The sequence below is a fragment of the Aquarana catesbeiana genome, linkage group LG01 (genome assembly GCF_042186555.1).
Source record: "Aquarana catesbeiana isolate 2022-GZ linkage group LG01, ASM4218655v1, whole genome shotgun sequence".
Classification (NCBI taxonomy): domain Eukaryota; kingdom Metazoa; phylum Chordata; class Amphibia; order Anura; family Ranidae; genus Aquarana; species Aquarana catesbeiana.
The window spans coordinates 106,672,713-106,816,891 of NC_133324.1; the positions used below are offsets into that span (position 1 = coordinate 106,672,713).

The window sequence follows — 144,179 nt, forward strand, 5'->3', positions numbered from 1 at the left end:
CTGTTATGAATGAATTTCATTCATAACAGCTGTGATTCCTGTATAGTACTGCTGTGGTTTGCCCACAGCTAGCACATGGTACCTGGGCTAAGCACATCACCCTGTACTATGTGAATATCTGTAGCCAATCCCAACATGTCAACAATAGAGTAGGGTAGTTCAAATGATTGCTGTCACAGTGATAATCACTGTAGCAGCAACCACAGTGTAAAAAATAAAAACAACCCTGATCATCCCCCAGAGTGGTACAGTGTCACCGAAAAAAAAAAAAGTTTAACCACTTCAGCCCCGGAAGGATTTACCCCCTTCCTGACCAGAGCACTTTTTACAATTTGGCACTGCGTTGCTTTAACTGCTAATTGCGCGGTCATGCAATACTGTACCCAAACGAAATTTACGTCCTTTTCTTCCCACAAATAGAGCTTTCTTTTGATGGTATTGATCACCTCTGCCGTTTTTATTTTTTGCGCTATAAACGCAAAAAGACAGAAAATTTTGAAAAAATGTTATTTTCTACTTTTTGTTATAAAAAAATTCCAATAAACTCAATTTTAGTCATACATTTAGGCCAAAATGTATTCGGCCACATGTCTTTGGTAAAAAAAAATGTCAATAAGCGTATATTTATTGGTTTGCGCGAAAGTTATAGCGTCTACAAACTAGGGTACATTTTCTGGAATTTACACAGCCTTTAATTTATGACTGCCTATGTCATTCCTTGAGGTGCTAAAATGGCAGGGCAGTACAAAACCTCCCCAAATGACCCCATTTTGGAAAGTAGACACCCCAAGCTATTTGCTGAGAGGCATGTTGAGTCCATTGAATATTAATTTTTTTTGTCCCAAGTGATTGAATAATGACAAAAAAAAAAATTTACAAAAAGTTGTCACTAAATGATATATTGCTCACACAGGCCATGGGGCATATGTGGAATTGCACCCCAAAATACATTTAGCTGCTTCTCCTGAGTATGGAGATACCACATGTGTGGGTTTTATTGGGAGCCTAGCCGCGTACAGGGCCCCGAAAACCAAGCACCGCCTTCAGAATTCCTAAAGGCGTAAATTTTTGATTTCACTCCTCATTACCTATCACAGTTTTGAAGGCCATAAAATGCCAAGGTGGCACAAACCCTCCCAAATGACCCCATTTTGGAAAGTAGACACCCCAAGCTATTTGCTGAAAGGCATGTTGAGTCCATGGAATATTTTATATTTTGACAAAAGTTGCGGGAAAATTACAAACTTTTTATTTTTTATTTTTTTTGCACAAAGTTGTCACTAAATGATATATTTCTCAAACATGCCATGGGCATATGTGGAATTACACCCCAAAATACATTCTTCTGCTTCTCCTGAGTACGGGGATACCACATGTGTGGGACTTTTTGGGAGCCTAGCCGCGTACGGGGCCCGAAACCAAGAACCACCTTCAGGATTCCTAAGGGCGTAAATTTTTGATTTCACTCCTCACTACCTTTCACAGTTTTGAAGGCCATAAAATGCCAAGATGGCACAAAACCCCCCCAAATGACCCCATTTTGGAAAGTAGACACCCCAAGCTATTTGCTGAGAGGCATGTTGAGTCCATGAAATATTTTATATTTTGACAAAAGTTGCGGGAAAATTACAAACTTTTTTTTTTTGCACAAAGTTGTCACTAAATGATATATTGCTCAAACATGCCATGGGCATATATGGAATTACACCCCAAAATACATTCTGCTGCTTCTCCTGAGTACGGGGATACCACATGTGTGGGACTTTTTGGGAGCCTAGCCGCGTACGGGGCCCCGAAACCAAGCACCGCCTTCAGGATTTCTAAGGGCGTAAATTTTTGATTTCACTCCTCACTACCTATCACAGTTTAGAAGGCCATAAAATGCCAAGATGGCACGAACCCCCCCCAAATGACCCGATTTTGGAAAGTAGACAACCCAAGCTATTTGCTGAGAGGCATGTTGAGTCCATGGAATATTTTATATTTTGACAAAAGTTGCGGGAAAATTACAAACTTTTTTTTTGCACATAGTTGTCACAAAATGATATATTGCTCACACAGGCCATGGGCATATGTGGAATTGCACCCCAAAATACATTCTGCTGATTCTCCTGAGTACGGGGATACCACATGTGTGGGACTTTTTGGGAGCCTAGCCGCGTACGGGCGGCCATAAAATGCCCAGATGGCACAAACCCCCTTCAAATGACCCAATTTTGGCAAGTAGACACCCCAAGCTATTTGCTGAGAGGCATGTTGAGTCCATGGAATATTTTATATTTTGACACAAGTTGCGGGAAAGTGACAATTGTTTTTTTTTTTTTTCACAAAGTTGACACTAAATGATATATTGCTACACCCCAAAATACATTCTGCTGCTTCTCCTGAGTACGGGGATACTCTCCCCAAATGACCCCATTTTGGAACGTAGACACCCCAAGCTATTTGCTGAGAGGCATGGTGAGTATTTTGCAGCTCTCATTTGTTTTTGAAAATGAAGAAAGACAAGAAAAATGTATTTTTTTTTCTTTTTTCAATTTTCAAAACTTTGTGACAAAAAGTGAGGTCTGCAAAATACTCACTATACCTTACAGCAAATAGCTTGGGGTGTCTACTTTGCAAAATAGGGTCATTTGGGGGGGTTATGCCATCTGGGCATTCCATGGCCTCCGAAACTGTGATAGGCAGTGAAGAGTGAAATCAAAAATGTACGCCCTTAGAAACCCTGAAGGTGGTGCTTGGTTTTCGGGGTCCCGTGCGCAGCTAGTCTCCCAAAAAAGTCTCACACATGTGGTATCCCCGTTCTCAGGAGAAGCAACAGAATGTATTTTGGGGGTGTAATTTCACATATTCCCATGGCATGTTTGAGCAATATATCATTTAGTGACAACTTTATGCAAAAAAAAAAAAAAGTGTCTTTTTCCCGCAACTTGTGTCACAATATAAAATATTCCATGGACTCGACATGCCTCTCAGCAAATAGCTTGGGGTGTCTACTTTCCAAAATGGGGTCATTTGGGGGGGTTTTGAACTGTCCTGGCATTTTATGCACAACATTTAGAAGCTTATGTCACACATCACCCACTCTTCTAACCACTTGAAGACAAAGCCCTTTCTGACACTTTTTGTTTACATGAAAAAAATATTTTTTTTTGCAAGAAAATTACTTTGAACCCCCAAACATTATATATTTTTTTAAAGCAAATGCCCTACAGATTAAAATGGTGGGTGTTTCATTTTTTTTTTCACACAGTATTTGCGCAGCGATTTTTCAAACGCATTTTTTGGGGAAAAAACACACTTTTTAAAATTTTAATGCACTAAAACACACTATATTGCCCAAATGTTTGATGAAATAAAAAAGATGATCTTAGGCCAAGTACATGGATACCAAACATGACATGCTTTAAAATTGCGCACAAACGTGCAGTGGCGACAAACTAAATACATTTTTAAAAGCCTTTAAAAGCCTTTACAGGTTACCACTTTAGATTTACAGAGGAGGTCTACTTCTAAAATTACTGCCCTCGACCTGACCTTCGCGGTGATACCTTACATGCATGGTGCAATTGCTGTTTATATTTGACGCCAGACCGACGCTTGCGTTCGCCTTTGCGCGAGAGCAGGGGGGGACAGGGGTGCTTTTTTTTTTTTCTTCTTTATTACTTTTTTGCTTTTTTATCTTATTTTTAAACTGTTCCTTTCATTTTTTTTTTTTAATAATCTTTATTGTTATCTCAGGGAATGTAAATATCCCCTATGATAGCAATAGGTAGTGACAGGTACTCTTTTTTGAAAAAATTGGGGTCTATTAGACCCTAGATCTCTCCTCTTCCCTCAAAGCATCTGACCACACCAAGATCGGTGTGATAAAATGCTTTCCCAATTTCCCAATGGCGCTTATTACATCCGGCAAAATCTAAGTCATGAAATGCTCGTAGCTTCCGGTTTCTTAGGCCATAGAGATGTTTGGAGCCATTCTGGTCTCTGATCAGCTCTATGGTCAGCTGGCTGAATCACCGGCTGCATTCTCAGGTTCCCTGTTGGGACAGAAGAGGCAGAGAAAAACATGGAAGACGGTGGGGGCATTCCCTCCCACTGCTTGTAAAAGCAGTCTACAGGCTAATTAGCTGCTAGGATTGCTTCTACATGAAAGCCGACCGCTGGCTGAAAAGAATGATACCTGCAGGCATCATTCTGGTATAACCACTCAAAATCCAGCAACATACTAGTACGTTGCTGATCCTTGTTGGGCATATATTGTAAACTTTTTTTTCATGCAGCCTGTGGGCTGAACAAAAAAAAGAGATTGATCGGTGGGTATGCCCACCATTAGAATACCTCCCTTCATCCACCCACTTCTAATGATGGGCATACATGCATCGTATATATATGCCGAAGCATGGGGGCATCCTCCCGCAAAAGTTAGGAGCAAATCGCTCCTCCGCCCTCTGCTGCCCCCATGCTTCAGCATATATGCTGAAGTATGTAACTGTGGTGGTGAAATCACCTCCGACAGTGCTGGAGTCACGGCTTTATGTATCGTGGGAGCAAACGATGTTGCTGTCAAGATAAATAAATCCGCGCTGCAACTGAATGGCGTACCTGCTAAGCAAATGATGGTTAACAATAAAACAAAGTAACATTACAGTATAACAGTAAGACTTACCATACCTGCAAAGCAAATACAAAAAAAACATATTAAAATATAAAACATTTAACGCAACCTGTGCCTAAAATATATACATGCCAAAGCATGAGGGCATCCTCCCGCAAAAGGTATGAGCAAAACGCTCCTCCACCCACTGCTGCCCCCACACTTCGGCATATATGCTGAAGTATGTAACTGTGGTGGTAAAATCACCTCCGACAGCGCTGGAGTCACGGCTTTATGTATCGTGGGAGCAAACGCTGTTGCTGTCAAGATAAATAAATCTGCGCTGCAACTGAATGGCGTACCTGCTAAGCAAATGATGGTTAACAATAAAACAAAGTAACATTACAGTATAACAGTAAGACTTACCATACCTGCAAAGCAAATACAAAAAAAAACATAGTAAAAAATAAAACATTTAACGCAACCTGTGCCTAAAATATATATATGCCGAAGCATGGGGGCATCCTCCCGCAAAAGGTAGGAACAAATCGCTCCTCCACCCACTGCTGCCCCCACACTTCGGCATATATGCTGAAGTATGTAACTGTGGTGGTGAAATCACTTCTGACAGCGCTGGAGTCACGGCTTTATGTATCGTGGGAGCAAACGCTGTTAACAACAAAACACAGTAAACAGTAAAGTATAAAAAACTGCATATCTGAAAAGCAAACATGGTAAAACATAATAACAATAAAACATTGCAGAATAGAATACAGTAAAAAAGAGCAGAACAATAGAGAGAGAATAGAGAGAGAGAGAACAATAAAATGACAACTATTTTTGTTTTTTTTATTTTATATTTTTTTTTGTGCTTTTATTTTTTTTAACTTTTTTTTTTTTTTTTTTACAATTTTTTTTTGTAACTATACCTTTTGTAACTGGTACCAGGTTCGGGTCTCTCAAAATGCGATGGCATCTTGGGAGACCCTATGTTAGTGTGCCTAATCTGTGCAGTGCTGTAATACTCAATTAGTGAATGGTAGCGTTAAAAACATTCACCAATGCAAAGACCAGGATTGTCAGGACAGGAGGGACAATAATACCGGGTGTCATGCCTATATCCGAGCTTGCTGCAGACACGACATCTTCTTTGGGGGGCTCGTTGGGTACGGGTACTCGAGAGGACATACGTAAAATGCCTGTCGTGCAGCCGGCTTACTGCATTTGGTTGGGGAAGGCAATCTCTTCCTGGAATTTAAAGAAGGATCCAGTCCGTCCTGAAGCCCTGTATAGCACATGAGCGTTCAGCAAAGCCAATTGAAATAAATAAACAGACACTCTTTTGTACCAGCATCTGGCCTTACGGGCAACTAGGTACGGCGCCAACAACTGGTCATTGAGATCCACCCCTCCCATATTTTAGTTATATTCGTGGACACAGAGTGGTTTCTCCACAACACCAGTCACCGTAGTAATTTGGACCGTCGTGTCTGCATGAAGGAAGGTAAGAACGAAAACATTCTTATTATCCCTCCACTTCATAGCGAGCAAGTTATTACACTGCCAGCTGGCTCTCTCCCCCAGCCTAAGACGGGAATCTACAAGCCGCTGGGGAAAGCCCCGGCGATTAGATCACACGGTGCCACATGCTCCAATTTGATGATCAAACAGGTGACTAAAAAGTGGCACACTTGTGTAATAATTGTCCACGTACAAGTGGTACCCCTTTCCGAATAAGGGTGACACCAAGTCCCACACTATCTTGCCAGCGCTTTCTATGTAGTCAGGGCAGTTTGTCGGCTCTACGTGACTATCTTTGCCCTCGTAAACCATAAATCTACATGTATAGCCTGTGGCCCTGTCACAGAGCTTATACATCTTGACCCCGTATCTGGCACGCTTGCTGGGAAGGTACTGTTTGAATGACAAGCGGCCAGAAAATTTAATCAGGGACTCATCAATGCAGACAACTTGATGGGGAGTAAACAAGTCTGCAAAACATTGGTTGAAGTGGTTTACGAGGGGCCGAATTTTGTAGAGCCGATCATATTGAGGGTCTCCACGAGGACGACAGAGTTCATTGTTGTTGAAGTGCATGAACCGCAAAATCTGCTCGTATTGTGCCCTGGCCATGGAGGCAGAGAACACAGGCATATGGTAAACTGGGTCAGTGGACCAATATGACCGCAACTCACTCTTTTTATTTATGCCCATGTTGAGGGAAAGGCCCAGAAATATCTTAACCACTTGAGCCCCGGACCATTATGCTGCCTAAGGACCAGAGGTCTTTTTCCAATTTGGCACTGTGTCGCTTTAACTGCTAATTGCGCGGTCATGCAATGCTGTACCCAAACGAAATTTGCGTCCTTTTCTTCCCACAAATAGAGCTTTCTTTTGATGGTATTTGATCACCTCTGCAGTTTTTATTTTTGCGCTATAAATGGAAAAAGACCAAAAATTTTGAAAAAAAATGATATTTTCTACTTTTTGTTATAAAAAAAATCCAATAAACTAAATTTTAGTCATACATTTAGGCCAAAATGTATTCGGCCACATGTCTTTGGTAAAAAAAAATGTCAATAAACTTATATTTATTGGTTTGCGCAAAAGTTATAGCGTCTACAAACTAGGGTACATTTTCTGTAATTTACACAGCTTTTAGTTTATGACTGCCTATGTCATTTCTTGAGGTGCTAAAATGGCAGGGCAGTACAAAACCCCCCCAAATGACCCCATTTTGGAAAGTAGACACCCCAAGGAAATTGCTGAGAGGCATGTTGAACCCATTGAATATTTATTTTTTTTTGTCCCAAGTGATTGAATAATGACAAAAAAAAAAAAAATATTTACAAAAAGTTGTCACTAAATGATATATTGCTCACACAGGCCATGGGCCTATGTGGAATTGCACCCCAAAATACATTCAGCTGCTTCTCCTGAGTATGGGGATACCACATGTGTGGGACTTTTTGGGAGCCTAGCCGCATACGGGGCCCCGAAAACCAAGCACCGCCTTCAGGATTTCTAAGGGTGTAAATTTTTGATTTCACTCTTCACTGCCTATCACAGTTTCGGAGGCCATGGAATGCCCAGGTGGCACAACCCCCCCCCCCCCAAATGACCCCATTTTGGAAAGTAGACACCCCAAGCTATTTGCTGAGAGGCATATTGAGTCCATGGAATATTTTATATTTTGACACAAGTTGCGGGAAAGTGACACTTTTTTTTTTTTTGCACAAAGTTGTCACTAAATGATATATTGCTCACACAGGCCATGGGCATATGTGGAATTGCACCCCAAAATACATTTAGCTGCTTCTCCTGAGTATGGGGATACCACATGTGTAGGACTTTTTGGGAGCCTAGCCGCGTACGGGGCCCCGAAATCCAATCACCGCCTTTAGGATTTCTAAGGGTAAAAAATGTTTGATTTCACTCTTCACTGCCTATCACAGTTTCGGAGGCCATGGAATGCCCAGGTGGCACAAAACCCCCCCAAATAACCCCATTTTGGAAAGTAGACACCCCAAGCTATTTGCTGAGAGGCATGGTGAGTATTTTGCAGCTCTCATTTGTTTTTGAAAATGAAGAAAGACAAGAAAAAACATTTTTTTTTTTTCTTTTTTCAATTTTCAAAACTTTGTGACAAAAAGTGAGGTCTGCAAAATACTCACTATACCTCTCAGCAAATAGCTTTGGGTGTCTACTTTCCAAAATGGGGTCATTTGGGGGGGTTTGTGCCACCTGGGCTTTCCATGGCCTCCGAAACTGTGATAGGCAGTGAAGAGTGAAATCAAAAATTCACGCCCTTAGAAAGCCTGAAGGCGGTGCTTGGTTTTCGGGGTCCCGTACGCGGCTAGGCTCCCAAAAAAGTCTCACACATGTGGTATCCCCATACTCAGGAGAAGCAGCAGAATGTATTTTGGGGTGTAATTTCACATATTCCCATGGCATGTTTGAGCAATATATCATTTAGTGACAACTTTGTGCAAAAAAAAAAAAAAAAAAATTTGTCTCTTTCCCGCAACTTGTGTCGCAATATAAAATATTCCATGGACTCGACATGCCTCTCAGCAAATAGTTTTGGGTGTCTACTTTCCAAAATGGGGTCATTTGGGGGGGTTTTGTGCCACCTGGGCTTTCCATGGCCTCCGAAACTGTGATAGGCAGTGAAGAGTGAAATCAAAAATTCACGCCCTTAGAAAGCCTGAAGGCGGTGCTTGGTTTTCGGGGTCCCGTACGCGGTTAGGCTCCCAAAAAAGTCTCACACATGTGGTATCCCTGTACTCAGGAGAAGCAGCAGAATGTATTTTGGGGTGTAATTTCACATATTCCCATGGCATGTTTGAGCAATATATCATTTAATGACAACTTTGTGCAAAAAAAAAAAAAAAAAATTTGTCTCTTTCCCGCAACTTGTGTCGCAATATAAAATATTCCATGGACTCGACATGCCTCTCAGCAAATAGCTTTGGGTGTCTACTTTCCAAAATGGGGTCATTTGGGGGGGTTTTGTGCCACCTGGGCTTTCCATGGCCTCCGAAACTGTAATAGGCAGTGAAGAGTGAAATCAAAAATTCACGCCCTTAGAAAGCCTGAAGGCGGTGCTTGGTTTTCGGGGTCCCGTACGCGGCTAGACTCCCAAAAAAGTCTCACACAGGTGGTATCCCCCTACTCAGGAGAAGCAGCAGAATGTATTTTGGGGTGTAATTTCACATATTCCCATGGCATGTTTGAGCAATATATCATTTAATGACAACTTTGTGCAAAACAAAAAAAAAAAAAAAATTTGTCTCTTTCCCGCAACTTGTGTCGCAATATAAAATATTCCATGGACTCGACATGCCTCTCAGCAAATAGCTTGGGGTGTCTACTTTCCAAAATGGGGTCATTTGGGGGGGTTTTGAACTGTCCTGGCATTTTATGCACAACATTTAGAAGCTTATGTCACACATCACTCACTCTTCTAACCACTTGAAGACAAAGCCCTTTCTGACACTTATTGTTTACATGAAAAAGTTATTTTTTTTTGCAAAAAAATTACTTTGAACCCCCAAACATTATATATTTTTTTAAAGCAAATGCCCTACAGATTAAAATGGTGGGTGTTTAATTTTTTTTTTTCACACAGTATTTGCGCAGCGATTTTTCAAACGCGTTTTTTGGGGAAAAAACACAATTTTTAAAATTTTAATGCACTAAAACACACTATATTGCCCAAATGTTTGATGAAATAAAAAAGATGATCTTAGGTCGAGTACATGGATACCAAACATGACATGCTTTAAAATTGCGCACAAACGTGCAGTGGCAACAAAATAAATACATTTTTAAAAGCCTTTAAAAGCCTTTACAGGTTACCACTTTAGATTTACAGAGGAGGTCTACTGCAAAAATTACTGCCCTCGATCTGACCTTCGCGGTGATACCTCACATGCATGGTGCAATTGCTGTTTACGTTTGACGACAGACCGCTGCTTGCGTTCGCCTTAGCGCGAGAGCAGGGGGCGACAGGGGTGCTTTTTTTTTTTTTTTTTTTTTCTTTATTATTTTTTTGCTTTTTTATCTTATTTTTAAACTGTTCCTTTCATTTTTTTTTTTTAATCATTTTTTTGTTATCTCGGGGAATGTAAATATCCCCTATGATAGCAATAGGTAGTGACAGGTACTCTTTTTTGAAAAAATTGGGGTCTATTAGACCCTAGATCTCTCCTCTGCCCTCAAAGCATCTGACGACACCAAGATCGGTGTGATAAAATGCTTCCCCAATTTCCCAATGGCGCTATTTACATCCGGCGAAATCTAAGTCATAAAATGCTCGTAGCTTCCGGTTTCTTAGGCCATAGAGATGTTTGGAGCCACTCTGGTCTCTGATCAGCTATATGGTCAGCTGGCTGAATCACCGGCTGCATTCTCAGGTTCCCTGTTGAGACAGGAGAGCCAGAGAAAAACACGGAAGACGGTGGGGGGGGGGCATTCCCTCCCACGGCTTGTAAAAGCAGTCTAGAGGCTAATTAGCTGCTAGGATTGCTTTTACATGAAAGCCGACTGCTGGCTAAAAAGAATGATACCAAGATGATACCTAAACCTGCAGGCATCATTCTGGTATAACCACTCAAAGTCGTGAATGGCGTACCTGAAGACAAAAAAATGGTTAACAATAAAGCACAGTAAACGGTAAAGTATAAAAAATTGCATATCTGAAAAGCAAACATGATAAAACATAATAACAATAAAACATTGCAGAATAGAATACAGCAAAAAAGAGCAGAACAATAGAGAGAATAGAGAGAGAGAGAACACTTTTTTTGTAACTAACTTTTATAACGGTAACTGGTTCCAGGTTCGGGTCTCTCAAAATGCGATGGCATCTTGGGAGACCCTGTGAAAGTGTGCCTAGTCTGTGCAATGCTGTACCCTACGCTAATACTCAACTAGTGAATGGTAGCGTTCAAAACATTCACCAATGCAAAGACCAGGATTGTCAGGACAGGAGGGAAAATAATAGCGGGTGTCACGCCTATATCCGCACTTGCTGCAGACACAACATCTTTTTTGGGGGGGTTGGTTGGGTAGGGGTACTCGGGAGGACATAAAGAAAATGCCTCTCATGCAGCCGACTGCATTTGGTTGGGGATGTGAATGGGGGAAGTACGGGCGCTGCAGAAGCGGTGGGTTCCCAATTAGGATTGGCGAATGCAGCAGGAAGGGCATTATGGGCACGACGGGCCTGTGTTTGTCTTCTTGGTGGCAGCGGGACACTACTTGTGCTTGCCACCTCACCAGCTTGAACTGCACTTATGGGACTCGCCACGTCACCAAGTGTTACTGCAGTGCTGGTTTGACTACGACCGGGGTGTACTAGGCCGCTGGCGCTTGCCAGTTCAATAAAAAGCTACCAAAAAAACTGTTAGCGATTGCAAGGATCAGGCCTGACTCTGCGAACGCTGCAGTTATGCGTTTAGTGTTTTGTAAGTGACAGTGATCGATCGATACTGCACTTGGGTGGGCTGGGCCGGGCCAGGCGGAGGGGCAAAACGCAGGTGCTAGCAGGTATCTGGGCTGATCCCGCTAACACTGCGTTTTTGGGAACCCTAAACTGCTGGGGATGCCAGTATAGATCTGATCGGATTAGATATTGATCCGTTCAGATACTATACCACTAAGGGAGGTGTATGCTGCGTGCGTGGGTGTTAGCGGTACTGGCGCTAATCTGATGCTGCCTGGGGCGACGCATATCAACACCGGGCGATCAGGGGGCTAAACCTTTATTCGGTAATAAACGGCAGGTGCCCTGACACTATAAAAAATAAACGAACTAACCAGCGTCAACTGTAACACTTATACGGTGATCAGTGGTGAAAGGGTTAACTAGGGGGCAATCAAGGGGTTAAAACATTTATTCGGTAGTATATGGGGGTCCTGTCACTATAAAACACTGACGGCGAACCTAAATATTTACGTCCCTAACTAGCGTCACCAGCGACACTAATACAGCGATCAGAAAAATGATCGCTTAGCGACACTGGTGACGGGGGGTGATCAAGGGGTTAAAACTTTATTGGGGGGTGTTAGGGGGGTACCCTAGACCTAAAGGGGGCAACAGTAACTGTCCTAACACTGTAACTGTCACAAACTGACACCAATACAGTAATCAGAAAAAAAAAAAAAAACCTGCTTGGTGTCAGTTTGTGACAGGGGGGGGGGTGATTGGGGGGTGATCGGGGGGGCGATCGGGGGGGGGGGATCGGGGTGTTTTGTGTGCCTGGCATGTTCTACTGTGTGTGTAGTGTGTTTTCACTCACAGTGATGTCTTCTCTCGGCGCTGGAACGGAAACTACCGAGCCGAGGAGAGATGACATAATTTCCTTTGCTGCTGTTTAGCATACAGCAGCAAAGGAAAGTTTCCATTGGCCGGCGGCGATCGCGAGGGGGGGGCCACAAACGGATGGCCTCCCCCTCACCTCCGATCGCCAGGGAACAAAAGACGACCGCCTCGGGCACCGGGGGGGGTCCAATCGGACCCCCCACCCGCGGAAGGCAAATCACGTACATGTACGTGATTTTGCCTGTCTGTGCCACCTTGCCGACGTACATCGGCGTGAGGCGGTCGTCAAATGGTTAAATTCGGAAACCGTAATTGGTTTCCAGTCTCTGGCAAGGGAGGACTAGGGATTAGCGGCGATGTGTTGACCAGCGTACAAATTGCTTTGGTCCACAATAGATCTATAGAGATCTTCGGTGAAAAACAGCAAATAAAAATCCAATGACGTAAAATCAACTGTTTCCACCTGAATGCCGGGTTGGCCAGTAAATGGGGGAAGTACAGGTGCTGCAGAAGTGGTGGGTTCCCAATTCGGATTGGCGAATGCAGCAGGAAGGGCACTATGGGCACGACGGGCCTGTGTTCGTCTTCTTGGTGGCAGCGGGACACTACTTGTGCTTGCTACCCCGCCAGCTTGAATTGCACTTATGGGACTCGCCACGTCACCAAGTGTTACTGCAGTGCTGGATGTACGACCAGGGTGTACTAGGCCGCTGGTGCTTGCCAGTTCACCAGAAGGAATAGCGGCACTAGTACTTCTCTGCTACATATGAGGGACCTGTGGTTCTTGCACATCGAGGACAGAAGAAGAAGTTCGGGGTCTGGTACGCCTGACCTTGGCAGGAACCACAACTCCGTCGTCAGAGCTATCTGTCATGGAGCCGCTGCTGTCTACAGGATCGTATTCTGAGCTTGAATCTGACAGATGAGTAACTTCCTCTTCACTATCTGTCATGCTCAGAAACGTGTAGGCCTCTTCACTAGTGTACCTTCGATTTGCCATTTTGGGCTCTAAATTTAGGGGTACACTAGTGAGACTCACAGGTAAAAAAGCTCCTGACTGTTAGCGACTGTATCAAAACGCTACCAAAAAAACTGTTAGCGATCGCAGAGATCAGGCCTGACTCTGTGAACGCTGCAGTTATGTGTGCTTAGTGTTTTGTAAGTGACAGTGATCGATCGATTCTGCACTTGGGTGGGCTGGGCTGGGCCGAGGGGCAAAACGCAGGTGCTAGCAGGTATCTGTGTTGATCCCGCTAACACTGCGTTTTTGGGAACCCTAAACTGCTGGGGACGCTAGTATAGATCTGATCAGATCAGATATTGATCTGTTCAGATACTATACCACTATACTGCGTGCGTGGGTGTTAGCGGTACTGGCGCTAATCTGACGCTGCCTGGGGAGACGCAGACCTTATCTGACCCTAAAACCTAACTTATATTACCGCCGGGCGATCAGGGGGTTAAACCTTTATAAGGTAATAAACGGCGGGTGCCCTGAAACTATAAAAAATAAACTAACTAACCAGCGTCACCCGTAACAGTTATATGGTGATCGCTGGTGAAAGGGTTAACTATGGGGCAATCAGGGGGTTAAAACCTTTATTAGGTAGTATATGGGGGTCCCTGTTGCTATAAAACACTGACGGCGAACCTATATACTTACCTCCCTAACTAGCATCACCTGTGTCACTAATACAGCGATCAGAAAAACGATCGCTTAGTGACACTGGTGACGGGGGGGTGATCAAGGGGTTAACCTTTATTAGGGGGGGTTAGGGGGGGTTAGGGGGGTATCCTAGACCTAAAGGTGGCTAACCCTTACTGCCCTACCACTTATAACTGTCACAAACTGACACCAATGCAAAAAAAAAAAAAAACTGCTATTGGTGTCACTGTGACAGGGGGTACAGGGGGGTGATCGGGGGGTGATGGGGGGTGAAAAGTGTGCCTGGTGTGTTCTACTGTTAGTGTAGTGTTTGGTGCACTTACTTGGATGTCTTCTCTCCTCGGCGCCGGAACGAAAAGACCGGCTCGAGGAGAGATGACATCACTTCCTCTGCCGCTGTTTACATTACAGCAGCAGAGGAAGCATTCCATTGGCCGGGAGCGATCGCGAGGGGGTGGCCACGAATGGATGGCCTCCCCCTCACCTCCGATCGCCGGGGGAGAAATACCGACCGCCTCGGGCACCGGGGGGGTCCGACCGGACCCCCAGCCCGCGGGAGGCAAGTAACGTACCTGTACGTTACTTTGCCTGCCCGTGCCATTCTGTATATCGTCGTGAGGCGGTCGGCAACTGGTTAAACAAAGTAATTTTTCTTTCTACATACTCTCACCAGTCAGTATCCCTGATCACTGCCACACCAGTAATATGATGAGGTTATACTGCATGACAGTATGAAAAAACAAAATGTGAACAAAAATAACTTTACTTAATTTCTTAATTTTCCAAAAAATGTAACAAAAAATCACAAAGTTAAAAAACATATAATGCCTCTTACTAAGTACCCCAGACTGTCTACCTTATAACCTTGCAGTATTTTAGTAGCAGTTTTTAGTGAATTTAACATTTTTTTGGAAAACGCTGTGTGGTATCTTACTACATACTCAGATGTGGTAAGATACTGATTTGTGAATGGAGCCCAATGTGTTAAAAATCTCAGGTTTGAACCCAGCCTTACTGTTACAGGTTACAGGCCCCTTATGTGACCAGCTCCCTGTACAAGAAAATCTGGGAGTTAAGGTGGACCCCTTCAAGCTACTTCACCACTTGTTTCTGAAGAAACAGGATTTCCATTTTTTACATTTGAAACTCCCTTAAATAATAACGAAAGAGGCAGGAGTTTACTTTAGGTGACTAAGCGCCCATGTACACAAGAGATCCGCGTTATAAGAGCGTTATAATCGCTATAAAATGTAAACACTGGTGTGTATTGTGTAAGAGCAGTGTGATGCATTGTTGGAATGCATTGCACTATTTACTTTTTTTTTTGCTTTATTGAAATGTCACAAAATGAACTGTGAACTGAAACAATAGTACATAGGGCAAAATGCCTTGTCCATACATTCAGACTGCAATGATCAACGCAGGCCAATATACATGGTGTAAATGGGCCTTAATATCTAGCTAAACAATCTACAGTTAATAAATGTGTTTATTTGCAAAATCAGATGGGAATTTGCAGTTTTGCCTAAAATATCTTATCTGATCTGTGGGGACCTAAATTGCCACCCACTTTGCAGTAAAGCTTAACACTTCTGCCTTCCTCAGTAAGGCTTACTGTGAAATAACCATTACAATGAAACCTTTCCTGTCTCTGCAACTATCAGCAATAATGATAATTCTTCTTCTTGATGGACGTAAGTATATTGTCTACATTTATTGTTAAAATATTCTTCTGCTAATGAATAATAAAGGTTAGAGTAGAATTCCACCTTTAGAAAAAAAGTAATAAATGCACCCATTTTTGCAAAAAGTAAGTGTGCATTTTTTTTTTTTTTGGCCTGCAGAGCATTGCACTCCAATCAGTGGGTGCAATGCTCTGACTCCTTCAAACTATTTCTCCAGCCACGGGTCCATACCAAGATACAGGACTTCAGCTACAGAGCTGGCGAGAGTATCAATTCAATAGACTACAATTGAGGTGACATCACCACACCTCTGTCTCTCTTTCCCCCTCATTTGTCCCTCATTTTGAATTGATCTATATAGATGTATATAAAATTCACCTTTTATCTATCAATAAGTGTTTTCCAATGCTAAACCTTTCATCCAATTTCTAAATTGCTGCATTTGTAAATTTTAAAAGCCAATATAAAGGAATAGTGGTTGTAAAAAAAAAACCCTTGTGGATTTAATTAACCTTTTTTTTGGTTAATTCTCCATTAAGGGGGTGTGGCAGGGGGCATTTCCTATGCCTACATACGTTTGTTAGTAGGTGTCCCTCATTCCCATCTCAAAATGTTGGGAGGTATGGTACATGACCGTGATGTAAAATGTTCTCTGTGCATGAAATTGATGACAGCTGTGCTCCAGTGCTTGTATGCAAAATATAGCAGCTTACCAACAGCACAAAACAGCAGAGCCTGCATTAGCGTTGCCAACCTACCAGATTGAAATTTACTGACACGACACAAACATTTTTACTGGCACCGCCTAGTTTTATTGGCTTTTCCAAAAATTTTAAGTGAAAATTTCAGTATTTAGGCTACAAACAAGTACGGTATGCAATTAGCGATGTGATTTAAGGTTGATATTAAGGCAAAAAACATATTTCTTATTTTATTTTCGATATAGTAAGACCCCTTTCACATTGAGATGTTTTTCAGGTGCTAAAGGGCTAAAAATAGTGCCTGTAATGCACCTGAAAAACACCTCCCCTGCAGCCCCAGTGTGAGAGCCCGAGTGCTTTCACACTGGAGAGGTGCATTTGCAGGGCGTTAGAAAAAGTCCTGCAAGCAGCATCTTTCAGGTGGTGTGGGAGTGCTGTATACACCATTCCTCCACCGCCCCGGTCCATTGAAATGAATGGGCACTGCTGCTGAAGCGCCTGCAAGGCGTTTCGGCAGCGGCACTTTACTGGCACATTTAACCCTTACTTTGGCCGCTAGCGGGGGTTAAAAGCGCCCCGCTAGCAGCTGAAAAGTGCTGCTAAAATGACAGTAAAGCATCGCTAAAGCTAGCGGTGCTTTACCACTAATGCAACCCACTGGCAGTGTGAAAGGGCTCTAAGTAAGTAGCTACAGGACAGGACAGATGATGATGTCATCTCACCGACACGACACGTCCCCTCCAGTCACAGTGACAGTCTCTCACCACGCCAGTCCAAACAGCACTCATAAATGAAAATGAGGAAAAAGATATCAGCCTATACAGGCCTGAATGGAGCATACACTGGAATAATACATGTATGACACTTTAATAAATATGTAACTTTTATATCATTTCAGTGTATGCTCCTTTCTGGCCTGTACAGACCCATATCTTTTTTCCTTTTTTTAATTTATGTATACATTTATGCATGATGGCCTATGAGCGTCACAACATTTGTTAAATCCAAACAGCACTGACAGTCCTGTTTCTGGCTTGCCTTGCTCCCATCCTGCAGACCCGCACATGAGGCTCCGGCTGCTCCACTCCCTTGCACCATGACATCATACGTCACACTCAGGCACCGCCTCCGCCAGGTCCACCCCCCCCCACTGGCACCACCCCAACACTCTGTAGCAGCCACACGGATGGTCTCAGCTGGCTCCGGATGTGCAGTTCCAAGCCAAGCATCACAGCCATATTTTTTACTGGCAAACTTTTCCTGTCTCTGGCATTTACTGGCAGGAGAAATGTGCCTGTTTTTTACTGGCTGCCTGTAAAAATACTGACAGTTGGCAACACTGGCATATATGCATGAGAAACTCTTCCAGCCGGGTTAAAACGCAACTATCTCCACTTGGATCACCAACATGAAACTCAATCCCTCCTCACATTCCAGGGTAGCCAGTTAAAACATAAAACAGGAGAGCTCCATAGTGTAGTAAAGTCCTATATAAAAATAGATGTACTTACATAGACACAATCACCCATAGCAGTAAGATCACAGATGAGAACCCCACCACAAAATCAAACAGCCGAAGAATGCAGTGACGTCACACGATCGCCTCTGCCCAATGCATTTCCCCCAGTAGGGCATATTCAGGGATAGAGACTGATCCCAAGACGTTAAGTTACAATGTAAATAGCCAAGCTAAGGACAGAGCAAACCGCTGCTGACCAATCCACATTAAAAATAGCACTGGGTACAAAATCATGCCCAAAAATAGCACAAAGAATGCACTAAGGATTGATCTCTAGTAAAAATATACAAGAAAAATAAAAAAAGACAGAAAGCGTATAAAAGGTAATAGGTGCCATCTAGTGGTAAAAAAAAGCAGCCATTTACTCCACTCATACCCTTATTACACATATCAGTTATTTAAAAACAAACATTTACAACATAAAACTGACAAGCAGCTATAATAACCTAACTACTGTTAATATAACAGTTGATGTCCCATTCTATATTTAAACCTGAGGGAGCAAAGGATTTTAAATCAAATATCCAGCAAGTTTCATGTCTGGATATCTGCCTGCAAAGGTTGCTACCTCGCCAGTGCTGGGAATAGTTTTCAATACCTATCAATTTTAATAATGAGGGTCCCTATTATGGCAATTACAGAAATGTTTAGAGAGACCCTTTAAGCCATTCTTGATATTATTTAGGTGTTCCCCCATCCTAACGTTAAGTGCCCATGTAGTGCGTCCTACATACTGTAAGTAGCATGGACATTCCAAGAGGTGAATGACTCCTTTGGTGGAAGAAGTAATGAATCCCTGTATATTGTATTCCTTTAAGATGACCATTTTACACTTCCTACATACATTGCCTCTCCTGCAAGGGAAACATCCTTTAAGATTCCCAAACATCTCCAAACTGGGAAGTTCTCTACCAAATTGGGAACAACAGTGTACCCTAAATGGAACTGACTCCATTGGGGGGAAGATGACGTGAGACGTCGGACGGGAAGGGAGGAGCGGGAGGTGTGTCATCCTGCAGGCGCTCTGGCGGGCTCCCTCATTATCCCACAGAGAAGGACAAGCAGACGGGGCTGACCGGAGGATATGGGAGAGTCATCTCGCCGTGACAACCGCGCGGCTGTTAGTGAAATAGGAGCCTGAGGATCCCAGGGCTGCGCACTGTGAGCGGAGGGGAACAGACGCGGTGACGGTCTCGGACACCCGCCCGGAGCTCCCGCTTCCCTACACTCTCCCCCGCACCGAGCGCTGGCAGCATGAGAGTCAGGACGTGATCTGGATGCTGCAGCGAGAGGCATAAGCTGAGAGGCATAGAGCCCTGACACAACATGTAAACCTGATACCTGACCCCATCTGCAGAAAGCACGAAGAAGAAGACAGAGGTTCAAGGGGTGGCGGTAAGAGATACACTAAGACCTACAGCTTAAAAGGTAAGAGTGTATTAAAAACACCCCAGGAAAAGCAAGTCTGTGAACTGTGAAGTGAGAAATCCTGCAGAGCTGCCGGTATATGGTAACATCAGTCGTCTATGCAAAACTGGTGAGACGGTGGAGGATTGGTGTAGCTCCTGGCCTTCCACTGTGTATTTTTCATTCATTTCATTTCATTTTCATTCCACGCAACTCTATCAAAATTAAGGTCAACGCTGGTATTAACTTTCTAGACTGTGATATCTGCACCCCACACGGGAGGGAAGGCTGGGGAATAGTTAAAAATACCAGTACAATCCTTATGTGCGCGCGCCTACATTTTTTTTTTTTTAGCTTAGGGGTACACTTGAATACAGGGGAAGTATGACTTGTCGACCTCCATGTATGGGGTAACCAGAGGTGGGCAGACTCCCAGTAAAATTCAGAGTAACGCACGACAGAGGCCTTGGACGTGCTTGTATACCTGAAAGTTGATAGGGGGGATAGCCTCTAGATGCCGCGAGGCCGAGAGGTTGGACATCACACATCTAGTTAATTTACAGCATCGTATCTTCTCACCATATCATCCATTTGCTAACTTCACATTTAAAGCATTGGATAGCAAGCACAGGACCTTTTCTTTTTCTTGATAGTGCTGGATACACTGATTAAAATCCAATTGGACAGGGGTAGCAGGAAGATAGTATGAGCCGGAACGCATCTAAAACCGGGAAAGGGGGACCACCGAAAACCCCAAAAGATAATCTTTCAGGGAGCGTGGCTGGGGGCTCAATAAAGCAATACTTGGCTAAAGGGGGGAGCCCTGGGAGTGTCCATCAAGAGACCCAAAAATCAAATATGGCAGACAAAAAGAAGAAGGGATCAAATGCGAGGGAAGACCAGACCCCTGACCATTCAAGGGAGGATTTATTAGCCGACAACACAATGGAAGTATCTAGGATAGACGAACACAGACAGGACTCACACCTACCCTCGAAAAATGAACTGGCAGACATGTTTAAAGCACTGGAGACCTCAATTAAAGCTGAGATCAGTATGTTGAGGTTAGATCTAGGTAACCTCCTGACCAGAGTGGAAGGGGCCGAGAACAAGTTAGATAAACAAGAGCGGGAGATCTCTGAATTAAAAGAACATCTTAAAACATCCCAACAAAATCAGATAAAAACATGCTACAGGATGGAAGATCAAGAAAATAGAGATCGTAGACAAAATTTGAGACTTCGAGGGGTCACAGAAAAAAGGGGGGAGGATCTGAGGAGGACTGTGGCGACTATCTTCAGCCCACTTCTAGAGCTGGAAGGAGAAGACTTTCCAAAAATTGAGCGGGTGCACAGGGTGGGTAGGCTAGATACCAGACAGGCAGAAAGAAGCCGTGATATTATCGTGAGGTTTAGATTTTATGAAGACAAGGAAAATATATGGGTTAAATTGAAGGGGCATACCCCACTGCAGTACGAAGAAGCAAGGATCCAAGTTTTTGCGGATCTGGCCAAAGGCACATTGGTGAGAAGGCGACATCTGAAACCCCTATTGGAACAAATGACAAATCAAAATATAAAATACACATGGGGTTTTCCAGCCTGCCTGGTAGGCAGTAAAGATGGGAGATCTGCAAGATTAAGATTCCCGAGTGAATTAGAGGAGTTCTGTGAGAAATTGGGCATGCAGTTGCCCCTGATGCTGGACTGGTCTATAGAACGTTGGATAGAAATGAGTGTGGGCTAGGGGAGAGGTTTGGCGGAGGTGGGGGGGGGCTGAGGGGGGGGAACGGGGGGAGGAGGCGGGTTAGGACCAAAAATTAAGTTCATAACATCAGAGAGGAAGACCCGTCAGGAGAAGCCTAGCGTACCCGGTCACTAAGGCAGCATCGACCGGAGGGAAGACACACCTAGAGCTCCACCTTTAGAGAAGGAGACCAATGGTGGGACACAATGTAGGTGACCCTCACTGGTCTAAGGGTCCTGAGGGGACCAATAGGGGGGAGGGTGGGAGAGAGGGGGGTGGTGGGGGGAGGGGAAGGGTGGTGGGAGGGGGAGTAGGGGAAAGGGGTCCCATCCAACCTCAACATTAAGAAAGAGGGAAACTCTCCAAGGTCTAAGGTAAAGGGAGAATTTAGGAGAATGGAAAAAGGGCTATGGTCAATAAAATGTACAACATATAACGTCAAAGGCTTAAACACCCCCAAGAAAAGATTGGACATCTTCAATGAGTTAAAATTATTGGGGCCAGACGTGGTGTTCCTGCAAGAGACACATATCTCACTCCAATCGAGACTTAGACTGTTTTCAAACTAATACCTGGTCTGGTACCAAGGAGATACTATTTCTAATAGGGCACGGGGAGTAGCTATTGGCTTTGCAAAGAAAACAAGGTTTGTGCTGGAGGAAAGATTAGTGGACCCAGAAGGTAGATACCTGTGCCCCAGAGGTAGGCTAAATGAAGCGGAATATACATTAGTTAATATTTATGCCCCAAACAAGAATCCAACGAAATACCTGGCAAATATTTTGGGGAAAATAATGGAGTTCATGAGAGGGCATCTGATATTAATGGGGGATCTCAATTTCTGTCTCAACCCAGATTTAGACAGTACGGTCCGAACACAGGGGAGGAACTGTGTTCACTTGAAAGAGTTAAAGCAAAAACTCTCCACCTACCAATTGGTGGATATATGGAGAGTTCAACATCCAACCAAAAGAGACTATACGTTTTTTTCCCCTGTGCACGGGTCATGCTCCCGGATTGATTGGGGATTAGTCGAGCATCGGGCGATTGACAAGGTAGTAGAGTCCAAGATTGGAAACATAACCTACTCAGACCACGCACCTATGACCATTGAAATGACAACAGGCAGAGGTCGGGCCGATATGGGGCAGTGGAGGCTAAATGAGGAGTTGATAAGGGAAGAGGAGGGGGTCAATAGAATCAGAAAGGAATTAGAGAACTATTTCGAGGTAAACGACACAGGGGAGGTTTCAGGAGCTACACTGTGGGAGGCTCATAAAGCCTACATTAGAGGGGTCTTGATTGAAATGGGGGCGAGGAAGAAAAAGATAGACGGCCAAAATCCAAAAATTAATGGCTGACCTCGCGGGGTTAGAACAAAAACACAAAAAACAAACGTGCCAGCTACCCCAAGAGATACACCAGCAGATGGTTATTAAAAGATCTGAGCTGAAAACTGCAATGGAGCAGGAGTCTAGAATTACATTTATAAGATAGCCTGGGAGAGATATAGATGGGGTAATAAACCCAGCAAACAGTTAGCAAAAATGGTACAAAAGAAGAAAGTTAGGAACTTCATAGAAAAAATCCAGACTAAAGAGGGCCGTATGGAGTATTCAACTAGGAATGTGGCGGAGATCGTTAAGAACTACTATAAGGACCTATACTCAGTCCCCAAACAAGACACCTCTTTAAAAAATAGGAGATTGAGATATAACAACTATTTAAAAAAGGCAGCGCTTCCCAAGATTTCGGAGGAAGGTAGAGAACTATTGGAAAGACCAATCTCAGAAGAAGAAATCAGGAAAGCTTTAGCAGGAATGGCACCTGGGAAAAGCCCCGGCCCGGATGGCCTAACAATACTTTATTACAAAACATTCAAAGAAACACTAGTACCTAGGCTATGTCGTTACATGAACGGTCTGGGTGACAGCTTTGAGATGAGCAGGGAGGCACTAAAAGCATCCATTACAATCATATTGAAAGAAGGTAAAGAGAAAACACTATGCTCAAGCTATCGCCCAATCTCTCTGCTGAATAACGACACAAAACTATATGCAAAAGTGTTGGCAGAAAGATTAAAGGAATTTATGAACTCGCTAGTCAACCCAGACCAAGTAGGGTTTGTCCCTAATAGGGAGGGGAGGGACAATGGGGTGAGGACTCTTCTTTTATTGGGAAAAATGAAGGAGAGTGGGCCCCCAGGACTACTTCTGTCAATTGACGCCGAAAAGGCTTTTGACAGAGTAGACTGGGGGTTCATGATTCAGACCTTGGAGACTATGGGACTGGGACCTAAAATTATCCGGAGGATTAAAACTCTATACCATCATCCAACTGCTGTAGTAAAAATCAATGGGTTAATATCTCAACCATTCGAGATGGAAAACGGTACGAGACAGGGGTGCCCCCTGTCCCCGTTGCTTTTCGTCTTAGCTATGGAACCCCTTTTGGCAACAATACGAAGAGACCCCGACATTAGAGGTGTTAAGGTAGGAGAGGAGGAACACAAAGTCACAGCATTTGCGGACGACGTGTTGTTTTATGTAACGGACCCGGTCTCCACTATGCAAAACCTTGTAAATGTAGTGAGGAAATATGGAGAGGTATCTAACTTCCAAATAAATATGAATAAATCAGAAATATTAAATATAAATGTAAGCAAGACAGAGGAAGCGACCTTGAAAAAAGAATTTAGTTTTAAATGGACCAAGGAACTAAAGTATCTGGGTATCAAACTAACTAACTCAATCAAAAAGATGTTTACTATTAACTATATGCCTTTACTTGACTCCGTCAGACTAGACTGTAAGAGATTCTCCGGTAAGGCCCTGTCATGGATAGGACCTATAAACGTCATTAAAATGGTCTTATTACCCAAAATTATGTACTACTTCCAGATGTTACCAGTGCCACTCCCCCAGTACTACTTGAGGAAGTTAAGAAAAATAATTACGACCTTTATCTGGGAAAACAAAAGACCCAGTGTCTCCTTCCAGACATTGAAACAGAGGAAAATAGATGGTGGCCTGGCAGTGCCCGATGTGCAGATTTATTATAAAGCCGTAGTATTATCAAGGGTGGTAGAATGGGCGAGGAAGGAAAAGATAAAAAAATGGGTGAAAATAGAGGAAAATATGAGTAAAGCAAAATTAGGCACTATTATCTGGAATCCCCCACACTTTAGATTATTAGATAACAGTACGCATATAATAACACGAAATGTCCTTAAAATATGGGATGGGGTATATAAGAAAGTTAATGGGAATTACAATTCACCGTTGATTACACTAATAGATAACAATTTTTTCACACCAGGAATGGAGAATATAAGAGGAAAAGAAGCACTTTGGGGGAAAACACAATTAAGAGAAATTATGAAAGAAGGTAAAATTATACCACTTAAACAACTTACATACGGAAGGGAATCACGGGGATTAGAGAGATGGCAATATCTCAAATTAAGTCACTTTGTTAATATGCTACCACACCCGATCAGGTCGGGGGATCAATTGACAGACTTTAAAAGGTTGTGTGATAAGGAAGTCCCAAGAAATATAATCTCTCAAATATACAAAATTTTGATGACCTCAGAAAAATTGGAGATACCGCCATTTATGGCTAAATGGGAAAGAGATTTAGGCACTAAGAAGGATATAGTCACAATTAAAAGAATCTTGAAAATGATCACCAATTCAGTAATAGATACCCGAACGGTAGAAATGAATTATAAATGCATTAGTAGAAGCTACCTTACCCCAGAGATAACTAGTAAATATCAGAAAGGGTCAGCCAATTGTTGGAGAGGCTGCCAAGAAGTAGGCACAATGGGACATCTGTGGTGGGGTTGCCCCAAAATTAAAAACTTCTGGAGAAAAATACTAGTTCTAATTAAGAAGATCACGGAAATAGAGGTAGTAGAAGACCCTTGGGAGATCCTGTTCCATGGGGGGGCAGGAGACTTAAAAAACTATAAGCAGTCACTGGTACCGCAGCTTTTGAATTCTGCAAAAAGAACGATACCGAGGAGAGCTATGGGAGTTGTTTGACGCTGTAGAGGAGACTTGTAATATGGAGACTCTGGGGAGCATGCTGGAGGAAATAGGAAGCGTGAACATGGGCAGGTGGGACCGCTGGAAAAAATTCAAAAAAACATGGAGCTATGCCAAAGAATTTAAAGCCTTAGACTAAAGGAGGAGAGCAGAAGAAGAATAGACCTTGGAGAGGAGGGATCGGGAGGACCTGGGGAGGGGGAGGGGGAGGGAGGGGATGGGGAGGGTGGAAATAGAAGTAAAAGGAAATGGGAGTAAAATTTAGAAACAGGGGTGTGATTAAGTATATTAGTGGGCGTGATACGAAATAGCACTTTTATACTATGTTTATACTATTCTTTTTTCTTTTTTTGATATAGCAAAAGGCCATGATGATGAGACACTGGTGGGTCTTTTAAACGAAAATGAACTGTAAAGTTGATTTAAGTCCCCAGTGTACCCTAAAGTGCGTGCTTTTTATAAAATCTCTTGAGGTTTATCTGGAAGATGTGGGCCTAATATTCGCTCATTCTTATGTATACACCAATGCTTTTGCAAGGCCCTACTGACCCATCTGTGCTGAGTAGAAAAGGTGGTTAAAAATGCGCATTCAAAAACATTGGTGGTTTGCAAAGTCTTATTCTTAGGCACCAATAATGTGCCCCGTTCCATATTGGACACCCTCTGGATTTCACAATCCATTTGTTCCTGATAACCTTATTGGAGAAACCTGTTTTTCAAAATTACAGCCTGAGTTTCATATATATATATATATATTCATATATCGCTGATATGAGTGCAATTATGCCTAATTCTTTTAAACTACCCCCCAGGAATGGCTTTCAGCCAAGATGGATGGTGGCAAACCATTCTGGTCAGTGACCTTAAAAAAGGTCTTGGTATAAAGCCTTTTAGGCTCCCTAAAAATCACTAGTTCTAAAAATGTAACCACTTTACCAATACCAATACTGGGCACTTTCATCCCCTTCCTGCCCAGGGCAATTTTCAGCTTTCAGTGCTGTCGCATTTTGAGTGACAATTGAGCGGTCATGCTAAACTGTACCCAAATTCAGTTTTATAATTTTCTTCCCAAAACTAGAGTTTTCTTCTGGTTGTATTTAATCACCGCTGGGTTTTTTATTTTTTGCTAAAAAAACACTAAGATCAAAATTTTTGAAAAAAAAAAAGTTTTTTTTTAGTTTCTGTTATGAAATGTTGTAAATAAGTAATTTTTCTCCTTCACTGATGTGCGCTGATGAGGTGGCACTGATAGGGTGGCACTGATGAGGAGGCACTAATATGCAGCACTGATGGGCACTAATAGGTGGTACTGATGGGCACTGATAGGTGTCACTGATGCGCACTGATAGGCGGCAATTATGGGCAATGATAGGTGGCACAGATGGCCAGCACTGATGCGCACTGATTGGTATCACTGATGTGCACAGATTGGCCTCACTGATGGGCATAGAGTGGTGTCACTGATGGGCACAGAGTGGCATCACTGATGGGCACTGTTGGAGCTGCATTGTAATTAGGGCACTGATGATCAGTGCCCTGATTACCTATACACATCTCCTCTGTGAGGAGATGCCGCTGATCGGCTCTCCTCTCCTCACACTCTGTCAGTGTAAGGCGAGGAGGGCTGACAAAAAGCATCTTCTTGTTTACATTTGATCAGCTGTGATTGGACACAGCCGATCACATGGGTAAGAAGCCGCGGCCATGGCTCTTTGCGAAGATCGGGGTCGCACCAAGGCAGGGCGTCCTTATATGACATCGTCCCAAAACACGAGCCGCCCCGCTCTGCCATCAATTGCCTATACGGTGGGCAGGAGGCCGTTGATAGAAGTTTGGTTCCACTCACAGTCATATACTGATTTTCATTTCTGAAGATCTGCACAGTGGTCTGGATTCCTCTTTTGCACAATTACCCTAGACTTGATCGTCCCACTGCATCACTTTCCCTATGGCATATCTCTGCTGCCATGTCTTTCAGTTCCAGTGCAAATTGCAGAATGGATAAGCAAGGTATTGAAATTATGCGCTGGAAGCTTCTTGTTTGAAGCAATAGCTTTGCTTTTATGGAGAATATCAGAACATGCCTTTACATCATGAGAAACAGGAAGAGAAAAAACAACAAATGAGTACACAGAACAGAGGAAAGATAATACTTCCTCTTATTGCATTACAATAGATTTTCCATCCACATAACACTATAATGCCGCTTACACACAATCGCACATTCTGACAACAAAATCCATGTTTTTTTTCCTTTGGATGTTGGCTCAAACTTGTCTTGCATACACAAGGTCACACAAATCTTGTCGGAAATTTCGATCGTCAAGAACGTGGTCACGTACAACACGTACGACGAGCCGAGAAAAATGAAGTTCAATAGCCATTGCGGCTCTTCTGCTTGATTTCGAGCATGCGTGGAATTTTGTGCATCAGAATTGTGTACACACGATCGGAATTTCCGACAACGGATTTTGTTGTCGTAAAATTTGAGATCCAGATCTCAAATTTTGTTTGTCGGAAATTCCGACGAAAAATGTCCAATGGAGCCTACACACGGTCGGAATTTCTGACAACAAGCTCACATCAAACATTTCCCGTCGGAAAATCCGACCGTGTGTACGCGGCATAACACTGCAGTGCCACCTGCTGGATAGATAGCTATAATGCATCTATATAGTTCACAGTACACGGTACATTACATGCTGTTGCTTTTTCCAGCATTAACCCACTCTCTATTTTCCGCCAATGAAGTGGGCCCTAAGGTCCCCTAATGTAGTCTCTCGGTTTTTCACTGCTTCTAAGAGGTTAACTATCTTGTCAAAGGAATCCTGGTTTTCTGCTGGGAGCAGCAGGATTAACCTCCTTGCTTCCCCCCACTAAGGCATGGCTAGTTCTGCCTGCAGAGTGGACAGAATCCCATATGAGCAGATCAGGCCCTGCAATCTCTTAAACTAATAAGAATTAAAAAAAAAAACCCCGTCGAATCCATACCACTAATCAATCAATTAATGAGCAATGGCTGATTTGTCTTAAAGACGGGATACCTCCTATGTACCAATGATTGAACAATTCTAAAAGATTGAGAACACAGAAATGTCCCCAGAACTGTAAAAATTTGGAGGGTCAACCACAGTCTATTGCACAAAATGTTAGACTTTATTGATGAAAAAATGTTAAAAAGATACATCAGAGGCGGCACAATTGGGTGCCCGACCACCGATGTAGTACGCTCTTACAGTATCAGACAACAATTAATACACTGAAACGCACAAAGACATAAAATCTTAAAAACCACTAAACTCAAAAATTCTCCCCATTAGCTCCACTATCCACTCCAGATTCCCCCTCATGAGAAAAGGGGAGTGCTGATGAACCCTCCATGTAGCAAAAAGATTTTACAGGTGTCTCAATGCTGTCCAGTGGTGAAATCTGGCAAGTGTTTTATTACTGAACATGTCATGTATAGTCATCAATTCCCATTGGTTGAGGGCCAACCACTGATATCTACAGCAAGAGTCCTGGTAATAATGTTCCACTGCTTGCCTTAATAAACTTAAATCATAGGATTCATAAAGAAACAGTTCTGTAATAAAACCTTATAATGATGGTTATGCTTGCACTTACAGCTGTAAGGAATTACCACTTTGCACTGTTGACTGACTGCATAGTTTGGTGAAGGGTAGGTCTTGTATAGGTACGTGATTACAATTACTTCTTTTTCACTGACACCCCAAGCCAGGTTCAATATTCAGAGATGTGAGTTACAGGTGAATCACCTACAGTGTGACTAAGTAATGTATGGAAAGAAGTCTCTTCATTAGCTCATACCATTCCTCCGCACCATTCAGTTCATTGATGTGACAGGTGGGGTGTAGCAGCTGAGACTACTTAATTAGGCACAGAGTGATGTTAAGTCTAGTCCTTATGATATGCTATAATTATGAAACAGTACGGAGAGTTCACCTTACATAGGTGTTTACCTCTCCTGGGTTGTTTGTAGCTTATGACAGCAATTTCCACAGGAGTCTCTATAAAGTTGCTCTGCGCGATTTCACTTTCACAACTGTAGATGAATCATTTCCTTATAAACAGGATTCTTGTTTTCCTCACATCCATATATGAAGAAGAGTCTAAACTGTTTAGTTATAAAGAAGTGAGCTGTAATAGGCAATGCATTTGTCGGGAACCGTTCTCAGTAGTGATCCAATTAATTGAGGCAAACTATGGAAGCTGAGTGTCATCATGTCCCATGATGGAAAGCCCCAGGAGTCGCCTCGTGGGTAAGTGAGAGGGACTGGAAGGGAGAGCAGGGGTGAGCCGGCGTAAGCCGCGTAGACGCTTGCGTTTCGTGCACCTCATCTGGACGCCCAACAGAGGTTGCTGTAGACTATTTGTAGGGGCTTGTGCCCAATCAAAGCTCACCTTTGTTGTTAATACTTTATACTGCCATCTTGTGGTAAATTGAATGTGTTACAGATCCAAATATTGAACTACCCAGACAGACAAAGCCTTCCCATGAGGGAAAGCATGGATACAGTATTTATCAATTAAAACTAACTTCAATTTAAACTTCAATTTGAATCAAATCACAGCTATTTAACCCTGGATAGTTAAAGGAAGGAAAATGATAGGGGAATTAGAGAGGCAAAAAGAAATTTGCCAAAATATCGAGCAGCAGAAAGGTAAGTATTGCACCTTACCCAAATCTTAGGGTTCAAGGAAAATCTTCAGGCTCAGTTCGTTATTAAGGCCAGCTGGCTGGAGCATGTTGAGCCTGAATATCCAGAATTTTTCCTTGCGGAGGAGTATCGTATCAAAGTCCCCTCTACGGTCACTAAGTTTAAGAGAGTAAAATCCTTCGACTTTTAGCCCTTGAGCATTTCCCTTGTGGTATTCTGCAAAGTGATTAGCTTTTGGGGTATCTTCGTTGAATTTAATACTTTTCAAGTGCTCATTAAATCTTACACGTAGCTGGCGTTTGGTTTTACCTATGTATAATTTCCTGCACTGGCATTCCAGAATGTATAGGACCCTAGTTGTGGCACAGTTAATAAACGAATTGATTTTATATTCACGTACGCCTCCAGAATCTCTGAATGTTTGCGAACAATCTACATGTTTACCATTTACCATTACCAAGGCAATTCCTATTTTAGGGTCTTTGGTATAATGACTGGACAAGTGTATCTCTTAAATTTTTAGCTAGTCTGGCTACCATGGAGGGCCTATCCCCAACAACCTTCCTTAGGTGTTCTGACTGAGTCAAAATATGCCAATGGCTAAGGAGTATAGAATTCACTTGGTGCCAATGGGTACCATAGGGGGTTATAAACCTCACCAGTGAATCTTTCTGGGGTTGATTTTTAGCTATTTTAGGTTGCAGAAGTTCCTTTCTTGATCGTTGACTTACAATTTTTTTAGCTTTTCTAAGTGTACGGTGAGAGTATCCCCTCTCCCTAAACCTTTTATAGAGTTCCAAAGACTCATGTCTGTAATCTTCTTCAGTGGAACAGTTCCTTAGAATTCTAAGGAACTGTCCCACTGGGATTCCCTTTATTAGGTAGTGGGGATGATGGCTATCTGCTCGTAGCAGCGTATTGGCTGCTGTGTCCTTCCTAAAGGTTTTGGTTATGAGTTGGCCATCTAGGAGCCTAATGGAGAGATCCAAGAACAAAATCTCATGTGGATCAGCCACAAAAGTTTAGCGTATATTACGTGTATTTATTGCTAGCTCCTCCATAAATTCTGTCAATTCCTCTCTAGAGCCTGCCCAGACCATCAGTACATCGTCAATGTACCTTAGCCAGGACCTAGCATGGCCAAGGTACATCGACGAGGCATAGACACCTTCCTCCTCCCACCAGCCCAGATGGAGACATTTGATGTTGACCTCTTATCAAAAAAGGAAATGGAATATTTGTCTGTGAATGATTACAATTTTCCAACATTATACATAATCCCCAAAATTCATACAAATAGGGACAATCCTCCGGGAAGGCCAATTGTATCCACGATCGAGGGACCACTTGAGAGATTGGGGAAGTATATTGATTCCCTGATTAAAGATCTGGTTAGATCCTTGCCTTCTTATGTGCATGACACAGGTGACGTGTTAAATAAAATTGCGGACTTGACCTTTCCGGAGGACTCCCTCTTGGTAGGGATAGACGTGGAGACACTCTCCACGTCTATCCCCCATGAATGGGGGATCGCTGTGGATTAAAACTTTCTTGAGCAGCAATTTCCAGAAATGGAGACACAAAATGAGTTCATAATTGAGCTCTTGGAGATTGAGTTCAAGAACTTCTTTAAATTCTCAGGAACAAATTATCAACAACTTCAAGGCACCTCGATGGGGGCACTGTGGGCCCCCGCCTATGCCTGTCTCCATCTGGGCTGGTGGGAGGAGGAGGTTGTCTATGCCTCGTCGATGTACCTTGGCCATGCTAGGTCCTGGCTAAGGTACATCGACGATGTACTGATGGTCTGCGCAGGCTCTAGAAAGGAATTGACAGAATTTATGGAGGAGCTAGCAATAAATACACGTAATATACGCTTAACTTTTGTGGCTGATCCACATGTGGTTTCGTTCTTGGATCTCTCCATTAGGCTCCTAGATAACCAAAACCTTTAGGAAGGACACAGCAGCCAATACGCTGCTACAAGCAGATAGCCATCATCCCTTCTCCCTAATAAAGGGAATCCCAGTGGGACAGTTCCTTAGAATTCGGAGGTTCGGAGGTTCCACTGAAGAAGATTACAGACGTGAGTCTTTGGAACTCATAAAAGGTTTAGGGAGAGGGGATACTCTCACCGTACACTTAGAAAAGCTAAAAAAATTACAAGTCAACGATCAAGAAAGGAACTTCTGCAACCTAAAATAGCTAAAAATCAACCCCAGAAAGATTCACTGGTGAGGTTTATAACCCCCTATGGTACCCATTGGCACCAAGTGAATTCTGTACTCCTTAGCCATTGGCATATTTTGACTCGGTCAGAACACCTAAGGCATATTGTTGGGGATAGGCCCTCCATGGTAGCCAGACGAGCTAAAAATGTAAGAGATACACTTGTCCAGTCAGAATACCAAAGACCCCAAAATAGGAATTGGCTTACTGAAATGCCAAGAATCCACAGGATGTTCCCATGTGGCCACTGTGGCACCTGTAAACATGTAGGTCGTTCACAAACATTCAGAGATTCTGGAGGCGTACGTGAATATAAAATCAATTTGTTTATTAACTGTGCCACAACTAGGGTCCTGTACATTCTGGAATGCCCGTGCAGGAAATTATACGTAGGTAAAACCAAACGCCAGCTACGTATAAGATTTAATGAGCACTTGAAAAGTATTAAATTCAACGAAGATACCCCGATAGCTAATCACTTTGCAGAATACCACAAGGGAAATGCTCAAGGGCTAAAAGTCGAAGGATTTTACTCTCTTAAACTTAGTGACCGCAGAGGGGACTTTGATACGATACTCCTCCGCAAGGAAAAATTCTGGATATTCAGGCTCAACACACTCCAGCCGACTGGCTTGAATAACGAACTGAGCCTGAAGATTTTCCTTGAACCCTAAGATTTGGGTAAGGTGCAATACTTACCTTTCTGCTGCTCGATATTTTGGCCATATTGCTTCTTTTTGCCTCTCTAATTCCCCTATGAATTTCCTTCCTTTAACTATTCAGGGTTAAATAGCTTTGATTTGATTTATTTGCAGACCAATGGTAACATTGGTAAAAAAAAAAAAAAATATATATATATATATATATATATATATATATATATATATATATATATCTTGCTAAGCTTCTCCAGAGACATTTGGTACACTCAAACGATTCCACGAATGATCAGCTCTATATATCTGATAATATTTAAGTCAAGGTACAAAGTGGTGACAATGGATCTCTAATTGAAGTTAGTTTTAATTGAAAAATACTGTATCCATGCTTTCTCTCACGGGAAGGCTTTGTCTGTCTGGCTAGTTCAGTATTTGGATCTGTAACACATTCAATTTACCACAAGATGGCAGTATAAAGTATTAACAACAAAGGTGAGCTTTGATTGGGCACAAGCCCCTACAAATAGTCTACAGCAACCTCTGGTGGGCGTCCAGATGAAGTGCAGATGAGCTGCACGAAACGCAAGCATCGACGCATTGACGCCGGCTCACCCCTACTCTCCTTTCCAGTCCCTCTCACTTACCCACGAGGCAACTCCTGGGGCTTTCCATCATGGGACATGATGACACTCAGCTTCATAGTTTGCCTCAATGAATTGGATCACTACTGAGAACGGTTTCCCGACAAATGCATTGCCTATTACAGCTCACTTCTTTATAACTAAACAGTTAAGGCTCTTCGTCATATATGGATGTGAGGAAAACAAGAATGCAGTTTATAAGGAAATGATTCATCTACAGTTGTGAAAGTGAAATCGCGCAGAGCAACTTTATAAAGACTCCTGTGGAAATCGCTGTCATAAACTACAAACAACCCAGGAGAGGAAAGCACCTATGTAAGGTGAACTCTCCGTACTGTTTCATAATTATAGCGATATCATAAGGACTAAACTTAACATCAATCTGTGCCTAATTAAGGAGTCTCAGCTGCTACACCCCGCCTGTCACATTAATTAACTGAATGGTACTGTTTATAATCTACTTCAGGCAGGCAGTTGATTCAGTTAGCTGGAGTGTAGTTTGCATATATATACATCCCGGCTTTGTATATACTGTATATATACACACACACACTGTATCCAGCTTAGCTAGATCTCACTGCAGACCGTTCCTGCTGTACTGTTTCTAATCTACTTCAGGCAGGCAGTTGATTTAGTTAGCTGCAGTGTATTTAGTATATATATATATATATATATATATATACATACACACACACATCCCAGCTTTGTTTTATTATTTATATATATATATATATATATATATATATATATATATATATATATATATGTATATATATATACTAAATACACTGCAGCCAACTAAATCAACAGCTAGACTATTTACAATTAGTGTAGTGCATCCTCCTCACAGTGTTCAGTTAAAGCGACAAGTTAGTAACCTCTGCACAGTGTTCAGCTAAAACTACAAGTTAGTGTAGTGCACAGTGTTCAGCTAAAGCTACAAGTTAGGGTAGTGCGTCCTCCTCACAGTGTTCAGCTAAAGCTACAAGTTAGTTTAGTGTGACCTCTGCACAGTGTTCAGCTAAAGCTACAAGTTAGGGTAGTGCGTCCTCCTCACAGTGTTCAGCTAAAACTACAAGTTATTGTAGTGCGACCTCTGCACAGTGTTCAGCTAAAGCTACAAGTTAGTGTAGTGCATCCTCCTCACAGTGTTCAGCTAAAACTACAAGTTAGTGTAGTGAGACCTCTGCACAATGTTCAGCTAAAACTACAAGTTAGTGTAGTGCGTCCTCCTCACAGTGTTCAGCTAAAACTACAAGGTAGTGTAGTGCGATCTCTGCACAGTGTTAAGCTAAAGCTACAAGTTAGTGTGGTGCGTCCCCCTCACAGTGTTCAGCTAAAAATACAAGTTAGTTTAGTGTGACCTCTGCACAGTGTTCAGCTAAAGCTACAAGTTAGGGTAGTGCGTCCTCCTCACAGTGTTCAGCTAAAGCTACAAGTTGGTGTAGTGTGTCCTCCTCACAGTATTCAGCGAAAACTACAAGTTAGTGTAGTGCGACCTCTGCACAGTGTTCAGCTAAAGCTACAAGTTAGTGTAGTGCGTCCTCTGAACAGTGTTCAGCTAAACCTACAAGTTATTTTTTTGCGAGCTCTGCACAGTGTTCAGCTAAAGCTACCTGTAGAAGGTCGGTGGTGTTTTCCTGATCCTATCACTACCGCAGGCAGCTAAATAAGCTACAAGTTAGTTTTTGGCGAGCTCTGCACAGTGTTCACCTAAAGCTACCTGTAGAAGGTTGGTGGTGTTTTCCTGATCCTATCACTACCGCAGGCAACTAAATAAGCTACAAGTTAGTTTTTTGCGAGCTCTGCACAGTGTTCAGCTAAAGCTACCTGTAGAAGGTTGGTGGTGTTTTCCTGATCCTATCACTACTGCAGGCAGCTAAATAAGCTATAAGTTATTTTTTGGTGAGCTCTGCACAGTGTTCACCTAAAGCTACCTGTAGAAGGTTGGTGGTGTTTTCCTGATCCTATTACTACCGCAGGCAGCTAAATAAGCTACAAGTTGGTGTAGTGCAAGCTCTGCACAGTGTTCAGCTAAAGCTACCTGTAGAAGGTTGGTGGTGTTTTCCTGATCCTATCACTACCGCAGGCAGCTAAATAAGCTACAAGTTAGTTTTTGGCGAGCTCTGCACAGTGTTCACCTAAAGCTACCTGTAGAAGGTTGGTGGTGTTTTCCTGATCCTATCACTACCGCAGACAACTAAATAAGCTACAAGTTAGTTTTTTGCGAGCTCTGCACAGTGTTCAGCTAAAGCTACCTGTAGAAGGTTGGTGGTGTTCTCATACTACAGGCAGGCAGTTGGGTTTGCTAGCTGCAGTATCAGTACATATATATATATATCCCAGCTTAGTGCAGCTACAGGCCATTAGTATGTCTGGAAGGCCAACAAGGAGAGGCAGACAGTCACAAGCCAATAGAAGAGAGCAAGCAGGCTCTGTGTCTAGAGGCAACAGTGCTGCATCAGCTCATCAGCACGTGGCCGTGGGACACTCTTGGCCTTTTTTTTGGCAGCTGGCTGCGTTGAGCTGCAACATGCGGAAGACTTGGTCGAGTGGATGACCAAGCCGTCTTCAGCCTCTCTCACCCATGCTCAGGGTACTTTGTCTGGAAAAGCAGCGGCCTCTTCCCTCGGCTCAATGTCATCAGTGACTCCTTCCCTAGCCCCACCATGTCCTCCTGAGGAGTCCCTCGAACTGTTTGACCACAGTGTTGGGTACATGCTCCAGGAGGATGCCCAGCGTTTGGAAGGCTCTGATGATGATACTGAGCTAGATGAAGGCAGTAACGTGAGCACGGACAGAGGGGGTGCCCAAGAAGGACAGCAATCTGGCAGTCATGCTCCCCCTGCTGCAGCATACTGCCAGGTTTGCTCCAGTGATGAGGAGGGAGGGATGATGAGGTCACTGACTCAACGTGGGTGCCTGATAGGAGAGAGGAGGCGGCACATCACCAACAAGGCAGGATGCCCTCCAGGGGCCAGCCTAAGGGCAGCACACTGACTGCATCACACCCCAAGGCTCCGCATGTGCAGGGAGCTGCAGTCTCTGTGCATTATTCAAAAAGTTCTTTGGTGTGGGCCTTTTTTGAGATGAGTGCATCAGATCGCACCGATGCTATTTGCAACATATGTCTCAAGCGTATCTCGCGTGGCCAAAATATCTCCTGCTTGGGCACCACATGCTTGATCAGACATATGTTGACCTGCCATGCAGTTCGTTGGCAAGCGTATCTAAAAGACCCACACCAAAGAACAAAGAGGACCTCTCCTTGCTCCTCATCAACTGAGATCTCCAACCCCACTATACCTTCAGTCCTCTCTGAGACCTGCACTGAGAGGAATAAAGGTGTAGAATTAGGTGTGTCACAGCCAAGTACTTGTGGGCAATCTGCTTTCGGTGCACCAACGTCAGATTGTACCAGGCAAATTTCCCTGCCCCAGCTGCTGCACCGCCGAAAGAAGTTCGCTCCCAGCCATCCACATGCCCAGCGGTTCAATGCTAGCTTGGCAAAATTGCTAGCACTTCAACTGCTGCCTTTTCAGTTGATAGACTCTGCCCCCTTCCGTGAGTTTGTGGAATGTGCGGTTCCTCAGTGGCAGGTACCCAAACACCACTTTTTCTCACGGAAGGCGATTCCGGCTCTCTACCGGCATGTGGAAGGCAATGTCCATGCCTCGCTGGACAGGGCGGTCAGTGGCAGGGGCGTAACTAGCAATCACAGGGCCCCATAGCAAAATGTTGTATGGGGCCCCCCCCACAAAAAAAACTATGCCATTGAACAACAGATTACCACACCCATGTGGCACAGTACCCAGGCAACAGCTTATATTAATTTTGAACAACAAAGTATGCAGTATACTGTATGCAGTAGAGCTGGGCGATTTAAAAAAAAAAAAAAATCTGCGATTTTTTTTTTTTGGATGGACACCGCGCCAGTCCTGAGGAGCGGCGGGTAGGAGTTTTTAGGCAAGGCCATGGCTTCGGCCTAGTCCGCAGCGTCCGGCCTCATGAACTAAGCCGAAGCTGCGGCCTCGCCTAGAAACTCCTGCCCGCAGCTCCTCAGGACCAGCGCGGTGTCAGCGCCAGTCCTGGTGAAAAAAAAAAACGAAAAAATCGATTTGCTGAAAATTTGAATCGATTTGACCTCTCAACTCGATTCAAATAGATTTTTTTCCCCAGCCCTAGTATGCAGCCCCTGAAAGACACACATGCATACCCCCATCAGTACAGACACCCCCTACCTCAGTGCAGACCCCCCAGCAGTACAGACACCCCTCAGTACAGACACTCCTGTTAGTACAGACACCCCCTCTAGTGCAGACCCCCCAGCATTACACCCCCCCTCAGTGCAGGCCCCAGCCCCCCAGCAATACAGACATCCCCCCAGTGCAGACCACCCCCCTCAGTACATACCACCCCCCTCAGTACAGACCCCCCCAGCATTACAGACCCCCCCAGCAATGCAGACGCCCCTCAGTGCAGACCCCCCTCAGTAGTACAGACCCCTCCAGCAGTGCAGACACCCCCCTTAGTACAGACCTCACTCAGTGCAGACCCCCTATCAGTACAGACACCCCCCAGTACAGACCCCCCTTAGTACAGACACCCCCCTAGTGCAGACCCCCAGCATTACAGACCCCCCCTCAGTGCAGACCCCCCATAAGTACAGACACCCCCCCAGCATTACAGACCCCCCTCAGTACAGACACCCCCCACCTCAGTGCAGACACCCCCCACCTCAGTGCAGACCCCCCAGCAGTACAGACACCCCCCAACTCAGTGCAGACCCCCCCAGCAGTACAGACACCCATCTCAGTGCAGACACCCCCCACCTCAGTGCAGACACCCCCCCAGTACAGACACCCCCCCTCAGTGCAGGACCCCCCCAGCTGTACAGACACCCCCCCCAGTGCAGGACCCCCACTAGTGCAGACCACCCCCCTCAGTACAGACACCCCCCCAGCATTGCAGACACCCCCCTAAGTGCAGGAAACTCACTAGTGCAGACCACCCCCCTCAGTACAGACACGCCCCCAGCATTGCAGACACCCCCTCAGTGCATGACCCCCCCTAGTGCAGACCACCCCCCTGAGTACAGACACCCCCCCAGCATTGCAGACACCCCCTCAGTGCAGGACCCCCCAGCAGTACAGACGCGCCCCCCCTTACATACCTCAGAACAGCGCTGACAGTATTCAGATACACAGCGGTGTGTGTCCCTCGAGGCTCGAGCGCAGGCTCCTCCTCTTCTGTGGATGTAAACAGAGAGGAGGTGGAGGCGACTTCGGTCCGCGCCCCTCTGGTGGGTGTCACCCGGTGCGGCCCGCACCCACCTAGCAACGGCACTCATCGGGCCCCAACTTGGCTGCGGGCCCCATAGCGGCCGCATGTGTCGCTATGGCGGTAGTTCCACCACTGGTCAGCGGTAAGGTGCATATTACCGCTGACTCATGGTCCAGCAGGCATGGACAGGGATGTTACCTAAGTTTCACCGTGCATTGGGTGACTCTGCTGGCAGCTGGGAAGGCTGCAGGACAAGGTGCAGTAGTGTTGGAGGTTGTTCCGCCACCACGCCTCCAAAATGCCACTACTAATGATTGTGACACACCTCTCTCCTCCACCCCCTCCTCTTCTTCTTCCTCCATGGCCTCTTCCTGTGCTTTGTCCTCGGAACCAGCGGTGCTCCGTAAGTGTTCAAGGGGCTACGCATGTACGCAGGCCAAAAGATGTCATGCGGTGCTTGAGCTGGTGTGATTGTGGGACAGGAGCCACACTGGGGCAGAGGTTCTGTCAGCTCTGCAGGGGCAGGTTCAGAGGTGGTTGATGCCATGCCAACTTAAGGCAGGAATGGTGGTTTGCGACAATGGCACCAACCTCCTCTCTGCCCTCCGACAGGGACAAATAACCCATGTGCCCTGTTTGGCTCACATCCTTAACTTGGTGGTGCATCGGTTCTTGGGCAGGTACCCGGCTTACAGGATGTCCTGAGGCAGGCCAGGAAAGTCTGTGTGCATTTCCGCCGGTCATATAATGCCAGTGCTCAGCTGGTGGACCTCCAAAAGGAGTTTAACCTGCCCAAGAACTGCCTAATCTGTGACATGCCCACCAGGTGGAACTCAACGTTGGCCATGCTGCAGCGGCTGCACATGCAGCAGAGGGCCATTAATGAGTACCTGTGCAACTATGGCACCAGGACAGGGTCAGGGGAGCTTGTTTTTTTCCCCACACCAGTGGACCATGATCAGGGATGCATGCACTGTCCTGTCACCATTTGAGGAGGCCACGAGGATGGTGAGCAGTGACAGTGCATGCATCAGTGACACTGTCCCCCTTGTCCACCTGTTGGAGCACACGCTGCGTGGAATAATAGACAGGGCACTTGAGGCAGAACAGAGGCAGGAAGAGGAGGACTTCCTTAGCTCTCAAGGCCCCCTTTATCCAGACAGTGTTCCTGCGTGCCCGCTGATCACACAGGAAGAGGAGGAGGAGGAGGAGGAGGATTGTGTCAGTATGGAGGTGGAGCCTGGCACTCAGCATCAGCAGCAGTCTTTAAGGGATCAGTCCCAAGAAATGCATGGACTTGTACGTGACTGGGAGGAGGTGGCTGCAGGCCATGGTGTCCTTGGTGACCCAGAGGACTCCGGGCTGAATGCTCAGCAAACCTACGCTGCATGGCCTCCCTGATCCTGCAAATCCTGTGTAAGGATCCTTGTATTCGTGGTATCAAGGAGAAGGACCAATACTGGCTGGCAACCCTCCTTGATCCACGTTCCAAGGTAAGGTTGCGGAACTTATCTTGCCATCGCAGAGGGAGCAGAGGATGTAACATCTTCGGGAGGCCTTGCAGAAAGGTCTGTGCAACGCGTTCCTAGAGACTGGGAGGTTACAAACTCCTGTTTCTGGACAACATGTTGCTGAGGCTTCGGTCAGTCAAAGAAGGAGCGGTGGAGAAGGTGGCCGTCTGACCAATGCGTTCAGACAATTTTTTAGTCCGCAGTCCCAAGGTATGATCGGTTCCAGCAACCATCGCCAGCGTCTGTTTTACATGGTGCAGGAATACCTAGGGGCAAAATATGGCTTGGACATCTTTCCCACTGAAAAACCTCTGGGTTACTGGGTCATTGGATCACTGGCCAGAGCTTGCACAGTATGCAATTGAGCTACTGGCCTGTCCTGCATCCAGTGGTCTTTTGGAACGCACATTCAGTGCTGCTGGAGGCTTTGTAACCGATCACAGGGTGCATCTGTCCACCGACTCGGTCGATCGACTGACCTTCATAAAAATGAATCAGTCTTGGATCACCACCAGCTACCAAGCACCTGATGCTGATGTAACTGAATAATTTTTTTTGAAATCTCAGATCCCTTCAAAGACTGCCTATGCTGATGCTGAGTGACTATCCTGAGTAATTATCCTCTTCCTCCTCAATGATCACGCTCAAAGCTTGTAAGAACATTTTGGGTTCTTCGCGCCGTCACCAGTGCCCAAGGCCCAATTTTTCAGCCCCTGCTTAACAGGGGCGTGTAATTACAATTTTTGATGCAATACTTTGCAGCAGGGCTCCTTCCTGCGTTCCTACTAGAGTATCTGTGAGGGGTTGCAGTGTTGTGGCACCAGCACCAGTGCCTAAGGCCCAATTTTTCAGCCCCTGTTCAACAGGGGCATGTAATTACAATTCTTGATCTAATATTTCACAGCAAGGCCCGTTTCTGTGTCCACCAAGAGCGAGTGAGGACTTACAGTGTTGTGGCACCAGCACCCCCACCACCAAAGGCCCAATTTTTCAGCCCCTGTTCAACAGGGGCATGTAATTACAATTCTTGATCTAATATTTCACAGCAGGGCCCGTTTCTGCGCCCACCAAGAGCGAGTGAGGACTTACAGTGTTGTGGCACCAGCACCACCACCACCACCAAAGGCCCAATTTTTCTGCCCCTGTTCAACAGGGGCATGTAATTACAATTCTTGATCTAATATTTCTTTTTTTTTTTTTAAACAAGAAGCTTTTATTAATGTTTGAAAATAACATTGGTACAATCATATTAACATTTGTACATAACTTTCATATAACAGTGAATAGTTGACTTCAATAACAGAGTTTTTACTGGTAAGGCCACCAAGGTGGTTTCGTATCCTACCTATTGATCTAATATTTCACAGCAGGGCCCTGTGAGGGCTTACAGTGTTGTGGCCACAACAACACCTAAGGCCCAAATTTCTGCTGAGTATATAGGGCAGGCCCCTACTTTCAAACATCCAACTTACAAACGACTCCTACTTGCAAACGGAAGGAGACAACAGGAAGTGAGATGAAATCTACCCCTAGGAAGGGAAATTCTCTCACTTTTGATTTCGAACGTTCGAGTCCCATAGACGTCAATGGGGTTCTAACGTTCGTGCAAATTTTCGGTCCGTTCGCAGGTTCTGGTGCGAACCGAACCGGGGGGTGTTCGACTCATCCCTAATACTGATTGGACTTAATTAGGAAAGCCACACACCTGTCTATATAAGACCTTACAGCTCACAGTGCATGTCAGAGCAAATGAGAGTCATGAAGTCAAAGGAACTGCCTGAAGAGCTCAGAGACAGAATTGTGGCAAGGCACAGATCTGGCCAAGGTTACAAAAAAATTTCTGCTGCACTTAAGGTTCCTAAGAGCACAGTGGCCTCCATAATCCTTAAATGGAAGACTTTTGGGATGACCAGAGCTGACCGTCCGGCCAAACTGAGCTATCAGGGGAGAAGAGCCTTGGTGAGAGAGTTAAAGAAGAACCAAAAGATCACTGTGGCTGAGCTCCAGAGATGCAGTCGGGAGATGGGAGAAAATTGTAGAAAGTCAACCATCACTGCAGCCCTCCACCAGTCGAGGCTTCATGGCAGAGTGGCCCGACGGAAGCCTCTCCTCAGTGCAAGACACATGAAAGCCTGCATGGAGTTTGCTAAAAAACACCCGAAGGACTTCAAGATGGTGAGAAATAAGATTCTGTGGTCTGATGAGACCAAGATAGAACTTTTTGGCCTTAATTCTATGCGGTATGTGTGGAGAAAACCAGGCACTGCTTATCACCTGTCCAATACAGTCCCAACAGTGAAGCATGGTTGTCAGAGGAGTTCTCCGAATAGATTGGCTATTGCGCGCTCCAGTGTGCGCCGGCGTGCGCCCGTTCGCGCTGCTGTGCGGGTCTGTGCGGGTGCGCGCATGGCGATTGGCGCTAGCTGCCCTATTTAGTCTGCTGGAATCTTCTGCTCGGTGCTGTACGATCTGCAGCTCCCAGTTCCTGACTTCCTGTTTCCTGTTTGCCTGTTTGATTGCCTAAGTGACCCCGGCCTGCCTTTGGACTCCTCTTGTTATCTGCCTGCTACTGACCATGGCTTTCCTTGACTATGACTCTGCCTATTCCTTTGTACCACGCTGCCCGCCTGCTGCCAACCCTGCCTGTGACCCAGACTTTGAGCCTGCCTTCTCCTCTGTACCTCGCTGACCTTTTGTTGCCAACTCTGCCTGTGACCGGACCTGCCCACTTTGCTCCTGCTCTGCACCAGCTGCATAGACCCTTACTTTCTAGGACTTCCAGACCATACACATCAGAATCCTGGGTCTTACCTTCGCAAGTCACTTGCCAGGCTCTCTTACCACTCTGTGCTCGTGTGCCTTCTGTTTACACTACCAGGGTCCCGAACCAGATACGTACGGGAGGCCTCCCCTGCTATACCGGGTTCGTCAGTCAGGTACGTGTAAGTCTGACAGTATCGGACAGCCATGTCCGAGCCTTAGCAGGGATCCTCTCCCATGGAGGAGCTATGCAGACAGCTGGCAGGTCTCACTCAAGCTGTAAAGAGCCTTCAGGAAGGCTACACTAGGCTGGAAGAAAGAGTCCAGGTGCTCTCCTCACCTGCTAGCCCTCTAGCTGCTTCTGCTACCGGACTCTCATCTCCTCCCTCCGTGGTCATGCTTCCTCCTGAGCCAAGGGTTCCTACACACGACAGATTTTCCGGTGATTGTAGCAAGTATCAATCCTTCCGCAATGCCTGCGAATTATACTTTGCTCTGTTACCACGAACCTTCTCCTTGGAAGCAATGAAGGTGAGCTTTGTAATCTCTCTCCTATCCGGCGAACCACAGACCTGGGCCCACCGTCTCCTGGAACAGAAATCAGCATCTCTAGACAACCTGGATGCATTCTTTGCTACCATGTCCCAATTGTATGAGAACCCCCAGTTGAAAGCCATCGCTGAGTCCGCTTTGCATGCTCTACAACAAGGGCGTAGACCCGCGGAAGATTACGTCCTGGAATTCAGGCGTTGGAGCTCAGACACGGATTGGAATGACGCGGCCCTGCGTTACCAATTTCACATGGGTCTTTCCGATCCACTTAAGGATGAATTGGCGCAGGTTGGAGTACCACAAACGTTGGAGGACCTTATCAACCTGTCCGTTCAGATAGACCGGTGCCTCAGAGCGCCGCTCCGAAAGAACCACCAGTCAGTTCCGTCCTACCTGGGTCCCCCCAAAGGTCCCTTGTGCCACCAGCTCTGTCGGCCCAAGCCCTCGTGTACCGTCTACTTCGGTCCTTGATGCCCCTGAGCCAATGCAGCTTGGCCTTCTCCGACCATCCCTCACGTCTGAAGAGCGACAGCGTCGACGGGTCAACAACCTATGCATGTAGTGCGGAGAGTCAGGTCACTATGTGAGATCTTGCCCTAACAAGACATGTAAGTCTTGTTCAGCCTTTATTAAATGTGCTCCTGTCATGCGTAATCCTGCTAATCATTTTGCTCTCCCCATTGTTCTACAGCTTCCAGGACAGGATCTTACAGTCTCGGTCATAATTGACTCCGGAGCTTGTAGCTGTTTTATAGACCTAACCTTTGCCGCTAACCACCGCATTCCTCTCTAAGCAAAATCACAGGGACTTGCGGTCCATCTCGCTGATGGTTCCACTCTCAGCTCTGGTCCCATCACCCAGGAGACTATTCCTCTGTTGGCCATCATGGGTACTCACCATTGAGAACTCCTTCGTTTTGATGCGATTGCTTCTCCACTTTTTCCGATTATTTTGGGAATGCCGTGGCTACAAGCCCATTCTGCTCCCACTATTGTCAGCAATACTGTTTGCCCAGCACCCCTACAGATTCTTCTCAACTCATGTGTCTGGACGTGGACACCGAATCGCAGCAAGCGGTTCCCACTCCGTATCGGGATTTTCTTGATGTCTTCAGTAAAAAGGCTGCGGAAACCCTTCCTCCTCACAGACCTTATGATTGCCCGATAGAACTGTTGCCTGGGTCTGAAGTTCCTTTTGGACGAATTTTCCCGTTAACAGAGCAGGAGCTGGGTACTCTCAAGACCTATATTGATGAGAACTTAAGGCGAGGATTCATCCATCCATCCACGTCACCGGCCGGGGCCGGCATTTTCTTCGTGGAAAAGAAGGACCACTCCCTTCGGCCTTGTATCGACTGTAGAGAGTTAAACAAAATTACTATCAAGAATCGCTACCCCTTACCTCTGGTACCTGAGCTCTTCCAAAGACTGGGTTCAGCAACAATCTTCACTAAACTCGATCTCCGTGGGGCCTTTAACCACTTGAGCCCCGGACCATTATGCTGCCTAAGGACCAGAGGTCTTTTTCCAATTTGGCACTGCGTCGCTTTAACTGCTAATTGCGGGGTCATGCAATGCTGTACCCAAACGAAATTTGCGTCCTTTTCTTCCCACATATAGAGCTTTCTTTTGATGGTATTTGATCACCTCTGCGGTTTTTATTTTTTGTGCTATAAACGGAAAAAGACCGAAAATTTTGAAAAAAAATGATATTTTCTACTTTTTGTTATAAAAAAAATCCAATAAACTCAATTTTAGTCATACATTTAGGCCAAAATGTATTCAGCCACATGTCTTTGGTAAAAAAAATGTCAATAAGCGTATATTTATTGGTTTGCGCAAAAGTTATAGCGTCTACAAACTAGGGTACATTTTCTGGAATTTACACAGCTTTTAGTTTATGACTGCCTATGTCATTTCTTGAGGTGCTAAAATGGCAGGGCAGTACAAACCCCCCCAAATGACCCCATTTTGGAAAGTAGACACCCCAAGGAAATTGCTGAGAGGCATGTTGAACCCATTGAATATTTATTTTTTTTTGTCCCAAGTGATTGAATAATGACAAAAAAAAAAAATTTTTTACAAAAAGTTGTCACTAAATGATATATTGCTCACACAGACCATGGGCATATGTGGAATTGCACCCCAAAATACATTTAGCTGCTTCTCCTGAGTATGGGGATACCACATGTGTGGGACTTTTTGGGAGCCTAGCCGCGTACGGGGCCCCGAAAACCAATCACCGCCTTCAGGATTTCTAAGGGTGTAACTTTTTGATTTCACTCTTCACTGCCTATCACAGTTTCAGAGGCCATGGAATGCCCAGGTGGCACAAAACCCCCCCAAATGACCCCATTTTGGAAAGTAGACACCCCAAGCTATTTGCTGAGAGGCATGGTGAGTATTTTGCAGCTCTCATTTGTTTTTGAAAATGAAGAAAGACAAGAAAAAACTTTTTTTTTTCTTTTTTCAATTTTCAAAACTTTGTGACAAAAAGTGAGGTCTGCAAAATACTCACTATACCTCTCAGCAAATAGCTTTGGGTGTCTACTTTCCAAAATGGGGTCATTTGGGGGGGTTTTGTGCCACCTGGGCATTCCATGGCCTCCGAAACTGTGATAGGCAGTGAAGAGTGAAATCAAAAATTCACGCCCTTAGAAAGCCTGAAGGCGGTGCTTGGTTTTCGGGGTCCCGTACGCGGCTAGAGTCCCAAAAAGTCTCACACATGTGGTATCCCCGTACTCAGGAGAAGCAACAGAATGTATTTTGGGGTGTAATTTCACATATTCCCATGGAATGTTTGAGCAATATATCATTTAGTGACAACTTTGTGCAAAAAAAAAAAAAAAAAAATTTGTCTCTTTCCCGCAACTTGTGTCACAATATAAAATATTCCAAGGACTCGACATGACTCTCAGCAAATAGCTTGGGGTGTCTACTTTCCAAAATGGGGTCATTTGGTGGGGTTTTGAACTGTCCTGGCATTTTATGCACAACATTTAGAAGCTTATGTCACACATCACCCACTCTTCTAACCACTTGAAGACAAAGCCCTTTCTGACACTTTTTGTTTACATGAAAAAGTTATTTTTTTTTTTTGCAAGAAAATTACTTTGAACCCCCAAACATTATATATTTTTTTAAAGCAAATGCCCTGCAGATTAAAATGGTGGGTGTTTAATTTTTTTTTTTCACACAGTATTTGCGCAGCGATTTTTCAAACGCATTTTTTGGGGAAAAAACACACTTTTTTAAATTTTAATGCACTAAAACACACTATATTGCCCAAATGTTTGATGAAATAAAAACGATGATCTTAGGTCGAGTACATGGATACCAAAAATGACATGCTTTACAATTGCGCACAAACGTGCAGTGGCAACAAAATTAATACATTTTTAAAAGCCTTTAAAAGCCTTTACAGGTTACCACTTTAGATTTACAGAGGAGGTCTACTGCTAAAATTACTGCCCTTGATCTGACCTTCGCGGTGATACCTCACATGCATGGTGCAATTGCTGTTTACGTTTGACGACAGACCGCTGCTTGCATTCGCCTTAGCGAGAGAGCAGGGGGCGACAGGGGTGCTTTTTTTTTTTTTTTTTTTTTCTTTATTATTTTTTTGCTTTTTTATCTTATTTTTAAACTGTTTCTTTCATTTTTTTTTTTTTAATCATTTTTATTGTTATCTCAGGGAATGTAAATATCCCCTATGATAGCAATAGGTAGTGACAGGTACTCTTTTTTGAAAAAATTGGGGTCTATTAGACCCTAGATCTCTCCTCTGCCCTCAAAGCATCTGACCACACCAAGATCGGTGTGATAAAATGCTTTCCCAATTTCCCAATGGCGCTGTTTACATCCGGCGAAATCTAAGTCATGAAATGCTCGTAGCTTCCGGTTTCTTAGGCCATAGAGATGTTTGGAGCCACTCTGGTCTCTGATCAGCTCTATGGTCAGCTGGCTGAATCACCGGCTGCATTCTCAGGTTCCCTGTTGAGACAGGAGAGCCAGAGAAAAACACGGAAGATGGTGGGGGGGGCATTCCCTCCCACGGCTTGTAAAAGCAGTCTAGAGGCTAATTAGCCACTAGGATTGCTTTTACATGAAAGCCGACCGCAGGCTGAAAAGAATGATACCAAGATGATACCTAAACCTGCAGGCATCATTCTGGTATAACCACTCAAAGTCGTGAATGGTGTACCTGAAGACAAAAAAATGGTTAACAATAAAGCACAGTAAATGGTAAAGTATAAAAAATTGCATACCTGAAAAGCAAACATGATAAAACATAATAACAATAAAACATTGCAGAATAGAATACAGTAAAAAAGAGCAGAACAATAGACAGAGAGAATAGAGAGAGAGAACAATAAAACGACAACTATTTATTTTTATTTTTTTTTTTTACACTTTTTTTGTAACTAACTTTTATAACTGTAACCGGTTCCAGGTTCGGGTCTCTCAAAATGCGATGGCATCTTGGGAGACCCTGTGAAAGTGTGCCTAGTCTGTGCAATGCTGTACCCTACGCTAATACTCAACTAGTGAATGGTAGCGTTCAAAACATTCACCAATGCAAAGACCAGGATTTTCAGGACAGGAGGGACAATAATAGTGGGTGTCATGCCTATATCTGCGCTTGCTGCAGACACGACATCTTTTTTGGGGGGGTTCGTTGGGTAGGGGTACTCGGGAGGACATAAAGAAAATGCCTCTCATGCAGCCGACTGCATTTGGTTGGGGATGTGAATGGGGGAAGTACGGGTGCTGCAGAAGTGGTGGGTTCCCAATTAGGATTGGCGAATGCAGCAGGAAGGGCACTATGGGCACGACGGGCCTGTGTTTGTCTTTTTGGTGACACCGGGACACTACTTGTGCTTGCCACCTCACCAGCTTGAACTGCACTTATGGGACTCGTCACGTCACCAAGTGTTACTGCAGTGATGGTTTGACTACGACCGGGGTGTACTAGGCCACTGGTACTTGCCAGTTCACCAAAACGCTACCAAAAAAACTGTTAGCAATCGCAGGAATCAGGCCTGACTCTGCGAACGCTGCAGTTATGCGTTTAGTGTTTTGTAAGTGACAGTGATCGATCGATACTGCACTTGGGTGGGCTGGGCCGGGCGGAGGGGCAAAACGCAGGTGCTAGCAGGTATCTGGGCTGATCCCACTAACACTGTGTTTTTGGGAACCCTAAACTGCTGGGAATGCTAGTATAGATCTGATCGGATCAGATATTGATCCGATCAGATACTATACCACTAAGGGAGGTGTATGCTGCGTGTGTGGGTGTTAGCGGTACTGGCACTAACCTGACGCTGCTTGGGGCTGGTGCTTGCCAGTTCACCAAAATGCTACCAAAAAAACTGTTAGCGATCGCAAGGATCAGGCCTGACTCTGCGAAAGCTGCAGTTATGCGTTTAGTGTTTTGTAAGTGACAGTGATCGATCGATACTGCACTTGGGTGGGCTGGGCTGGGCCGGGTGGAGGGGCAAAACGCAGGTGCTAGCAGGTATCTGGGCTGATCCCGCTAACACTGCGTTTTTGGGAACCCTAAACTGCTGGGGATGCTAGTATAGATCTGATCGGATCAGATATTGATCCGTTCAGATACTATACCACTAAGGGAGGCGTATGCTGCGTGCGTGGGTGTTAGCGGTACTGGCGCTAATCTGACGCTGCCTGGGGCGACGCATATCACCGCCGGGCGATCAGGGGGCTAAACCTGACACTATAAAAAATAAACAAACTAACCAGCGTCACCCGTAACACTTATACGGTGATCAGTGGTGAAAGGGTTAACTAAGGGGTAATCAAGGGGTTAAAATATTTATTAGGTAGTATATGGGGGTCCCTGTCGCTATAAAACGCTGACGGCGAACCTAAATATTTACCTCCCTAACTAGCGTCACCAGCGACACTAATACAGCGATCAGAAAAATGATCGCTTAGTGACACTGGTGACAGGGGGTGATCAAGGGGTTAAAACTTTATTAGGGGGGGTTATCCTAGACCTAAAGAGGGCTAACAGTAACTGTCCCACCACAGTAACTGTCACAAACTGACACCATGCAGTAATCAGAAAAAAAAAAAAACTGCTTGGTGTCAGTTTGTGACAGGGGGGGGGTGATCGGGGGGCGATCGGGGGTGTTTTGTGTGCCTGGCATGTTCTACTGTGTGTGTAGTGTTTGTGCACTCACATTGATGTCTTCTCTCCTCGGCGCCGGAACAGAAAATACCGAGCCGAGGAGAGATGACATCTTTCCTTTGCTGTTGTTTAGCATACAGCAGCAAAGGAATGTTCCCATTGGCCGGCGGCGATCGCGAGGGGGGGGCCACGAACGGATGGCCTCCCCCTCACCTCTGATCGTGGGGGGACAAAAGAGGACCGCCTTGGGCACCGGGGGGGGGGGTCCGATCGGACCCCCCACCCGCGGGAGGCAAATCACGTGTATGTACGTGATTTTGCCTGCCCGTGCCGCCTTGCCGACGTACATCGGCGTGAGGCGGTCCTTAAGTGGATAATCTAATCCGCATCAGAGAGGGAGATGAATGGAAAACTGCCTTCCGTACCCGGTTCGGGCACTTTGAATATCTTGTTATGCCCTTTGGTCTGTGCAATGCGCCTGCAACGTTTCAGAACTTCATTAACGATATTGTACGTGACCTCCTGGATTTAAACGTTATAGTATATCTAGATGACATTTTTATTTTCTCCTCCTCAGTCATCGAACATCGCAGGCATGTCCGAAATGTACTAACCCGGCTCAGGCAGCATGAACTTTTTGCCAAATTAGAAAAGTGCGAATTTGAACGCCAATGCATCCAGTTCCTCGGCCTAATCATTTCTAGTGACGGCATTAAAATGGATCCGCAAAAAGTGGCAGCTATCCTCGACTGGCCCGCTCCCTCCAATAAAAAAGGGGTCCAACGCTTCATTGGCTTCGCCAACTTTTATCGCAAATTTATTAAAGGCTTCTCTGCAATTATTACACCAATTACCGAAATAACCAAGCAAGGGAACCGTTTTTGTTGATCTACCGAGGCACAATCTGCCTTTGACAAACTTAAAAAGTTGTTCAACTCCACCTCCATCCTGAAGCATCCAAACCCTGCCTTACCTTTCTTTCTTGAAGTGGACGCTTCAGAGGTTGCAGTGGGGGCAGTACTCTCTCAGCGGCAAGGTGCCAAGTCCCTGCTTTATCCAGTTGCTTTTTTTTTCTCGGAAACTCTCCACTGCGGAAAGGAACTACGATGTTGGAGACAGAGAGCTTCTAGCTATTAAGGCTGCATTGGAAGAGTGGCGTTATCTCCTAGAGGGTGCTGCACATCCCATTTTGGCTATACCGACCACAAGAACCTAGAGTACTTGAGAACAGCCAAGAGACTGAGACCTCAGCAGGCAAGGTGGGCTCTGTTCTTCTCTAGGTTCCAGTTTCACATCATGTACAGACCTGGCTCCAAGAACACTAAGTCAGACGCATTATCCCGCATGTTCCAGGATTCCGAGGAACCTTTACCTTCTGACACCATCCTTCCTGCTGGAAATTTTCTGTTGCTACAGGGGGATATCATATCCCAATTTAAACAGGCCTCCGGGAATCTGTCCCCACCTATGGGAGTCGACGTAAGCTTGCAAAATGGGTTGTTCTGGTACAAAGACAAGATCTTGGTCCCAGAGAATCTAAGAGTGGCAGTACTGGAACTTTGCCATGATCATAAGTTAGCTGGGCATTTTGACGTACTGAAGATGACAGAGCTGGTGCAACGTACATTTTGGTGGCCCCAACTGGTAAAGGATTGTAAAAGTTATGTGGAGTCCTGCACCACCTGTGCTCGGAGCAAGAATAGTCGGACAAAGGCCTGGGGTCTACTAAAACCTCTACCCGTTCCAGAAAGACCCTGGAAAATGATTGCGATGGACTTCGTCGTAGAACTCCCCCTGGCAGAGGGTTTTTCCACCATTTTTGTCATTGTAGATAGACTGTCTAAGATGGCTCATTTTTTACCCATGAAAGGTACACCTTCTGCCGTGGAAACTGCAAAAATTTTTGTCAGAGAAATCGTAAGATTACATAGAGTACCATCAAGTATAGTCTCCGATAGAGGTGTGCAGTTCACTTCTAGGCTCTCTGTGGGTCACTTGAAATTGAGTTGGCGTTCTCATTTGCCTATCACCCCCAGACAAACGGGCAGACAGAGAGAACTAACCAAACCCTGGAGCAATACCTCAGATGCTTTTCCACCTTCTCACAGAACGATTGGGTCTCTCTTCTGCTTATTGCTGAGTTCACATACAACAACTCTGTGCACTCAGCTATTAAACAGACACCATTCTTCGCCAATTATGGCTTTCACCCGTCATTCCTGCCTGAAACCTTACCCGAGTGCTCTATTCCTGCAGCTTCTGAAACAATGGACTTCTTTGTCACCAATAATAAATTACTACGCAAAACCATGGCTAAAACCCAAGAATATAATAAAAGGATGTTCGATAGGAAGAAGTGTGGAGAACTCATTCTGGAACCTGGCAACCAGGTTTGGTCGTCCACCCTCAACTTAAAGTTGGCCTGTCCCTCAAAGAAGTTGGGTCCCAAATTCATGAGTCCATTTCCAATCAAAAGGAAAATTAATGATGTGACCTATGAACTGGATCTACCCAGTGCATTAAAAGTTCACCCAGTCTTCCACGTATCCTTGCTGAAACCTGCTATTCCCAATTCCTTTTCGGGCCGTAATACCGGCCCAGCTGAACCTGTAATTGTGGACAACGAGACAGAGTTTCAGGTGGAAGCAATCCTGGACTGCAGGAAGAGAAATGATCAAGTCCAATATTTGATCAAATGGAGGGGGTATGGACCAGAAGATAACTCCTGGGAACCAGAAGGCAATCTGCACACTAAGGAACTTTTAAGAGACTTCTGGAATGCTCATGCTGCCAGACTGGCCCAGATGGGCGTCCGGAGGCCGCCCTTTAGGAGGGGGCACTGTCAGAGGAGTTCTCTGAATAGATTGACTATTGGGCGCTCCAGTGTGCGCCGGTTCGCGCCGGTCCGTGCTGGCGCACGCCCGTTCACGCCGCTGTGCGGGCGCGCTGGCGCGGACACGCGCATGGCGTTTGGCGCCAACCTCCCTATTTAGTCTGCTGGAATCTTCTGCTCGGTGTTGTCTGATCTGCAGCTCCCAGTTCCTGATTTCCTGTTTCCTGTTTGCTTCCTGTTTGATCGACTAAGTGACCCCGGCCTGCCTTTGGACTCCTCTTGTTATCCGCCTGCACCTGACCATGGCTTTCCTTGACTACGACTCTGCCTATTCCTTTGTACCACGCTGCCTGCCTGCTGCCAACCCTGCCTGTGACCCGGACTTTGAGCCTGCCTGCTCCTCTGTACCTCGCTGACCGTTTGTTGCCAACTCTGCCTGTGACCCGGACCTGCCCACTTTGCTCCTGCTCTGCACCAGCTGCCTAGACCCTTACTTTCTAGGACTTCCAGACCATACGCATCAGGATCCAGGGTCTTACCTCCGCAAGTCACCTGCCAGGCTCTCTTACCACTCTGCACTCCTGTGCCTTCTGTTTACACTACCAGGGGCTGGGAACCAGATACATACGGGAGGCCTCACCTGCTATACCGGGTTCGTCAGTCAGGTACGTGTAAGTCTGACAATGGTGATGGCAGCATCATGCTGTGGGGGTGTTTTTCAGCTGCAGGGACAGGACGACTGGTTGCAATCGAGGGAAAGATGAATGCGGCCAAGTACAGGGATATCCTGGACGAAAACCTTCTCAAGAGTGCTCAGGACCTCAGACTGGGCCGAAGGTTTACCTTCCAACAAGACAATGACCCTAAGCACACAGCTAAAATAATGAAGGAGTGGCTTCACAACAACTCTGTGACTGTTCTTGAATCGCCCAGCCAGAGCCCTGACTTAAACCCAATTAAGCATCTCTGGAGAGACCTAAAAATGGCTGTCCACCAACATTTACCATCCAACCTGATAGAACTGGAGAGGATCTGCAAGGAGGAATGGCAGAGGATCCCCAAATCCAGGTGTGAATTGCAATGCAAAACTTGTTGCATCTTTCCCAAAAAGACTCATGGCTGTATTTGATCAAAAGGGTGCTTCTCCTAAATACAGAGCAAAGGGTCTGAATACTTAGGACCATGTGATATTTCACTTTTTCTTTTTTAATAAATCTGCAAAAATGTCAACAATTCTGTGTTTTACTGTCAATATGGGGTGCTGTGTGTACATTAATGAGGAAAAAATGAACTTAAATGATTTTAGCAATTGGCTGCAATAAAACAAAGAGTGAAAAATTTAAGGGGGTCTAAATACTTTCCGTCCCCACTGTATATATATCCACTGCATTCTAGTTTAGCCAAGCCTATATCTGACTGCAGGTAGTTCCTGGTGTAAGTTTTCAAATACACTTTCAGGCAGGCAGGTGATTCAGTGATCTGCAGTGCATAAAATATATATACAGACTCCTACATATATATCCACTGCATTCTAGTCTAGCCATGCCTATACCTAACTACAGGCCATTCCTGGTGTACTTTTTCAAATACACTTTCAGGCAGGCAGGTGATTCAGTGATCTGCAGTGCATTACATATATATACAGTCTCCAACATATATATATCCACTGCATTCTAGTCTAGCCAAGCCTATATCTGACTGCAGGTAGTTCCTGGTGTACGTTTTCAAATACACTTTCAGGCAGGCAGGCAGGTGATTCAGTGATCTGCAGTGCATAAAATATATATACTGTCTCCTACTTATATATCCACTGCATTCTAGTCTAGCCAAGCCTATACCTGACTACAGGCCATTCCTGGTGTATGTTTTCAAATACAATTTCAGGCAGGCAGGTGATTCAGTGATCTGCAGTGCATCAAATATATATACTGTCTCCTACATATTTATCCACTGCATTCTAGTCTAGCCAAGCCTGTACCTGACTACAGGCCATTCCTGATGTACGTTTTCAATGACACTTTCAGGCAGGCAGGCCAGGTAGGTGATTCAGTGATCTGCAGTGCATAAAGATATATATACAGTCTCCTACATATATATCCACTGTATTCTAGTCTATCCAAGCCTATACCTGACTGCAGGCCATTCCTGGTGTAATTTTTCTAGTAAACTTCAGGCGGTGTTTTGCTAATCCAATTTTACAACATGTCTGGAAGGCCACCAAGGAAAGGCAGATGCTCACAGGTCACTAAAAGAGGGCAAGCAGGCTCTGTGTCTACAGCCAACAGTGCTGGTCGTGGACACGGTGCATCCTCAACATGTGGCCGTGGGGCACGCTTGTCCTTTTTTTCAGCAGCTGGCCGTGTTGAGAAACAACATGCAGAAGAGTTGGTAGAGTGGATGACAAAGCCGTCCTCATCCTCCTCATCCTCTGTCACCCAGAGAGAAGTTTGGCTGCCAATGCAGCTGCCAAAGCAGCCTATTCCATCGGCTCAATGGCATCAGTCACTCCTTCCCTAGCCCCACCATCATGTCCTGAGGAGTCCCCCGAACTGTTCGACCACAGTGTCGGGTACATGCTGCAGGAGGATGCGCAGCATTTTGAAGGCTCCGATGATGGTGCCCAGGTTGAGGATGAAGGCAGTAACATGAGCCCAGAGAGAGGGGGTGCCCAAGGAAAAGAAACTGGCAGTCATGTTCCCCCAGCTGCAGCATACTGCCAGGTTTGCTCCAGTGGCAAGGAGGGAGGGGATGATGAGGTCACTGACTCTACGTGGGTGCCTGATAGAAGAGAGGAGGAGGATGAGGCACATCTCCAATGAGGCAGGATGCCCTCCAGGGGCCAGCTTAAGGACAGCCAACCGACTGCATCACACCGCAGAGCTCCACATGTGCAGGGCGCTGCTGACTCCGCGCGTTTTTTCAAAAGTTCTTTGGTGTGGGCCTTTTTTGAGACATGTGCAGCAGATTGCTCCGTTGCTGTTTGCAACATATGTCTAAAGCGTATTAAGCGTGGCCAAAACAGCAGCCACTTGGGCACCACATGCTTGACCAGACATATGTCGAGCTCCCATGCAGTCCGTTGGCAACAGTACTTAAAAGACCCACACCAAAGAACAAGGCGGACCTCTCCTTGCTCCTCATCAGTTGGGATCTCCAACCCCACTATACCTTCAGTCCTCTCAGAGACCTGCACTGAGAGGAATGAAGGTGTAGAATTAGGTGTTCCAAGCATTTGTGGGCAATCTGCTAGCGGTACACCTAAATCCAATTGTAGCAGACAAATTTCCCTACCCCAGTTGCTAAACTGGCGAAAGAAATTCGGTCCCCGCCATCCACATGCTCAGCGGCTGAATGCTAGTTTGGCTAAATTGCTAGCACTCCAACTGCTGCCTTTTCAGCTGGTAGACTCTGCCCCCTTTCGAGAATTTGTGGAATGTGCGGTACCTCAGTGGCAGGTTCCCAAACGCCATTCTTTTCTTGGAAGGCCATTCCGGCTCTCTACCGGCATGTGGAAGGCAATGTCTTGGCCTCGTTGGACAGGGCGGTCAGCAGTAAGGTGCATATTACCGCTGACTTATGGTCTGGCAGGCATGGACAGGGACGTTACCTTTTTTCGTTACCTGGGTAACCCTGCTGGCAGCTGGGAAGGATGCAGGACAGGGTGCAGTAATGTTGGAGCTTGTTTCGCCACCATGCCTCCAAAATGCTGGTAGTGGTGATTCTGCCACACCTCTCTCCTCCACCCCCTCCTATTCTTCTTCCTCTATGGCCTCTTCCTGTACAGATTTGTCTTCGGAACCAGCGGTGCTCCGTAGACTTTCTAGGGGCTACACAAGCACTCAGGCAAAAAGATGCCATGTGGTGCTTGAGTTGGTCTGCTTAGGGGACAGGAGCCACACTGGGGCAGAGATTCTGGCAGCTCTGCAGGGGCAGGTTCAGAGGTGGTTGACGCCACGCCAGCTTCAGCCAGGAATGGTGGTTTGCGACAATGGCACCAAACTCCTCTCTGCCTTCCGACAAGGACACTTGAACCATGTTCCCTGTTTGGCTCATGTCCTTAATTTGGTGGTGCAGTGGTTCTTGTGCAGGTACCCAGGCTTACAGTATCTCCTGAGGCAGGCCAGGAAAGTCTGTGTGCTCGGCTGGCTGACCTTCAAAAGGAATGCAACCTGACCAAGAACCGCCTCATCTGTGACATGCCCACCAGGTGAAACTCAACGTTGGCAATGCTGCAGCGGCTACACACGCAGCAGAGGGCCATCAATAAGTATCTGTGCGAGTATGGCACCAGGACAAGGTCAGGGGAGCTTGGCTTTTTTTTGCTATGCCAGTGGCTAATGATCAAGGATGCATGCACTGTCCTGTCACCATTTGAGGAGGCCACGAGGATGGTGAGCAGTGACAGTGCATGCATCAGTGATACTGTCCCTCTTGTCTTCCTGTTGGAGCACAGGCTGCATGGAATAATGGACAGGGCACTTGAAGCAGAACAGAGGGAGGAAGAGGGGGACTTGCAAGGGTAAGGTTGCAGAACTTATCCAGCCGACGCAGAGGGAGCAGAGGATGAAACATCTTTGGGAGGCCTTGCAGAAAGGTTTGTGCAATGCATTTCCAGAGCCTGGGAAGTTACAATTTCCTGGTCCTCCTGGACAACGTGTTGCTGAGGCTTTGGTCAGTCACAGAAGGAGCGGTGGAGAAGGTGGCTGTCTGACCGATGCGTTCAGACAATTTTTTAGTCTGCAGCCCCAAGGTCTGATCGGTTCCAGCAACCATTGCCAGCGTCTGATTTACATGGTGCAGGAATACCTTGGGGTAAGATCAGACTTGGAGACCTTTCCAACCGAACATCCACTGGGTTACTGGGTACTGGGTCTTGAGGATGGATCACTGGCCAGAGCTTTCACAGTATGCATTTGAGATACTGGCCTGTCCTGCATCCAGCGTTCTATCTGAACACACATTCAGTGCTGCTGGAGGCTTTGTAACCGATCACAGAGTGCGCCTGTCCACAGACTCGGTTGATCAGCTCACCTTCATAAAAATGAATCAGTCTTGGATCACCAGCTACCAAGCACCTGATGCTAACCGATTAATTTTTTTATGAATGTGAGATCCCTTGAAGACTGTCTATGCTGATGCTGAGTGACTATCCTGTTATGCTGAGTGACTATCCTATTCCTCCTCAGTTTTCATGTTGATAGCTTCTAAGAACATTTTTGGTTCTGGACACCAGCACCAGTGCCTAAAGTCCAATTTTTCTTCCCCTGTATAACAGGGGCGCGTAATTACAATTTTTGCTGTAATATTTAGCAGCAGGGCACGTTCCTGCGCTCAACTAGAGTATCTGTGAGGGGTTGCAGTGTTGTGGCACCACCACCACCGCCGCCTAAGGCCCAATTGTTCTGCCCCTGTATAACAGGGGCGCGTAATTACAATTTTTGCTGTTATATTTTGCAGCAGGGCATGTTCCTGCGCTCAGCTAGAGTATCTGTGAGAGGTTGCAGTGTTGTGGCACCAGCACCAGTGCCTAAAGCCCAATTTTTCTGCCCCTGTTTCCTGTTTAACAGGGGCATGTAATTACAATTTTTGCTGTGATATTTCACAGCAGGGCCTGTTCCTGCGCTCAACAAGAGTATCTGTGAGGCTTTACAGTGTTGTGTCACCACCACCACCTAAGGCCCAATTTTTCTGCCCCTGTTTAAAAGGGGCGCATAATTATAATTTTTGATCTAATATTTCACAGCAGGGCCCGTTCCTGCACCCACCAAGAGTAACTGAGGGCTTACAGTGTTGTGGCACCACCACCACCAAAGGCCCAATTTTTCTGCCCCTGTTTAACAGTGGCGTGTAATTACAATTTTTGATCTAATATTTCACAGCAGGGCCCGTTCCTGCGCCCACCAAGAGTAACTGTGAGAGCTTACAGTGTTGTGGCAACACCAGCACCAAAGGCCCAATTTTTCTGACTTTGTTCAACAGGGGCATGTAATTACAATTCTTGATATAATATTTCACAGCAGGGCCAGTTCCAGCGCCCACCAAGAGTAACTGTGAGGGCTTACAGTGTTCTGGTACCACCAACACCTAAGGCCCAAATCTCTGCAGAGTATATAGGGCAGGCCGTATAGTATATACAGGCGGTCCCCTACTTTCAAACATCTGACTTACAAACGACTCCTACTTACAAACGGAGGCAGACAACAGGAAGTGAAAGGAAATCTACCCCTAGGAAGGGAAATTCTCTCCTGTAAGAGTTGGGAAAAAGGTGTCTCCACTGATGCTTTATCACCAATCCTTGTTTCCCTAAAAACCTCAAATTTTCAAAATCCAATTGTCATTGGGACAGAAAGTGAGGTGAAATCTTCTGAACAGGGGCACAGACAGCAAAACAAATGTTACAGGGGTGATGATAACCTTTCCCCATGTTATCCAAAAAGCTTAAAAATAGATTTTTTGGCTGGAGCTACACTTAAAAAATCTACCTGTTCCAAATTACAAACAGATTTAACTTAAGAACAAACCTACAGTCCCTATCTTGTTTGTAACCCGGGGACCGCCTGTATACTGCTGTTCAGAGTATATAGGACCTGGGGGCCCCACGCCTTTTCTTTTTTTAATTTGGGTGCGGGGTTCCCCTTAATATCCATACAAGATCCAAAGGGCCTGGTAAGGGTCTGGGGGGTCACCCATGCTGTTTTTCTCAATAATTTTCATCCATATTGCCGGGACCCAACATTACATTACAGCCGCAAGCATTTTTAAATGACTTTTATTCCTTTAGAAATGTCATTTTGTGCAGGGACTGTTCTAAACACAGGAAATACGTGCCACTTTACAGGCATACTATAGACACCCCCCAGGTACGATATTTAAAGGAATATTTCACTTTTATTTTTTCACTTTAAGCATCATTAAAATCACTGCTCCCGGAAAAATGTCCGTTTTTAAAACTTTATTTTGCATTGATACATGTCCCCTGGGGCAGGACCCGGGTCCCCAAACCCTTTTTAGGACAATAACTTGCATATTAGCTTTTAAAATTTGCACTTTTGATTTCTCTTTTGAATGTTCGCGCAAACTTTTGGTCCGTTCGCATGTTCTGGATTCGAACCGAACCAGGGAGTGTTCGGCTCATCCCTAGTCATGAGGACTTTGTGGATGATTCAACTCTGCAAGGATACGTCTCCCCATCCTGTAGTAGCCGGGGCCCAGAGAGTGAGACTAGAGACGCAGGCGGCAGCGGCGACAGGCAGAGAGAGGCAGCTGAGCTCAGCTGACAGTGTCCAGCAGGAACAGAGGGTAAGCGGATCTGATCGTGGGGCTGCCAGTGCCTTCAAGGCTTCAACACAGGTGTGCTTTGGGGGTGTCTGAATAGACTACATTGCACTGTGTCTGTCTCTCTGGCATAATAACATGGCTGCTGGGTGCTGATTTTGTTAACTTATTGGTCATAAGTTAACAAAATTAGCACCCAGCAGCCAGGTTATGTGACACACTGTGACAGAGCCATCCAGAACCATGATAGAGTGCCTGCTGCCTGTGTGTTATCATAATGCTGATGATCTTAACCAGTTGCCGACCACACCATAGCAGATTTACTGCTACAGGGCGGTCGTGCTGCACAGAATCATGTATATATACATGATCCTGCATTTCTGGGTATTGGAGCCGATCATTCTGTACACAGGCAGAATGGCAGTCTGCCTATGTAAACAAGGCAGATCTCCGTTCTTGTCGGTATGGAAGACATTGATCCTGTGTTCCTGCAAAGCAAGGACAGGGATCTATGCCTTCCCTTAGTAAAAAGCACCTCCCCCACAGTGAGAAAACACTTGTTAGGCACACATTTAACCCTTTGATTGCCCTAGATGTTAACCGCTTCCAAGCCAGTGTCATTTGTACAGTGACAGTGCATATTTTTAGCATTGATCACTGTATTAGTGCCACTGGTTCCTACAAAGTGTCAAAAGTGTAATTTAGTGTCCAATTTGTCTGCCACAATATCGCAGTCCCACTATAAGTCGCTCATTGCTGCCATTACTAGTGAAAAAATTATATGCCCCCCCGGATTTAATTTTAAAAATCTTGTCACTTTAGTTCAGGCCCTTTATGTGACAAGCTCCCTGTCCAAGAAAATCTAGTAGTTAAAAGCTTTTTCACCTTTTTTTTCTAAATTCCAGCCCCCCTATATACCAATATAGCATTAATGTACTTCTTTTGCCAAAAAAAAAAACAGCTTTCCATTTATTCTACACACGCTTACCTCACTCTCTTCACAGCTGTTTAAAAACACTGCTCCATTACTTCTGCCTTACTTCCTGGACAGATTTTAGGTCATGAGACAGGAAGGAGTTGACCAGCTGATCTCATTAGCACACACCCTGCATCATCTACCCTTGGCTGGTCAACACCTTTCTGTGTCATGACCTAAAGTCTGTCCAGGAAGTAAGGCAGAAGTAATGGATCAGTGTTTGTAAATGGCTATGAAGAGAGTGAGGTAAGCGTGTGTAGAATAAATGGGAAGCAGTTTTATTTTTGCAAAAGAGGTACAATATTGCTGCATAGGGGGGCTGAAATTCAGGGAAAAAAAGGTGGACTTAGCCTTTAAAGGTGAACCATTTCAAGCTACTCTACCACTTGTTTCTAAAGAAACAGGATTTTCTTTTCTGTTTTTTATGTGAAATCCCCTTAATTGATAAAGAAATAGGCAAGTGTTTACTCCAGGTGATTAAAAGCTCATTTACACCTGGAGATGCGCGTTATGCTCTCTATAACATGCACACACTGGTGTGCATTGTGTAAGGTGGCGTGATGCATTGTTGAAATGCATCGCACAGTTTATTTTCATTTTTTTAGCTTTATTGAAATGTCACAAAATGAACTGTGAACTGAAACAACAGTACATAAGTCAAACTGCCTTGTCTATACGTTTGAACTGCAATGATCGAAGGGCCAATGTACATGGAGTGAATGGGGCCTAATATATAGCTAAACAATCTACAGCTAATAAAATGTGCCTATTTAATTTATTTTTGTGTTTATTTGCAAAATCAGATGGGAACTTGCGGTTTTGTCTAAAATATCTGTTATCTGATCTGTGAGGACCTAAATTGTTATCCTCTTTGCAGTATAGCTTAACACTTCTGCCTCCCTCAGTAAGGCTTATGCTTCATACACACGATCGCACATTCGGACAACAAAATCCATGTTTTTTTTCCGATGGATGTTGGCTCAAACTTGTCTTGCATACACATGGTCACACAAAGTTGGTCGGAAATTCCGAACGTCAAGAACGTGGTGATGTACAACACGTACGCCGAGAAAAATTAAGTTCAAAAGCCAGTGCGGCTCTTCTGCTTGATTCTGAGCATGCGTGGCACTTTGTGCGTCGGAATTGTGTACACACGATCGGAATTTACGCGAACATTACGCGAGAAATTCTGGACAGCCACACACAGATAAAAGTTTCTTATGCTTTTATTTGTGAACCAGGATCACAAAGTATACATGACACCAAAGCAGAGTGGTACAGAAAGACAGCTGACGCGTTTCACACTTATACCAAGTGCTTACTCATAGCTGACAAATATGAGAATACAAACCACATATATACTCTATGTAATCAAACATGTGACCATACGATTATATAGGAACTCAGAACAGCTGGTAACCGGCCACCTGAGATCTCCGCACATGCTGCTGAGTGGTAAATTGTGAAGTAAGGGAATTCTCAAGATGATATAGTGTGTAAGCAACAGAATAAAAAAGTGAAAAAGAAAAAAGATTAAATGAAATAAATTATTTAAGATGACCTAGTCAGGACTATACATGAATTGAGTTAAATGAAATGAATACAAAGAAACGAAACACAATAAAAAGATATGTGTATAATAAGACTAGGAGGACTAAAAATTTTTTTTTTTTTTGTGCAAAGGAGAATAATCACTATGTGTGTGGTGACTACAGTTTCAAAAAAACTGTTATAATGAATAGAAAGGTTAATATGGTGATGCTTGTGATGGTGAATGGTGAGTGAAATGAATGCCCTAGAGCCCAAAAAATCGGGGGAAGGGAAATTAAAAAATTGCTAAAAAATTGGGAAAAAAAAACCATAAAAGATACAACTAAGGTGAAAATAGATGTGTACTGTGGATACATTATCAGTAGTGTAACATTGTTCTGTATGAATGTACGTGTTAAATATAGACACAAAGCTGGAATGACCGAAATGGAACAATAAATCCCATAAATGAAGTGTTCATTTACATTGTCCCACGTAAACATGTGTACTACATCGACATTGGAATGAAAGACAAAGCAGGACATTATCAGTTAATGTATATATAGAACTGTCAAAAGGGACAATAGTATCATGATGATGGTGTAATATGATTACCTAAAAAATTGAATCATATGGAATAGTGTTTATTGGGACGTTGATATGTGTTATGAGTGCAAGACAAGCAATGCCAAGCAACAAGTGCTGAGATCTCAGTGTACAGGACATCATAGGCAATTATACCTAAATAGATGATTTTAGTGTGTGGTGCTAAGTACTCGTCATACACAACATTCTAGTCCATAATCAAAGAAAGTAAAAAAAAAGAAGACCAATGTGTCAGATAATCCTACATTCAATACAGAGCACTCATAACCCAATTAATATGCAAATAAAATGAAAAAACTAATTAAAGTATGAATTTCAACCATTAAGAACATTTTGCACAAAAATGAGACATAAAACTGTGCTTATAGAATGGTTACAGGTTAGGGATCCCAAAATACTCATGTGAATATTTGTTTAAATATTGTATCAAGAAGTCAAAACATCAAAAGTTCAATGAATAAGAAGGATACCCTTTCAAAAACCAAAATTAAAAGGGAATGGATGTCCGGAGAGAATGCATAATAGCAATGCTCAAACGGGCTCCATGTAATAGAACTCTTGTAGGTTGCTGTAAGAAAAAAGAGAGAGATCTCCCATATGTACTCAGAACTGTAAAGAGTTGCATAACTAGCTTATGTTTAAATATTTGTACATGTGGATGACAAACAATTAACAGACAACCTAATGGGTAACGTCTAAACATAAAGCTAGATAAGTGATATAAGCTATATTTAGCACCGCTGTACCGCCAGCGCCCGCACGCCTCAGTATGAAAGTACCCTAGCACTTCTGCCTTCCTCAGTAAGGCTTATTGTGAAATAACCATTACAATGAAACTTTTCCTGTCTCTGCAGCTATCAGCAATATTGGTAATTCTTCTTCTTGGTGGACGTAAGTATATTGTCTATGTCTGCCTGTACGACCCTGCTCTCTACACAAGTGTAACCCTTAGGCCCTAAGGTGTTAGGAAAAATAGTACAGGTGCATTCTTGGGTGCATCAACACACGACCCAAAAACTTTTAGGGCAGTGCAAAAAAATCATATGTAACAATTCTGTGCGTTTTCGTGCATGGCAACAAATCCCCACTCCTAACAACCTCTACTTTATTTGACTTTCATTGTCCAAGTAAAAAAAAAAAGCAGAAAGCATAAATTTTTTTTTTTTACTAAAAAGTGGGCCAATGTGCTAAAAATCTCAGGTTTGAACCTAGCCTTACTGTTCAGGCCCCTTATATGACCAGCTCCCTGTCCAAGAAAATGTGGTAGTTAGGGTGGACCACTCCAAGCTTCTTCACCACTTGTTTCTGAAGAAACAGGATAGGCATTTTTTTTATTTGAAATCCAATTGAAATGCAATGAAATGCATTGTGTAAGGGCGGCGTGATGCATTGTTGCAATGCATTACACTGTTGATTTCTCTTCTTTTTTAGATTTATTGAAATGTCACAAAATGAACTGCGAACTAAAAAAAATAGTACATAAGGCAGACTGCCTTGTCTATACGTTCAGACTGCAATGAACACCGCAGGCTAATGCACATGGAGTGAATGGGCCCTAATATCTAGATAAACAATCAGTTAATACATGTGTTTATTTGCAAAATCAGATGGGAACTTGCGGTCTTGCCTAAAATATCTGTTATCTGATCTGTGAGAGCCTACGTTGTCACCCACTTTGCAGTAAAGCTTAACACTTCTGCCTTCCTCAGTAAGGCTTACTGTGAAATAACCATTATGCCCCGTACACACGGTCGGATTTTCCGATGGACATTGTCCGATCGGAGCGTGTTGTCGGAAATTCCGACCGTGTGTGGGCTCCATTGGACATTTTCCATCGGATTTTCCGACACACAAAGTTGGACAGCAGGAGATAAAATTTTCCGACAACAAAATCCGATCGCGTCAATTCCGACCGTTTGTGGCCTGTTCCGACGCACAAAGTGCCACGCATGCTCAGAAGAAATTCCGACACGGGACAGCTCGTTCTGGTAAACGTAGCGTTCGGAATGGATACAGCACTTTCGTCACGCTGCAATGTTCAAAATGGTTTAATACAGCACACTCTCTTCTTCTTTATAATGTGACAAGAATTAAGTAGTTTTGATGCTCATATTCACACACACTTCTCACAAACTTATTTTGTTACTATTTATCGGGATTCCCTCAATATATTTAGATTTCTCACATCTGACAACAAAATTTTTTGTTATTTTTGTACTTTACTTTAATGTAGATTCTTTTTTTGTGTTTCTCTTTTTTATTTTTTATTTTTTTGGTGATTTTGATTTGTACTCCCGAAAATGTTTGTGTGTGTTTTTGGTGACAAGTTCCCACAACTCCACTAATATGTTGTTCTATTTAATCTGTAGGAGATTATTTGGTGTTGTTGTCCCTTGTTAATTTCACATTGTACTTTAGAAATGTACCTGAATCGTCACCAACAAACTGTCCTTTTTGGATGAAAACACACACAGGAGAGTAGAATTTCCCTAAAAAAATTTTATTAAGGGCTCACAACTAAACAAAGAGGGAGGCAACGCTGGAGAAACTGCAGAAGTGGGTAAAGCCTTGGACCCCCAGGGCACACATCAATTATTTAAAAGCAAAATTGGTGGCCTGAGGAGTCCTTATCTAAGGGAGGGCAGTCTGGTCCAGAAGTCCCAGAGATCCGGAAAGCAGCAGATGACATCTGTGTCCCCAGGCTGTGGTCATACAAGAGACTGCATCTTCTGTCAGACCAGACTGAACCCAGGGTCATCACTCTTTGGTCTTCTTTCCACGTTTCCTTACAGGCTTTGGCTGTGGTGGTGGAGTTGTGGCAGCAGGAGAAGGAGGAGGAGGAGGATCGTCCCTCTCAATGACATCCGTCTTGTGTGTCAGTTCCCCACTCAACCCCTTACGAAGGACTTTATAAATCAGGTCCTCAGAGATCTTGCGTTGGCCCTCCTGCATGCCCTGCAATTTTGTGGCAGCCATGCAGGCAAAGGCCTCTTCAGGACTGGGGAAGGCTCGGAGGGACGCCGAAGCCTCCTGGATCAGCCTGTACGCTGAATCCTGCACGGGACTCGGAGTGGCCTTCCTGGCTCGTTTATATGGCAGGCGGAGGGGAGGGACCTGAGACTCATTAAGGCTGCGACTTGTCCCAGGCTTCTCTTGGCTGACACTTAGCCCCGCCTCCTCCTGGCTGCCACTAATTCCCGCCTCCTCCTGGCTGACACTAATAATCCCCGCCTCCTCCTGGCTGCCACATTCTACAGCCTCCTCCTGGCTGAGGTCTTCCTGTGTATGAAAAAGGGACATAGTTTTAGTTTTTTATTCATCAATCACACACAATTTTCACCTCCTGACTGCTGCAAATTGAATGTTAACAAATATAACAGACTATCCTTCTGAGCCCAGCAGTTTTCATTCTTGTCCCAATTTTGGGTGCCCACTACTGTCTATTGATATGTAAAGCACTTTTTTTAATCAGCAATTAGTGATCAATAATAACATCTAATAAACATCATTTATTTATTGACCAGAAATCTGTAGAAGAATGCTATACCTGACTCCAGCTGGGCTCCTCCACTTCTTCCTGGCTGGAAGGCCCAGGTTGGACATCGGAAGCCTCGGCTGGGGTGGAAGGAAGAGTGGAAGGAAGAGTGGAGAGGGATTCCCTGACTTCAGTGTGGTCTGACAGAAATCGCAGTCTCTCATAGTACCACAGCCTGGGGACATAAATGTCATCTGCTGCAGCTCCGGACCTCTGGGAATCCGTGACCTTCTTGCGCTCCCTAAGATAAGTGCTCCTCAGGCCACCAATTTTAGCTTTTAAATAAGGGATGGTTGCTGTGGGGACCACCGGCTTCACCAACTCCAGCAGTTTCTCCAGCGCTGCCTGCCTCTTCTGTTTGTGATTATAGTGGGGGTGTCTCACTTGCCACAGACAGGGCAGCTCCCTGTACTTGTCTATGAACAGGGGCAGGAAATTGTGGTCGTTGAACCCATCCATTTTCTCTGCAAGACACAACACAAGACAAACCCTAATGTCAGGCCAAACTCCCCTAATCTTGTTACAATATAGGCTTCCATTTCGAAGCAGTATAGGCCCAAGTTTAGATCCTACCTTCGTTAGCACGATCGGCGTCTCCGATGCTCCTTCCTCCGCTCACAGATCGTACGTAAGACGCGCGCGTTACGATTTATACACACTGCGCATGCGTATAACTCCGCCCGCCCCTGACGTTCTTTCTAGTCTAGTCCCCGCCCCTTTTCGTTCGGCGCAGTGGAGGAAGAGCACATGGCGGAGAGACAGCAGGATAGTGCTAAGTACAGCAACGAGGAGGAGGAGGAGGAGGAAAGGCTGGAGCCTGAAACGTCCCGATCCAGAAGGAGATTTAAGGACTCAAATATGTCCTTTGGGGAGATGTTGGAGATGGTGGACATCCTGAAGAAGGCCGACTATGATGGAAAGTATGGGCCTTACCCCAACCCCAATGTCAAAAAGGCCAAGATCATGGCGAAAGTGGTCAGGAGTCTGCACCGGAAAATCGGGGTACGACGATCGAAAGATCAGCTCAGGAAGCGGTGGTCGGACCTGAAATTACGAGAACATGAGCAGTACAGAAAGATCCGGAGAGTGCTGCAAAAAAGTAAGTAGTTGTCCTGTGTTCCTATTCTTTTTGTGTTTATTACGTTCGTGCTGCTCCATGTGCTTTTAGGAACTGTTGTACAGTTTAAAATGGCAACTTTCATGTTCATGGGCACATTATTCGTTCGGATCACACATTGTTATTTCGGACGATAAAATACCATTGTTTAGGCCATATGCATTTGGCCACCATTTTGACGCCCTATACTTGTCTTCAAAGAATTGGGTTGTGTAGATGGCTTTGTTACTAGAATGAAATGCAAACTAGATTGTGTGTAAGGAGAGGACACTCAGCAGCTGTTTTCACATCTTGACACTGGAGCACTAGTGTGGAACACAAGAACACCATTTTTATTAGGGGGGCCACACAGGTGCCCCACTGTATACTATAGGGGGGGCTACATCTGTGAAGCTTTTACCAAACAGGTAAAGTATTGCAGTTTGACAAAGGACACTAAAAAAGCTACATCTTGGAACTCGGCTAAAATAGACAATTGTACCCCACTTCCAAGCAATGTTTCATCTTTATAGTTCTGACCTCAAATATCTGTGTGCTAATTATACCATTTTTGTTTTACATAGGGGAGAAAAGACTCGGAGGACACCCCTCATCCGAGGAGACCAGAGACCCCCCCCTCTGGAAGAAGGGGAAATCCACCCAACACAAGCTGAGCAGGAGGATGAAGACGTGGTGGAAGTAGTTACCACAACAGGTGAGTGTCTGCGACCACAGGCTCAGATAAGAGATGGATGGCGGCATTTTTTTGCAAACCTAATTTATTTTGGGTTTCCTCTCTTTTTAGGTGATCGTGAGGTTGTGGATCCAGATCCTTTCACATCCGAAAGTGCCCAGATCCTGATCGGGGAGATCATGGGGTGTAATTTACAATTGGAAAACATCAAGCAAAACATCAATGATGTTATTCCAAAATATAAAAACATCATTGATGTTTTGGGGCGAGTTTAAAGCACCTCCAAATCACTTTCTTCTTTTGTCTGCTACAATGTGCGAAATGTTTTTGTGATTTTTCCCAAAGCCAAATTTGGAGGATGCACACAGTGTGTCAACATGTGCTATCTGCCATCACGGGAGATCAATGGACGTGTTTTGGGGGTGCAACCCCTTCCTCAATTATAAAGTAGCGGTGAGGAAGGGCTTTCTCCCCCAAAACACATCCCTTGATCCCCCCTGATGGCAGATAGCACATGTTGACATTGGGAAATTTGTGTGCATCTTCTAAATTTGGCTTTTCCAGGGGTGATTTCCCCCCATCTGAACGCTATATCAAACACAGTTCCTAAATACTCATGTCTGATATTGCCTTCCAGTTCTACCAACTTTGTAAGATCAAGATTTGTGTCTTTCTTGTGGGTTTTACACAGGCCTGTTTTCTATAAAATGCACATTTTGATTTTGGATAATGACACCACAAAAATTGGTATACAACAAACATGTTGGTTTGTCAGAAAAACCTTTGGTAAATGCACATGTGATTGTGCAGGTATTAAAAAGATTGTTCATCAAGAATGTGTGGATTATTGTCTCAACACTACAACACTTTTGGGGTGATGTAATTGTTGTTTTATGAGAAAATGGGGGTTATTTCCTAAGGGGAAATCCACTTTGCACTACAAGTGCTGTTTCAGTGCAGTTGCAAGTGCACTTGTAATGAAAAGTGTCTTTGCATTTAGTAAATAACAGCCAACAGTGCTTTGTATAAGGTTACACAATCACGACATTTTCTGCACTCCACACATTTCTGTCAGGGTCAGCTAAAACAAACACAAGCAGTAAATGTCCACAAAGAAGAGCCTGGGGGGAGATGCCTGTCAAGAACTTGAGGTCCTGCAGACTTCTCCCTGTGGCCAAATACCGCAAGGTAGCGACCAACCTCTGCTCCGGAGTGATGGCTTGCCTCATGCAGGTATCCTGCCTGCTAATATAAGGGGTCAGCAAAGCCAACAAACGGTGAAACACGGGGTCCGTCATCCTGAGAAAGTTCCTCAAATCATCAGGATTATTCTCACGGAGCAAAGGCATATGAGAGAACTGGTCACGCTGAAGCAACCAATTCTTGGTCCATGAACTCCTCCCCACCCTGTTCATGGACTGGACTTGTGTCAAGGTCAGGACCCCAACACCAAGCCCCCGCACAGCACGAACTCTACGAGGAGTACGCATACGAAACATGGCTAGAAAACGGTCGGCTGCTCAGAACGAAGTAACAGAACGCACTGAAGAACAGCAAGGCCTGTGAAGAGCGACCTGAAAAACAGCAACGAGCAGGCAAGATCACACAGAAAACTCCGATACGAACTGACTGCACGCACTGAAGAGCAGATACAAACCCACAAGCACAAACTGAACGTCAGAAAACGATCTGAAAGCCACGAGTCTGAAAAAGCGCGAATCGTCTCTCACCAAACTTTTACTAACACGAGATTAGCAAAAGGAGCCCAAAGGGTGCCGCGCTTGGTTCTGAACCGGCCTTTTCTAGTCTCGTCGTACGTGGTGTACGTCACCGCGTTGTTGGCGATCGGAAATTCCGACAACTTTGTGCGACCGTGTGTAGGCAAAACAAGTTTGAGCCAACATCCGTCGGAAAAAATCCTAGGATTTTGTTGTCGGAATGTCCGAACAAAGTCCGACCGTGTGTACGGGGCATTACAATGAAACGTTTCCTGTCTCTGCAACTATTGGCAATATTGGTAATTCTTCTTCTTGATGGACGTAAGTATATTGTCTATGTAGCACCCTGGTCCTAAACAGGGCTGCTAATAAATCTAGTTGTGCAAGGTGGTAACTAGCCTGGCTAAATTGGTAGGTTAATCCACTGATTCCTGTCCTAAGTCTGAGTTTGGTGTAGTCTCTCTCTTCATGGCATTGTTGCTTTTGACATTGGAATGATGGACTACCATAAATTCAGGGAATGGATAATTAGGTTGTCTCAGCCAATCAGCAGGAGTTTCTTTAACCACTGTGTATGCTGGGATAGGCTATTTATTTGGGAGGAGTCAGGTGATGGGGGTTCTTCCTGCCCGGGGCCTCAGCCTGGGTGTGTGTGTTGAGGAGCGCCTGGTTGCTAGATCTGAAGCCAGAGGCTTATCCAGGAGTCATGCTGGCTGCTAGATCCACTTAAGGCCTATCCAGCAGTACAGGGTTACGCAAAGGAGGAGCAGCCAAGGTTAAGCACAAAGCCTGGGGCGGAACCAAATGTGTTAGAGGCTCAGCCGAAAGGGTGCCTGATTGTTGTCGGTGGTAAAGGAGAAGCAGTTGCCACAAAGGGACTTCTGTTACTGGAGGCAAGTTTGAGAGGGATGAAGTTCTGAAGGAGTACCAGAGCAGATGCTTCACTAGCCGGGGACAGTGAAGTAGTGGGAAAGCTTCAGAGGAGACTCATCCAGTTAGGCAGCGGGTAGCTGTGAGTAAAGTTTGAAGGAGTACGGCGGGTAGCTGCAAGTAAAGCTTGACGATAAAGTACAATGGTTAGCTGTGGGTGAAGCCTGGGAATCCAGCAGGTAGCTGAGAGTCCAAGAAGTCTAATGAGAGAGACAGCGAGCTGAGCTTAAGGATCTACAGTGGGATACTATGAGTCAACTGGAGGATCTACAGTAGGATACTGTGAGAGAAGTTTTTGCCATAGGAGACAGTGGCTGCTACAAGATACAGATTTGCTGCATTCAGCTTAAAGGCCCTCTTTCTGTATTGCTGTCTGCATAGTTCTATTTTTGTCTGCGGAGTTTGCCTTAATTGCTATTGCATTTGCCTAAGGGTGTCCTGTGCCCTAAACCCTCTCTCTCCAATGATCTTGTTAAGAGAACTAAAACTCTCTTTGGTCATCTTTACAATAAGTGACTGGCACCCAATCTTTTCACCTTGCACCACACCCACTATGCCTAGTAACCTGCACCCTGAGGAGGTATGTTAGTTCTCCCTGTCTCTGGGGGTCACCATTAGGCCCTTGGAAGTTGGGGAGACCACTAGATCTACATTAATTGTTAAAATATTCTTCTGCTAATGAATAACAGGGGTTAAAGGAGAATTCCACCTTTTGCAAAAAAACAATAAATGCACCCATTTTGCAAAAGAGCAAGTGTGCCTTTATCATTTTTTCATCTGACCCTGCAAAGCATTGCACTCCTATCAGTGGGTGCAATGCTCTGACTCCTGCAAACTCTTTCTCTTGTCACCAAGGTATGGACCTTCAGCTACAGAGCTGAAAGCAGTATCAATGGACTACAAGTGAGGTGACATCACCACACTTTTGCTCCATTAAGAACTAAAAGTCCCTCTTCCATGGTGGTCGATGGGATTTGTAGTTATTTCATTCACAACTGTGAATGAATGATGTGGCTGTGCAGGTAGAGCCATGCACAGCTGTGCCGACTTAGAAAAAACAATGGTGTAAGTTTGTGGAGGGTGTCCATGCTGACCATGTTTCACATTACACCATAAATATGGGTGAAACATGGAGTTAGCTTTACATTGCAAATTTGTTTCTTAAAGCCAGAGATTAACTTCTACTGTTTGTACTTGTAGCAATACACTTTAGTGAAGATATTAGGACAGCAGTTTATCAAACACAAAATTATGGTAAAAATACACTCGAGTTAATTTTAGGGCACACAAACTAAATGTGTTACCAAATTTTTAGTAAATTTATTAAAGCTGCGCAAAGTAACTTGATACCCAATACGTACGTAGAGCATTAAAATTGCATGCACTCAAGAAATCAGGAAAAACGTTGGTACCCTAAATTTTCCATTCACAATGCTTTAAAAGCCTCTATAGGTAATCAGTTTATAGTTAACTGTGAATAATAGAGCTAGAATCATTTGTATCATCCTTGAGAGCACATATGTAGCCTGTGTAGCACAATCAACATGTTTGTATTTACATTGGTTTGTGTGTTAAGGGGGGGGGGCTCAAAATTTTTAAGGGGGAGAGATTTATATGGTTAGATATAACACTTTATTTTTTTTTTTTTTTTTTCACTAAAGTTTATTTGTTATTACATGGGGACAAAAAACCTCCTATATGATACTATTTTTTGGGGACAGGTTCTCTTATGATTATGTTCCATTAGCTCCTAATAAGCTGCTGAGGAAAGTGACAGCCAAACCCAGAAGTGATATAATACATGATGCCACTGGATTCTTACTAGGTAGGGGAGAAGTCACCCCCACCCAGCATTTCCACCCTTGGCCGTCTTGAGTAAGGGCAGATAATTCATGTAGCATTTACTTCCTGGAATTCCTTAGCTCAGGCATGCAAGCAGGAGGGTGTGCTTAGCTGAGAAAACCCCTCCTCCTCTCTGTCACATAAAAAAAATGCCCATGTAAACTCATGGAAACTATGACATCATTTTGGCCTAGGCCAGAAACCAGGAAGCAAATGAAATGTAAAAAAAAGTTTAAACGAGTAAATATAATAAACCTCCCTATCTATTTACTAAGGCTAGCAGCATAAGGATTAAAAGTAGTTAAAGCAGACCTTCAGTTATTTTTTCATCTTTCCATCTAGTAGATCTTCTGCCCTTGTTGTTTTAACTTTGGATAGTAAAACATTTTTTTTCTGCCAGTAAATACCTTATACAGCCCACTTCCTGTTTCTTGTCTGGTCAATAGCCTAGGCTTATGACATTATGGACAGTTCTCTCTCTCAATCTTGTGAGAGTTTGCCAGCAGGGGGGGGGGGGATGAGAGTGGAGAAGAGATGAGTCATAGGAGAGCCAAGGAGAGCTGCAGAGCTGGAGGGGATTGGATGAGGGCAGAGATAATAGAAGACTGCAGAGATCCATGTGTATTCATGGAGAGAGGAGAAACAAGCAGTGGTGTGAGTGTGTCGGTCTGTCTGTCTGTCTGTATACATATGTGCATGTGTGTGTATGTGTGTGTCCCTGTGTGTCTGTGTAAATCCAGGAAGTGAACAGGCAGCAGCTTCAGCTGCCCACAGTTAAAATGGATGCAGCCAGACTCAGTGAAGGGGGATTTCTGCAGCATATTTGGCAAGTACAGAATCACAGTATGGCTCCATGCACACTGAAGCTCATAAATGTCCATTTTTGGGAGTTTGGGCATTTTTTTAACAGCCCATAAACTCCCCTCTATGTTAACCTGTGTGTCCATGCACACATGGACGTTTTTGGATGTTTATCAGCAGTTTAGTTTATGGGCTGTTTTCTGAATGCCATAAAATCGCGTTCAGGAGCTGTTTTTCTGACCACAAAAAACTTCAAACGCTCATTAAACCCTGATGAACGTCGATAAATGCTCAAAAGCATGGCTCACCAGCATTTTTTAACGTTTTGATCCATTGAAAAAAAAACGTTCAAAAAACATTGAAAGACTCACTGTAAATCTACTGGCGTTTTTATAACGTTATTTTAACATCCAGTGTGCATAGAGCCTATATATAAAATAATGTACAAAGTGGTTGGAGGGAAGCTTCAGAATGGCAAAGATGTTTTTTTTTACAAATTATGTGAGCAGACTGCAGTTCCTCTTTAATGTTGATTGAGTGAGTTTGGTTCTGCTTTAATGGATTTTATGTCAGCTTGTCAGTATTCAGTACACATGCACAGCAAACACAGAAGTTGTTATTGCATGTCTCTGTTGATGATGTTCCATATTTACAATGGCAAGCAGGCCCAAATTTGGAAGGGGACGGGGTTTCTATTTTTCCAGCCAGTAATTGAATGTACCGACTTACCTATCTGTTTTTTAAATTTACCTACAGCATTTTTGTCTACTTGGTCATTTTAAACAGCCTGCTTATGTTATTTTAATTCACATTTTAGGAGCTTGTATGAAAATTATTAAGGGAAAAGAGGCAAAGCCTCATTCACGACCTTACATGGTGCACATAAAACAAGAGTACTGGATCTGTGGAGGAATCTTGATTAAACCTCACTGGGTGTTAACTGCAGCACACTGCAACTTGTAAGTACTCACCTTTTCCAATGTCTCAGAGCATTATATTTTATTTCATAGGAGCTTGTTTCGCACCTTTATAACTATTAACTTTTGTAGTCCACCCCAGATAAGACTTTAATTTGGCAGCAGAAGTGTTCATTAACCCCTTGACCTCCGGAAGATTTACCCCCTTCATGACCGGGCCATTTTTTGCAATACGGCACTGCGTTATTTTAACTGACAATTGTGCGGTCATGCGACACTGTACCCAAATAAAATGTCTGTCGTTTTTTCCCCACAAATTGAGATTTCTTTTGGTGGTATTTGATCACCTCTGTGGCTTTTATTTTTTGCGCTATAAACAAAAAAAGAGCGACAATTAAAAAAAACAAAAAAAAAAAAAAACATTTTTTTACTTTCTGCTATAAAACATATCCAATAAAGAAAACGAAAAAAAAATTTCTTTATCAATTTAGGCCAATATGTGTTCTGCTACATATTTTCGTTTAGATATATGCACTGCCGAAAAATTTGTTTGTTTACGTTTTTGTTTCATTCGTTTTTTTTTCTTTTTATTTTTCGGGTCATTCGTTATAATTGCGATTCGTAAAATTTGAAAGTTCATAAATTCGAAAATCCGAAAAATTTGAAAATCCGAAAACTCTAAATCAGTGATCATCAACCCTGTCCTCAGGGCTAGGGATGAGCTTCGTGTTCGAATCGAACCCATGTTCGACTCGAACATCGTCTGTTCGCCCGTTCGCCGAATTCACTGCGGCATTGCAGTGCATTACTGGCTGATAATTGGCCAAGCATGCACTATGACCCGCATGCTTGGCCAATCACAGCGCCGTCGGTAGAGAGAGCTGTAATTGGCCAAAGCCAGGGTGGCTTTGGCCAATTATGGCTCAGGGGGTTTAGAACACGCCCCACACTATATATGGCCGCCTGCACGGCGGCCCTGTGTAGTGTGTTCCGGTGTTCTTAGACAGAGAGACAGTGTCGTTTCATTTGAGTTAGCTAGATTAGGCAGGACAGTCAGTGAGTTAGCTGCACTTACAGTGTATTGTGTATAGATATGCATCCCAGGTGTTGTATATGTATATATATATATATATATATATATATATATATATATATATATACACACTGTATTCAGTTTAGCTAGATCCGTTCCTGTTATCTTCCTACTGACAGGCAGGCTTGTCTTGTTACAGTATTTACAGCTACCTGAAGAAAATTGCTGGTGTTCTTTTGATCCTAATTAGTATCACAGTCAGGCAGCTAGACTATTTACAGTTAGTGTAGTGCATCCTCCTCACAGTGTTCAGTTAAAGCTACAAGTTAGTTTAGTGTGACCTCTGCACAGTGTTCAGCTAAAGCTACAAATTAGGGTAGTGCGTCCTCCTCACAGTGTTCAGCTAAAGCTACAAGTTGGTGTAGTGCGTCCTCCTCACAGTATTCAGCTAAAACTACAAGTTAGTGTAGTGCGACCTCTGCACAGTGTTCAGCTAAAGCTACAAGTTAGTGTAGTGCGTCCTCTGAACAGTGTTCAGCTAAAACTACAAGTTAGTTTTTTGCGAGCTCTGCACAGTGTTCAGCTAAAGCTACCTGTAGAAGGTTGGTGGTGTTTTCCTGATCCTATCACTACTGCAGGCAGCTAAATAAGCTACAAGTTAGTTTTTTGCGAGCTCTGCACAATGTTCACCTAAAGCTACCTGTCGAAGGTTGGTGGTGTTTTCCTGATCCTATCACTACCGCAGGCAGCTAAATAAGCTACAAGTTAGTTTTTTTGCGAGCTCTGCACAGTGTTCACCTAAAGCTACCTTTCAAAGGTTGGTGGTGTTTTCCTGATCCTATCACTACCACAGGCAGCTAAATAAGCTACAATCTATCTATATATATATATCCCAGCTTAGTGCAGCTACAGGCCATTAGTATGTCTGGAAGGCAAACAAGGAGAGGCAGACAGTCACAAGCCAATAAAAGAGGGCAAGCAGGCTCTGTGTCTAGTGCATCCTCCTCTCAGTGTTCATCTAAAGCTACAAGTTAGTTTAGTGTGACCTCTGCACAGTGTTCACCTAAAGCTACAAGTTAGGATAGTGCGTCCGCCTCACAGTGTTCAGCTAAAGCTACAAGTTGGTGTAGTACGTCCTCCTCACAGTGTTCAGCTAAAACTACAAGTTAATGTAGTGCTACCTCTGCACAGTGTTCAGCTAAAGCTACAAGTTAGTGTAGTGCGTCCTCTGAACAGTGTTCAGCTAAAGCTACCTGTAGAAGGTTGGTGGTGTTTTCCTGATCCTATCACTACCGCAGGCAGCTAAATAAGCTACAAATTATTTTTTTGAGAGCTCTGCACAGTGTTCACATATGCTACCTGTAGAAGGTTGGTGGTGTTTTCCTGATCCTTTCACTACCACAGGCAGCTAAATAAGCTACAAGTTATTTTTTTGCAAGCTCTGCACAGTGTTCACCTAAAGCTATCTGAAGAAGGCTGGTGGTGTTTTCCTTAACCTATCACTACCACAGGCAGCTAAATAAGATACAAGTTAGTTTTTTGCGAGCTCTGCACAGTGTTCAGCTAAAGCTACCTGTAGAAGGTCAGTGGTGTTTTCCTGATCCTATCACTACCGCAGGCAGCTAAATAAGCTACAAGTTAGTTTTTTGCGAGCTCTGCACAGTGTTCAGCTAAAGCTACCTGTAGAAGGTTGATGGTGTTCTCATACTACAGGCAGGCAGTTGATTTTGCTAGCTGCAGTATCAGTATATATATAGATATATATATATATCTATATATATATATATATCCCAGCTTAGTGCAGCTACAGGCCATTAGTATGTCTGGAAGGCAAACAAGGAGAGGAAGACAGTCACAAGCCAATAAAAGAGGGCAAGCAGGCTCTGTGTCTAATGCATCCTCCTCACAGTGTTCAGCTAAAGCTACAAGTTAGTTTAGTGTGACCTCTGCACAGTGTTCAGCTAAAGCTACAAGTTAGGGTAGTGTGTCCGCCTCACAGTGTTCAGCTAAAGCTACAAGTTGGTGTAGTGCGTCCTCCTCACAGTGTTCAGCTAAAACTACAAGTTAGTGTAGTGCGACCTCGGCACAGTGTTCAGCTAAAGCTACAAGTTAGTGTAGTGCGTCCTCTGAACAGTGTTCAGCTAAAGCTACAAGTTAGTGTAGTGCGTCCTCCTCACAGTGTTCAGCTAAAACTACAAGTTAGTTTTTTGCGAGCTCTGCACAGTGTTCACCTAAAGCTACCTGTCAAAGGTTGGTGATGTTTTCCTGATCCTATAACTACCACAGGCAGCTAAATAAGCTACAAGTTAGTTTTTTGCGAGCTCTGCACAGTGTTCAGCTAAAACTACAAGTTAGTGTAGTGTGAGCTCTGCACAGTGTTCCCCTAAAGCTACCTGTCAAAGGTTGGTGGTGTTTTCCTGATCCTATCACTACCGCAGGCAGCTTAATAAGCTACAAGTTAGTTTTTTCTGAGCTCTGCACAGTGTTCACCTAAAGCTACCTGTCGAAGGTTGGTGGTGTTTTCCTGATCCTATCACTACCGCAGGCAGCTAAATAAGCTACAAGTTAGTTTTTTGCGAGCTCTGCACAGTGTTCAGCTAAAGCTACCTGTAGAAGGTTGGTGGTGTTTTCCTGATCCTATCACTACCGCAGGCAGCTAAATAAACTACAAGTTAATTTTTTGCAAGTTCTGCACAGTGTTCAGCTAAAGCTACCTGTAGAAGGTTGGTGGTGTTTTCCTGATCCTATCACTACCGCAGGCAGCTAAATAAGCTACAAGTTAGTTTTTTGCGAGCTCTGCACAGTGTTCAGCTAAAGCTACCTGTAGAAGGTTGGTGGTGTTCTCATACTACAGGCAGGCAGTTGATTTTGCTAGCTGCAGTATCAATATATATATATATATATATATATATATATCCCAGCTTAGTGCAGCTACAGGCCATTAGTATGTCTGGAAGGCCAACAAGGAGAGGCAGACAGTCACAAGCCAATAAAAGAGGGCAAGCAGGCTCTGTGTCTAGAGGCAACAGTGCTGGTCATGGAGACGGTGCATCCTCATCAGCACGTGGCCCTGGGACACGCTTGGACTTTTTTTCGGCAGCTGGCCGTGTTGAGCCACAACATGCGGAAGACTTAGTCGAGTGGATGACCTCATCCTCCTCATCTTCTCTCACCCATGCTCAGGGTACTTTGTCTGGCAAAGCAGCTGCCAACGCGGCCTCTTTCCTGGGCTCAATGGCATCAGTGACTCCTTCCCTAGCCCCACCATGTCCTCCTGAGGAGTCCCTCGAACTGTTTGACCACAGTGTTGGGTACATGCTCCAGGAGAATACCCAGCGTTTACAAGGCTCTGATGATGATACTGAGATAGATGAAGGCAGTAACCTGAGCACGGACAGAGGGGGTGCCCAAGAAGGACAGCAATCTGGCAGTCATGCTCCCCCTGCTGCAGCATACTGCCAGGTTTGCTCCAGTGATGAGGAGGGAGGGGATGATGAGGTCACTGACTCAACGTGGGTGCCTGATAGGAGAGAGGAGTAGGAGTAGGAACATCACCAACGAGGCAGGATGCCCTCCAGGGGCCAGCCTAAGGGCAGCACACTGACTGCATCACACCCCAAAAGTTCTTTGGTGTGGGCCTTTTTTGAGACTAGTGCATCAGATCGCACCGCTGCTATTTGCATCATATGTCTCAAGCGTATCTCGCGTGGCCAAAACATCTCCCGCTTGGGCACCACATGCTTGACCAGACATATGTTGACCTGCCATGCAGTTCGTTGGCAAGCGTATCCTAAAGACCCACACCAAAGAACAAAGAGGACCTCTCCTTGCTCCTCATCAGCTGAGATCTCCAACCCCACTATACCTTCAGTCCTCTCTGAGACCTGCACTGAGAGGAATGAAGGTGTAGAATTAGGTGTGTCACAGCCAAGTACTTGTGGGCAATCTGCTTTCGGTACACCGACGTCAGATTGTACCAGGCAAATTTCCCTGCCCCAGCTGCTGCACCGCCGAAAGAGGTCGCTCCCAGCCATCCACATGCCCAGCGGTTGAATGCTAGCTTGGCAAAATTGCTAGCACTTCAACTGCTGCCTTTTCAGTTGGTAGACTCTGCCCCCTTCCGCGAGTTTGTGGAATGTGCGGTTCCTCAGTGGCAGGTACCCAAAACGCCACTTTTTCTCACGGAAGGCGATGTCCATGCCTCACTGGACAGGGCGGTCAGTGGTAAGGTGCATATTAACGCTGTCTCATGGTCCAGCAGGCATGGACAGGGACGTTACCTAAGTTTCACCGTGCATTGGGTGACTCTGCTGGCAGCTGGGAAGGATGCAGGACAAGGTGCAGTAGTGTTGGAGGTTGTTCCGCCACCATGCCTCCAAAATGCCACTACTAATGATTGTGACACACCTCTCTCCTCCACCCCCTCCTCTTCTTCTTCTTTCATGGCCTCTTCCTGTGCTTTGTCCTCAGAACCAGCGGTGCTCTGTAGCCGCTCAAGGGGCTTCGCAAGTACGCAGGCTAAAAGATGCCATGCGGTGCTTGAGCTGGTGTGCTTGGGGGACAGGAGCCACACTGGGGCAGAAGTTCTGTCAGCTCTGCAGGGGCAGGTTCAGAGGTGGTTGACGCCACGCCAACTTAAGGCAGGAATGGTGGTTTGCAACAATTGCACCAACCTCCTCTCTGCCCTCCGACAGGGACAAATGACCCATGTGCCCTGTTTGGCTCACGTCCTTAACTTGGTGGTGCAGCGGTTCTTGGGCAGGTACCCGGGAATACAGGATGTCCTTAGGCAGGCCAGGAAAGTCTGTGTGCATTTCCGCCGGTCATATAATGCCAGTGCTCGGCTGGCAGACCTCCAAAAGGAGTTTAACCCGCCCAAGAACCGCCTAATCTGTGACATGTCCACCAGGTGGAACTCAACATTGGCCATGCTGCAGCGGCTACACACGCAGCAGAGGGCCATCAATGAGTACCTGTGCGACTATGGCACCAGGACAGGGTCAGGGGAGCTTGTTTTTTTTCCCCACGCCAGTGGGCCATGATCAGGGATGCATGCACTGTGCTGTCACCATTTGAGGAGGCCACGAGGATGGTGAGCAGTGACAGTGCATGCATCAGTGACACTGTCCCCCTTGTCCACCTGTTGGAGCACACGTTGCGTGGAATAATGGACAGGGCACTTGAGGCAGATCAGAGGCAGGAAGAGGAGGACTTCCTTAGCTCTCAAGGCCCCCTTTATCCAGACAGTGTTCCTGCGTGCCCGCCGATCACACAGGAAGAGGACGAAGAGGAGGAGGAGGAGGATTGTGTCAGTATGGAGATGGAGCCTGGCACTCAGCATCAGCAGCAGTCTTTAAGGGATCAGTCCCAAGAAACACATGGACTTGTACGTGGCTGGGAGGAAGTGGCTGTGGACCATGTTGTCCTTAGTGACCCAGAGGACTCCGGACCGAATGCCTCAGCAAACCTACGCTGCATGGCCTCCCTGATCCTGCAAAGCCTGCGTAAGGATCCTCGTATTCGTGGTATCAAGGAGAAGGACCAATACTGGCTGGCAACCCTCCTTGATCCACGTTACAAGGGTAAGGTTGCGGACCTTATCTTGCCGTCGCAGAGGAAGCAGAGGATGAAACATCTTCGGGAGGCCTTGCAGAAAGGTCTATGCAACGCGTTCCCAGAGACTGGGAGGTTACAAACTCCTGTTTCTGGAAAACGTGTTGCTGAGGCTTCGGTCAGTCAAAGAAGGAGCGGTGGAGAAGGTGGCCGTCTGACCGATGCGTTCAGACAATTTTTTGGTCCGCAGCCCCAAGGTATGATCGGTTCCAGCAACCATCGCCAGCGTCTGTTTTACATGGTGCAGGAATACCTAGGGGCAAGATCTGACTTGAACACCTTTCCCACCGAAAATCCTCTGGATTACTGGGTCTTGAGGATGGATCACTGGCCAGAGCTTGCACAGTATGCAATTGAGCTACTGGCCTGTCCTGCATCCAGCGTTCTTTCGGAACGTACATTCACTGCTGCTGGAGGCTTTGTAACCGATCACAGGGTGCGTCTGTCCACCGACTTGGTCGATCGACTGACCTTCATAAAAATGATTCAGTCTTGGATCACCACCAGCTACCAAGCACCTGATGCTGATGTAACTGAATAATTTTTTTTGAAATCTCAGATCCCTTCAAAGACTGCCTATGCTGATGCTGAGTGACTATCCTGAGTAATTATCCTCTTCCTCCTCAATGATCACGCTGATAGCTTGTAAGAACCTTTTAGGTTCTGGGCGCCGCCACCAGTGCCTAAGGCCCAATTTTTCAGCCCCTGTTTAACAGGGGCATGTAATTACAATTTTTGATGCAATACTTTGCAGCAGGGCTCGTTCCTGCGTTCCAACTAGAGTATCTGTGAGGGGTTGCAGTGTTGTGGTACCAGCACCAGTGCCTAAGGCCCAATTTTTCAGCCCCTGTTCAACAGGGGCGTGTAATTACAATTTTTGATGCAATATTTTGCAGCAGGGCTCGTTTCTGCGTTCCAACTAGAGTATCTGTGAGGGGTTGCAGTGTTGTGGCACCAGCACCAGTGCCTAAGGCCCAATTTTTCAGCCCCTGTTCAACAGGGGCATGTAATTACAATTCTTGATCTAATATTTCACAGCAGGGCCCGTTTCTGCGCCCACCAAGAGCGAGTGAGAACTTACAGTGTTGTGGCACCAGCACCACCACCACCACCAAAGGCCCAATTTTTCTGCCCCTGTTCAACAGGGGCATGTAATTACAATTCTTGATCTAATATTTCACAGCAGGGCCCTGTGAGGGCTTACAGTGTTGTGGCCACAACAACACCTAAGGCCCAAATCTCTGCTGAGTATATAGGGCAGGCCCCTACTTTCAAACATCCAACTTACAAACGACTCCTACTTGCAAACGGAAGGAGACAACAGGAAGTGAAATTCTCTCCTGTAAGAGTTAATATGGGAAAAACATTTCTCCTTTCCACTGATGCTTTATCACCAATCCTTGTTTCACAAAGAACCCCAAATTTTCAAAAAACATTTGTCCTTGGGACAAAAAGTGAGGTTCAATCTTCTGAAGAGGAGCACAGACAGCAAAACAAATGTCACAGGGGTGATAACCCTTCCCTATGTTTTCCAAAAAGCTTAAAATAGATTTTTTGGCTGGAGTTAAACATGTTAAAAATGTACCAGTTCAAAATTACAAACAGATTCTACTTAACAACAAACCTACAGTCCCTGTCTTGTTTGCACCGCCTGTATACTGCTATTCAGAGTACAGAGCCTGTATACTGCTGTTTCCTTTTTTAATTCGGGTGCGGGGTTCCCCTTAATATCCATACAAGACCCAAAGGGCCTGGTAATGGACTGGGGGGTACCCATGCCATTTGTCTCACTGATTTTCATCCATATTGCCAGGACTCGACATTACATTAAAGCCGCAAGCAGTTTTGAATGACTTTTTTTCCTTTAAAAATGACATTTTGTGCAGGGACTGTTCTAAGCAAGGGAAACACGCGCCACTTTACAGGCATACTATAGACACCCCCCAGGTACGATATTTAAAGGAATATTTCACTTTTTTTTTACTTTAAGCATCATTAATATCACTGCTCCCGAAAAACGGCCGTTTTTAAAAGTTTTTTTGCATTGATACATGTCCCCTGGGGCAGGACCCGGGTCCCCAAACCCTTTTTAGGACAATACCATGCAAATTAGCCTTTAAAATGAGCACTTTTGATTTTGAACGTTCGAGTCCCATAGACGTCAATGGGGTTCTAACGTTCGTGCAAATTTTCGGTCTGTTCGCGGATTCTGGTGCGAACCGAACCGGGGGGTGTTCGGCTCATCCCTACTCAGGGCCCACTAACAGGTCAGGTTTGCAAGATAACTGAAATACATCACAGGTGATATAATTTGCTGTTCAATGATTGCAGTATTCTAGTCTGCATCTCCAAAAGGTAATACATAAAACCTGAGGACAGGGTTGATGACCACTACTCTAAATGATAACTAACTAACCAACTAATAACTAACTATTAAATTCTAGGTATTGGAATTTCCTTTGAAATTTGGCTGTTAGTGAACGTAACGAATATGAATTTATCCGGAGTTACGGATTATTCGAAATTACGAATGCCGCATCTAAACAAATGGAACAGAACAAATTAATAATAAATAGCAATAATAAAAAGTTTTTATTCTTATTGTTATTTATTATTATGAATTTGTTACGTTCCATTCGTTTAGATACAGCATTCGTTATTTCGGATAATTCGTAATTTCGGATAAATTCGTATTTGTTATGTTCACTAACAGCCAAATTTGAAAGGAAATTCCAATACCTAGAATTTAATAGTTAGTAATAGTTAAGTTATTGTTAGTTATTATTTCAGATTTTCGAATTTTCGGGTTTTCGAATTTCGAATTTCCGAATCTTCGAATTTACAAATTTCTGGAAAAATTCATTAAATGGGTTTTTTTTTTAAATTTGGATATTTCTGAATTAACAATGTTGTTGAAATTCATTAAAAAACTAATTTGGAAAGAAACTAATTGCATGTCTATTTTCGGTAAAAAAATCCCAATAAGCGTATATTGATTGGTTTGTGCACAAGTTATAGAGTCTACAAACTCAGCAACTTATAGCGGGACTGCTAGTTAGTGTCCGGACAATCGGACACTAACTGACACTTTTGACACTTTTTGGCGACCAGTGACCAGTGACACTAATACAGTGAACAGTGCTAAAAATATGCACTGTCACTGTACTAATGACACTGGCTGGGAACATCAAGGGTGATCAAATGATTAACTGTGTGCCTAGCTAGTGTGTTCGTGTACTGTGGGAGGTGCTTTTACTAAGGGAAGGCATGGATCCATGTCTCTGCTTTTCAGGAACACAGGATCAATGCCTTCCCTACTAAAAGAACGTAAATCTGCCTTGTTTACATAGTGTGGCAGTAGGACCCTATGCTACCTGGAAGATTAACAGTCTCTAATGTAAAGCAGGTGGTAAAATTTACACACTGGTAGTAAATTCACTTGTCCCCAAACCGACTCTCTCTCCAGTGTCCAGAATTAACTCCTTCACCGTCACCAGCTGAAAATGCTTCTGCACTGGCAACAGTATCTATGGTAGCACAGACATTCTCCCTGGTAGCAAAGACAAGGACGGTGACTCTCTCCCTAGGCAGACCTCACTGGTGCTCTCAGTCCCACACCATACATTAACTCTTCTGCTGCCGTCACTTGGAAATACCTGGCAGTGTCTATTGTGACACAGCAGTTCTCCAGCACACGGATTGCCTCTTTACAATCCACACAGCACTGACAACAACACTGACAGTCTCTCCCGTTTTCTTCCATTACCAATAGCAACTGTTGCGGTATCCATAGGAAAAATCCAGGACCAAGCCCCCACATGTAGCGGTTACTCCCATTGAAGCCGCTGGAAATTTGCCCAAGTTCTTCCCCAGTAGATTTCCCTTCAGTCAGGCACACGATCTCAGACACATTTTTCCTCAATAACCAGTCTAGGGATGTTCTTATTTTTGGAGAACTTTGATAGAGTAGAGGGAAATGAGTGAGATAATTCAAAAACAAACTATGTACAGGTTGAGGACAGTGAACTCCTTTCTGTACAGCTGAAGCAGGAGTCCTTGCATATAGCAAACTTTGGACTTGGCATGTAGTGGAAGCAGTTAAAAGCAGCACACAATTGTCTTACTTTAGAATAATAAGGGCATAGTCCCTTCACAAGGAATTAGATAACCTAAGCTCTTCAGGACACCAACCAATGTCTCCTTCAGCAAACACATAGCTGATTTTCTAGCACAAAAGAGGTGAAAGCATCCCAAACATCTCTAAGATCTCTCAGCAGCCTGTTTTTACAAAATGTCCAGGGAAGGTTGGTTACATCCTTCCAACTTCCAAGCGACACTTTCCTCCAGTGATACCAGACTAGATCTTCAGCAGATAGCCCTTCAGTTAGCTCTCTGTAGCTTCAGCATCCAGGCCCCCAGGTTGCCTACCTGAGGCCTCATGAACAGCAAGCACAAAGCAGCACTGGCAGCAGCCCTCCAGGCTGGACTGATCCTCTGCAAGAAAAGACCCCAAGCTCAGTGTGCTCACAGAATATATACGGTCTCCCAGCAGCTGTCAGGGCACTGCTCCCTGGTATTGGCCAGGGCTGTATAAATATTCCTTCTGCTATTTGCATTGTTTCTCACCTATCTTTCAGAGAATTCTCCAACCCAGTATTCCTCAACCTTTATTCCATCACGGCACCCTTTAAATTATGAACAGTCTCAAGGCACCCCATTCCAAAATGTAAAAAACTATTCTAATAACTTTACATAATGCAGCAACATCCACACAAGTAGGACACCCATTGTTAGAGGTGTTTTTTTTTTCCCAAAGCAAATAAATTTTTGCACATTGGTACTGACTGGTATTCCAATGTTTCTCTTCTCCCTCAATTTCTCTCCGTCAGTCATCTAATGTGACCATGGTGCTGAGGGAGAGAGGCACAGGAGGGCCAAACAAGAATGCTGTGGAGGCGACAGACATCCTCCTTATAAACTGATGACATCATTGGTTGTTAGGATGCCAGTGTCTAGAAAGTCGTAATGGTGCAAAATGAAAACTCATGGCTTTGTGTAACTAAAAGGCAGGTTTTATCCACCTGTTGGCTTGTATACAATTTTTGATCATTTTGTAGGCATTTTGCTAAGGCAGCCCTGAAGAAGCCTCAAGGCACTCTGGTTGAAATAGGCTGCTCCAACCTTCTGAATAATAGAGGAACCAATTAAACCCAGCAGCAGCTGAAACACTGAGCAGACTTAACTAATCACACACACAGCTGCAATGAATACAGTGAGCCAGCTAATTTTACCTGACCCAGCAATTGCAGCCACAGAGATTACAGTGTGACTAGCTAAATTTACCTATCAAAAACACACACATTGTCCCTCATCAATACCTCGGAAAGGTCCTTAAAATTGTCAAGAAAATTCAAAAAGGAAAATTTTATAATTTGTGGAGACTTTAATGCCCCGATGGACCCATCCATGGATACCTCTAAGGGAATTCACTCCACAAGAAAGGGTTTGAAAAATATCCTTTCTCAGGAAGACCTTCATGACCCATGGAGATGCCTTCATTCAACAGAAAAGGACTATACCTTTTACTCTAATGTGCACTAGTCTTATACGAGGATCAATTGTTTTTTTTTCATCACTGATAGATTTCTCCTGCAGAAAATTAAGAATGCCCAGATACACAACATAACATGGTCCGACCATGCTCCAATTTCGATGAGCATTAATCTAGGACAACAATCTCCTAACTCCTCACTCTGGAGAAATAATACATATATCCTATCGCAGGAGAAAACTATCAGTGATGAAAGAATGAAATGTTTAATATTAACGATAATGATTATGTTTGATCTCCCAGCTTATGGTGCACTCACAAGGCATATGCCAGAGGGTTACTAATTCAAGTGGCCTCTAGAGAAAAAAAAAAGAAGAATGCAGGCATTAAACAAACTACTATTTCTAAATATGAAAAATCACAAAGCTTTCCCTAAACATGCTCCCCTTCTACAAATACTTAATGAAGCAAGGAATGAGCTCTGAGCGATACTAATCTCCAACCACAAGAAATACTTAAAAAACTTAAGTTAAATCAATCTTCACAAGGAACAAAGTGGGTAAATATCTAGCTCTCCAACTACGCCATAAACAGAACAAACAAACAATTCAAAAATTAGTCCGCCATAACTCAGGGAAAACCATATACAACCCACAGATTATAGCTGACACATTTGCAGAATACTATGAGAGCTTATATAACATACAAAATGATAATAGTGTTCACCAACCTCAACCATTGGACATAGCTCAGTTTTTGGAGAAAGTTAACCCAACTATAGATCATTCTACCCTTGAAAAACTAAAGGAACCAATATCTTTAAATGAAATCAATAACGTTTTTCAATTTCTTCCAACAAATAAAGTCCCAGGAGCGGCTTATCTAGCGGCTTTTCTAGTGAATACTTTAAAGCATTTAGTAAAATATTATCACCTTACCTAGACAAATTGTTTAACTACGCTGTGAATAATCAAGCGTTCCCCAAAGAGATGCTTGAAGCCATTATCATTACAATTCCTAAGCAAGGAAAAGATCCTATGTCACCTTCCAATTATAGACCCATTTCATTATTAAACACGGACCTAAAAATCTACTCTAAAGTCCTAGCCAACCGCTTACTAGAAATAACACCCTACCTCATTGAATCAAATCAAGTGGGGTTTGTTAAAGGTCGTCAAAGCCCTGATATCACTAGAAGAATTATTGACTTGATCAATCATATAGAACACAACCAAATTCCTTCTCTGCTACTTGGTTTAGATGCGGAGAAGGCATTTGACAGGGTTCATTGGGATTACAGTGCAGAAACCTCAAGAAGTTTGGATTTTCCGGCTTCATTCATGAAGCCATAATGTCCCTTTACACGGCACCATCGGCTAGGGTATTCACAACAGGAAACATTTCCAGGAGTTTTACATTATCTAATGGAACCAGACAAGGTTGTCCTTTATCACCTAATATTTTTTCATTAGTAATCTAACCCCCTGCGGAGATTATCAGAACTAATCCCAAAATTATTGGTATTTAAATTGGACAAAAAGAATATAAATTAGGTCTATTCGCAGATGACATCATATTAACACTAACTTCCCCTGATACCTCACTGAGTGAAGTTACGAATACTTTAGAGGCATTTTGTCATGTACCTGGTAGGTTTTGAGCCTGAAGTGCAGAGAGAGACCTCCCTTACTGCTCCCACTCCCGTTCCTCTGGAATGGAGACAGAGGGCCCAGGAGTGGTATGGGTGCCTGGCAGGATCAACAGTCACCAGAAGTTCAGGAGTGGTGGCACCCTCTGGAACCTGAAGCTGAAGAGGAGACTGGAGACTGGAATGCAGAGTGGACTAGGAACCACAGCAGGTAAGTAGGCAGGAACTGAAGAGCTGGACTGGAACCAGGAACAAGCAGTAGGTAGTAGACTGGAACGCTGGACTGGAACCAGGAACAAGCAGCAGGTAGTAGACTGGAACGCTGGACTGGAACCAGGAACAATGACAGGTAGTAGCCTGGAACGCTGGGCTGGAACCAGGAACAAGCAGCAGGTAGTAGTCTGGAACGCTGGCTGGAACCAGGAACAAGCAGCAGGTAGTAGTCTGGAACGCTGGCTGGAACCAGGAACAAGCAGCAGGTAGTAGTCTGGAACGCTGGCTGGAACCAGGAACAAGCAGCAGGTAGTAGTCTGGAACGCTGGCTGGAACCAGGAACAAAGCAGAAGGTAGTAGCCTGGAACGCTGGGCTGGAACCAGGAACAAGCAGCAGGAAAACAGACTGGATACTGGTATCAGGCAGAGGGATGGTCAAACAAGCCGGTGGACGGTATCGGTCGAGCAGCAGAGGTACCAGGGAATACACAGAAGGATGGTCAGGCAAGCCAAGAGGGTCTGGTGCAGGCGGATAGCAGGATGGTCTAACAGGAAGCCGGGTCAGTTAACAGAGTACACAGGTCAGATCAGGTTTTGGCACACGGAACGCTGTAGAGCAGACAGCGGGGATTGAATGTGACAGGCCGGTTTAAATAGCCCGCCTGACACCAGCGGGAGTGCGCGCGCACGTGCCCGTGCGTGACAGCACCCGTGAACGTGCGCGCATGCACGGTAGAACCTGTGGCCGTGTTCCTGTGCGTCTGGATCGCCGATTACTGGCAGGATCTTCATGACACATTTGGAGTAGTATCCTATTATAAAATAAACCCCAGCAAATGCTACGCTTTGCCAATGAATATTCCACCAGATCAACCAGATCAGACGATTTGCAACAAAAATATATGTACAGCTGGGATAATCCATCTATCTCATATTTGGGGATCCGACTCACTTACCCCACAACTAAGCTGTATGAGGTAAATTACCTTATTTTATTAGAACAAATCACTCAAGACCACCAATCCATCCAAAAAAAATAATTTATCCTGGATCGGTAGAATAGCAGTATTTAAGATGCAAACACTACCTGAAATTTTATATTACTTCCGGTCCCTTCCAATCCCAATATCTGCAAAAAATTTTGAACAAGTCAACTCGAAACTAAACAACTTAATCTGGAAAGGAAAAAAACCCAGGGTTGCATCTTTTATTATGACCTCAGTGAGATCGAAAGGAGGTATGAATCTCCCTGATGTTCGTCTCTACTATTGTGCATCATACTAGATCAGATGAAACGCTGGTTTGTATATTCTAATCATATACTATGGTTGAATATTGAACGTGAAATAGTTAAAGGTAACAATCTTTTACTTAGCCTTCGCTTATTACCTAATCCCAAAAGTGAATATACCTAACTACCTAACACTTAAATCTACCTTAACAGCCTGGACGTTTATTTTAACCAAACTACAACCTATAGGCGATCCAGCCCATGTTCCATTACCAATAAGGACTATTAAATATTGCAAAGCATGGCTTAATGTAACGCCCTGGACTAATCAAGGCATCAATTTTTTTTCTTAACCTGCCAGATGCTCAAAAGACCCGATTCTCGAATAAGCTTAATTCCAAACCTCACCTCAAGAATTTTAATCCCAAAATGAATATGGAGATTCCTAGGGTTATCTAGGATTTTTTCACCTCTAGCAAAGTCAAAAATAAAAGAGGCATATCACTGTTTTATAAATTCATCTCCTCTTTTCCCCCAAAAACCAAAACATCTAATATGATTAAATGGGAGAACGATCTTTCTCAATCTTTCTCATGGGAAACATGCCATAATTCCATAAGGATTAATAGCTCAGCAATATCACTCTACCAATCGACACTGTAACCCAGTGCAAAAGTAACTTCCCATTTGGATAGGAAAAATCTGCAATATCTTACCTCGGAATTAAAATTCCATCCAATTTACGTGACCTATACACCAAACATTTTTTACCAACAATCCTGTCCATCCAAAGCGACCTTCAGAAGTGGCATCTGGGCTCCTTCTCTTGGTTGGGCAGGATTGCCATACTAAAAATGAATGTCTTACCCAGAATCCTCTACCTCTTCCAAGCAATACCCATTAAATTACCGATCTCCTTCTTCTCGTCCTATAAACGTATATGCAGGACCTTTATCTGGGCCTCCAAACACCCACGACTTAGCTAGGAGAGGTTGTCTCTACCCAAACAGCATTCCAGACCTCCAAAAATATAATTGGGCCTGCCATCTGACCAGGCTGGTTGACTGGCACATGCACCGCCTCTCCAAAGACTGGATCACTGTGGAAGACTCTTTCACTAACCTCCCAATATCTAACTCACCCTGGATTAACCACAAATCTGTACCTAAAGATTACACATCCCACCCGCTCATTGGGGCCACGCTCTCACTTTTCAAACTTACGTGTAAATCGCTCACTATTGCACCCTCTCCTGGCCCTATGACCCCACTGGAAAACAACCCCGAATTTCCTCCGGGCCTATCATTGAAAGACCCGAACCTCAATGCACATACCACACATGCCAGGGCTCATAGTTTTTTCCACAGTGCATCATTCCTTTCCTACCCCACACTCTCCGCAACATTATCTGACTTCAATATCCCCTTCTACAAATACCTACAACTAAGACATTTTTTCAACATGCCCAAGCACACTTCCCTATGGCATGAATGAATGAATGAGTGACTTGTATAGCGCTACCTATGCGAACTGAATAGCCTCAGGGCGCTTTTTTTGCCGCCTGTGTCCATCTGCGTTATAGCGTGGTCCTTTACCCCAAGGGGTCCCAACGTGCTTACAAACACATACACATATTTGGCCAATTATGGCATAGGGACCTCACGCCCTTTGAACTCCTCTGCTTTGGATCTGCTTTTGGAACTCCTCTGGTTTGGATTGGATCCGTCGGGTAGACAGGATAGCTGACATGGAAAAACTCATATGCCAAGCCCACGACAACCCAATCAAATTTACTACCACATGGGCTTGCTGGGTACAAACCCAGACACAGACCACACAGTCTACCATTCTAACATCCCCGCCTTGTAAGCGCTGAGCTGTTTTCTGTTCCAAGACCTCACGCTCCACTCACCCAACGCCCGCACCCACCAATCCCTAGTCCCCACTCCCATTACATTCTCACCTCAAGTGCTCTCCCTATCACTACATTGGCCCTCAAGGGCTCTCTAAGGGCACTCCCCAATACACTTCTAATTGCCTTAGTGGATAGATACAGGTACCCCTCTGATAGGTCACTGGAAACCCCACTCCCCTCCCCCCCAACACCTACGCCTCCTATTGGGATCCAGTGGTGCACCATGCCACACCATCCACCTTTGATATCCTTGACTACTTTTCTCACACCCCGGCCCATTTACAGCGAGGTCCCTTCAGGGGTGAATGGTCTTCATGTAATCTCCATATACACCTCGATTTTCACTCAAATCGTCTCTCATCTCACTGAATGACATTCACAATATCAATTGCGAAATACACCGTTTTCAATTAGTTTTGACAACTCTAATTAGAAAACCCCTGATATCTCCAATCGACCACGCATAATCGCCACCGTTCATGTCTCACTCTACACACTTTCCCACCTCTCTCGTTGGGACTTGTATTCTGTTTACATTATGTTTGCTTATTGCGATGGTATATACTTGCCTACTCAACTCTTGTGTTTTGAATTTTGAGCTGTATAACCGCATGTTGCATGTTAACTTACAAAAATTCAATAACATTTTTCTGAAAAAAAAATAAAAAAAAATTAATAGCTCAGTATCTTCATGCATGGAACACTGGGAAAACTCCCAAAAAATATTAAACCGTTGGTATTTGACCCCATACAGACTTATACAGGATATTCCCATCTTTATCTTCCCTATGTTGGAGATGTAACACCCAGATACTGTAGGTAATTTATTACATACACTTTGGGGATGTAAAGCTTTGTCCAGCTTTTGGAAGACAATTTCCTCCTTTATTGCGTCTCTTACAGGTAATCTAACAGCAATCACACCAGCAATGGCCTTACTAGGGTTAAACTTAGATTTATACCCGCTCAATTATAGGACTATAGTAGCCAATATATTATTAGCCTCGGGACTCACCATAACTAAATTATGGAAATCCACTTTAGCTCCTAATCTATCTGATGTCATTTAAAGACTCAATTCCATAGCTCATTTTGAATTAATGTTAACTCACAAAAATGGCTCCATAGCTAAATTTACAATAGTATGGCATGCATGGACATTACATCCTAGAGCTTCAAATTTTTTGATACATAACAAGAACTACTAAACTTGTGTTTCCAGCATAACTCAAAACAAAGCTATAAAACTCATACGGTAACTTCCTCTCTCTTTCTTTCCTTTCCTCCTTTCTTATAGTTTAGCAGTTTAGGTAGGAAGAGGAGCCTGTGATGTTTCCAGCAGTAGCTGTGTGTGAGCACTGGCGACGGATGAGGAGCCTTTAGTGCAGAGCTCTATGCAGCTGATCATTGTAATGCGATCGTACGAATGGGGATATGTGAGTGAAACCAAGTATCCTAGCATATAGTATTCATCTACTGTGATCTCTGCGCAATGGATGTGTTTTTTCTCTTTTTTTCATGTTAAGAATACGAGCGGAAAAATCAGAACTGGCGATGGAGTAACAGTAAATCTCTGACTATATTCTTCATATTTCTCACAGCAAATCGGCACTGAACTCACTTATTTTTGATATAACGTATTAGTTTTGAGTATTTAATGTTGGTGCACATAAGTTATCCATTCATTTATTTATTCAGTTCAAGTTTTTTGGCAGATACAATTAAGGAGTATTGTGGCATTTATATATAATTTTTCACAGCAATCGGCACTGAACTCACCTATTTTTGATTGAATTTATCAGTTGAACTTTGAACATCTTGTGTTGGTGCACATAAGTTATTCATATATTTATTTATTTATCTAGTTTATGTTTTTTTGGCAGATACAACTAAGCATTATTGTGGTATTTATTTCTTAGGTGTTTTATATGGGTGAATGAATAGGGTAATTAATTTTAATTGGTAGTATTTATTTAATCACTCATTGAGCTACACACTTATGCCCCGTACACACGGTCGGATTTTCCGATGGAAAATGTCCGATCGGAGTGTGCTGTCGCAAATTCTGACCGTGTGTGGGCTCCATCAGACATTTTCCATTGGATTTTCCGACACACAAAGTTGGAGAGCAGGAGATAAAATTTTCCGACAACAAAATCCGTTGTCGGAAATTCCGATCGTGTGTACACAAATCCGACGGACAAAGTGCCACGCATGCTCAGAATAAATAAAGAGATGAAAGCTATTGGCCACTGCCCCGTTTATAGTCCCGACGTACGTGTTTTACGTCACCGCGTTCAGAACGATTGGATTTTCCGACAACTTTGTGTGACCGTGTGTATGCAAGACAAGTTTGAGCCAACATCCGTCGGAAAAAATCCTAGGATTTTGTTGTCGGAATGTCCGAACAAAGTCCGACCGTGTGTACGGGGCATTAGGTGTAATAATAAGAGGATAATATCAGCGCAATTAATCACAAACACTCAATTATTCACTTGTCATTCACAATTTATTGCAGCTATATTATTTGGTCAATTCTTATTAATCACATATTATTTGTGCGGGAGTTACCCACGTCAGCGCTTTAGCATCTTTTAATCATTACTATTTTTGTTAAATATCTGAAAAATCCAATAAAAATCTTTGAATTGGGAATATAAAAAAAAAACACACATTGCAACTGAACACAGTGAGCCAGAACTAAATCTAACTAATCCTAGCATCTATGTAGGAGGGTGCTACAAACATTTCTCTTTAACTACATATTTGCAAGTAATTGGCTCATTTTTCTTAAAGACATTTCAGCACTTAGCCAAGAGACTTCTTCAGTTCTACAGAGTATTAGGACTGGTGTACACTGGCTTTGAATGTAAAAAGAAAATGTACCAAGAGCAAGGCTGTGATTGTAGTCATTTTCTGAAAATAGTTGTCAGGCTGTAATGCTGATCCAGTGGCTTCAGTAATTTTATAGTTACTGACCTGGAACAAAAATGCAAATTGGAAGTTGTCACATCACTCTTAAGCTGAGTATACACCCAAGAGTCTTCAGGCAAGGAGGAGGGGTTTTATCAGCTAAGCATACCCTCCTGCCTGCATGCCTGAGCTAAGGGCAGATGCATTTCAGGAAGTAAATGCTACATGAATTATCTGCATCATCTTCTGAAAAATTAATGAAATAGCAATTTTGGTTTGTGGTGCTCAGATGCAGTGTGATTCAGCTTTAACCACTTGCCGACAAGCTCACGCCGATATACATTGGCAAAGTGCCACGTTCCCCTGAATCACCGTATATGAACGGCGGCTCCTTTAAGAGCCATAGCAGGCACCCACCAGTCATGCACATCGGGGGACCCGATGCGCGTGGCTGGTGGGTGCGATCGCCGCCTGCCACCCATAATCGTGGGCACTAGAGCTAGAATAGTGTGTGTGTAAACACACAAATCCCAGTTTCCGACAGGGGAGGAGAGACCGATTGTCTGTTCCTACTAATTAGGAACAACGATTTGGCTCCTCCTCTAGTCAGTCCTACCCCCTCACAGTTAGAAACACACCTAGGGAACATACTTAGCCCCTCGATCGCCCCCTAGTATTAACCCCTTCCCCGCCATTGACATTTACACAGTAATCAGTGCATTTTTATAGCACCGATCGCTGTTTAAATGTCAATGGTCCCAAAGAGATGTCAAAAGTATCGGATCTGTCCGCCGTAAAGTCGCAGTCTTGCTAAAAATCGCAGATCAATGCCATTACTAGTAAAAAAAATAAAAATTCCATAAAAATGCTATAAATCTATCCCCTATTTTGTAGACGCCATAACATTTGCACAAACCAATCAATATACGCTTATTGCAAATAAATATGTAGAAGAATACATATTGGCCTAAACTGATGAAGAAATTCGTTTTTTAAAAACATTCTTGGGGATATTTATTATAGCAAAAAGTAAAAAATATTGTTTTTATTTCAAAATTGTCACTCTTTTTTTGTTTATAGCACCAAAAAAAAAACGCAGATGTGATCAAATACCACTAAAAGAAAGCTCTATTTGTGGGAAAAAAAGGACGTCAATTTTGTTTGGGTACAACGTCGCACGTCTGCGCAATTGTCAGTTAAAGTGATGCAGTGCCGTATCGCAAAAAAAAAATGGCCTGGTCATTAAGCAGGAAAATCTTCCAGGGCGGAAGTGGTTAATATAATTTTATACTTGTATTTGTTTTTTAAAAAGACATTTTTCGTCCTTTGTTAAATAATTGAAAACCTTTTGTAAATATGTTTTTTTTTCCACACAGTAATCATACAGCAAACATTACACTTGGTGCCCATTCAATTTCTGCTGTAGAAAAAGAAAAGCAATTTCTAAAAACGGACAGAGTGATTACACATGAGCTTTATAAGGATGGATCATTTAACTATGATGTTGCTCTTCTGCAGGTAAAAGTAATTTATCATTCTTCTGGTTATTAAATGGTCAATACAATATTATCAGCAGCAGTAATGACAGAATTTGGCACCAACAAGAGCTTTTTAATTTTTAGAAAATAAAAAAGGCCATAGAAAATGGGAGCACTGCCCTAAAGATGTGTAATAAGGGTTCTTTCACATGGAGATCTGCCCGGCGGACTCCACTTTGCTCAGGGGGGGGAATCAATCCGCTGATCCCCACTGAGCCAGAGGATGACAGGTCCATCTCCGCTCACTGTGCAGAGCCCCGCTCTCCTCTATAGGGAGATTGGATGAAAACGGATCCGCCTGCCTGTTTTCCTCTGATCCCATCCAATCCTCCAGACAGATGGAAAATAGGGTAACTATCTGTCTGGATTTCACAGACAGGATCGGATAGCAGCGGGTGTCAGCAAACATGTCACCGTTGACATCCGCTGCTAGGAGTGAATGGAGCATTCGATGAAAAACTAACAGGCTGACCTGATCAGAAAGCCCATGTGAAAGGGGCCTCTAGCAACAAAAAAAAAAAAAAAAAACAGATTGGTGGGTGGCAGCAATTTTAATAATGGTTAAAGCGGAACTTCACCCAAAAGGGGAGTTCCACTCTTCTTCCTCATTCTACTCCTACCTCCTTCCTCTGCAATATTTGGAGCATATTGTTTTTTTTGGGGGGGGAGCGGGTACCTAGTTTTGACAGACACCCACTCCCACTTGAATTCCCTAGGCGATCTATGTGGAAGTTTTCCTCCCCCACTCCCCCTCCGCCAGCAACTTTCTAGGACACGTCACAGGTCCTAGAAGGCTGCAGGACCATTCACACGGCATGGCTCACGCATGTGCAATGGGCACCCGGCTGTAAAGCTGCAAGGAGTCACAGCCGGTTGCCCACAGTTAACATGCCGATGCCGGGACTGAAGATCTGTGAAGAAACTAGCCTGGGTGAGGACAGCACTGGATCCTTGGACAGGTGAGTGTCTTTTTATTAAAAGTCAGCAGCTACAGTTTTTATACTGACTTGTGCTGACTTGTAGTGTTTGCAGAACAGACTGAAGAAGTGAAACATTAAAAATGTCCAGTTACTTTAACCACTAACTAATTTAACTGGTAATTGCATGGACATGCAACACTGTACCCAAACAAAATTGATATAATTTTTTTCACACACCCAATGTTGTGTGAAAAAAACTTTCTTTTGGGGGTATTTGATCACTACTGGGTTATTTTTTTTTTTTTTTGCGATATCAATGAAAAAAGACATCTGGGGCCTGGTGCGTGATGTGACGCAAACGGATTGGGGGAGGGGCCTGACGACGGTGCCATGGAAGCGGACGGCGGAGTAGCGCTGGTGCAACACCAGCTGCATGTGTGACAGAGTACCGTCGATCCCGCCGGAGCCGTAGGTAGACCTGCTGTCTCGGTCCCCAGCGGTGGTTCCCGGGTTGCCTGGGGCGCTGCGGGTACCGAGCGGGCTTTCCTCCCTGATTCCCTCCTGCCTCACTGGACGTGTGCGGGGAGGACAACCAACATTATTATTGGGCTGTACTCAGGCTATGCCTGAAGTGGATAGCAGGCTGAAAAGGCTAAAGTTGGACTCTAAACCTGTGAAGTGGACGAGAGCTGTATTATCAGCCAGGTCTTGGATGCAGCCCTTGGGAAGAAGTATCGGTCTTGAGGTAACACTTTGAAAATTGTATAAATGTGAGCAGGCTTATAAGAAGATTTGTGTTGCCCGCAGATAGCAGTGCAAGTACAAGGTAATACTGGTTGATTCTTGTATGGGTCAAATTCCCTAAAAATCCATGGAGGAGGCTCTGCTATAATTAACATCAAGTTTTTTTGCCGCTTTTAAGGGGTAAAATTTTTGATACCCTAGAACAATATACTGTAGTAGGTTAGAGGACTGGATAACTACTAATGCAGTAACGCCTAAGGGGTAGGTTGGTGCAGATAGAATTGAACTGTTTTTTTTTTTTTTTTCGCTGGGGATTGCAGGGCCCTGGGTTAAGAGATGTAAAAAGGAGCGGCGGGGCGGTACGGAGTGTGGCGGGGACAAGCAATAGAAAAGCAAACATATTGTATTAAGTGGAGAGAGAGAGAAGTGGCTTGTGAGTGGTGTTGAAAATGAGAGGGCGCCCTCAAAGAGGAGCGGAAGTGAAGCAGCCGAGAGAGAGCCTAAATTCTAGCTCCATACAGAAGTATCTGAAGGAGACGAACCAGGGAAGCCCTAAAAATCCAGCCCAAGAGAGTAAACAGCAAAGTGGAAAGGACAAAAGGAAAGAATCAGGGAAGGATCAAGGCGCTCAAGGCGGAACATCTGGGGAGGATAGGAAAGCCTCCTGTATGGTGGAAGATAGTACCATGGAAGCACTTCCAACAAAAATCGAATTACTGGAAATGTTTGCTAAATTGAAAACCGTAATCAAAACAGAAATCCTTAATGTTAGAACTGACATGGGCCACTTGCTGAAGCGGGTGGAAATAGTGGAGGAGGTCTCGGGGAAACAGAATCAAGAAATAATCGAACTAAATCAACAAGTGAGGAACCTGCAATTAGCCCAAGGAGACACTCTCTATAAATTAGAAGAGCAAGAAAACCAAAGTCGCAGACAAAACTTGAGATTGCGCACCCTACCAGAACAACATGGCGAAGACCTGCCTACCAAAATGAAAGCTATTTTTAATCCAATCTTAGATAGAGGCCAAAATGAAGAACTGAATATTGATAGGGTCCACAGATTGAGGAAGGTGTCAGTGAAGATTCCCCTAGAGACGTGATCATTAGGTTCCATCATTACGAGGATAAAGCAAGAATATGGAGCAATCTTAGAAAAGCTCAGCCGGTAAAATTTGATGGGACAGAGATTCAGATCTTCGACGATATTTCGGCAGGGACACTAGCCAGGAGACGCCAGCTAAGACCTCTGCTGGAAAAAATGAGGAAGGCAAATATGAAATCCAGTTGGGGTTTCCCCACTTCTTTGAATGTAGTGAAAGCGGGTAGAACAGTTAGATTAAAACACATTGAGAACTTACAAGATTTTTGTAGTGAGCTTGACATCCCGGTCCCAGTTTTGTCTAAGTAGTAGGTAGATGTTCCTGACTGTGGACAGGACTTTCAGGATAGTGGATGAAGTATTTAATACAGTGCTTGTAAAATAGTGGGGGGAGGGGGGGTCTGGGAGGGAGGGCGGTGCCGGGTGGGTGAGGGATTGGCGGGCTTTAGACCGCCCGCTCACCTTGGTCTCCCCCCTTATTTTCTTTATCTGTGGGGGGGGGGAGCAGGGTGACTGTGGCGACCCGCTGTCAGAGTCGCACCCCAAGGATTTGGCTAGTCGCAGACAGAGATCAATGGTACCTCTCTGTGGCGGACTTGTAGCCGGGGATCGGCTGACAGGGAAGGGGAGAAAGGGGTTGGGGGGGTGTTGTGGGGGGGAGGATTGGGGGATTGGGGGGGGTGGGGGGGGACCTGTTCCTGCAGAGGCTCCGTTTAGGGGTTCAAAGAGTAACACGCGTTTTTTCAATGCTGTTCTATTTAAAGATGAAATGACAGAGTTCACTAGTCTCACATATAACGTTAAAGGGTTGAACTCTCCTCTTAAGAGGCACAAGGTGTTAAGAGAGTTGGAGCAATTTAATGCAGACGTTGTGTTTCTTCAGGAGACCCACCTCTCACAGGACACTCATGTCAGATTATTTTCTAACTACTTCCCCAACTGGTTTTATAGTGACTCTCCTATCAAGAGGGCCAAAGGGGTGGCAATTGGGTTCTCAAAAAGGATCAAGTTTGCGCTCTTAGAGAGGAGCGCAGATATGGAGGGCCGCTACCTCTTCTTGAAGGTGAGGGTGGAAGAAAGGGTTTTTACTCTGGCAAATGTTTACTGCCCTAATAGAAATCCAGTTGAATTCCTGTCACAGGTCTTGAATAAGCTGATGGATTTCAGGGCTGGTGAGGTGATTTTGGCAGGAGATCTCAACTTCTGCTTAGATCCAATAAAAGATAGCACATGAAGTTCTCAGGGAGTGGGTAGGAAACTATTAAAAAAAATAGGTCAGAAATTGTATAGCTGCCATATGATTGACGCATGGAGAGTACAACACGCGAAGGATAGGGACTATACTTTCTATTCTTCAGTCTTATTTAAGGCTAGATTATTTTATGGTAGATCATAGACTACTAGAACATGTTAAGGACACGAAGATTGGAATCACCACGCTGTCTGACCACGTCCCAGTCCTGATGAAGGTGGCGATCCCGGGATTCCGGAGGCCCCCATTTTCATGGCATTTAGACGAAAAGCTCATCGAGAATCCCATTATCAGTAACAAGATACAGGAAGAGATCGATGGGTTTTTCTCGATAAACGATACTGGTGAGATCTCAGGATCTGTCCTGTGGGAGGCGCTAAAAGCGTATATAATGCCGCGTACACACGAGCGGACTTTCTATCCTACTTGGTCCGGCACACTTTCCGACGGACTTTGTCCGCCAGGTGCGCCGGACTTTAAAACGAACGGACTTGCCCACACACGCCGGGATTTTCCGGCGGGCTAAGTCCGCCCGTCTTTCCGACGGACTTTCGCCGGAGTTCCGGCGGACTTTCAGAATGAACGGACTTGCCCACACACGGACAAGTCCGTTCATTTTGAACGTGACTCAGGTGCGACGGGACTAGAGAAGGATGTCAATCTTGCCGCTTTTATCGGCGAGATTGACACCTTGCTAGCCCCGTCGCGGGGCATACCAGGCCCTTAGGTCTGGTATGGATTATAAAGGGGAACCCCGCTACGCCGAAAAAACGGCGTGGGGTCCCCCTAAAATCCATACCAGACCCCGATCCGAGCACGCAGCCTGGCCGGTCAGGAAAGGGGGTGGGGACGAGCGAGCGGCCCCCCCCCCTCCTGAACCGTACCAGGCCGCATGCCCTCAACATGGGGGGTGGGTGCTTTGGGGGAGGGGGGCGCCCTGCGCCCCCCCCCCCCCAAAGCACCTTGTCCCCATGTTGATGAGGACAAGGGCCTCTTCCCGACAACCCTGGCCGTTGGTTGTCGGGGTCTGCGGGCGGGGGCTTATCGGAATCTGGGAGCCCCCTTTAATAAGGGGGCCCCCAGATCCCGGCCCCCCACCCTATGTAAATGAGTATGGGGTACATGGTACCCCTACCCATTTACCTAGGAAAAAAGTGTAAGTAATAAAACACACTACACAGGTTTTTAAAATATTTTATTAAACAGCTCCGGGGGGGGATCTTCCTCCGGCTTCGGGGGTCTTCTTCCGGCTTCGGGGGTCCCTCCGCTTCATCTTCTCCCGGCGTCCGGTTGGTTCTTCTCCGCTCTCCGGCCTCTTCTCCCGGTGTCGCAGGTCTTCGGCCGGCCCCTCCGCTCTCTTCATGTAGCTCTATTGCGAGCGGAGGTCCGGACTTCTTGGCTTCTTGGCTTCTTGGCTTCTCTTCTCTTCTCTTCCCCCAGATGTTGACACGACGCTCTCTCCGGCTGGACTGGTCTCTGAGGGCTGCGTTGTGACTTATATAGGCGGAGACCCCGCCCCCATATGATGTCACAGTCCCTGGGCATGCTGGGACTGTGACGTTTTAGGGGGCGTGGTCGACCACGCCCCCTAAAACGTCACAGTCCCAGCATGCCCAGGGACTGTGACATCATATGGGGGCGGGGTCTCCGCCTATATAAGTCACAACGCAGCCCTCAGAGACCAGTCCAGCCGGAGAGAGCGTCGTGTCAACATCTGGGGGAAGAGAAGAGAAGAGAAGCCAAGAAGCCAAGAAGCCAAGAAGTCCGGACCTCCGCTCGCAATAGAGCTACATGAAGAGAGCGGAGGGGCCGGCCGAAGACCTGCGACACCGGGAGAAGAGGCCGGAGAGCGGAGAAGAACCAACCGGACGCCGGGAGAAGATGAAGCGGAGGGACCCCCGAAGCCGGAAGAAGACCCCCGAAGCCGGAGGAAGATCCCCCCCCGGAGCTGTTTAATAAAATATTTTAAAAACCTGTGTAGTGTGTTTTATTACTTACACTTTTTTCCTAGGTAAATGGGTAGGGGTACCATGTACCCCATACTCATTTACATAGGGTGGGGGGCCGGGATCTGGGGGCCCCCTTATTAAAGGGGGCTCCCAGATTCCGATAAGCCCCCGCCCGCAGACCCCGACAACCAACGGCCAGGGTTGTCGGGAAGAGGCCCTTGTCCTCATCAACATGGGGACAAGGTGCTTTGGGGGGGGGGGGGCGCAGGGCGCCCCCCTCCCCCAAAGCACCCACCCCCCATGTTGAGGGCATGCGGCCTGGTACGGTTCAGGAGGGGGGGGGGCCGCTCGCTCGTCCCCACCCCCTTTCCTGACCGGCCAGGCTGCGTGCTCGGATCGGGGTCTGGTATGGATTTTAGGGGGACCCCACGCCGTTTTTTCGGCGTAGCGGGGTTCCCCTTTATAATCCATACCAGACCTAAGGGCCTGGTATGCCCCGCGCTCGCCGCAATAGGAAGATTTGTTTTTCCTATTGCAGCGAGCGCGAGATGCAATACCATCCCCTCGTGTCGTATTTGGTCCGTCGGACCAGCCTACACACGAGCGGGCTTTCCGTCGGACCAGCACACACACGAGCGGACTTTCCGCCCGAAACTGAGTCCGACGGAAAGATTTCAAACATGTTTAAAATCTAGGTCCGGCGGGCTTTTGGGAAGAAGTCCGCCGGAAAAGTCCGCCGCCGCCCACACACGGGCGGATTGTCCGGCACACTCTGGTCCGCCGGACCAAGTATGCCGGAAAGTCCGACCGTGTGTACGCGGCATAAGGGGAATTTTGATCTCATTAGGGGCCAATGAGAAAAAAGAAAGTACAAAAAGGAAAACAGAACTTATAGAAGAAATTCACCATCTTGAACAGTTACATAAGGCAGCTAGCGGTAGTCATAACACACTCCTACATCAATTAATTATAAAAAGAGAAGAACTAAAAGATTTACTGGAGATAGATTCTAAGCGCATTCTAAATAAAAACCTAAAAGATAGATTTAAATGGAGCAACAAGGTGGGGAAGCATCTGGCAACAGTTTTGAAAAGGAGAAGGGGGACCAATTTTATAGACAGGATTCAAAATAAAAAGGGGGTACTAAAACATACTTCTAGAGACATAGCTGAAGAATTTTGGAGTTACTTCTCATCACTCTACAGGGTTAGGCAAGGTGGGGTAGGTACTCTGGAAAGGGAGGAAAAATTGGATGAGTTTATAAAAGAGGCAGGTTTACCAAGACTCTCGGACAGTGATGCAAAAGAATTGGATGGTCCGATCACTGTAGAAGAGATTGAAAGGGCTTTGAAAGCATCTCCCTCTGGAAAGAGTCCAGAGCCTGATGGTTTTACTAGCTATTTTTACAAAAAATTTAAGGAATCCCTGATCCCCAAGCTTTGTCAGATTTGAAATAGGGTAGGTTGTCAGGATGGGTTTTGTGAGGGTGCACTGATGGCGTCAGTAACTCTAATACCAAAGGAAGGGAAAGATAGCTCGCTATGTTCGAGCTATAGGCTGATAGCTTTGCTCAATGCAGATATTAAACTATACGCCAAGGTTTTAGCAAGTAGATTAAAGGAAAAAATGACGTTCTGGATACACCCAGATCAGACGGGTTTTATACTAGGGAGAGAGGGGAGGGACAATGGTATTAGGTCACTCCTGGTCATGGATGCAATGAAAAAAAAGGGGACCCCCAGTCTACTTCTGTCGATCGATGCAGAGAAAGCTTTTGACAGAGTAGACTGGGGGTTCATGTTGAGGACATTGAGGGCAGTCGGTTTGGGTGGTACCATGTTGAATTGGATCAAAGCATTGTATAAATCTCCCTCGGCATTCATCAGGGTGAATAGTACACCATCGGCGGAGTTCAGGATGGAAAACGGGACCAGGCAGGGCTGCCCTCTGTCCCCCCTCCTGTTCGTTCTAACCCTGGAACCTTTACTAGCCTCAATTCGAAAGAACCCGGATATATGTGGATGTGTGGTGGAGGGAGATGTACCCAAGCTCTCGGCGTTTGCCGATGATGTACTGTTTTACATCGTTAAACTGAGGATTTCACTCCCCAACCCCCTGGCTACCTTGAGGAGATTTGGGGAGCTATCAAACTATAAGGTCAACCTCAGTAAATCGGTTGTCTTAAACATCAATATTGATGGACGAGAAGCAACTCAACTCAAGGAAAATTTTCATTTTCCATGGAGTAAAATGGAGTAAAAAAATAAGTTACCTGGGAGTCCTTAAGGAAATTGTACCTCTTAAACTTTATTCCTCTCCTCGATGAGATTAAGCAGGAAACGAGAAAAAGTATGCATCTTCCGATCTCTTGGATCGGAAGAGTAAATACTGTTAAGATGACCTTGGCCCCGAAAATCCTGTACAAAATGCAGCTACTCCCAATCACGTTAGCGCAGACTTTTTTCAGAGTATTGAACAATATTCTCACGAGGTTTATATGGAAAAATAAGAAGCCACGGATTGCCTATAAGGTCCTGAGCAGGGATAAAGCACGGGGTGCTCTGGCTTTGCCAGACTTTAAAAAATATCACAGAGTGATAGTATTAGCACGGGTGTTAGATTGGGGAAAGGAATCGATAGATAAAAGATGGGTAAACTTAGAAAAAGATATGAGCAATACAAAATTACACCATTTAATTTGGAATCCCCCACATTTTAGGAAGTTGGGCCCTAATACACATAACATAACACGTTACACTTTAAAGATTTGGGATCAGTTACATAAACAAAATGCTTGGGAGTTTAATTCACCATTTATTTATTTGAAGGAGAATGAGTTTTTTCCGCCAGGGTTGAGGGAAGTGGGAGGGAATTGGATAAAAAATAAAGATACACATATGATGGATATTACGAAAAATGGCAAAATCGTCACCTTTCAAGAGTTAATCCTACTCAAGGACCTAATGATAATAGACTCATGGCGATACAACCAGCTTGTGCTCTTTATTAAAAGCCTCCCCAGTCCTATTAGAGATAAGGAAAACCTAAGGTCTGTGGAGAAATTGTTTTTGCAGAATAAAGTTATAAGGAAAACAAAAGAATTATACAAAATATTGAGGGATGAGGGTGAAGTAGCGAAACCGTCATATTTCATTAAATGGGAAGCCGAATTGGGACCGATGTCAAGTGGAGTGACTTGGGAGGCCATTCTAAAGGCAACACATAAATCCGTAGTAGATATGAGAATGACAGAATCAAATTTTAAGTGCTTAGCCAGGTGGTACATGACACCAGATAGATTAAATAAGATGCAATCAGAAACCTCGGGAAACTGCTGGAGGGGGTGCTGCAGCAGGGGAATGATGGCCCACCTTTGGTGGGAGTGCCCAATTATTAAAAAATATTGGCAGGATGTGCTCAAGATAATACAGGAGATAATGGGTACTGTGATCAAGGAGGATCCTTGGGTGTGTCTGTTCCACGGGTCCGAAGGTCATAGTAGCAAGTATAATGTATCTCTAACTCCGGTTCTCCTAAATGCGGCAAAAAGTTTAATACCAAAAAAATGGCAAGAAATGGGGGGCCCAAGCACTCGAGATTGGTTAATGAGGGTTAATGAAATTTATATCTTAGAGGCGGGAGAGGTGGAGGATACCGGGCTGGAGATAGACGAGGATTCGGAGGGAGCTAAGTGGGCGAAGTGGATATCCTTAAAAAAAAACAGGGAGCTATGCCGAGAAGTTCATATAGCGAATGCATGCTCTATGGGGACAGGTCGGGGGGGGGTACGGGAATTTAAGGGTCGAATTGGGTATAGTATTAGTGTGAGGGACTTTTAACTGCGTAAAGAATAAATAAAGAAATAAGAAAGTCTTGTATCTGCTACTATGATGTGACGATAATGAGATGAGAAAAAATGAGCCATAAACGGTAATTTAAATCCTCTCAAATGTGAATGCTGAAGTAGTATTAAAAAAAAAAAAAAAAAAAAAATCAATGAAAAAAAGACTGAAAATTATGAAAAAAAAAATAATAATAATTTTTTTTTACTTTCTGCTACAAAACATATCCAATAAAAACTTTTAAAAATTTACTTCTTCATAGATTTTGGACAAATTTGTTCAGCTACATGTTTTTGATAACTACAAACTGTGGTGTATATATAATTCCAGTATGTATAGATATATATATATCTATCTATATATATATATATATATATATATATATATATATATATATATCTCTATCTATCTATCTATCTATCTATATCTATATATATATATATATATATATATATATATATATATATATATATATATATATACACACACACACACACACACACACACACTAGAATTTTTATACCACTAATGGTGGTGATCAGCGACTTATAATGGGAATGCGATAGTGTGGTGGGAAGAAGTATGATACTAATTGACACTGGGGGGGTAACTGACCAACTGGCACTGACATCACTAGTGACATTAATACAGTGATCAGTGATAGTATTATACACTGTCATTGTCACTGGCTGGGAAGGTGTTAGCATCTAGTGCGATTAAAGGGTAAACTGTGTGCCTAGCTATATGTAAAGTGTACTGTGTGCAAAGTGTGCTGCTTTTACTTCTGGATCTCTACATAAAGCATCTACGCAAAGCAGGGATGAGAAACAGAGAGATCGTTCTCTCTCTACAGAACTCTGTGTTGATTGTCAACACAGAGCTCTAGGCTGTGGTTGTACAAAGCCGATCAGCAGGTCCCGGCCATTAATCGTTGGCTGGGACTTGCTGACAGACTCCCGCTGTGTACAATCACTAAGGGTGCTGGCCGGGGGACACGCATGTGCACACCCTAAACTCAGAGGTAGGCATCGCCATACGGGCACGCCACTTTGCCTGTGCGGGCTGCCCATCTGCAGTTCATTGTGGGTGGGCAGTCCAAAAGTGGTTAAATAACACACCAGTGGCTCACCTGTACAATGTATATAATCTACCAGAGTAAAAGTAACACTTACAAAAAGAAAAACGCCATTTAATTTCCCTTCCAGACCCAGGTATGACAGACATACCAGGGTCTGTATATTGGGGGTCCTTGGGGGGGTCCCGATTTTTATTTAAAAAAAATTTTAAAAAAGAATGAATGAATCCAACGGAAATGCAAATTTCTGGCCCTTTTTAGTTTTTCCAAAATGTAACATTTGCACATTATACTAAACCCTCATCCAAGCACGGAGCCTGCCTGACCAGGAATGAGGAGGATCAAGCTGGCAGCTCCCCTCCACCTAATCCATACCATACCAGATCAATGCCCTCAACATGGGGAGGGTGCCTTGCTAAAGGGGAAGGCAAAGCACATTGTCCCAATGTTGATGGCAAGTGCCTCTTTCTCACAACCCTGGCCTGATATTAATGTTCACCCTTTGTTAAAAAATGGAGTATGTAACTTTCGTTTTTACCATGACTGTCGCATCACTGAACATTAAAGTGGTTGTAAACCCCAGACATGAAATATGAACAAAGCATATCCCATAGTGTGTACTCGTCTCAATTAACCGCTTGCCGACCGTATATATATATACGGCGGCAAGGTACTGCACTTCCGAGTTTGGGGCGCACACTGCCGGTGGCCCGCTCCCGCTGTGATTAGACTGGCAGGTACTGCAGACTCGATGTCTGCTGGCACCCGCTGATGCTTTGGTACACAGACAGAACGGCGGTCTGCCTATGTAAACAAGGCATAATTTCTTTTTTGGTTTATAGTGCAAAAAATAAAAACCACAAAGGTGATCAAATAAAACCAAAAGAAAGCTCTATTTGTGGGGAAAAAAAAGGACATCAATTTTGTTTAGGTACAGCGTTGCATGACCGCGCAATTGTCAGTTAAAGTTATGCAGTGCCGTATCCAAAAAATGGCCCGGTCATGAAGAGGGGTAAACCTTCTGGAGCTGAAGTGGTTAAGATCACTAAGTGTAATTTCTGTCTGCTGCTTCATTCCTCTGCTATCGGCATGAGTCACTTCTGACAAGTTTTCCTGATGCCAAGAGAAAAAAAGGTGATGGGGAGGTATTTCCAGTCCCCCCCCCCCCCAAAAAAAATATTGAGCATCAGCCGGCACTGTTCTGATGCCATCCACTGTTATATCATATGTCTTCTGTATATGTTCCTGCTGAATTTTTATGCATTGGTAATTTTTGTTCAACTGAGAGCAATAAACAGAGTTAATAAACAGTTTTAAAATGTGTAGAAAAAAAAAAATATATATATATATAAAACATTTAAATAATATATTTTTTTAAATGACCATTGACAATGCTTGGAAAGGGAAATAGGAAGGCACAGGAGATCTGTCAGTCTCACTTTCAGACCTTTCTTTAGCTGATATCTTTAGCGCACCTCAATGTACGTTTTACCTAATGCCGCGTACACACGACCGGACTTTTCGACAGCAAAGGTCCGACAGAACGAATCCGCCGGACAATCCGATCGTGTGTGGGCTTCATCGGACCTTTGCTGTTGAAAAATCAGACGGACATTAGATTTGAAACATGTTTCAAATCTTTCCGACGGACTCGAGTCTGGTCTACAAATCCGTTCGTCTGTATGCTAGTCCGACGGACAAAACAGGACGCAAGGGCAGCTACTGGCTATGAACTTCCTATTCTAGTCCAGTCGTACGTTATCACGTTCAAACGAACGGACTTTCGACCAGACTTTAGTCCGTTCGTGTGTGGGCAAGTCCGGTCATTCGAAAGTCCATCGTAAATCCGTTGAAAGTCCGTCGGAAAGACCGTCGCACCTTTGATGCTGAAAAGTCCGTCCGTGTGTACACGGCATAAGAGCCTGTGAGGAGGGAGGGGGCTTTCCTGTAGAATTTACATGGGTATAACATAGGTGGGGTTTAATGCATTTTTCATGTGTGTACAGGTGATTTATATATATATTTTTTGTATTCAGTTATCCAAAGACGCAAATCTTACCCATGCCGTGAAAGCTCTGCCACTGCCTGAAAGCTGCGATGAGCCAGTTGAAGGAACGGTTTGTGAAGTGGCAGGATGGGGTTTTACAAGAAATACAAATAATAAACCATCAGATAAACTCATGGAGGCAAATGTTACCATAATGAAAAAAATAGCCTGCAAAGAGTATTGGGAAGGCAAAATAACTGAAAATTTTATTTGTACCAAAAATCAAAATGGAACAGAAACTTGCAAGGTATGTATAAGGCAACTCCAAACTCCAGACAACAATAGCCAATCGGAAATCTGATAATGTTGTAAGTTAACACAAAATGGCAGTTAAAAATAACAAGAGAAAAACGATTGAAGTTCAATTTTTTTGATACAATATACAGCTTCACTCCGTAGCTTTCCCCCTCATTACATTTTTGCATCCACTAGATGTCCTCAGTCTGATGGCGAGCACCAGTCAGCCCACTTCTGCTGAGCCCAGGTTGCCCTAGACCCACCCCAGTCTTTGAATTGTGTAACGCTCTTGTCCAGGGCCAGCCCTACCATGGGACCCGATGGAGCCATGGTTCCAGGCGACACATTCAGGGGGGCAGCAAATTGCCACCGGCCAGCCAGCCCGTTCCGCCCGCTCCGCTGCGGATCCCACTGGAAGGATCCGCCAAGAAAGGTCCCCCATTGGATACTGTCCGCCCTGTACTGCGCAGGCGCAGCGCTTGCGCAGTACAGAGGACAAAGGAGATGCCAAAAGTCTCCGAACATGAACAGCTGTTCATGAGCTCTCCACGGCACCTGCGCTTCAGAGTACATTGTGCCACACGCTCCCGCTGTTGATGTTCAGAGACTTTCGGCGTCTCCTTTGTCCTCGGCGGACACTATGCGATGGGGGAACACCGGGCTCCTCACAGTGGGATCAGCAGCAGTGGCAAGCAACAATCCAGTACGTGTGGCAGGTGACATGGCAAGCGACAATGCGGTACGTGTGGCAGGTGGAGTCGTGGCATGTGACAATCCGCAATGTGTGGCGGGTGGCGTCGTGACAAGTGACAATCAGCAATGTGTGGCAGGTGGAGTAGTGGCAAGTGAGAACCTGCAATGTGTGGCAGGTGGCGCCATGGCAATCTGCAATGTGTGTCGGGTGGCGTCGTGGCAAGTGACAATCCACAATGTGTGGCAGGTGGCGTCATGACAATCCGCAATATGTGGCAGGTGATGTTGTGGCAAGTGACAATCCGCAATGTGTGGCAGGTGGAGTCGCGGCAAGTGACAATCTGCAATGTGTGGCAGGTGGCGTTGTGACAATCCGCAATGTGTGGCAGGTGGCGTCGTGACAATCCGCAATGTGTGGTAGGTGGCGTTGTGGCAAGTGACAATCCGCAATGTGCAGCAGGTGGAGTCGTGGCAAGTGACAATCTGCAATGTGTGGCAGGTGGCGTCGTGACAATCCGCAATGTGTGGCAAGTGACAATCCGCAATGTGAGGCAGGTGGTGTCGTGACAATCTGCAATGTGAGGCCGGTGGCGTTGTGACAATCTGCAACGTGTAGCAGGTGGCACCGTGACAAGTGACAATCCGCAATGTGAGGCAGGTGACGTTGTGGCAAGTGACACGCTCGGGGCTCCCACTGATTCTGCATTATGGTGAGTTGAACTATTTTATGTAATATAACAATGTAATAATAGAAATATTGCACTTCAATCATTTTTTTTGCGATATGACACTGCATCGCTTTAACTGACAATTGCGTGGTCATACGACGTTGCACCCAAACAAAATTTACGTCCTTTTTTTCCCCACAAATAGAGCTTTCTTTTGGTAGTATTTGATCACTTCTGCGGTTTGTATTTTTACAGGTCCTCTTTATACTCCTTTACATGTATAGAGCCATGACAGGTCCTCTTTATACTTCTATATACATGTATAGAGCCATGACAGGTCCACTTTAGTTACCATGATATAAAATAATGGATGTGGGGGCATTTTGGTGGGCGTGATTTTTTTTGGGGGGGGGGGCAGCATTTCATTCTTGGTACCAGGCAGCACAATGTCTTGGGCCGGCACTGCTCTTGTCAGTACATGAACTGATTGGCTATTGGCTCCTTGTACTGCTACTCCCTTTCATCCTGTATAGGGAATGCAAGAGACTGACACCAGGTCATTCAAATACTTACTGCTTACATTTGAAATAATACATATAATGGTGTATGAATGGTTACAGAGCTGCATTTATTTGTGTCTTTTAGTTTTTAGTTCAGCTTTAGCCTGGGTTCACACTAGCGCAATCTCAGAGATCGCATGTGATTCACACCCATACCACAGGTGCCAATCACATGCGATCTCTGAGCAATGCAGGGGCGGATCCAGAGTCAAGTCTCGGGAGGGGCACTGCCAGAAAATACATTTTTTTGTGGGCAATTTATCGGGGAAATGGCTGGTGTTGGCGCTTCAATCATCACGGCACCAGGGTTATTATGGTGTCAGGATGATTGAAGCGCATTATTTCCATTCTTACATTGTAATATACAATGAAATAGTTAAACTCACCATAACGCAGAATCAGTGGGAGTCACTTTCCACGTCGCCTGCCACCAAATGCGGATTGTCACTTGCCACACACTGCAAATCGTCACGACACCTGCTACACGTTGCGGATTGTCACTTGCCACGTCACCTGCCACATGCTGCGAATTGTCACTTGCCATGTCACTTGCCACCAAATGCGGATTGTCACTTGCCACGTCACCTGTCACCAGATGTGGATTGTCACTTGCCACGTCACCTGCCACACGTTGTGAATTGTCACTTGCCACTTCACTTGCCACATGTTGTGAATTGTCACTTGCCACATCACCTGCCACACGTTGCGAATTGTCACTTGCCAAGTCATCTGCCACACGTTGTGAATTGTCACTTGCCACGTCACCTGCCACACATTGCGAATTGTCACTTGACACGTCGCCTGTCACCAAATGCGGATTGTCACCTGCTGTGTCACTTTCCTGCTAAGGTGGTCTCTTGCTATGTCCCAGAGTCAGGTAGCAGAGAGATGATGTAATCTCTCTGCTGCCCACAGCTGCCTTCACAGTGAGGGCAGAACTGCAGGGATGCAGGGCAGGCGCAGGGTGGTGAGAGATGTCATCTCTCTGCTCCCCTGCCAGCCGGCTCCCTGATTGGCCAGCAGCCCGCTCAGTCACACACAGAGCTGCCCAGCTACCCCCCTGCCCACTCACCAACCGAGCTGCCCGCACTGTCACTAGTGGTGCCGCCCACACTGTCACCTGGGGAGCCGCCCGCACTGTCATCCTCAGAGCCGCCCGCACTGTCATCCAAAGAGCCGCCCGCACTGTCATCCAAAGAGCCGCCCGCACTGTCATCCAAAGAGCCGCCCGCACGCACTGTCATCCTCAGAGCCGCCCGCACTGTCATCCTCAGAGCCGCCCGCACTGTCATCCTCAGAGCCGCCCGCACTGTCATCCTCAGAGCCGCCCGCACTGTCATCCTCAGAGCCGCCTGCACTGTCATCCTCAGAGCCGCCTGCACTGTCATCCCCAGAGCCGCCCGAACTGTCATCCCCAGAGCCGCCCGCACGCACTGTCATCCCCAGAGCCGCCCGCACGCACTGTCATCCTCAGAGCCGCCCGCACTGTCATCCTCAGAGCCGCCCGCACTGTCATCCTCAGAGCCGCCCGCACTGTCATCCCCAGAGCCGCCCGCACTGTCATCCCCAGAGCCGCCCGCACTGTCACCCTCATTCTCGGAGGGGGCAATTGCCCCGTTGCCCCCCCTGAATCCACCCCTGGAGCAATGTGAGTTCAGCCATACAGTTGTATGGTTGAACTCGCACTGGATTCGCACAGAAAATAGTGCAGAGACTTGTTTTTCCCCGCACTAGAATCGGATCGCATGGGTGTTCTCAACTATGCGATCCGATTCATGTGCAAGTTCACAGTTCGCACTGCGATCTGTGAACTAAACTGGGGGTGTCATTAACTTTGTTATTGACACCCGCAACGGTTCACAGAAGGCAGTGGGAACTACCTGCGGGTGTAATCGCGCTGGTTCTCGCATCGCACATATGTGAACCCAGGGTTAAAGAAAATCTGAAATGATAATAAAGTTACATAACCAACAAAATGTCATTTTAATCTGAATTTTCTGCATTCTCAACAGCCTGATAAAAACTTTAGCTAAACCCAAGAATTAAAATATACCATACCGCAGCTTAATGGTCTTCAGACGTAAATCTGACGAAATCACATAATTTGCTGCTTAAGCGCTTGCCGACCCTATACTGTATATATACAGCTACTAAACACATGCAGCACTAAATAGATGATAGGAATGTACGTTTACATCCTATATATGTATCACATCATAATTCGTGAAATAAATAACAAAATAATGTGTTCATATCCTATATAAGGTACCAGTATACGTAGTATTTGGTGGAGTGAGCTACAATCAGTGAACATTTACAGATAACCAAAAATCAAAAGAGAAAAAAAAAAAAAAAAAAAAATGAAAAAATATGTCCATTCACATGTGATAGGAAATAAAAAAGTCCACGGGAATTGAAGGTTCATAGGCATGTAAGGTGCCGCATTGTGAAATAAGGCAGAGGCTGGAGCCGAATTAGATAAAGGTTTCAGTTCACACACAGATCTTCTTATATTCAAACTCAAAAATGTAAATGGCAGAAATGAATATCCTTACCAGAGAAGATGGACACAGTCACCATATGGTGGAGTGTCATGCGAGCTTGAGGGGTCAAACGATCCCAGGGGTGTCAGACTGGAAAATCCTGGTGGCGGGTTCCATCCGGGGCAACCGTAGTTGTCAGATGATGTGTGGATCCACAGCAGATAAAGATGTCACTCTCAGAGGGAATGAGTTGTTTGAGGAAAGCGGCTTACACCTCATGGATGTCCCATTCCTGTGTATCAGCCTCAAGGCTGATACACAGGAATGGGACATCCATGAGTTGTAAGCCATGAGTTGTAAGCCGCTTTCCTCAAACAACTTGGGGGTCCCCCCAAAATCCATACCAGGCCCTACAGGTCTAGTATGGAAATTAAGGGGAACCCTGCGCCAAATTAAACAAAAAATGGTGTAGGGACCCCCCCAAAATCCATACCAGAGCGAGAGAGCCCCCCCCCCGAGCCGTACCAGGCCACATGCCCTTTAACATGGGGAGGGTGCTATGGAGTAGCCCCCCAAAGCACCTTGTCCCCATGTTGATGAGGACAAGGACCTCATCCCCACAACCCCTGCCCAGTGGTTGTGGGGGTCTGCGGGTGGAGGGCTTACCGGAATCTGTAAGCCCCCTTTAACAAGGGGACCCCCAGATCCCAGCCTCCCCCCTATGTGAATTGGTAACGGGTACATTGTACCCCTACCATTTCACAAAAAAATGTATCAAAAATAGTAAAAAAGACAGGAGACACTTTGGGACAAGTCCTTTATTAAAAGTAAAAAAAATAAAAATGTCCCACGATGTAAATCCATCTCATGCTGCCCAAAGAGCCAAAAAAATTAAAAAAAAGCCGCAACAGCTCCGCCTCCATGGGAGGATCCCGCCGAGTGACACTTCTCGGTGATAGCTGTTATATAGCTGAGGGCAGGGCCACTCGGTGATGTAAATGAGCGACCCCGCCTTCCTCTGACGTCACGTGGCTTCAGAGGGGGGCGGGGTCACCCGTTGCGCTCTCTCATCCCCCCCTCTTTTTCTGCAGCCCGCCAGATTGTGTGCTCGGATAAGGGTCTGGTATGGATTTTGTGGGGACCCCTACACCATTTTTTTTTTGTTACATTTTGGTGCAGGTTTCCCCTTAATATCCATACCAGACCTGAAGGGCCTGGTGTGGATTTTGGGGGACCCCCATGCAATTTCTTTTAATTTTTGGTTCGGGGTTCCTCTTAATATTCATACCAGACCCAAAGGGCCTGGTAATGGACTGGGGGGAGCCCATGCTGTTTTTTTCAATGAGTTTTATTTATTTTGCCAAGACCCAACAATTCATTACAGCCGCGATCAGTTTTAAATTACTTTTTTCCTTTAGAAATGTAATTTTGCTGTGGTATTGTTCTAAACACGGGAAAACTGCGCCATTTTACAGGCATACTATAGACACCCCCCAGGCCCAATATTTAAAGGAATATTTCAGTTTTATTGTTTCACTTTAAGCATTATTAAAATCTGCTCCTGAATAAACGGCCGTTTTTAAAACTTTTTTTTGCATTGATACATGTCCCCTGTGGCAGGACCCGGGTCCCCAAACACCTTTTATGGCAATAAATTGCATATAAGCCTTTTGAATGAGCACTTTTGGTTTTTCATGTTAATGTTCCATAGAATTTAACGGTGTTCCACGGCTTTCGAATTTGCCGCGAACACCGCATAATGTTCGTCGAACAGGCGAACACCTGATGTTCAAGTCAAACATCGAACTCGAACTCGAACATTGGGCTCATCCCTACCTCTGACACACCTGGTTGAATGAAAGTCACTGCAGTACAAATGAAAGCATAAAAACATAAGCATAGATACATAGACACAAGACACAAGATGTTTTGTGATGATGGTATGAGCATAATGAAAACACAGAGGATAGATTCAGACACAGTCTGCTAGACAATGTAATCTCTATTCCAAAGTAACTTAGAATAGAGTTATGTACCATTAGACTGTCATCAACTCATAAATCAGCAAGATCAGCAAAAAAACAATGCATATAAACATTAATTACAGTGTGGATAAGGATACTGTAAATGGTTTAGAGAGCATTAATAAAATAATAGCTAGGGTTCTATGCAATATTTCCTGAGCGGTACCTCTTATGCCCTGTACACACGGTCGGATTTTCCAACGGAAAATGTGCAATAGGACCTTGTTGTCGGAAATTCCGACCGTGTGTGGGCTCCATCACACATTTTCCATCGGATTTTCCGACACACAAAGTTTGAGAGCAGGCTATAAAATTTTCCAACAAAATCCGTTGTCGGAAATTCCGATTGTGTGTACACAAATCCGACGCATAAAGTGCCACGCATGCTCAGAATAAATAAAGAGATGAAAGCTATTGGCTACTGCCCCGTTTATAGTCCCGACATACATGTTTTACGTCACCGCGTTCAGAATGATCGGATTTTCCGACAACTTTGTGTGACCGTGTGTATGCAAGACAAGTTTTAGCCAACATCCGTCGGAAAAAATCCTAGGATTTTGTTGTCGGAATGTCCGATCAATGTCCGACCGTGTGTACGGGGCATTACACTAAGCAATGGGCAAAGGTCTCTGTGTAGCAACTATAAGGAGGCAGTCTTTAGTGCTGGCTCATCAGTTGGTTAGCGTTGGGGCCCAGTTGTACCATTGTGCACATTAGGAACAGTGCCAGGCATATCTGCTGGCAGCAATAAGGCTACTAGGCAACTGTCTAGTCAAGCACTTGCCTGAAGATAGGGCCTTGCGTGGCTCCAAAACGTTGCCTTATGTGTACCATGTGACCACAAAAATAAAGCTTTGGACCCTTCTCGAGGAATCCTTGGTGTGCTGATCACATCTCTTCAATTCAAGTGATACTAAAGCCTTGTTTTTTTTTTTTTGCTTAAAAGTAACAAACATGTTATACTTACCTGCCCTGTGCAGTGGTTTTGCACAGAGCAGCCCAGATCCTCCTCTTCTCGGGGCCCTTTTCGGCTCTCCTGGCCCCTCCCTCCTGTTTAGTGCCCCCACAGTTAGCAGCTTGCTATGGGGGCACCCGAGCCGAGCCAAAGCTCTGTGTGTCCATTCAGACACGGAGCCCTGGCTAGGCCCCACCCCCTCTCTCACCTCATTGGCTCACTGACTTTGATTGACAGCAGCGGGAGCCAATGGCGCTCCGCTGCTATCTCAGCCAATGAGGAGGAGAGTCCTGGGCAGCTGAGTCTCTCCTGCAACATCGCTGGATAGAGATGAGCTCAGACAAGTATTAGGGGGGCTGATGGGAGGCTGCTGCACAAAGAAGGTTTCTTATATCTTAATGCATAGAATGCATTAAGATAAAAAAATTCTGCCTTTACAATCACTTTCAATGGGACTACATGTTCCATGATCCTCCACCAGCCATTTCAGATTGGTCCCCTCTGATGCTTGCCAGGAGGGAGGAATAGGGGGAGCGAGTGGGGGAATCACACACAGCCCCTCTGCCCTTTCTTTCAGCAGCAGAGAGGTAGAAAGAAGAAAGCCAGCAGCTGCACACATACACATGGGGGCGGGAGGAGAGCGGGGGAGAAACACAGATTGCTCCTGTTGCCAGCAAAGCAGCACCTGGCTACATTGTTTATCCAATACATCAATGTATTATTTAGTATTTTTCCTATCTGCCCAGAATTCAGCTGCAAACAGCCCTGCATAGGATCCCAGAGTAATGGGGATCTATATGAGATCGCGTTATATCTCTTAGCCTGGGTTCACACATGTGCGGTGCGAATTGAAGCTCAGGTTTCACAGGGAAGATAAAAATCAGTTGTTCAAAAGCTTTTCTGCGTTATAGCTGCGGATCAGTGAGCAGGGAGAGGGGGGGGGGGAGGTGTAGTGAGGAGAAGGAGAAAATCCTTGTTCAGAACGCAATGCATCTGCGAATCAGATGCGTTCCCATAGGAGGTAATGGGCTTGTAATTCGCAAAGCAATGCCCAAAAAACGCACACTTTTTTGTGCAATGCGCAGTGCGAATGCAACGCACATATGTGAACCAGATACATTCAAATGAATGTATTTTAAAATGTCCTGCGAATTGGCTTACACCGCATCTAATTCGCATAGGTGTGAACGGGGGCTAAATCTGCTGACTAGTCAGCCCCCGTTCACACCTATGCGAATTAGATGCGGCTTACACCGCATCCAATTCGCAGGACATTTTAAAATACATTCATTTGAATGTATCTGGTTCACATATGAGCGTTGCATTCACACTGCGCATTGCACAAAAAACGTGTGCGTTTTTTGGGCATTGCGGTGCAAATTACAAGCCCACTATCTCCTATGGGAACGAATCTGATTCGCAGATGCATTGTGTTCTGAACAAGGATTTTCTCCTTCTCCTCACTACACCTCCCCCTCTCCCCCCCTCCTCCCCCTCTCCCTGCTCACTGATCCGCAGCTACAACGCAGTGAAACCTTTGAACAACAGATTTTTATCTTCCCAGTGAAACCTGAGCTTCAATACGCACCGCACATGTGTGAACCCAGGCTCAGTGTTGGCTGTATTATGTTTACTGTATGAACCATAGTCTGCTTTTTGCTGAATTACCAAATCACTCAAATCATCAATTACTCTTTGTCTTAATAATATCCACATTTGGTAAATACTGTGGTCACCAAGTAAAACAGGAACAAGTTTTTTTTTTTATCTTCTGTGATTTTTACAGGGTCTACATTCATCGCTGTCCATAGAATTGGTCATGAAAAGCTAGTCGTCTGTTATGTATAGATAGTCACCTTATTTTATATCTATATTTTTTTTGACAGGGAGACTCTGGTGGACCACTGATCTGCAACGGAATGCTGCGGGGTGTCGTATCTTTTGGCGAGCGTGTATGTGGTATTAATGAAAGTCCAACTGTCTTTACTGATTTGAATAGCAAGATCGTTTGCTGGATATATAAACAACTGAGTGGCTTGCCGTAAAGAAAAAAATGCTATCTTTAGTAAATATTTGATAGAATTTATATGCAAGCTTACCTTTCCATTGCAATTAGCAGCCAGCTTTGTTTTTCTAAAACTCCCACAAATTCTACTATTGGCTTTGTGAAATCAATGCAACAGTAGAAAAATTGGGTGGGAGAACAAAAAAAAGGAAAAACCGAAAAGCACAATCCCCAAGGAGACAATAGTGAAACAATGGGGTGTACCCGAATCTCTCACTAGGGGGAATCTCTCCCCTTTCATCCACGCACCTCCCCTAGTGGGAGATTCAGGTACGGCCCATTGGTTTCATCAATGCAACAATACTCTGTCCAGAATTATCACCCCCTGTTCATGCGATTGGCTTAGAATTTTTCACAGAAATGTAAACTTCATTGAATTTTGCCATGTGCAGTATTTAAAGAGTAAATTTATTTTTGTTGAGAAAAAAAACAATCCCCTCTGGGTGATCAATGTAAACCGCAAAGATTTTTAACAAACATATCCATTTCTGTTTGTTGTCTGCAGAATGAATCTGAATGGGAGTGTTTTTTTTATTATTATTACTCAGCTGATACACTTGCAGTGTTCTAAAGAGGAAAATGTAGGATCTGCACCCCAAGTGATTAACCCTTTGGAAGTATCTCACCAAAAATTACATTTTTGTTGCAGAGGGTGCCTAAAATATGACATGTATTTTTTTGAAGAGTTTTGAGAAATCACTGAGCCAATCACACATGCAGGCAATGACATTTCTGGGGGTGTTCCATGCACCATTGGTTGCCATATTGCATTGAATTTTACAGAAAAGTACAGCACTGCGGATTGAAAAGGAAATGTCATTTTTTAACAGCATTCAATTACAACATGTGTAGCAATTGTATATGCTATATTTTTTATTTGCTATCTATAGTGGAGTAACCCTTTAACTAAATTGGTAAAACTTTTTTTTTTCCAAAAAAAAAAGTTGCTTCACTTTAAAGTGGTTGTAAACCCTTACATATACCCAGTGACTAGCCTTAGGTGATACACAGAGATGAAACAAATCATCCTATATAAGTTGTACCTGTTTATCTGTGGCCATCTCTCCTCTACATCCTCCTAAAACACCCAAATCAAAAGACTATTTCTCAGCAGTAGAAGGCGGGAGGCGGGGATGTGACATCACAAACACTGCAATGCTAGAGCACAGAGCTCAGTGAAGCCTGAGTGAGGGAATCGACACACCCAGGGCTTTTTTTCTCAAACAATAGGTGCTGGAACTTAACCACGGCCCCACAAAACCCCACCCCCTACACACACCCTCCAAATCACATCAAATAGTGGGTGTGTTCAGTCAAATTTCACGAAAACAGTAGGAGGGTCTTAAAGGGGCATTAAATACCAGGATTGCATTACACACAGAGTGCAGAGCTGTCACTTGTAAACACAGAAACCAGACTTCTGTGTTTACAAGTGATTGTGGTGAGCAGGCACCAAAGGGTCTGAGCCAGAGGTGGTGAAACTGAGTTCCACCAAGTTCCCCCTGAAAAAAAGCCCTGGACACACCCACCTCTAAACCCTGTCATAAGAAAATATACACAACTGGAGCTATCAGTCACCTCCCGTGTGTCCGAGGGGGGCAGGACATCCCCCAGGGGACTGTGGAGTCGGCATAGAGTATTATCAATTATTTATGCAGATAGCAGAGGAATCAGAGATCAGAGAGAAATGACTGTGCTTTGGATTGAGGCAAGTGTACACTAAAGAATTATATGCTTTGTTTATTTTACATGTTAGAGGTTTACAACCACTTTAAGCTAAAAAAAAACATAGCATTCAGTACCACTTCAATTCCTTGTTCTTCTACAGTTTATCACATGATTAAAAACAGTACAATGTAATTTTTTTGTTTAAGCTTAACGTAGTATAATTAGTTATCCTAAAAAATATATAATGTCACGCTTCTGTTATTCTTTTGCATCCTCTGTAATCATATACAGATCATCTTCACTATATGCTTTCCAGCAGCTTCGCTCAGTCTGAAACTGAGCAGCAATAAATACTTTTCACTTGACACTTACTTGTACTGGCTCTTTTATTAAACTGGTTGTAAAGACAGAATGTTTTTTTTTTTATCTTAATGCATTCTATTCATTAAGATAGAAAATCCTTCTGTGTGTAGCTTTCCCCTCAGCCCCCCTAATACTTACCTGAGCCCCATCTCGATCCAGAGATATTGTAAGAGAGACTCGGCTGTCCGGGACGCACCCTCCTGATTGGCTGAGACACAGCAGGCAACGCCCCCCACCAGTTTGCAGGAAAAAAAATAAAAATAAACTATATAATTATTTTTTCTGTGTAGTTTTTAACTTATCTCTGTCTCTCTGCCTAGCAATAGGCCATCCATCTTAAAAATTATTAAAACTGCAATGTAGAAACACAGAGAAATCGTTTCTCCACGCTTATTTGCTCCTTTTCAGAACCCTATTGTGTTCAATGGAGCTCATTAGGACGGGCCGATATGCCGACCTGGCCCACCTATTGAGCTCCCCAATTTGCTCCCTGCACTGGGGGGTGGAGATCCAGCAGGTCCAGCCCCCAGGATAGGATTCACCATGCGGAGTTCTGTCTGTGTCATCCAGTGGCGTAGCTGGGAGGGGGGGGTGCAGCCTGAGTGACTCCCACAGAGGAGTGACACCATCCTGAGGACGGCGAAAAGTTCTCTGTCCTGAAGGCAGGGCTCTCCAGCCTGAAATGTGCCAGCGCCACGCTAGCCCTGAGTGAGACTCTCAATGCTGCTGCTGCTGCTGCTGCGGCTGCCTCTTTTCACTATATACAAGCCCGCCACCTAGTGAGTGACAGTCTGAGCAAGCAACTCTCCAGGCGGCTGCACACTGAATCCTCCTCCGCCCAGATGCATGAGGGGAGGGGTTATCCTGAGGGGGGTATGTACTGATGGAGGAGGGGGGTGGTTTGTCCTGAGGGGGGTCTGTACACCGAGGAGGAGAGTCTATACTTAGTGGAGGGGGGTCTGTACTGAGGGGTGACTATAGATGGTGGAGGGGGGCGACACCATGTTTTACCACACTGGGTGACACCAACCCTAGTGATGCCACTGTGTACCATCCCTGCCTGTCCTGTGATATGCGGCTGTACAGTACACCTAATGGCACTTGCAGGGTGTTTGGCATGTGATGGGAGGCGGTCTGGGTGTGCAGGGCAGGATGATGCTCGGAGTTTTCACTGCAATAGTTCACCACCATTCCAGGGGGGAGGAGAACTACCAGCCCGTCACCGCCACCGACAAGTTAAGAGCTATATAGAACAGTGCAGAGTCTACTACTATAGTTCAGTGTTATAGTACAGTTGTCTCCTCTCTTATAATACTGTGCCAGCTTCAATACTATATACATTGTCAGCCCCTCTTCTATAGTATAGTGTATGGTTAGTATACTGTAAATAGTATAGTGTATAGTATATTGTATAGTAAAGTGTGTATATAGTATAGTGTATAGTGTTACACTGTACTATACTATACACTATGACTATACTATACACTATGGGTGGAATCAAGCGGAATACAGGGGATGGAGTGGGTGGAGTCTATAAGGGGTGGGGCTTATGCAAAGTGGGAGTGGAAAAAAAAGGAAGGGTGTGGTCTGGCGCCCCACTATCTTAAAACATCACCAGCCGCCACTGTAGTGAACACCAGGTGGCACTAGTGAATGTCAATAAATAATATTATGTGATAGTCACACTGTACAGCAGAGCCTAACTGGCTTAGAACCAGGTTCTTACAACACATTATTTGCACTTTTTTTCAAATAAGGACATCAATTTATGGTTTTTATCCGCCTCACGTTTAGCCTTAAAGTAGAACTAAAGGCAAACATTTATTTTTCATTTTGGATGAAGGGAGGGTTATAACCTGTGACAGTTTTATTTTTGCCTTGTGTGTCTCGGTGGGGAAATTTTCCTTCACTTCCTGTTCCCAAAATAGGAGGTTGGAGGAAGTGCCTCCAAAATGAGGGAATCCCCGGTTAACACAGGGGTCACTGGAACAAGTATCCCCATTGGAAGAATTCCCCCTCTATTCCTGTTCAGGTGATAACCCCAAATTTGGGATTTTCTATCACTTTTACTTTCAATGACAACAATTCAATTAAAATGAATCTCCCTAATGGGGGGGCACAGACAGCAATAAAAAACAGATGTTCTAACCACTCTCCACGCTATCCAAAATTAAGAAAGTTTTCTTGCTTGTTTAGTTATACTTTAAAGTAGAAGGAAAGGCTAAGTAATAAATTAAATTGAAATGTTCCAGCCTCTTTTCTCCCCATGGCCCTGCATACGTTTTTATAATAAATCATAAAGACCTTTTCAGTGTATATGTATGATGTCATATGACCTCAAAGCTCCGGGCTCCTCTGTGTAATGTGGAGGATCGACAACAAGGATGAAATTCTTAGAGCTGTGACATCACCTGCCGGTATTATCTCCCATCAGCCACAGCAGATGGTGGTGGAGACGGAGCTTACAATCATCAGATTGCAAAGAAAGGCTCTGAAAAAAGGCGTATGAAGAGAAAAGATGAGGGGAATGTATAAATGTTGCCTAAAGTATGTTTGGTGTTGGGGTAGATGGTGCTGCCCTCCAATTAGATAAGAATGTGGATAGAGATGTATTTATGTCCTACTATAGTTTAACTTGTGATACTGTGATTATTAGTTAGAATACACTCCCTATTGGGTGATTTTAAAGTATGGCAGGAAATGAGGCGTACAATGAAATATGAAGAGGTGTCAGAATTCTCTCCAATATGGGGGAATAGGTACTTTGGAGAACTCTGTAAACTGGAGGGGTTTAAATATTGGCATTCTAAAGGAATACAATATATTCCGCAGCTTTATGCTCAAAGCGCTATACGGTCTTTTCAGGAGCTACGGGAATTATATAAATTGCTGCATAATAACTTTTATAAATATCTACAACTACGACGTGCAGTCTATTCCCAGTTTAAAGGAGGAGGGATGAAGATAAGACCAATGCCATTGATATCTTTATTAGCAGGTGCAGGGAGAAAAAAAAGGTTTAACCTCTCTAGTATATAGTCAACTTATGGCGAATTATCAAGATATTTTAGATAGCCCAGGCAGAAAGGGTTGGGAGATGGATCTGGGGGTTATACTGGACGAGGAATGGCAAAATATTTTGAAGAGGGCACCGATGGTTTCTTTATCATCTACACAATGCCTATCACAACTGTTCATTATCTATAGGACATATAGGACTCCAGTAAAATTATATAAATGGAGGCGGAGGGAAACTTCGGATTGCCCAAGATGTGAGCAACCCCAGACAGATTTGCTTCATATGCTTTGGAAATGTCCTAAACTGGTTAGGTACTGGCGAGAAGTGGTGTCTACAATTAATGGGGCTTATAACAGCCAGATAGAATTAGACCCCAAAATATGTTTACTGGGTTATCTTAATGAAGAGCTATACCCGAGGGAAATGTCAATTTCAATTGGTAGACTATTATTTACAGCCCGTAAACTAATAGCTAGAAAATGGATGTCTTCCAGTGTACCAATATTTGAGGAATGGCGCTCCCAGGTAAATGAGGCAATATTAATGGAGCGACAGGTTTATCAGAAAAGGGGTACAATGGATATATTAGCTAAGTTGTGGGGTCCCTGGTTAATAACACCAGGTCTGGCCTCATTCTCTTGGATTCCAAATATAATAGTAAAGCATGTAAGAAGAGAGAGTAGATAGGAAAAGTATAGGCTGTATGGGAAGTGTTGAGCAGTGTGGGAGGAGGAGGAGGAGGTGGAGGAGGAGAGGGAGAGGGAGGGGGCTTGTTTTATTTATTTATTTTTCTTTTCTTCCCTTTTTTTTTTTTTTTAGTTGTTTTTTCTGGCTTTTTGTTTTGTTATGAATGGTTTTGTGCAGGTAATTCTACTTGTGATGTATAGTCATTGCTGGGGATCGATGGAAATAAGAAATTAGAATTTAAAAACATATACTTTTTAAAATCAGTGTTAAAATTGCTGTATGTATGGATATTGTAACACTGGTAAATAAGAAAATGTTGAATAAAGAAGTAATGGGAAAAAAAAAAATCCTCTCCCTATTGGGTGATTATATCCAAAGTGATAGTGAACCCTCCAAAGTGGTAAAATTGTATTTGATAATTGTGTCAGGTTGAACCCATTGCTTTATGCCACCTATGAAGAGAGAATCACATTTGGGTCGCTCTTCCTAGGGGCTGTGTGTACAATAAGTAGTTACTGCTCGGTAAAACCTCCCTATATAAGCTCTTATGAGAAGGATGATCCTTAGAGTAGGCAGAGTTGTGATAAATACCCTAAAAAAGTGATCCTAACTGCTGTCACCCTACTATGGGTGAGTTTGCAAATTTGTGATAAATAACCTAAAAAAGTGATCCAAACTAGTGTCACCTTAAAATGAGTGATGCACTTGTGCACTGGCCTCAATTGCACTTTAGGATGTATAATTAATCCTAGGATATCCTGACCGAGCAGTAACTACTTATTGTACACACATCCCCTGGGAAGAGCGACCCAAATGTAATTCGCTCTTCATAGGTGACATAAAGCAACGGGTTCAACCTGACACAATTATTAAATACAATTTTACCACTTTGGAGGGTTCACTATTACTTTGGATATAATCACCCAATAGGGAGAGGATTTTAAAATCACCCAAGAGGGAGTGTATTCTAACTAATAATCACAGTATCACAAGTTAAACTATAGTAGGACATAAATACATCTCTACCCACATTATTATCTAATTGGAGGGCAGCGCCATCTACCCCAACACCAAACATACTTTACACAATCTGGATCCCTCTTACCAGGGATCTCCAGGGGAGGCAGCAGCCCAGGAATATTTCCTAAGCGTGGATTTACCAATCATATATAATAAATGTTGCCTTATTACCCGCTTCAGCCCCGGAAGATTTTACCCCCTTCCTCAGCAGAGCACTTTTTGCAATTCGGCACTGCATCGTTTTAACTGACAATTGCGCGGTCATGCGACGTTGCACCTAAACAAAATTGACGTCCTTATTTCCCCCACAAATAGAGCTTTATTTTGGTGGTATTTGATCACCTCTGCGGTTTTTATTTTTTGCGCTATACACAAAGAAAGAGTGATAATTTTGAAAAAAACGCATTATTTTTTACTTTTTGCTATAATAAACATCCCCCAAATATATATAAAAAAAACATTTTTTTTCCTCAGTTTAGGCCGATACGTATTCTTCTACATATTTTTGGTAAAAAAAAAAAATCGCAATAAGCGTATATTGATTGGTTTGCGCAAAAGTTATAGCGTCTACAAAATAAGGGATAGTTTTATGGCTTTTTTATTATTTTTTTTTTTTTTACTAGTAATGGCGGCGGTCTGTGATTTTTATCGGGACTGCAACATTGTGGCGGACAAGTCAGACAATTTTGACACATTTTTGGGACCACTGGCATTTTTACAGCGATCAGTGCTATAAAATTGCATTGATTACTGTAAAAATGTCACTGGCAGTGAAGGGGTTAACCACTAGGGGGCAGTGAAGGGGTTAAGTGTGTCCTAGTGTGTGTTCTATTTGAAGGGGGGATGGGACTGTGTAGGGGAGATGACAGATCGCCGTTCATACTCTGTATGAACAGACGATCTGTCTGTTCTCCCCACAGTGTTTCTCAACTCCAGTCCTTAAGGCACACCAACAGGTCATGTTTTCAGGATATCCCTCAGATGAAACGGCTGTGGTAATTACTAAGGCAGTGAAACTGATCAAATCACCTGTGCAAAATAGTGGAAATCCTGAAAACATGACCTGTTGGTGCGCCTTGAGGACTGGAGTTGAGAAACACTGGTTTACACCCACAGATCCTGGTTCTCGGTGTGCCGCGAGCGATCACGGGAGCCCGGCGGTGATCACGACCTCCAGGCACTCGCATCGGCTCCGTGGGCGAGCAGAAGGCGCACGCACGTGCCCTCTAGTGGCCGTCTATGTTACTGACGTAACATGACGGCGATTCACGCAGCCAAGCCATGTTGCCGCAGTACAACTGGGCGGCTGGTCGGCAAGCGGTTACTCAGCCCTTTTTTTAAGTGGGGGGGGGGGGAACAGCACCTTTCTGCTATCTGCCCTGTGGCAGGGAAAGTTCACACACATGCTCTCCCTGGTACATGTCCTCAACCTGGGGATGCCCCACTTCCTGGCTTTTTTGTCACGTTTTTGGGATTGTGTCGTTAGGCTGGTACTCTTTGCTTGGTCAAACATTTAACATGTTATACAGACCTTGCCCAGTCTAGTCAGCAATCTTGTTCAAATGACTTCCATTAAGGAAACATACACAGTTTTTATCAGTGGGTGGAGCCTCCTCCCTTTGCACGCCCAGTAGGCTGGAATGGAGAACTAAACATTTAAGTAATTATAATAATCACAGCCCCCTCTAGGAATTTAAAGGGTGTCAACCTCAATCAGCCATTTTCTTTCTTTGTTTCAAATTAATCCTAGAGTTACATAGCAAAAACTAACCATTTCAACTAGGATTTTACTTCCACAAAAGTATTTAAACATTTCCATTTACCTTACAAAGTGTTTCACATCAGCTACATTTAAACACCACATGTTCTACACATTTCTTAGATGTTCAAAAAATGTCCTGCTTCAAAGACAGGCTTCCTTATGTCGGTAAACTGTCCGATTGTCTCACTTGTCTCCCTCTCACACAAACACACAGTTAGATACAGACAGTCTCAACCCTAGGCATTGTCCATCGAAGGAGGGATGGGGAATGTCTGCAATGTCTCTTCACCTCACCTTTCTTAGGCTCGATTCACATCTATGCATGTTGCTTTTGAGCATTTCTGCAGTGCTTTTTGCGGTGCTTGTCGCGTTTTTGAACATGCGTTTTTGCCGCCTTTTTTTTGTTGTTTTTTTACAGTGTTTTTTTATACTGTATACAGTGTAAAAAAAGAAAGAAAAAAATGCAAAACCGCGGCAAAAACGCTGTACTTGCGTTTTGGATGCGGGTCCATTGAATTCTATTACATGCAAAATGCTGCATTTTGCATGAAAAAAGTCCCCGACCCTTTCCAAAAATGCAGAGGCACAAAAATGCATTGATATGAACATGTTCCATAGGAACCCATGTTAAAAAATTCCCATGCATTTCTGCAAAATGCATCAAAAAATGTATTAGTGTGAATAGAGCCTTAGGCTGGATTCACACCTATGCATTTTTAGTGCTTTTTGCATTTTTCAGATTTGCACTACAGAATGTGTTCCATAGGAAACCATGTTAAATGGACTGTAGTGCAAATCTGCAAAATGCAAAAAGCACTAAAAATGCATTGGTGTGAATCCAGCCTAAGGCTGGATTCACACCTATGCATGTTGCTTTTGAGCGTTTTTGGAGGTTTTTTTTTCATGCTTGGCACGTTTTTGAGCAGCGTTTTTGTAGCGTTTTTGCGGCGTTTTTGCCGCGTTTTTGCCGCGTTTTGCGTTTTGCGTTTTTTTTTTTTTTTTTTTTTTCATTTTTTTTTACAGTTTTAAAAAAAAATTACAAAAAATAAAAAAATAAAAAAAAACAAAAAAAAAACCGGCAAAAACGCACCAAAAACGCACCAAAAACGCTGCAAAAACGCTGCAAAAACGGTGCACTTGCGTTTTTGATGCTTGTCCATTGAAATCCATTACATGCAAAACGCTGCTTTTTGCATGAAAAAAAGTCCCCGACCCTTTCCAAAAACGCAGAGATACAAAAAGGCATTGATGTGAACATGTTCCATAGGAACCCATGTTAAAAAATTCCCATGCATTTCTGCAAAATGCAAAATGCATCAAAAAACGCGCTAGTGTGAATGGAGCCTTACACAGACACACACAGGCATGTGAAGGGAGGGGGTCAAGTCCCTCACCCAAGCAGGCTGCTCATCTAGATAATTCTCACACAGGATGACCCTCAAACATCAGTAGTAAAACGTATTTTACAAATCAGCCATACTTAGCGATACCTTTCTGTCTTAATTCAGGTAACATTGTCGGATTTACTACAGATGGCACAACATGCATTCAGCATATCTTCATACAAGTACCATGTCCTCAACAATAGCTAACTACAACATACTGAATACTGACCAGCAAACATAAATCCATTAACCACTTCAGCCCTGGAAGGTTTCATCCCCTTCATGACCAGGCCATTTTTTGCGATACGCCACTACATACATGTATTCTGCTATATACAGTATCTCACAAAAGTGAGTACACCCCTCACATTTTTGTAAAAATATTTTATCATATCTTTTCATGTGACAACACTAAAGAAATTACACTTTGCTACAATGTAAAGTAGTGAGTGTACAGCTTGTATAATAGTGTAAACACATAGCCATTCATGTATAAACCGCTGGCAACAAAAGTGAATATACCCCTATGTGAAAATGTCCAAATTGGGCCCAATTAGCCATTTTCCCTCCCTGGTGTCATGTGACTCGTTAGTGTTACAAGGTCTCATGTGTGAATGGGGAGCAGGTGTGTTAAATTTGGTGTTATCACTCTCACTCTCTCATACTGGTCACTGGAAGTTCAACATGGCACCTCATGGCAAAGAACTCTCTGAGGATCTGAAAAAAAAAATTGTTGCTCTACATAAAGATGGCCTAGGCTCTAAGAAGTTTGACAATACCCTGAAACTGAGCTGCAGCATGGTGGCCAACACCATACAGCAGTTTAATGGGACAGGTTCCACTCAGAACAGGCCTTGCCATGGTCGACCAAAGAAATGGAGTGCACATGCTCAGTGTCATATTCAAAGGTTGTCTTTGGAAAATAGACGTATGAGTGCTGCCAGCATTGCTGAAGAGGTTGAAGGGGTGGAGGTCAGCCTTTCAGTGCTCAGACCATATGCCGCACCCTGCATTAAATTGGTCTGCATGGCTGTCGTTCCAGAATAAAGTCTCTTCTAAAGATAATGCACGAGAAAGCCGGCAAACAGTTTGCTGAAGACAAGCAGACTAAGGGCATGGATTACTGGAACCATGTTCTGTGGTCTGATGAGACCAAGATAAACTTATGTGTTTCAGATGGTGTCAAGCGTGTGTGGCGGCAACCAGGTGAGGAGTGCAAAGACAAGAGTGTCTTGCCTACAGTCAAACATGGTGGTGGGAGTGTCATGGTCTTGGGTTGCATGATTGCTGCCGGCACTGGGGAGCTACAGTTAATTGAGGGAACCATGAATGCCAACATGTACTGTGACATACTGAAGCAGAGCATGATCCCTTGTCTTCAGAGACAGCCGCAGGGCAGAATTCCAACATGATAATGACCCCAAACAAACCTCCAAGACAACCACTGCCTTGCTAAAGAAGCTAAGGGTAAAGGTGATGGACTAGGCAAGCATATCTCCAGACATAAACCCTACTGAGCATCTGTGATGCAGCCTCAAATGAAAGGTGGAGGAGCACAAGGTCTCTAACATCCATCAGCTCCATGATGTCGTCACGGAGGAGTGGAAGAGCACTCCAATGGCAACCTGTGAAGCTCTGGGGAGCATTATGCCCAAGAGGGTTAAGGCAGTGCTGGAAAATAATGGTGGCCACACAAAATATTGACACTTTGTGCCCAATTTGGACATTTTCACTTAGGGGTGTACTCATCTTTGTTGCCAGCGGTTTAGACATTAATGGCTGTGTGTTGAGTTATTTTGAGAGGACAGCAAATTTACACTGTTATACAAGCTGTACACTCACTACTTTATATGATAGCAAAGTGTTATTTCTTCAGTGTTGTCACATGAAATGATATAATAAAATATTTACAAAAATGTGAGGGGTGTACTCACTTTTGTGAGATACTGTATCTTATGTTAGTGCAGTAAAAATCTGAGCGTCAAGCGCATCGTTTTCAAAATTTTAAAAAAGTCTTATTGCTCTGAAATTTCTACAGTCCAGAGACCAAGGCTTTTACTATCATAAATTGTGGCTTCCTGAAGATACAACCTTTCCAATTGTATATCAGTCTCTCTCCCAATTTTTTAAACTAAAACCAAAATCACAAGCCGGTGTCCAATCGTGGGCATCAAAACAAAAATGGGTTTGCATCTAATCATCTCAATTAAATAAGCTAAGTATCTGATACATTTTCTACACTTTCTGAAAGTACTATGGCTTACAATACAAGAACATAACATTAAACCCAGCACAAACAGTATAGCACAATTCTGCATCATATTTGTATCTCTTGTTTACACAAAGCAAACACCCCACTTCTGGTACAATGTGTTTTGTCCCATTTTTGGGGCTGTGTTTGATATGTGCAAAGAGAGCTCACACAAATACTTAAAAGTATAACATTTATTAAAAGTAATGACAGATACAGATAAAGATAAAGAAAATATAACATGGGTCTCTCCATAAAGGCGTGGCCAGATAATCAGCCCAGAAACTTGCATGTTACATGATGAAGCTCTGGATGAGACAAATGTCTTATAGGATTTGGCTGTGGTAATATAGAACTTGAATATAAGGAAAAGATCAACCCCTGGCAACTCCCCTTGTAAGTAACAATATGACCTTCTAAGGAAGCACATTCCTAAAGAAGAGGGGCTAAATTGTCCATAGAGTCAGCTTACAATCACATTTCAATGACTAGAATAACCAAGATATTAGAAGATGTATTGAATATTTGTGAGGCCAACCTTAATAAGGGATATGAAATATGCAATATCCCTATCACTGGTTTACAGGATCTTTCTTAGGCAGGCCAGAAGAGTGTGTAGCCATTTTAGGCAGTCATACCCAGCTAATGTGTGGCTGGGTGAAATTCAGTGGAACTCAGTTTGCCTGTACACCGCCTGATGTGTGACATGCCCCCCTGGTGGAACGCTACGTTGGCCATGCCGCATTGGCTGCAAAGGCATCATAAATGAGTACTTGTGCAAGTATGATATGAGCATAGGCTTTGGGGAGCTGGGGTTCCCTGTCTCCAAGATAAAATGGATGGAATTCTTTTAGTCAATCCCTTTGAAAATACATTTGTTATTCATATTTCTGGATGGAAGAAGCAGAATCTCTGCTTCTAAATATGGCTCCTATAAAAAAGGGTGAGATTCTGTTCAACATGTAATGTGCAATCTGTAAAATCTGTGTTTAAAACGGGGCTGCTAGCAAATTTAGTTGTGCTAGGTGGTAACTAGCCTGGCTAATTTGTAGTCTTTGATCCAATGATTTCTGTCCTAAGCCTGAGTCTAGTGTGCTGTCTCTCTCATCTGTCATTAGGTGGCACTGCTGCCTTTGGCATTAGGATGATAGCTTACAGTGAATTCAGGTTATAAGTAGATATGTTGTCTCAGCCAATCAGGAGAAGTTTTCTTCGGCCCCTAAGCATGCTGGGATAGCCTATTTATTCGGAAGGAGTCAGGTGATCGGGGTTCTTTCCACTTGGGTGGCTGCTTGGGTGGATGTGTGTCGTATAGCTCCTGGCTGCTAGGCCTGAAGCCTGAGGCCTATCTGGGAGCTCCTGGCTGCTAGGTCTGCCTGAGGCCTATCCAGGAAGTAGCAGCAGCAGAGGGTTAGGCTTGAGGCCTAACCACGTATGTAGAGGCTCAGCCCGAGGGGAGCCTCATCGCTGCTGGAGGTAAAGGAGAAGCAGTTGCCACGAAGGGACGACAGCTCCTGTTACCGGAGGCAAGTGCAGAAGGGATGGAGTTCTGAAGGAATACCAGAGCAGACATTTCACTAGCCAGGGACGGTGAAGTAAGTGGGAAAGCTTCAGTAGAGACTCCTTCAGGAGTACAGTGGGTAAGTAAAGCTTGAAGATAAGTACAGCGGGTTAGCTGTGAGTCGAGCCTGAGGTATCCAGCGGGTAGCGTGGGTGCAGCTTGAAGAATACAGCGGTTAGCTGTGAGGCAAGCTCAGGGGATCCAGCAGGTAGCTGGGAGTCCAAGAAGTCTAGTGAGAGACTGTGAGCTAAGCCTGAAGACTACAGCGGTTGGTTGTCAGTGAAGCTTTAGAAGTCCAGCAGGTTCTATAGATGGGGGAAAGCTTAAAAGTCTACAGTGGGATACTGTGAGTGAAATGTTGCTACAAAATACAGATTGCTGGATTCTTAAAGGCCCTTTTTCTGTATCGCTGTCTGCCTAGTTATATTTTTGTCTGCGGAGTCTGCCAATTTGCTATTGCATTTGCCTAAGGGGGTCCTGTGCCCTAACCCTCTCTCCCCTGTTCTTGTTAAGAGAAATAAAACTCTTTGTTCATTTTTAAAAGTGACTGGTGCCCATCATTCCATCTTGCATTACATCCACTATGCCCAGTAAGTAGCACCCTGAGGGGGAATATCAGCTCTCCCTGACTCTGGAGGTCACCATCAGGCCTCTAGAGGTCGGGGAGACCGCTACAGTAGTTTTAGATAATATTTCTGGCTGAAAAAAGGCCTAATCTCTTCCTCAAAATTATTCTTCCATTAAAAAGGATAAGAGTCTCTACAGCAAATCTGTACAATATTTATATTATGTCTACGCAAAGATTCTGTCCAATTTTATATATATTGCTGAAATCTACCTGCTCTCTCTCTTAGTAAGAGTGGTTTATTTATCAACGAAGGCCTTAAATAATTTGCATTTTCTGGTTAAACTTTCAAACAAATAGAATAAATACATTTTTTCCAAACGCATTCTGTCTGTTTTCTATCTCAACTGGCCTGTCCAAATGGTATAAAAGCTTTGCTGCAGTTCTTTATATTGTTTCTCTCTTCTGTATGGGAAGAATAACTGTTTTATTTTTGCAAGATGTGATCTGCTTGTTTTATGGCCAACAAATGGCAGCCTGTCAACAGATTATCACCACCACTTTTAAGCCCGTTAACATGTCCCGCTTGATGCATTCATTAAAAAATAAAAGAACATTTCTTTCTAGCTGCAGTCTACTTTCTCTCTCCCTCAGAAAATGTGTCCTGGCCAAAAAGTATTACATGCTTAAAACCAAATCAGTCAAGTTTTCTAGGCTTACCACTGAAGGAACCACTGGATGTATTGGGTCCCCTGTTCCTGTGCCGATTGCCTCTGAAAATAGCACCACATACTGAGACACCTGGCTGAGGAATGTTTTTTGCAGATATCTGTATATACACCCCAAAAACCGGACACCAGGAATGACACAGTAAAGCAATAGAAAAAAGTATATAGCAACAGGATAAACAGAAGAAGAAACATACTGTGATGCATAAAATGCAGAGAATTATACTGCGATGGTTAAACAATAAGAGAAATATACTGCAATGATTAAGCAATAGAAGAATTTATTGCAGCAACAATAATTGTTATGAAGCACATCCCCTCCTGAACATTGTACTGGACAGCCTTAAATATATATACCACAATAACAATTCAGCAATCAGTAATATGTTACACTATATTTTCTGCTGATAAAGGGCAAGATGGAGAAATCAAACAGATAAACATAACATCCCAAATATGAAAAATTTCAAAAGAGAAGAACAGGGCAAAGAGGTAACAAACCTCAGGGACTTTAACGGTGTTAGGTATAGAGATCAGAACTCATTGGGTAACATTAAAATTTTAATTATTTTATTTAATAAAGGAATAAAAAACATGAGAAGGAAAAATACATCCGTATAACAAGGTACATTGAATTAATGAAGCATATACAAACAAAGCACAACCACTCTCGACATGTTTCACTCGATTGAGTTTCTTCAGGAGATTGATGGCGTGACTCTTTTTATACTAGAAATGAAAAAACAATTTCAATATATCTCATGAACGTATTGAAAAGCAATACATAAACATGACTGAGCATGCAAATTGGCATAGAATAATAACAAAACAATGCATGAATTGTATACAGGGAAAACCAAAATATCAAAACAAAAAGGGGCATAGAAACATGTGGACACAGAAAGGAACCAAACCTTACCAAAACTGTTTCAATCTCAAAGAGATATCAATGAGGCAAAAATATAGCGATGAAATTAGTTTATGCGTGTGTCATCCCAATCATCCAAACTTGGATGTAGTTGAGGCCTGGGGGTCTGAGGGCACCAAGGACAGAAATCCAACGTGCCTCACGCTGCAATAAACTCTTGTCATTGTCGCCCCCTCTTTCATTGGGGGGGAACATGCTCAAGAGCAAAAAAGTGCAAAAAGTGGTGTCATTGAAATTGTGATATAGGCCCCTGATGCGGTGGAAGAAAGGGCGTTTTGTTTTGCCTACGTAAAATGCATCACAGTCGCCAACCATGAGATAAACTACTCCAAAAATTGGGCCTGTACATACGACCGTTGGGCAGAATGATGTGCTTGGATGCGTACAAATGACGGCAGAAATTGCATTTATGGCAGGGCCCTGTGCCCCGAAATTTAGCCTTAACAGATGGCATAAAAGCATAATGGCTATGCACCAACATATCTCTCAATGACCTGGATCTCCTAAACGTTATTTCTGGGAACCCTTTGAGATGTTTAGATACCTTTGCGTCTCCTCTGAGGAGGTACCAATATTTTTTTAAGGATATCCCGTACTTGTTGATGTTGGCCAGAAAAACGTGTAATTAGTCTAACCCCTGGATTGGATTTAGGGTTTTTTTTGCCATGGATAAGGGTGGACCCATCCCTACTTTTGGCCCTAAGGTATGCCTTTTTGAGGCATCTGTTACTATAGCCACGCAGTCGCAAACACAACTGAAGTGCTTTTGCTTCGGCCTCAAATAGGGTATCTTCACTACAATTTCTCTTGAGTCTAAGATATTGCCCATATGGTATGCTAGCTATCAGAGGGGCCGGGTGGGAACTGGTCGCATGAAGCAGGGTGTTTCCTGCCAAAGGTTTGCGATAGAGCGTGGATCCAATGCCCCCATCTTGATTGACAAAGATCTGAATGTCAAGGAATGTAAGTTGTAATTGATTAATTTCAATGGAGAATTTTAAGTTGAATTTGTTTACCTTAAGGCTTTCTAAGAAAACCAACAGGTCCTCCCTATTGCCGGTCCAGATGAAGAAGACGTCATCAGTGTAACGTCTCCAGAAGGGTATCTGGTCAATGAAAATTTGCATGTCATCTCTGTGAAAAAGATGTCGCTCCCACCCCCCCAGATACAGGTTGGCGTAAGAGGGGGAACACTTGGTCCCCAAAGCCACCCCCTGCATCTGGAGGTAGTGGGAGCGTCCAAAAAGAAAAATGTTGTTGGTCAAGATGAATCGAAGTAGATTCAGGATAATTTCATTGTATCCCTTGGGTGCCCCATCGCTCTCGGAAATAAAGCCCTCAACAACACCAACCCCCAAATCATGGGGGATGGAATTGTAGAGGGCCTCAACATCGAGAGCGACGAGCCATGAGCCCTCAGGAACTGAGATACCATTGAGTGCTCTCAGAAGGTCCCTGTTGTCCTTCAGATAGGACGCTAGGCCCTCAACATGGGGTCTGAGGAAGTCATCAATTAGTGCACTCGCATTCTCAGTGAGACAGCCATTACCCGAAACTATGGGGCGCCCTGGTGGATTAGTGGCATGTTTGTGAATTTTTGGAAAGGCATACAAGTAGGAATTTTGGGAGCTGGAACATTGAGAAATTCCCATTTTTTTTGTTTATCAATCCCTGATGGTAAGCAGAGCCAAGAAGTTGTGTGTATTTGGTTATGGTGTAGTTTACATGACTTTCTGGTATTTTTCTATACCATTCAAAGTTCTGCAAGAGCTTCATGACCATTGACTCATACTGGGAATTGTCCATTACAACCAGATTTCCCCCCTTGTCAGAGGGTTTTATAGTAACCCTTGTTTCTTGTTGTAGAGAGCGAAGTGCCTCTTTTTGAGCTAATGTTAAGTTGGATTGAGTTAATCCCTTCCACTTGGTCTTACGTATTTCGTTGGTCACTTGTTGGGTGAAGGCCCACACATTGGGGTTGCCCTGTAGGGCGGGAAAAGTGGTTGATCTAGGTTTGTAATTTTTGGGTGTAGAAAGTATGGGAGGAGGAGAAGGATTTGAGTGAAACGGCACAGGTGCCGATTGACCTGATTGCAAACTATATGCCTCCGCCAGATCTATCTCGTCAATGTGTCCTTCATTCCATAACTCCATCAATTCCTCCATAGCTCTTATGTTGTTGATGTTCATTTCCTTCCATAAGGGGTTGGTGGGCTGCTGAGTCTGAGTCACTGGCTGTGATTTATCATACAAAATTCAAAACATCAATTTGCGCGAGAATAAATGGAGATCCTTGATCAACTCAAGGGAATCGACCGTTTGTATAGAGCAAAATGTTAGGCCAAGCTGTAAAACTGAAATTTGGGCTTCAGTAAGAACAATTGATGATAGATTAATTACCTCAAATTGATTTTGGGTTGTTTCAGGTATGATAGATCCACATTTCCTGTCTTTTTTGAGTCGTGTACAGGTTGAGTGAAGATTGGTGCCCTGCGAAAAAACGATTCAGCCAGACTGTAGAGGCTCAGGAAGGTTGTTATCAGTGAAGCAGCAGCACAAGCGATTGTACTTTTACAAAGCGTTCATGAATTTTGGAAGTAAGTGGGAAATGGGTCTTAAGTTGTTTAAACTGGTGGGTCAAGTGAGGGATTTTTAAGTGTAGACATGTTTGAGAGATGTGGCAAAGATGCTGGTACAGAGGGAGAGATTAAAAATGTGATGGGTGATGAATCCTTAAAGCTCAACTGCAGGCAAACAGCTAAACACACACACATAAAGTACATACCTATCAAAGAATAGGTACATTGTCTGTCTATCCAGTTCTTAGATTTACACACCACAGCAGCTGGCTCCTTGTGCTGCTTCTCATCCTCCATGTCTCAGCTTTGTGATAGGAAACTGCAAAAAAGCTGTCACCAAGTTAAATTCGAGGAGTAATACAACTTGCATTAAAAAAATAAATGATGCATTGATTAATAAAAAAGCTCCGTTCATGTATATGTTTTACATTTGTCTGGACTTCAACATTAAGAATGTCTGTTAGTTAGAGACAAGGACTTTGAGCAGCACAATATCCCATAAGTGGTCATAGTATTAATAATTGCAACACCTCCCCATTATTCCAACATATTGGTATAGCAAACTGGAAAGCCACCCGATCTAAACAAGCCCACTGTCTTGGTAAAGGCTACATACGTTATCTTAAAACCACTTCTTCCCGCTCCTCCTACCTATGCTGTATAGGGCTGGTAAAATAAAACGTATTTCAATCTGCTCCGGTCTAGTCACGAGATACAGAAGCTCTTATGCCCCGTACACACGGTCGGATTTTCCGACGGAAAATGTGTGATAGGACCTTGTTGTCGGAAATTCCGACCGTGTGTAGGCTCCATCACACATTTTCCATAGGATTTTCCGACACACAAAGTTTGAGAGCAGGCTATAAAATTTTCCGACAACAAAATCCGTTGTCGGAAATTCCGATCGTGTGTACACAAATCCGACGGACAAAGTGCCACGCATGCTCAGAATAAATAAAGAGATGAAAGCTATTGGCCACTGCCCCGTTTATAGTCCAGACGTACGTGTTTTACGTCACCGCGTTTAGAACGATCGGATTTTCCGACAACTTTGTGTGACCGTGTGTATGCAAGACAAGTTTGAGCCAACATCCGTCGGAAAAATCCTAGGATTTTGTTGTCGGAATGTCCGAACAAAGTCCGACCGTGTGTACGGGGCAATACTCTCAAAATGTCATGGAGCAGCTGCTGCAGGGGGAAGTTGGAAGCATGGGCAATGGAAGCTGCTGTGTTAGCAAGTGCAGTTAACTTGCCTGCCACTAGATGGCTCCATTGCCATTATTGCAAGGTAAGGGGAAAATTATAAGCAGGTGTTAGCTCTCCTTTTAGAGAAACTTCTCCATTGGTGATGTAATGGGTAGAATCATAAATGCCAGCTTTAGGTGGGGCCCAAGTGACCAGGGTATGGTAAGTGTCCAGAGCTGCTAACATGTAGCCCTATACAGAGCTGATCCAAGGCACCTTTGCAGGGCTGGCTGAATTCCAAGGCAAGGTGGTACAGATCAGTTGTAGTTGACCTGCCTTTCTTCTGCAGGTCCTGCAGCAGGGTGTGTAAGGCCTTGGAAGCCTGTACAGAGTCCTCCTAAGTGAGTCGTGGTGAAAGCCTGAGAATGAGTATGTCCTTTGGGAGAGTGCCTGGCTAGGCAAAGCTATAGACGGGACATTTGAAAACAGACTGGTATACTAACGGAAGTACCTTGTTCCCCCTGATCCTCAGTTGCGGGTCCTGGGACTTGGTGATAGAAGCTTGAAGCTGTGGACTTAGTATATGTAGGAAGGTGGTCCCAAGGAGGAGAGGGAAGATGGCTTAATTAAACAATGTGTACTTGTGCCCTGCACTGAAGTGACTGCTACAGAATGTCTAACCCCACATATCTAGTATGTCAAATGTGATATGTCATAGGGGCTTAAATGAAGATGTGAAGTTGCAGTTAAGTGCTAAGATGCTAGATCTGTATGTGGACATTCCTTTATTCTGAATATTTAGGCCTCTGGCTGGGGATGTCATGAGCGGGCCTCTGGCCTGGAGCATGATACAATATGGCAGAGAGTTTCTCTCAACTCGTGGGTGACCACTTGCAAAGCTATAGGAGTCACGGGGTAGCAATTGCAACCCAGCCCCATGCTCCAGGGGTCTGTGCAGCAATAGAACCAATGCCCTCCATTTCCTCCTGCAGCCGCTGCCCCCTTGTCCCCCAGCTCCATCCCCCCACCCTGCAGTCCACAGCTCTGCCAGCTGCTGCGGGGGATGTTTCAGGATGGAGAGTAGGGGAGGGGGGTGGTAAATATGTAATTTACTGGCCCCTTCCTTTTCTGAATGAACACAGTGAGTGATCAGTGCCGACCACCCACTGCACTCATTTATAACTGAAGCATAGGCCAGGTCAACTTTTTCATCGGGGCCCACAAGCTTTAACCACTTGCCGACCGCCGCACGCCGATGTACGTCCAAAGTTTGCCGGTGGATATCATTGTTATGGCAGCAGCTAGCTGCCATAACTCCGGTATCCCCGTTTTCGTGCGGCGGTTGGCTTTCAGATAAAAGTGGTCTCTGTGGCGGATTCGCTACGAGATCACTTTTATCGGCGGCGGAAGAGGGCCCCCCTCCGCCACTTACTGGAGCCGTCGGTAGCAGCGGAGGCGATCGCGTCATTCTCAGTGCTGTGCCTGGAGACGAGTGAGGCTAAGATGACACCCATTAGTCTCCATGACACTGCTGGGCAGAAGCGACAGCAAAACGTCACTTCCGCCCATACGTCTTAAAGGCACATTTTTTTCAATGTCATTTTTTTAAATTACTTTTTTTTTTATTATTGCATTTTAGTGTAAATATGAGATCTGAGGTCTTTTTGACCCCAGATCTCATATTTAAGAGATCCTGTCATGCTTTTTTCTATTATAAGGGATGTTTACATTCCTTGTAATAGGAATAAAAGTGACACAATTTTTTTTTTTTTTAAAACGTGTAAAAATAAATAAAATGATGTAAAATAAATAATAAAAATAACATTTTTTTTTCTTTAAAAACCCCCTGTCCCGACGAGCTCACGCGCAGAAGCGAACGCATATGTAAGTAGAACCCGTATATGAAAACGGTGGTCAAAGCACACATGTGAGGTATTGCCGCAATCGTTAGAGCGAGAGCAATAACTCTAGCCCTAGACCTCCTCTGTAACACAAAACATGCAACCTGTAGAATTTTTTAAACGTCACCTATGGAGATTTTTGAGGGTAAAAGTTTGACGCCATTCCACGAGCAGGCGCAATTTTGAAGAGTGACATGTTGGGTATCAATTTACTCAGAGTAACATTATCTTTCACAATATAAGACCGCTGCCCAAATACGGTGTGAAAAAAGTATTGCAATGACTGCCATTTTATTCTCTAGGGTGTTCGAAAAAAAAAACAATATATAATGTTTGGGGGTTCCAAGTAATTTTCTAGCAAAAAAACCTGTTTTAAACATGTACATTCCGGTGAGTGGTGGAGTGTATGCTCCCTCCCGGTCCCAGCCCTAATTCTGCATCAACGCTGTTACCCTTAACAGGCTTACCTAGCTTCGAGAACCCCCGTGGCTCCACCGCACCTCCGGGCTTTGTCTGCTGGCTACCCACTGTTTGTTTCCGATGGAGGTACCAGGGGGGGTGTGTTCGCCCGGTGGTTGTAGTGAGTGAGAGCGACCAGCCATACAGGAGGATTCGCCGCGTTGTGGATCGTAGCCCGGACGACTTCATACTGCAGCGTCTGGTTGCTCGGCGACGCTTTGCAGTATCGCGAGAGGGCGAGTGGAGCCAGCAAGTCCGTGAGAGACGGAGGGGAGACGGGCATCGGCTACGCTGTGCACGCCTCACAGCGAACATCGAGTGGAGGGATCCTGGACGGAGGCCCTCTGGCATCGGCACATCATCTGCACAGTTCCCGGGAGGGAATAGGAGTGAGGTAACAAAAGCGGAACTGAACTATATCTGATATATATAACAATTGTGGTCACTCGCCACAGAGTTTTTGGGGGTCCATTATTATTCCTGAAGGATTGGATATTTCAACTAACTGAGGTGGGCACTTTCTGATACCCTTTTAAATAGCCCAATTTAGCTTGCTATATTGCTGCCTATTTTACCATGACTAGGAAGAAGGGGGATGATCAGCAGCAACAGCCCCAGGAGAACTCATCCTCACAAACCACCCGTTCATCCAAAAAGAAGGGGAATCATAATGTATCTGCAGTGGCAGCCGCAGCAAAATTAGAAAAATTTGCACACACACCCTCGCAATCCCCAGTTAAGGGTAATCAGTTTCCTCCAGAAAAAACATTGTCGGGGGGTCTTGGAGACAGAAAGAGCCTGGGGAAAGTGACAGTTAATCCGTCCGTCAGTACGAGAGTAGCGAATAAATAAAGTCCTGAGAGGGATCACCTGGGAAAATTACTCCTAATTCAAATACATCTAGTGAACAGGAGCCTACTTTAAAAGAGGTATTGTGTGCAGTAAATGCTTGCAGGAGGTCGCTGAGTGAGTTGTGTGATGAGTTAAGAGACCTTAAGGAAGAACTCTGTAGTATGAGACAAGAGCTTCAGAAAACAGTTGAGAGAACCGATGGCTTGGAGGAGAGGTTAAATCAAATAGAAGATATCGTACACCCAATGCGGCAAGACTTTAAAAAAATGCAAGCCCAGTTAGATGCTAATAAATTCAAAATGGATGAATGGGAGAACAGGTTGCACAGACAGAATGTGAGAGTAATGGGTCTCCCTTAGAGAAGCAAGGGCTCCCGTCCTGAAGAGTTTATGGAAAAGTCGCTCAGGGAGGTTTTTGGGGCTGAGACTTTTTCGCATCTCTTTGCCATGGAGAAAGCACATAGAGTGCCTTTCAGGTCTACATATTCAGGGGGTCACCAAAGACCAATGATAATGAGGTTTTTCAGCTACAAAGACAAGATGATATTGATGCAAAAGTCTAGAGAAAAGGGGGACATTTTCTATAATGGTGTTAGAATATCTATACATCCAGACTACTCCCCAGACCTGCAAAAGAGAAGGGCAGGCTTCTTAGACATTAAAGCGGAGTTCCACCCAAAAGTGGAACTTCCGCTCATCGGATTCCTCCCCCCCTCCGGTGTCACAGTTGGCACCTTTCAGGGGGGAGGGGGGTGCAGATACCTGACAGGTATCTGCACCCACTTCCGGGAATAGACTCCCATGGGAGTCACGCCCCCTCCCGCACTCCCCCGCTGTCTCCTGGGAAAGACACAGGACCCAGGAGATAGCGGGGACCATTGAGAAAGCGCAGCGCGACTCGCGCATGCGCAGTAGGGAATCGGGAAGTGAAGCCGCAACGCTTCACTTCCTGATTCCCTCACTGAGAATGGCGGCGGCAGCACCCGAGGATCGAGGGACGGTTCGGTCTCGGGTGCCGACATCGCTGGACCCCGGGACAGGTGAGTGACCTTATTTTAAAAGTCAGCAGCTGCAGTATTTGCAGCTGCTGACATCTAAAAAATTTTTTTCGCGGGACTCCCACTTTAAGCGAACCCTACGGAACTATAATATACCAATATAGCACGGCTGCGTATTGTGGCCCTAGGGGCAACCCACTTTTTTGAATCTGTCGGAGGGGTCACGGAGTGGCTCGAAGAGAATAAAAAGAACTTTTAGTGTTGGAATTTAATGTTAAATGGGGGCTCTCCCCCATATATATGTTTTTTTTTTTTTTTTTTGCAGAAGCTGGGAGGGGGAGGGACGGGTTGGTGAAGTTGATAATGAGAGAATTAACAGGGTTAGGGGTGGGGGTTTTCTTATGGTGACAGTGTCACAAGGGATGTGGGTGCGGAGGGGGGGGGAGTGAGGGGTGGGAAGGGGTCGACAGTTAGTGTAAATAATACACAATTAGAGTGTGGGGTAGGGGTGTGGATGGATCAGGTTGAGGGGGTTAGAAAGGTCACAAGGAATGCCCCTAGGGTAGGCCAAGATAGGCAAAGGGGAGGGAACAAGAAGTCACTTAAGGGAATGGGAGTTTTAAGTGGTAATAGTAAAAAGTTATAGAGCACTGATATTAAGGTTTGGGAGGGTGAAGAAAATTGAGTACAAGCACTTAAGCCACACAAAAATAAGAAAGAATAGAAAGGAAAGTTTAGGTGGTGGTGGGGGGGGGGAGACGGGGGTATTCTGGTATTCTCCGCCCGATCTCTCCCTGTTCCCTCCTCACAGTATTAGCACTGATTGCAGTTTTTGGGGTTATAGTTGATCTAAAGCAAATTGCCAATTGGCTGTTAGGAAGAAGGGCACATTTGTTAGATTGGTGTTGTCAAAATGGAGGTTGGAGATTTTTGTTATATAATAGAGCTGTTCTAGAGCAGCCTTTTCCTTCAGCTCTGATTTTTTTCTCATTGAGCTGGGAGTCAATTTTTCCCCTGCTCTTGGTATTTATTTTTTTGGTATTTTTTTTCTTATTTATCCAATGCAGTTCAGAACATTTGGAATAAGCTCCTGGAACATTAGGGGTATGAGTGACCCCATTAAAAAAGCTACTATATTTTCGGAGTTGGAATCTTATGGTACCGAACTGATATGCCTGCAGGAAACACATTTGACTAACGAGACTAAATTACAAATTAGAAATAAAAAATTCCAGACACAATTCCACTCAGTGTACTCCTCTTATTCAAGGAGAGTCAGCATTCTGGTTAAGAAAGGGCTGGTGTTTTCCTGCAGGGATGTCAGTATCGATAGGCCGGGTTGCTTCATTTTTTTGTACTGTTCGATTGAGGGTAGGCTATTGGTCATAGCAAATCTGTATATTCCTCCCCCATTTAGGATGGAGATTTTGTATCAACTATTGGTGTACTTGGAGGACAAAAAAGATGTCCCGGTTATAGTGGTGGGGGACTTTAACGCAGTGCTTGATAATAAATTGGATAGGTTTCCGCCTGGGTCTAGCAGGGGAAGAGTGTCGGAAAGCCGTCTGGCACAGTT

The 144,179-nt window shown here is 44.4% G+C and overlaps 1 protein-coding gene across 2 annotated transcripts; it reads left to right on the top strand.

Moving 5' to 3' along the window:
* The first annotated feature begins 15,705 nt into the window (after positions 1 to 15,705).
* Positions 15,706 to 120,662, top strand: LOC141133301 (granzyme A-like). Of its 2 annotated transcripts, none has more exons than XM_073622582.1 (5): positions 15,706 to 15,785; positions 74,323 to 74,464; positions 95,916 to 96,057; positions 108,998 to 109,255; positions 118,515 to 120,662. In XM_073622582.1, the coding sequence occupies exons 1-5, from the start codon at positions 15,725 to 15,727 to the stop codon at positions 118,671 to 118,673; spliced, it is 762 nt and encodes a 253-aa protein (XP_073478683.1). In that variant the 5' UTR covers positions 15,706 to 15,724; the 3' UTR covers positions 118,674 to 120,662. The 2 variants fall into 2 exon arrangements, with proteins under 2 accessions (XP_073478683.1, XP_073478693.1); XM_073622592.1 differs by lacking the exon at positions 15,706 to 15,785 and adding an exon at positions 63,696 to 63,780.
* Positions 120,663 to 144,179: the final 23,517 nt, after the last annotated feature.

Bases quoted from the DNA above. Each gene is read 5' to 3' on its own strand.
- LOC141133301 (XM_073622582.1), top strand. From the start codon at position 15,725: ATGAAACCTTTCCTGTCTCTGCAACTATCAGCAATAATGATAATTCTT. The intron at 96,058-108,997 runs GTAAAAGTAATT...TTTTGTATTCAG, and splicing joins ATGATGTTGCTCTTCTGCAG to TTATCCAAAGACGCAAATCT. The intron at 109,256-118,514 runs GTATGTATAAGG...TTTTTTTGACAG, and splicing joins ATGGAACAGAAACTTGCAAG to GGAGACTCTGGTGGACCACT.